This window comes from Panthera pardus, unplaced genomic scaffold, assembly GCF_024362965.1.
Source record: "Panthera pardus isolate Hobbes unplaced genomic scaffold, ASM2436296v1 HiC_scaffold_24, whole genome shotgun sequence".
In the NCBI taxonomy this organism is placed as follows: Eukaryota; Metazoa; Chordata; class Mammalia; order Carnivora; family Felidae; genus Panthera; species Panthera pardus.
The window spans coordinates 111,967,654-112,083,275 of NW_026526810.1; the positions used below are offsets into that span (position 1 = coordinate 111,967,654).

Sequence of the window (115,622 nt, forward strand, 5' to 3'; positions counted from 1 at the left end):
GATCATGACCTGAGCCAAAATCAAGAGTTGAATGCTTAAGCGACTGAGCCACCCAGGCACCCCAGGGAAGGAGTTTTAAAATAAAATATGAAAAGCATTAACTACCTAAGACAAGGTTGATGCATTTGACCATATTTAAAATTGAGAACTCTGTTGAAAGACATCTCAAAGTGAGTGAAATAACAAGCCATGAACTGAGAGAAGATATTTATAAAACAAATAACTGAAGAAGATTAGTATTCAAAATATATAAGAAACTCCCACAAGTCCATTTTTAAAAGATTTTTAAGAAAGTAGGCAAGAGACACAAACAGGTATTTCACAAAGGAGAAAGAAAAATACATGGCCAAGAAACATATGAAAAAATGAACAACCTCATTAGTAATCAGGAAAACAAATTAAGATCATAATGATGCATCCTTTTATATCCACCTGATTCTCCCCAAATAAAATCACTGGTAGTACCAAGTGTTGCTAATAAGGTAGATCAGTTGGAACTCTTTAAGTCCTACTGGAGAGAGCATTCATTGATTTTTTATTAAAAAAAATTTTTTTTAATGTTTATTTATTTCTGAGACAGAGAGAGACAGAGCATGAGCGGGGGAGGGGCAGACAGAGAGGGAGACACAGAATCCGAAGCAGGCTCCAGGCTCTGAGCTGTCAGCACTGAGCCCGAGGCGGGGCTCGAACTCACAAACCATGAGATCATGACCTGAGCCGAAGTGGGTCGCTCAACCGACTGAGCCACCCAGGCGCCCTGAAGATTTTGTCTTTTAAGCTTTTATTTTTTAGTAATCTCTACACCCAACGTGGGGCTCGAATGTACAACCCCAAGATCAAGAGTTGCATGCTCTACCAACTGAGCCACCCAGGCGCCCCGAGCATTCATTGATTTAACCACTTTGGAAGACTAGCGCTATTTGTAAAGTTGAATATTCACACAGTCTATGCTCCAGCTGTTCTACTTGCAGGCCAAAACATACACAAGAATATTTATAGTTTATATTCTCTCACTCCCCTAAAAAAGACTGGAAACACCCCAAATATCTGTTGAAAGAAAATGAATACATAGATTATGGTATGGTCACATGATGGGATACTAGGCAGCATTGCTAATGAAAGAGCTACAGATACACGTAACTACATCCGTTTTAGGAATGTCGTATCAAGTGAAAAGAGCAAGTTGTAGAAAATTACATTATAATGTCATCTGCAAAAAAGTTAAAATCAGGTTGAACTAAACAATATGTTGTTTAGGGATTATAAATATACATTTTTTAAATAAAACAAAGCAATACCAGTCAAAATTCAGTGGTTATCCTTGGGTATGGGAGAAGACAGAGAAACGGGGTAAGAGTACACACATCGTCGACATGGTATAGGCAGTGTTTTAGGATTTTTTAAAAATATATATCACATACTTTTTAAAATTGTGGTTAAAATACAGGTAACATAAAATTTACCTAAGTCCTTTAAGTGTGCATCTCAGTGGCATTAATGTACATCCATCCTCCACCGTCCATCTCTAGAACTGTTTTCCTGTTGTAAAACCAAAATTCTGTACCCATTAAATAATAACTTATGCCCCCATCCCACCCCTGAAAACCACCATTCTACTTACATTTAAGAATTTTAGTTTTGGGGGCGCCTGGGCAGCTCAGTCGGTTAAGCGTCTGACTTCAGCTCAGGTCATGATCTCACACTCCGTGAGTTTGAGCCCCACGTCCGGCTCTGTGCTGACAGCTCAGAGCCTGGAGCCCGCTTAAGATTCTGTGTCTCCCCCTCTCTTTGCCCCTCCCCTGCTCATGCTCTGTCTCTCTCTGTCTCAAAAATAAGTAAAAACATTAAAAAAATTTAAAAAAAAAGAATTTTAGTTTTTAATTTGGGAGATGAGTTCATGCATGTTCATTTTGTCATGCTTCATCATGTCTGTGTTGTAGCATGGTAGTTTCATATATACATACATATACACACACACATATATAACACGCAACATATATTCTTTTGTATGTATACAATAGCACATGCCTTATTTTTTAATGGCTTGATGCCTGGAAAAATAAAGAACGACAATATCCAAAATTGGCCAGAGCATGATAAGTGATATCATGATAAGTGATAACAAGCATATAAATTGGTACAATTTTTAGGACAGTTTAAACTTAACACAAATAGGGGCGCCTGGGTGGCTCAGTCAGTTAAGCGTCCGACTTCGGTTCAGGTCATGATCTCACGGTCGGTGAGTTTGAGCCCCGCTTGGGGCTCTGTGCTGACAGCTCAGAGCCTGGAGCCCTTTTCAGATTCTGTGTCTCCCTCTCTCTCTCTGCCCCTCCCCTGTTCATACTCTGTCTCTGTCTCAAAAATAAATAAACGTTAAGAAAAAATTTTTTAACTTAACACAAATAAAATTGACAAATATATTATGGCTTTTGGGAGTTATGGTGTTTCAATTTTGGTTTCTAATTATTCATTGCTAGTATATAGAAACAAGATTCATTTTTGCGTGTTGACCTTACATCCTTGCTAAATTCACTTATTCACTCTTGGGGTTTTTTTTGGTCATTGTTGATTATTTGGATTTGCTGTGTGGACAATGATGTCTTCTGTGAATAGGGGCAGTTTTCTCTCTAGTCTGTATGTTTTTAAACTTTCTTTCTCTTACCTTACTGCACTGCCTAGAACTTTGACTATAATATTAAATAGGAGTTGTGAGAGTGGACATCCTTGCCTTATTTCTGATCTTAGAAATCATTCTTTCACCTTAAAGTATGATGTTAAGTGCAGGCTCTTGTGGATATTCTTTAGCAAGTTGAAGAAGTTCCCTTCTATTCCTAGTTCTCTGAGAGTTTTTTTTTTTTTTTATTCAATGGCTGTTGAATTTTGTCAAATGCTTCTTGCATCAATAGATCTGATCATGTGGTTTCACTTTTTATATTGTTAATATGGTTGTTAAATAATGATTAATTTTCAAACATTAAAAGAGCTTTGCATCCCGGGTTTAAATTCTATTTGGTAATTATTAATCTTTTTATTCATTGCTGGATTTGATTTGTTAATATTTTGTTACAGATTTTGCATCTGTGTTTGTGAGGGATACTGGTCTGTAGTTTTCTTGTACTCTCTTTGTCTGATTTTGGTATCGATGTATCTTTTTGGATGGCAATATGTCAATTGTAACAAATGTCTTGGAAAATGAGTTTGCCCAAAGATCCTAAGAACTTATCTTAAGGAAACAGAGCTGCTCATGACACGCAGACTTTAGATTCAGATAGTTGGTAGATTTGAACACGAATGCGTGCGTCCCCTTACCAACTGCTTGAATTTTGTGGCCATTTTCTATCCTGTAAAATGCGGATAAGAGGACCTACCTCACAGATTGCAGTAGATAATTCACACACAGTGCCCAACACATAGTAAACTTGAAGTCAATAATAGCTCTTGGTATTATGTTATACTCTCTAGCCTATCTGGAAGGACATCATCTTTGCTCCCATATAAAGCTCCCACTTTGAACCTCCTTATTGGTGAGTATTCGGTCTCTTCATCCCTGACCCCTGCCTCACAATAAGTGTGTGAGGCGATGGGAATGCAAAGGTAAAAAAGGTACGGTCCCTGCTCTCAGGGAGCTGAATCTGTTAGACACAAGTGCAAACGAACCAGTTTTATGCAGTGTAACAGCATTATAATAGAGCGTCTGCCCTAGGTGTAGCGGGTCCCGGACGCGCACTCTCAGCGCGAGTCAGAACAGCTGGTGGTCACTGGAGCTTAGGGATCAGGAGGGAGGGCGGGTGGCAACTTTCACAGCACAGCCTCGGGTCGTTGGGGGGAGTGGGAGCGCCGAGACCAGCTGTTTCCATAGCAACAGAACTAGCCACCCTCGCGGGGCCTCCCAGCTCACCTCTGTCCAACTTCGTAGGAGCTGCGAACGGCCACTTCCGTTCCTCCAGCCTCGGAGGCTCGCGGACGCTCCGCCGTAAATGAGCAACTCGAGTTCCTAGTCTCTGATTGGCTCAGGCAGATGGAAGGGGTGGGCTGTGGCACGAGGGGCGTGGCCTGCGGTCCGTGAAGCCGGAGTTTTCCTCGCGGAGCGGAAGCCGACTTCACCCGCCCCGGAAGTGCAACGATCGAGGTTGTACAGGTGCGGATTTCGCCGGCGAGGCGGCTCTTTTCGAGATGCCGGGAGCCGCAGCCAATGGCTCGGAGTTGTACGAGAGCATCGAGAGTTTCGTGGAGGCCCTGAAGCGGGGCGGCGGGCGGCGCAGCTCCGAGGACATGGCTCGGGAGACCCTGGGGCTGCTGCGCCGGATCATTACGGACCACCGCTGGAGCAATGCAGGTGAGGCAGGTCTATTCTGTCGCGTCCCTCGTCACTATCCGTTCCCGATCCCCAGGCGGAAAGTCGCCCAGGCCTCATCGTGCTCGTGCCCTCTCACGCTCTGTTCCTCGGACTGCAGGGGAGCTGATGGAACTGATTCGCCGAGAGGGCCAGAGGATGACAGCCGCGCAGCCCTCAGAGACCACGGTGGGCAACATGGTGCGGAGAGTGCTCAGGATCATCCGGGAGGAGTATGGCAGGTCAGCACGTGGGCCTTTTTGCACGAGCTCCGCCCTTTGCTTGGAGCCTTTAGTGGTGAGCAGGCCCTGTTGCTTCAAAGAGTACACCTCAGCCCACCTCCCTCTTTGCCTCTTGTTGCCTCCGTAGACTCCATGGACGCAGCGATGAGAGCGATCAGCAGGAGTCCTTGCACAAACTCTTGACATCCGAAGGCCTGAGCGAGGATTTCAGCTTCCATTACGCCCAACTCCAGTCCAACATCATCGAGGCAATTAATGAGCTGCTTGTGGAACTGGGTAAGAGTCCTGATCCCGGGTGTCAGGACAGGTTACAGGCAGATGAAGGAAGAGAAGACCCTGAAAGTTGTTCATCAGCAGAGATGGGAGATCGCCAGTTATGCTGTTCTCAGCTTTGTCCTCCATCCTGACTAAGAGGAAGGTTTGGAGCAGGACTAAGATAACCCTCCCTACATTTCTTTACAGACCAGCCCTTTATAGATTGCTGCAGAAGCTGTTAGGACAGAGCTTTATTTTCGTTTTAAAGATGAACTCCCTAAAACCACAGGTGGTAGACTTCACTAAACTTCTTCTTCTTGAATTTTTATGCACACACGCACCACCTCCATTCCCCTTGTCTTTGTGACCTGGGAGATCTGCAGATATTCATTACAATCAGAATTCCCCAAGAAGGAAGAAGCTGGGTCTCTGTATCTGGAGCTGCTGCTTCCAAATTGCTCCCCTTTTTTCTTCTGTGGCCTCCTCAAGTGGAGGTGTTGTGGCCACCTTTTGGAGGAGGAGTCCCTTTAGGGGGAAAACTGTTTACCCCACGCTCAGCATTTTATGATTTCCCCAATTGGACCTTTTTTTTTTTTTTGCCTGAATTCAGTGTCTTCAAAATCAATTGTAAGGAGCTGGTGTTGTGGCCGGGCAGGGTTGGGGGTTTAAGTGGATGAGTTGGGGGTTCTACTGGGAAAGAGGGTAGACTGCGAACTTAGGAGGTAGAAGATCCCAGAGGAATGGGGCTTTTAAGAAGTGACCTTCATATTAAGTCCATTTACCCTGTGTTACCAGGGTCCACTAGGTGGGCACCTGTCTCTTTCATGTTGTAGCACGGTGGTTTCATATTTTCCTTGCAAAACTGACTGTTCTTGCAGAAGGGACAACAGAGAACATTGCAGCCCAGGCTCTGGAGCACATCCACTCCAATGAGGTGATCATGACCATTGGCTTCTCCCGAACAGTAGAAGCCTTCCTCAGAGAGGCGGCCCGAAAGAGGAAATTCCATGTCATTGTGGCAGAATGTGCTCCTTTCTGTCAGGTAGGGGGGAGGCGGGGGCTTCTGGAGTTGCTAAGAAAAATGAAAACTGAGGAGGGAATCAAGAAGTGATAGATGGGCTCCGTGCTATCTTTGAATTGATAAGCAAGATGTTGAGAAGATAAAGTAAAATAAAACATTAAGGGAATTTTCAAGTTGTTCATCCTGTCAACACTCTTCAACATTGGTTTGGGAGGCTTAGGTGAAATTCTGGGTTCAAGAAAAGAAATCTATTGGTTCTTTTGGGAATCAAAATAGGGTAAATTACCTTGGGGATGACTGATGCTTGGCCTGACCGCACTCCATCCCTACGTAAATAATAGGTCTTTCAGAAGGAACTATGTAAGGATGCAGGATGTTGTAAAGGAACGAGCCAGGACCTATCCTGTCAGCTCTGCCCAATTATACACGCGAGCAGTATTTCCAGTTTTGTGGCTGCTCTAATGCTCCTGTGGAGAATTCAACATTTATTAGCTTCTCCTGGGCTTCCCTGCAATGTACCACAGAATACCGACCACGGGCAGAAAAAGGAGTTATCTGGAGGCAGTTGTGTGTCGGCTGTGCTCAGTATCACAGAATTCTCCAGATCCAGTTCCATTGGAGATGCCTTCCACTCTCTCTCACTCTCTCTCATAATGTCAGCCTTTCTGTCCTATTGCAGGGTCACGAAATGGCAGTCAATTTGTCCAAAGCAGGTATTGAGACAACTGTCATGACTGATGCCGCCATTTTTGCTGTTATGTCAAGAGTCAACAAGGTGGGTATATTTGGACTTATATTAAGTTCATGAAGACTGTACTTCTAAAATACTGATTTTTCCCCCCTCCCTCCTATAATATCTATGAGGAAAGAAAGTTTCTAACACCTTTTGAAAGTACATATTTGGGCCTTTTTAATATATTAACTGAATTTCTTCTGTCTGTATCATTGTTCCTCACTTAGAGTAGCTTCTTTTTGTTGTCTTTGTTTTAAAGATTTTATTTATTTTAATTTTTTTTTAATGTTTTTATTTATTTTTGAGACAGAGACAGAGCATGAGCAGGGGTGGGGCAGAGAGAGAGAGAGGGAGACACAGAATCTTAGGCAGGCTCCAGGCTCTGAGCTGTCAGCACAGAGCCCGACGCAGGGCTTGAACTCTTGGGCTGTGAGATTATGACCTGAGCTGAAGTCGGACGCTCAACCGACTGAGCCACCCAGGAGTCCCAAAAGATTTTATTTTTTAAAGCAATCTCTACACCCAGTGTGGGGCTTGAACTCACAACCCCAAGATCAGAGTCATGATCTACATGCTCTACAACTGAGCCAGCCGGGCACCTCAGAGTAGTTTCTTTTTGGTGAAAGCATTGAAGAGAATGAAATAGGGCTAAGCTAAGCATGGCACTGCTAGGGATTGGGTAGAGGGTCCCTGCTTTCTGAGCAGAGAGCTTGGCAGTGGTGGATGATGAATAGAAAGGCTTCTGGCTTCTCAGGAGCTGTGACATAGAGATCCTAGAAGACAGGGCTAAGAGCAGGAGGTGGTACAGCTTCCGGTCACAGACTATATTCATTCTTTGGGAAGCCACTTTTGAGCTAGAACTCATGGTCCTTAGTCTAGAATCCCTTTTCCTTTACGGCTGTGTGACCCTCACGATGTCAAGAGGGAGGCCTGGGCATTCAGCCTATTGTGCCCAATGGCCTATTTAAGGTTGTATCTCTAGGATGACTCACATTTTGCTTCCTGTTCCAAAGGTGATCATTGGCACAAAGACCATCCTGGCCAATGGTGCCCTGAGAGCTGTGACAGGAACTCACACTCTAGCACTGGCAGCAAAACACCATTCCACCCCGCTCATCGTTTGTGCTCCCATGTTCAAGCTCTCCCCACAGGTACGTCTGTCTGTCTGTAGCCAACAGAAAGAAGGAAGCCAAAGTGTAGGCTTGATCTCCAGGCCTTCAACCTGCTCACTCTGGGGCTTCTCTTTATCTGTGTTTACTAAATGGATTAGACCCAGTAGAGGCTGGAAAAAGCCACAAAAGTCTTGAACCAGGAAAAAAATTGATAGTTTTTTTTTTTTAATTCCTTTTTTTTTAATGTTCATTTATTTTGAGAGAGAGAGAGCACGTGTGCGAGCAGGGGAGGGGCAGAGAGAGAGGGAGAGAGAATCCCAGGCTGAAAGTGCAGAGCCAGATGTGGGGCTCAAACTCATGAACTGTGAGATCGTGACCTGAGCTGAAATCAAGAATCGGACACTCAACCGACTGAGTCCCCCAGGCGCCCCCCAAAAATTGATAGTATAATTATCTTATCAGCTTTGAAAAGTCAAAATTGTAAGGTCAGGGTAGTACATAGTTGGGGAAGGCCCTTTGTTTTCACTGCCACCATTCCCCATCACCCTGACCATTTCTGAAAATGCCAAACAAGTTGAAACTAGGAACATAGAATCGGTTTTATTTGTCATAGTTGGAGGGACGTTCCTCTGTAGCTTGAATACAAACAGTATTACAAAATGAAGAGTTATTTCATTAGCAATAGAAGCTATTTGTAGGTCTCTTTTTTTTAAATTGAGGTGAATTTCACATAACATACAATTAGCCAGTTTTAAATGTACAGTTCAGGGGCACTTACTACATTCACAACATTGTGCAACTACCACTCTCTGGTTCCAGACCTTCATCATCCCGGCAAAACACTCTGTACCCGTTACATAATCACTCCCTATTGCCTCCTCTCCCCATCTCCTAGGAATCACTAATCTGTTTTCTGTCTCTGTGGCTTTGCCTGTTTTGGATATTTCATATAAAAGAAATCATACAATGTGTGCCTTTTGTTTTTGACATCTTTCACTTCGCATGATGTTTTCAAGGTTCCTAGCTATAGCACAGCTCTTTGTTTCTTTCTGTGGCTGAATGATACTCTCTTGCATGGATATACCACAGTTTATTTATCCATTCACCCCCTTGGGTAGTTGGGTTGTTCAGCCTTTGGTTTTAGTGAATAATGGTCCTGGAAGCATTTGTGTGCAAGCTTCTTTGTGGACATAAGATTTTTATTTCCCTTGGGTATGTACCTAGAAGTGGAATTTGCTAGGTCTGTCTCACTCTTTTTTTTTTTTTTTCCTTATCTAGTTCCCCAATGAAGAAGATTCATTTCACAAGTTTGTGGCCCCTGAAGAAGTTCTGCCTTTCACAGAAGGTACAGAAGGGTGTGTGTGTGTGTGTGTGTGTGTGTGTGTGTGCGTGCGTGCGCGCGCGCACATGTGTGTTTGGGTCCTTTTGCTTTTGTTTTGGTAGTCAGTCAGGGGTGAATGCTGCCAGGTTGTGTTTTTTTTATCATACTTCTTGTGGAGACTTCTCTTTAGTGTCTTAGAGTGCATGGGGACCTGATCATTTTGTTCTGGGACTAATATATTCAACGGAGTATTGGGGTCATGGTGGGTTGGATCACCCAGCATTGACTGAGTTTGGCTTTGCACATTGCTTGACAGAGGCAACAACCGAATGGGAAAATAGCCTTGTTTTTCAGTTGCTGTAGGGAGTCATTTTGGTGACGTGAATGGCAAAGGAAGTAGGCCCCAAAATGTTCCTACTATAAAACTTGCCTGTAATCTTTGTGCGTTGGGGTCCTTTTCTGTGACTTCTGAATGTAGCAGCTGTGGTCAGTGAGCCTGCCACCTCATCAACATCACATGGCCTTAAACACCATCTGAGAGCAAAGCAAGTGCTTGGGCTACAGTTCTTCTTAGAAGTTGAATAACTTCATTTATTCACACATTCGTTCTTTCAAGAATTATTTTATGTATGTATCCACTATGTATCCAGCACTACGCTAGCAACTAGGGATGTAAAAATGAACAACAAATAGGTCCTGCTCCCACAGAGCTTACGTTCTGTTGCAGAAGATAGACAAGAAAATGTCAGGTCATGAGATGTTTTGGGAAGAGAACAAAGAAGGATGATGTGATTGGAAGGTGGTTGGAGACTATGTTAGTTTGGGGAGGGTCTTAATGAGGGGACATTTCAGCTGAGTCCAGAATGAATAGACCCCACCGTGTGAAGATCAAGGAAAGAGTCTTCCAGGCATTGGTGCAAAGGGCCTGAGTTAGGTCCCTGCTTAGCCAGTTGGAACCAGATGGCCATTATGGCTGGAGAGGAACGCACGAGGGAGAGTGGGATGAATTATAATTAGTGTAGTGCAGCGGGGGAGGGGCTAGATCTTGAGGGCTGCTATCCCAAGCTGGAATTCTGTTCTAAGGGCTATGCAAAGGCATTGGAGAGTTTTAAGCAGGGAGTGGTATGGTCTGAAGTCCTCTCTTCTGGTTTGCACTCTGCTGCAGCTTCCCGAGGGGTAGCGAGTATGCCTGCATTATTGAGCCTAGAATCTATATGCTACCTGGTTATTAGAGCAGGATCCTCAGTTTTATCTTTGGCATGTGTGATTGATTGCCTTTCAGGGGACATTCTGGAGAAGGTCAGCGTTCACTGCCCCGTGTTTGACTACGTCCCCCCAGAGCTCATTACCCTCTTTATCTCCAACATTGGTGGGAATGCGCCTTCCTACATCTACCGCTTGATGAGTGAACTCTACCATCCTGATGATCATGTCCTATGACCACCATTCATTCTAAGCAGAAGCTGCTTAGCCAGATACGGAATGGAGAGGGACTTCAGTGCGACTGCTGAAAATCAAGTCCTTGTAATGGGGAGTGAACTGGAGCCAACCTAAAAAACTTAATACCGTTTCCTGCCTTTTTAGGCATCCCATAACAAGGACACACATTCAGGTCTGTCTTCTTGCCTTTCTGATCTTAACAGCAGCAGCGGGCCTTGACCTATTAATTTTGTAGCCTCTTGGGGCGCCTGGCTGGCCGTTGGTAGAGCGTGCGACTCTTGATGCTGGGGTTATGAGCTCTGTTCCCACGCTGGGCACAGTTTACTGTAAAAATTTGTTCTTTGGAACCTCTTAGAGACCTGGGGAGTCTGTTTTAGGAACTTAAACTTTCTGGTTCAGTGGGGCGTTAAACATAACACTGAAGACCTTGATGGGATATAGGTTTTTGCCCAGAAATGGCTACCACACCTTTTCCTGGGCTGTGCCAATAAAAGCTGCTTGAAGATTCCTGAGTTGGTTTATTTATTGTTCTGCTCTGAACTGCCTGAAACAGCAGCAGCAGCAGAGCCCTTTTTGTGCTTTGATAGAGGGCTGTAATTAGAGGGAACCGGCTAAGACAGAAATGCAAATGAAAGTATTTACAGTTTCCTTACTAATTCACTGGCAGTGGTCCCAAACAACTTGTTAGTAATCGAAGAGAGTGGCTCCAAAACCTCTCCGAATCATCGGGGAGCTTAAGAAAATGTACCATCTTGGGCTCTATCCCAGACCTACTACATCTGATCTCCGGGATGGCACCTGGGAATCCGCTTAAAGCTTCCCAGAAAAGGACCCTCTCGTGTACTGTTAATAGGATTGTACGCTGGTACCTTTCGAGAGCAATTCTGAACGTGCATTTCTCAAATTATTTGTACAAGCACATGGAGATATAGAGAAGAATACTTGTCACTGTAGCAGCTGTAATGTCACAGCCTAAGTGTCCAGCAATAGCATTTTGTATTCTGTTAATTAAAAACAAGGAAGGTTTTTAAACATGACATACTGTGGAACATTATGTATACACTGCAGTGGAAGTTTCAAAAGAGTGGCCTTAAGGGCCGTGTTTGGGTTAAGGACATTTTGGCTGGCTCACCCTGTATTTAATTTGAATTAGTTACCAATAATTAAAAATGTGAAAATAGGGGCTCCTGGGTGGCTCAGTCGGTTAAGCGGCCAACTTAGGCTCAGGGCACGATCTCGCCATTGGTGACTTTGAGCCCCACATCAGGCTCTGTGCTGACAGCTCAGAGCCTGGAACCTGCTTCAGATTTTGTGTTTCCCTCTCTCTCTCTGCCCCTCCCCTGCTCATACTCTGTCTCTCAACAATAAATAAATGTTAAAAATTTTTTTTAAAATAAATAAAAATGTGAAAATAAAGTAGAATAATAAAAATGTGAAGATCACATACTAAAATTCAGATTTCTTGCTTCTCTTGGAAACTCTGCAGCTTTGGCAATTTTGCGCCCATGTTCCCGAATGGCAGCAGTTGGCTACACTTGAGCAGCTTCTGACTCCATTAAATGGAAAACCTCCTTTTCTGCAGTTCCTCCCCGGTCCGGTCCGTGTAACTCATGTTATCTGCCTGACCCCTAGAGGCATTTGATCCGTGAGCCTTGTGTTAAAAGAATGGGACAGATTCGGAAGGAAGTCCATTTAATGTTGTTAATTAAAGACAAGCTGGGGAAAAGTCAAGCTGCCGAGCAGTATGCATAATATGACCTTTTACTTCATTAAAACAAAACAATATGTACATGCAATAGGATAAAAGTCTGGAAGAATACTACCAAACAGTGGCAAGCTGGAGGATATCTTCTAATTTTTAGTAGGTTCATATATTATTTCCATTTTTTATGTGTTCTACTTTAGTACTTACCTTTTCAGAAAGTCTCCCCAGGTAATCCAGATGATCCGCCATGTTTGGGAACCACTGGCCCAGAGCGGAGGTCCCGGGCAGACTTGAGCATACCGCGGAACCCCCCGAGATGCTGGTCCCAGGCCAGCTTCCTGTCTCCTGCGGCACTGTCTGTGGGGTGGAGGGAGGGAGCACCAGGAGTCTGCATGTTTAACAAGCACCCTAAGGATCTGAACAGGTGATTTGATAACCACACTTCGGTAAACACTGGCCAGAGGTAGGTTATGAGGGGAAGGCCTCTGCATCAACTTGAGATAGATCTTTGCCTTAGGGCTCTTGTCTTCCCTGAAAGAGGGAGAAAACAAGATTGAAGAGGTTTAGTCTGAAAGACCGGCCTAAAAGCTCTGACTCAGAAGAGGCTGACTCACTCAGGCCTCAGTCTGTCAGTTCTTTTCCTTAAAGCATCTAAGACCCCGCGCTTTCTCAGTGAAGTGGCTTATAGCTACCAATTACGAGCAATTGTCTCCTCTGAAGGCACCAATTCTAACAGCAATCCGCTTGGGTACATACAACTGTGTGGTCTGGAGTAAAAGGAGTGAGTCAAGGAACTTAAATCTGTTTCTGGTCTAAAAATGCTTTATGATACTTGTCCTTTGTGCGTCCTAGTCTCTGGGTCTAAAATTAGCACCCACATTCTTCCCAGGCATAAGTGACATGGATGAAGGTTCCAAGGGTAGTTTTGGTCAACTTTTAAAGTGCCTGGGACAGAAGAACTGCACCAATGCATGCTCTTCGGGCTCTTTAGGACCTCAATTAAGCAAGTCCCACAAAGCTATTTATATGCCTCATTTTTCTATTTCTCTCTCTCCTCTCTTCGACTGGAGGAGGAGTAAATATTGGAAAGGGGAGAACCTTATCTGAACAGGGAGAGACAAGCCCCATGTCAACTTCCTACCTCTCGGCCTTTGTGTCTGTCTGCCTTTGCCAGCAGGACCCGAAAGCTAAGGACAAAAACTTGTAGCTGTAGCTTGAAAAGAATTAATAGAAAGAGGATTCCATGGATGTGAAAGTCCTCCTGAATACGCCAAATAAACCAAGTTAGATAACTTACTCAATACAGTTTGTAAAGACACTTTTCCCACGGTTTATATCTTCCAATTTAGGCGGAGGGCAGGAGAGGCACAATTCTTGGAACTCAAATCAGGAACAGAAATTCCTAATTTAGCCTCAGAAGTCTCTGAAAAACACTCCACCAAGGAAAACTTAAGTGTAAAGTGATACCTCAAAGAAATAAATGCGGGTATGGGTAGGATCGTACGTTTCACAGATGTGCTTCACAACCATTTCTCAAGGCAATCTGTTGGCTCAGTCTCTGGGTTAACGAAGGCCGCCAGTCCTGTGGCTCCATCATCGGGCTACGTGATTCTATAACATATGTGGAACTCAGGACATCAGAACTGTTTTTGCTATATGGTACCAGATGGTGACGTAATTATTGTAAAGGCCCCATACTATCCACCTGTCCTCGCAAAAACTCCCTCTGCAGACATGCACCTAGTTGACACAAAGGAGCTATTCTGAAATGTGGTTTGGAAGTGTTTTCTATCTGGCCTACTTTGCTTTGAATTATTCTTTCATTCACCAAACAGCTGTTCCAGGTTATTGTGCAATGGCTAAGCAATTATTATTAATAAAGAGCTTATAGTCTAAGCTTTCAGTCTTCTGCACAACACTCACACAATGGAGGGCAGCCTTTGAGCCTAACCACACTGGCAACAGTGATTGCTTGATGTTTATATTAAATACCAAGCTGAAGAGGAGACTTTCAGTAGTGTTTTTTCAGGCATGTTACATTTAGAATTAAGACCTGCCTAGAGAAGAAGGAAGCTGCTTAAAAACTTGACAAGGTTCCTAAAATTCGTAACTTCTATGCAAAACTCTGCAGTTTACTATAAAAGAGAGGTGATAAAATACCTTGAATAATAATGATACACTAATATAGCAGTAGCTAACTCCAACTCCAAACCATCTTTTTTTTTTTTTTTTTTTTTTTGGCCAGGGTAGGGGTGGGTGGCAACCACCACTGCATATGCCTTACTTTTGTGGTAAATAAGAACAAGTTGTTAGGCAAGTTGTGAGGGTAAGGTCAGGCCAAATTAGCTTCTTCAGATTGCTACCTGGGGCACGCTAGCTTACGGGCTCCAGTAAGCTCCATAGATTCAGGTACGTAAGACGCTTGGATCCTCCAGACTTTGATCAGGTTGCCTGAACTTTATGTTTCAAAGCACAGGGTGCTGACAAATGGGCACGGGATGACAATGACCCAAGGGTCTGAAAGATCCTAAGCCATAGGATAGCCTCTTTTTTTCTTTATATGCCTGCAACTTCTGATACATTTAGAAGGGACACATACATGGAGTTACTGAGTGATGAATAAATGGAGAAAGAGAAGCAAGGGTTTGTTTGGTGAGATTATCTAGATTTTTGGTTTCCCAGACGTCCTTCTTTTCTGAGTCCACCTTGTTGCTATCTCAGTGCTGATAAGCAACTTCAGTTGAGAAAGTGTGAAAAGGCAGGACAGGTAACAGCAAACGCAGCAGTCAGTTCTCCTTGGTAGCCTGCTTTCGTAAAGGTTCTGATGGAACCTGGTGGCACTTCAGATGGAAAACAGGTAGAACGAGTCCGACTCTTTGTGCCAGAAACTGCTCTTCCCTTCATTTGGACTTGCTACCACTGGCTCCCACTTAAAGCTTCATCCAAGCACAGTTGTCCTCGCTCTCTAGGAGCTGACCACTGCATCTGTTCTTGCTTGGCATGGCTCCTCAGGCCCCTACACATCTCTAGAACTTGGTCTTGGGCCCCCTCCTGCTCTGCCCCTGTGTTGGCCGCCTTGTTTTTTTCCACTGTTAGGTTCAGATCCCATCTGTTCATTTGTGTCTGACCTTTTCTTTGCCTCACTCTTGATGTGTGATTGCTTGAACCTCTCCATTCTCAGCTGCTCATGGGGTTCCAGATCACCAGCTAGGTTCTGGACCTTTCCCTAGCCCTCTCCCCTGTCTCTTCCCTCCCTTCTAGCCTACACTCTAAGCTTTGCTTTTAAGCTTTTCTGAGTCTAGCCCCTATTATCATCTATAGATTTTATTTCTGACAGAACTGTCATCTCCTCGTATCCCAGTAAAAACGACATAGCTATAACTCAGTGACCTCTAAACTAGAGGAAGTTACCACATTCCATCATCAGTTTCCTTGTCCTGACTAAAGCTAAGCTTCTTAAAGACATGCACCCTTATTTCAAATATAATTGTGATGAACGTTCCCCAAAAAGGCACTCTCTAGAATGGCTTCATCGCACGTCGTATCTTTTTTTTTTACTCTGAAGTTAATGAAGTTGGTGAAGTCTCCACTAACCAGAATCTAATAAAGTTGAACCACTAAGTTTACAAACTGGTAAGTCCCTAATAAATTAAAAATATATGGCAAGCACAGGGTAACAATGGGAAGGAGTGTGCAACGTGAAGCCACCCAGATCTGGGTCTGAATTCTGGCTCTTTTAGCAAATGGGGTAACATCTCTGAGGCTTAGCAGTCTCACTGTTAAAGAGACATCGGCGGGGCGCCTGGGTGGCTCAGTCAGTTAAGCGTCTGACTCTTGGTTTGGGTTCAGGTCATGATCTCACAGTTCGGTTCGTGAGTTCATGCCCCACTCTGCTGACTGGACACAGCCTGCTTGGGGTTCTCTTTCTCCCTCTCTCTCTGTCCCTCCCCTACTGACGCTCTCGCTGGCTCGCTCTCTCAAATAAATAAATAAAACTTAAAAAAAAAAAAGAGACATTAGCTTGCTAACAGAACTGCTGTAAGGCTAGTAATAATGTACACAAAACATTGGGTATATATAGTAGGCCCTTAGTAACTGGTAACATTCATTCTCGTGACTGGAGCCAGAAAACTTGTTTACCATTAGTCTGCCACTTAGTACCTGTGTGATCTTAGACAAATCACTTAATATATTTCAGCCTTTGTAAACTGGGGAGCCTAACACCATCTTATCTGGTGGGTTGCCAAGAAAATTCAAATAAGACATGCAAAAATCATGTTGTAAACCTTAAAGCACCACAAAGGTGTTAATGACTACTATCATGTGTTAGAAAATTAAGTCTGTTTTTACTCTATGGCAAGTAAAGTTAAAAACAAACAGAACAAAACAAAATCCAAACAGGCAACAAAAGTAATGTTAGATATTTTTGGCTAATAGGTTGGTTTTATGTTGATGCATGCAACTGGGTTTATAAATTATGAAAAAGGATAATTATCTCTTCCATTGCTTGAGTCAGGCTAGCCAGGAAGATTATTACATTATTTATGGAGAACTTTTTCTAATCTCTGCTATTCTCAAAAAAACGGTGGTCTAAGATTGTAGCAAAACATTTTGAAACTGCACCTCATCCTAATATAAGAAGTATCATAACACTTTTTTTAATCCCACAAATTCGTCTAACCTGAAAAATATTTTAAACTCCCAGGACAGCTGGCCTCCATATAGCTCTGGAGAGTGGAGGCAGAGGTCCAGAGGCCACAACACCCCACTGGGCCTGGAGGCAGAGACCCTGACAGCCTTGCAAATCCCCTGAAAACACCCTCCTTTTGAAGGTCATGTCTCCCAGTCTATGAAACCGCTTATATGTATTAAGAAGAATAAAGGCCATTTTTAGACAGTGGTGCCTATTCTTCAGAGTTCCAATTACGTAATTCTACAAGGATCCCCTTGAAAACCAGTGAAGGCTTTTCCTGAACCTTCTCTGAGACACACACTAATGAATGCAATACTTCATTGCTCCTGTAAGATTCACTGCAGGGCTGCTGGCAAACAAAGTTTTCTTCCATGAGTACAAATGTGTTTCCTGTATTAAAAAATGAGAAAAATCATTCCATTGATGATACAAAGGCCAGTTTCAGCAGGCTGCAAAATACAAAAGTGGAAATTCTCACTGCAACGTCTTTCTCATTGTATGGGATCCCAGTTGCAATAAACATTACCAGCTGGGGTTTTTTGCTTTTCTTTTTGTCTTTCTATAAACCTTTAGTCTATTGAGTCTTATTAACCAGAAATCAAACATTCTAAAAAGGTAGAGGAAATACAGATTAAGGATGGCATAACAAGCATTTGCCACAAAGATCAGTCCTGGTCCCAAATGAAATTATGAGGCCATTAGACAGGCATACTGTAATAAAACTAAGATATAATTTGAAAGGGATCAAAAGAACTGTTGTCTCCTGGAAAACTGTAGAGAACAGGTCTGGTTAGGTTGAAAGAATAAATTCTGCATTTTGATATGAAACTTGCTCTCACATAAAGAGACACTTTTAAAGTACCAAAAAAATCATAGTTTTACAAGTCCTAGTACTTTCACCATTTTCCCAGTTGGAGTATGAACAATATCAGATGCTGAATGAGATCTTGCAGGGGAAAGAAGACAACCAACCAGGACAGGAGTTTAATTGTCTCTATTCTATCTTTGTCCTTGTTTCTCTCCCTCTCTCTTTTTTTTTTAATGTTTTATTTATTTTTGCAAGACAGAGACAGAGTGTGAACAGGGGAGGGGCAGAGAGAGAGGGAGACACAGAATCCGAAGCAGGCTCCAGGCTCTGAGCTGTCAGCACAGAGCCCGACTCGGGGCTCGAATTCACGAACTGAGAGATCATGACCTGAGCCGAAGTTGGACGCTTAACTGGCTGAGCCACCCAGGTGCCCCTGTCCTTGTTTCTCTTTTATCAATAGTTTTTTAATCCCTAAAATAATCTATAGGCCTGATGGAAGACTACAGGGGACATTTTTTATTGAGTGTAGAGAACTCTTTAAGTCTGAGATTTAGAATGTAAATTACAGCAGCAGCAGTGAGAGATCAAGAAGACGGGGGAAGGAGGAGACCAATGGAGCGGGGCTATGGGCTGTTTAGGAAGGCAGAATGGATCCCAGGGAGTTCAGCATAGGTAAATTACATCAATGCAAACTATGAGGCTGGAAAAAATTGCAAAGCCAAAACCAAGCAACCCCTCCTCCCACCTCCCCCCACCAAAACAAAACAAAATCAAACCCACAAATGAATCAATTAGTCATTAAATTTTATCTCTAAATAAGTTTAAAAAAGTAGATATCATAGGGCAACCTCCTGAGTCCACAGCTGCAGATGAATGAACTGTCTTTAGCTTGGAGGGATCATCTGCTCAAGACTGATTGATCACGTTGCTTGGAGACACTGGTGGCCTCAGACTCTGCTGGTACCTGCAGCCCATGCTATCTGCTCAGAGGCAGTTAGCATCCCTTTGGCTCCTTACAGATCAATAATTCTGTTCTCACGGTGGCTCACAAGGAGGCATGGATGCCCTCTGGCTTTGCCCTGTTTCACATCTTTCCGCTTTTCCAAAGAGATGCCAGGCCTGGGCCATTTTGCGAAGTTTAGCAAGATTGGGTTTAATCTGTGGGAAGAAAGAGAATAACTCGCATATGCAGCTTGAAAAGCCAAGTACCAAATAAAAATTTCCTAATTACGGCTATTCCAATCTGTTCGGATTTCTAATTTCTGGATTCAGAAAAGATTAGAGATTTCCTTAGGATAAGCGGGACTGCCAACTTTAAGTCTAGACTCCCATCTCTTCAGGAATGAGGACAAAAGTTTGTTTTCATTGTCCTATGAAACAGTAAGATTTTAACGGAGTAAAGCCTATTGGATGCATCAGAAAACTCCATGCAAGTAAAGACTTTATAGCCCTTACAAGGAAAGGCAAGCAAAAGAAAAGATTTTGGAAAGCAGCAACATGGACATTCCTATTATGTTTTTGTGTTCTGTTTCATTTAAGATTATAACAAGAACAGAAAATGTCTTTAATTTAAACCACTCTGTGTCTTTATTGCATTATCCACATCATTGTTCCTGGACTGCTGAGTAATCAAGGCCAAACCATAATGTGAAAATCTCCTAAGCTTGGTTTCCTGCCGGATGATCCCCAAATCATAACTCTAGAGATCCTTAGAAATGGCTACCATTTCCAGCAAAGGCACCATCAAGAAACTGGCTGTTCAGGTTGTATTTGTTAGCAGTAAATTTGCTGTGTTTCTACCAACTTTCTGTAGCCCCAGAGAGACCTTCTACATCCTATCAAACCTAGAGCTAGTAGGCAACAGATGTCCAGGATACATCAGTCCGTACATGTGTTAAGCTTAAAAAATACAAAGGCATCACGTGTGTAATCTGACAGTGCAGCCTGAGCTCCATGGTGAATTTGAGCTAGAAGATGAAGTGGTGGGATTTTATATAAATAAACTTTCAATGCATACTTTTCAAAACTCGGGTATTTTGGAAAGGATTAAGACAGGCTACATTTGGCTGATAGGAGCGGGAGAAGAAAGAGAAGATAAACCTTGCTCCTCTTCTCCTGTTAGTCATTACTGTACCTGCTTTTCCTGCTCCAAGTGGTCTATGTCAGCCAGCGGCAGCATAGAAGGTCTCCCGTGAGCACACTGGAATGGCAGCTGGCACCACGACAGGGCTTCAATAAGGCGATAGCTCTCCTCCGGGCTCAGGCCATCATTAAACTTGATGGCCCCTACACAAAAGACAGAAACAAGGTTATGGTGTGTATAGCAGGAAAACAGTGCTGACCCTGGGCCAGCGCCAGATATCTGGGAAAAGTAAAATGTGTCTTAGGCTTCTTTCATGTGACCAATACTGCTTGAAATTGGCACTTATCGACACGTGGATGAAACTAAGGGTTCATGATGCACCTGTGTCTCAGCTCTTCCTTACGGAATCATGGTCTTTCTAATCCCTAGGGGAGGCATTCCTTCACTTGTTGGGATTCTGCTTTCAGAGTTTTTCTCAAAGAGACAAGGGCAACATTTTGCTTACTTCTTACAGATTGTAAAATCAAGATCATCTTTTAGCCAGTCTATCACAAAGATCTCTACTTGTTGTTTTTCCCACAATGTCCATTTTATTTGCTTTTTTCTATTTCCATAATAATCTTCCTGCCTTTATGCAGACATTGATACATTAATTCACTCGGTCAACAAATATTTGTAAGTATGTACTTTGTGCAGCAGGAGCTATGTCAGGCAGTGAATGAGACAGATGGTCTCTGCCTTTAGGGGGCTTATGATCCAATGGGTCCAACAGGTGAGACAAACATGAAACAAATAATTATACAATAATTATAAATTTTTGTTATAGGCTTCTATTCTTTCTTACCAGCCTAATTTCTTGGTATCCTTTGCTGCTCCTCATATAACTAATTTCTTTCTGCCTTTCGATCTGTGCATAGGCTATTTCTACCCCTTGTGGCAAACCTTCTCTTCCATCCTATGAATCCATGTCCCTCAGTTTGTTCAAGGCTTGACTTACAATGCATCTCCTCTATGAGTTACCGCTCCACTCATCCGTGTCAGTCTGAATTATGGTCAAATGTATGTGTTGGTGTTTTGCTTTGTAAAAGCAATTTTTTAGTGTTCACTCTTCGTGTATTCAGTTTCTTGATCTAAACCGTACCCTCCATGGGGCACCTGGGTGGCTCAGTCAGTCAAGCGTCTGACTCTTGATTTTGGATCAGGTCCTGATCTCACAGTTTGTGAGACTGAGCCCCATGTTGGGCTCCACACTGACAGCTCATGCTCTCTCTCTCTCTCTCTCTCTCTCTCAAAATAAATAAACTTTAAAAAATAAATAATAAACTGTACCCTCCAAGAAGTGAGTAGTAAATGTGCCTTCTATCTCTTTCATAACTTCTGTACTCCTGCCGGGGCTTAGCATACAGAAGCACTCATTATCTGGTGTGCTGAGTCTTACCGTGGCAAGCTTGGGATGCCAACACCTTCTGGACAGTCAGTGGCAAAGTCCCTTGGATGCCTCCTGTGGTCTGGAGTAGCTAATGCATAAACACATTCTTCATTAAGAAAATGAAGGGAAAAGGAAATGCGACAATAGAGCCTTTTGTGTGTGGTGCCTCTGTGTGAAACCCCAAAATAAGAGGCTTACCTCTACTTGTTCTCGAATAAATTCCTACAAAGCAGAAAGGAAAACAGGCATTAATCCATTGTTGTAATTCTTCTTTTATAGTTTAAAAATACACTTCCTGGGGCGCCTGGGTGGCTCAGTCAGTTGAGTGTCTGACTCTTGATTTCGGCTCGGGTCATGATCTTGTGGTGGTGGGATTGAGCCCTGTGTCGGGCTCAGCGCTGACAGCATGGAGCCTGCTTGGGATTCTCTCTCTCCCCCTCTCTCTCAGCCCCTCCTCCTCCTCCTCCTTCTTCTTCTCTCTCTCTCTCTCTCTCTCTTTCTCTCAAAATAAATAAAGGAATATTAAAAAAAAATACACCTCATAAAGGAGAGAGTTCCAGCAATATAGCACTTAGGTGCAAATAATTTATTTGTTGTGAGGCACTCTGAATATGAAATACCAAGACAATTTAATAGAACTCCTACTGAAGAGAGAATATATTTAGCTACTGAAGCTTCCTCCAGAGACAGCTCATAACTCATGAAGTTATGTAACTGCTGAGAGCAGCTTTGATGATTCCAGAGTCTAACTCTCAGGGAGGCTTCTCAGTAAGAGGCTGCGTGTATTTACGATCTTAGCCAGAGCAAGTGTAATGCTACACACAAACGGAATAAATACACAACGATCATCAACACAATGGAGCACTGAGTGGGACATTCGCTTAGATATATAGTAAACATAAGTAGTCACTTTAGTTCCCACAGCATTTTTTTTTTTTGACAATTCCATTCGGGGTCGAAAAGCTTATTTTGGGGGGCATTTTGTTGAGTTTCTCCTCACTAGTATATTTCTGTCCCTCAAGTAGCCTTTTCAATAGTTATCCCTGCAGATGTTAATATTTACAAAAGGACTTCAGAGAAATTTAAAGCAGACGCTATTTTTCATGCTACCAATTTGTTTAACCTCTGGAGCTAAAAAAAACTGTTTTGAGATACAGCACATTTAATAATTTCTTTATAAGAAAACCCAAGATTTTTTTACTCCTAGAATTGGCTATGTATAAATCACCTTCCTAAGATTACAAAATGGTAGATCTTCTTGTTAAACCAGACTCAGAAAATTCTCCCCTTTCCTCAAAGACACCCTAGTCCACCATGCTTACAAATGAGTACAGTTACCAAGCACTGGGTGGTAGATACCATATATTTTTTAAAAGCTGGATACGTTCCCAAACAAACCTACACAGAAAGATGTTTCAGAATACCTGACCCATTAAAAAGCTTAGCGTGGACAGAGATCAAACCTAACCTCTTTGCCATTCTCTCTTGTGCTTGGTCATCTGGGACTTGTGACACATCATTTTTTAAGCCTGGTGAAGGGGAGAAAGATCGTATCTCTGTTCATGTCACATTTCAATGGTTTAATTAATACCAGATAACTTAATATTAAAAAGGCGCACTCATCAGGCTAAAGGACAGAACTTTATAGAAAATATTTGTGATCTTTCAACTGTCAGGATCCAAGTAGCTACTCCTTTTCAAGATACCAAAACTGTTCCAGCTTCTTCCAGAATTAACAAATCTCTCCTGAGCAGTGTGACTTAACATAGTCAAGATTTTCTGAAGCCATAAGCTGTATTTCAATTTGAAGTAAACTCCTTACCAGCAGTCTTTGAAGTCTCTTTGGGAAAAGTTGTTATTATAATTTTCTGGTTAAATACTTAGGGATTGAATTACAATAAAAGATTCTAACAGATTTTATCTTTTGGATTTAAGACAGTTTGGAGGAGGAGCCCTGGAGAAAAAAGGCTGTGTTGGGAAAAAGAGCACTGCTGAAAGCAAAGCAAAGGCTGTCTGATCAGAGAGCAATTCTGGAAGGGCCAAACTCATGATGGTCCAAGCACTGGCACTATTAACTGCCTTTCCCTCTCAAATGTCTTCTCACCCTTAGCCTACAGACATGCTTAAGTCTCTCCCATCTGAAAACACACCAAAATCTTTCTTCTACCCCATGTCCTGCCCCACACTGCAGACCACCTTTAGCTCTCACCCTCTCTCTCTTCTTCTGAAAACTCTTGAAAGAGCAGGCTACTTAGCTCTACCTCTTCTCCCTCCACTCCCTCCCTGACCCATAGCAACCTGGTTGGGCGCCCCCGCCCCCACCCCTAGGAGCAGACGCCACCATGGAACACCGTCCTCATGATAGCCAAATCCAACTTTTTAGGCTTGATGGCTATTGTTGACCATTCCCTTCTTGCTTAAAACTTTCATTGGTTTTAGTAATATTACTTTTTCCTGATTTTCTTCCTCTCTCTGACTAAATATTTTCAATCATCCTTTACAGTTTCTTCTTTTCAGCAGCAGCTTTCCAGACCGCTGCCAAAATATATGCACCCTGAATGCTGGTGTGCCACCAACTCCACCCTTTGCTCTCCTCTCTTTTTATTCTTCATATTCTTCCTAGGCAGTCACACTTCCTCTAGGCTCTTCTCCAGCTTCTGATGTTATAAAAATATATATACTATTAACTACCTCAAACATACATACAGCCCAGGTTTCTCTCCCAAGCACAGATGTGTAAGCCTGCCTATCCACTAGACATCCCCATGTGATGGCACATTCAATGCAACTAAACCCAGGCTCATAATCTAACTCCCCAGGCAGGTATACCCCTCCTCCTCTACTTCCTTTTTCTGTTGATGGCATTACCATCCTTCCAGTCATCCATGCTAGAACCTTCAGAATCCTATCTTATCTTTTCTCCTTTAATCCCTTTTATACTTTCTATTATTGTTCACCAAGTCCTCTTAATTCTACTTTCCAACTTATGTCTCAAATATGTCTCTCCTTTCAATTCCCAATGCTGTTGACTTAGGTCCTCATCCTTTCCTATTTGAACCAGTGCAATCAATAGCTTCTCAACTGTGCTCCCTGCCTCAAACATTTCCCATATCAATGTAGCATACAATTTATCTACTAAATCTATCTTCTAATTTTTATTTTTAGATATGACTAAAGTAACTCAGACTTCTGGGAAAATTGTAGACTTACTTCATGTGGATTTACCTGTGCTCCAAACAGAAAAAGTTAGAGATGAATAAGGAGTAGAAACCACAATGAATTAAATAGGACACCATGAAAAAAGAACAGACAGATATGAGAAAAAAACCTAACCAACATTCTGAATGTAAAACATGTAGTCATGGAAATAAAAAAGCTCAGTGGGTCAGGTAAACATCTGGTTAAATAGTAGGTGAAGAGAGAATTCAACTCACTAGAAGATAATGTATCACGAAGGGGTAAAACAATGGGAAATACGACAGAGAAGTTAAAAAGGTAGGTCCAGTAGACATCTGACAGGATTTCTAGGAAATGAGAGAGAATGGCAGAAGAGCAGTGCTTGAAGCGACAATAACTGTACATTTTCCAAGTGGAAGAAGCATGGTGAATCTGAAGAAGGAAATGAAAACAAAGATAGATCATAGGGAAACTGCAGAACACCAAAGACAGAGAAAGTCTTAAAAGCCACCAGAGAGAAAATCAGATTACCTACAAAGTAATGATAACTAGATTGACAATGGACTTCAATGGCATAGAGAACGTCAAAGTTCTCAAAACACTGAGGGATGACTGACAATGTGGAAATTCCCTGCTTAGCTCAACAATCATGCAATTGTGAAGGCAAAATAAAGACATTTTCAAAGATGGTTTATCATTTACGGACTCTTAATAAAAGAACATTTAAAAGCTTTCAGCAAAAAGAAAGCTGAACACAGAATGAATAATCGGATGCAAGGAGCAACACTGAACAAAGACACTGGTAAATACTTTCGTTAATCTAAATAAACATTGACTCTATAAAATTAATGACTACCAGGGAGATTAAAACAGGTCGAGTTGGAGTGCCTGGGTGGCTCAGTCCAACTTAGGTTCAGGTCATGATCTCGTGGTCTGTGAGTTCGAGCCCCACGTTAGGCTCTGTGCTGAAGCTCAGAGCCTGGAGCCTGCTTTGGATTCTGTGTCTCCCTCTCTCTCTGCCCCTCCCCTGCCCACACTCTGTCTCTCTCTCTCTCTTAAAAATAAACATTAAAACAAAAAAATTTAAAAAAAAAAAAAGGTCAAGTTAAAATACTGAGCCACAACATGGAAGATGGGAGGGGAATGCTGGAAGATAAAGGGTTGTAAGGCTTTTGTACAGTTTAGGAAGAGAATAGAGAAGCAAATTACCTTAAACTTTGTTAAGGCTAAAATTCAAGGCTAATCTGAAGTAATACAAATGGAATATGTAACAACTTAAAGAAAATTTTTAACATTTATTCATTTTTGAGAGCCAGAGACAGAGCACGAGTGGGGAAGGGGCAGTGAGAGAGGGAGACACAGAATCCAAAGCAGGCTCCAGGCTCTGAGCTGTCAGCACAGAGCGCGATGCGGGGCTCGAACTCACAAAGCCATGAGATCATGACCTAAGCCGAAGTTGGATGCTTAACCGACTGAGCCATCCAGGTGACCATGGAATATGTAACTTCTACACTAGCAGAGGAAAACAAGGAGAAATAAAGAAAACTCTAATAGAAAAACAGAAAGGAGCAAAGAAAAGGCAACAAAGACAAAATAAACTGTTTGTTGTTAAAAAAAAAAAGCGAAACACATAAGTAAAGAAGTTCTAGTTCTCTTCAACACCTCCAATGTCGTATCCCAAAAGCAGTTTTCCAGACGTTTACCAAAACACAAATGTAGAGGGTGAAATGAAAACTACTCAGCAGAATATGCTAAATTCCTTTATGATTTCGTATTGATGACCTATCTAGCCTCATCTAGCTCACCACTACGTATATATCTTAATTCGAGCCATATATACTGGTAGTTCCCTAAACACAGGATCTGCTCCAAGTCTCTGATACCTGTTGTTCTGTCTAGAACGCCCTTCTCTCTTCTGCACTCGGCAGGCTCCTACTGTTCTACCAGATTTTTCCTAAGGAAAAAATTAGCTTTTCTGTGACAGTTTCCTTGAACTCCACCCCCCTGGGCATAGTAATCATTTTGTATTTTCATAGCACTTTGAACATCCCTCTAACTGGCCAAATTTCATTGTATTTGTAATTATTTAGATGTCCTTCTTCACCTTGAGCTAATTCATCTTTTAATTTCTAGCACCTGGTACACAGCAGGTATTGATACTTGTTGGATGAAAGATGAACACAGAATTTCTAAAGAAAACAGGAGGTTACCCTCAGTTAGCAATTTCCTCAACATCTGAAGCAGTCTTACCTCCACAATACTCTTGGTCACAGGAGATCTTCCTCTTCGAAGTTCATTGGCTTCTCTTTGTACAAAACAGAGTGGTACTTTTCCTACAAGGACCAGGGAATCACTATTGTCTGGAAATATAATTTCAAGGCCCAGATCTTCCAGATTTTTGTGGTAGCACCTAAAGAGAGAGCCTCAATTACAAAACTATTACTTCATTCGCATTTCAGCACCAGTCCCAAGCACTGGAGGGTTTCTCACAAGATGCCACAAATTTTAAAAATTGTACTGCTTTTCTCATACATTTGTTTAGGATTTTATTATCAAATTTCCTGTTTGAATTACAGTAACTTTCATTTTTTTTCTCTTTTCCATTAAGAGAATCAATTTGTTTCTAAGTCTTGTTCCTAAGTTTTTATTCTTCACCGAGGAACTGCTAACTTCTCGCTGCTAGCACTTCAAGGAGTTTGGCACAAATAGAAGGGCTGAGAATGTTTTGAATCAGCATTAAAGCAGGGAGGTAATTTACAGCCCTAGGAACTGAGAAGTGCTGATTAACTGGATGTAAATAAATGGATCTGCCTCTACTACACATCATGCCCCAGGGAAAAAGATTTATTGGCAGTAGCATATTCCCAAACCTGACATGAATTCAGAGACAATTCTTTATTTCCAATAATTTGTGCCACCCAAAAGTGGGAAAACGTCCTATCTTATGACTCACCATATGATTTGCCCCTTCCTTGCGGCCCAGTGTTTTACTTTCTTCCCAGTATGATTATGGTAATGAAAACTAAGAATCTAGAATGCACCGAGGCAAAGCAGAATGGAAGCAATTACTGCAGTAACTTTGCTTTCAGAAACAGCACAGCATAAACACGGACTTTTCCAAGAAATGGTAAGAGGATTCTAAGCCAACTGCTGGAAAAAATTATCAAGGAAACTCTATCCTATACTCAACAGCTGTGATATAGTGGAAAGAACAGCATTTGAAGTCAGAAGACCCGCATCTGAAAGCCTGCTACACCATTCAAGAGTTGTTATGACCTTGAACAAGTCATGTAACCTCTCTTGGCCTCAGGGTCTCATCTGAAAAAAGGAACAACAGGTATGCTTGTACTGCGCAGAATTACTGTGAGAGTTTATACTATAGATATCATGTCCTCATGGTAGTACTAACTGTAAGAGTCTGCTTTGTTCTTCTGTCACTGTTATCTCTAGTGGAGGGCTTACAATGGAAGACAGTAATTTCTTCCGACCAGAGCCTTGTGGCTGTTGCTTCTCATAGGAATCTATTGGAAAAGAAACGAATGGGTTCAGAGTAGGAAATGAAGTCTTCTAGACTTCAAGAAGAGCATGAGAAGGCACAGCCATGTTAACTATTATTGTGCTCAGCAGTGTGTTCAAACCGGTTGAGGCTTTGAGTTTCCATTATTATAGTCAAACGAGTAAGTATCCAGACCATTTATTCATTTCAGCAGTATTTCCAAAGTAAGATGTCTAAGACTTCAGTCTTACATTCAAATGAACAATGCAATGTTCCTGTAGATAGTCAATAAATGTGATTTTAATAATGGGGTGAATAATGTTGATTACTTAAGAAATAAAATTGGTTTACTATACAATCCTGTGGTTCAAGACAGTTTCCCATTCCTTCAGAAAGGTTTCCCAGTCTCTGAAGAGAATTTGTCAGTACTATTCTCAAATGAATGGTCTCAAGCCTATAGCCAGTTTTTCTAACACTGCTTTTACCATATCTTTCTCAACAATTAGGTCTTCATTTCATACGGAAAAGTGAACATGGAAGTAATATCATTGCCATTCTAGCCCATGAACTATCTCTTTAGGTCCTCACCTACCTCTTTGACATAGTTTTCCATTATTTGACTACAGGGGTAAAGATTTTCCTGGGATTTTACCACTTGGAGAACACTGCCTCATGATAAGAAAAGAGCGGAGCAAAGATTAAAAGGCACGTATTGGCTTTGGAAGGCAGCTATGCTCACCACTATACCACCAACGCTGCACAGCAAAAAACACATATTGGCTTTGGAGAAACATATAACAAATTAGTGATATTGGTTGTCTCTGGGGAGAGAAACTAAGTGGGATGGGGAACAAGGGTAAAAAGGAGACTTGATCATATTCCATTTTGTACCTTTCAGACTTGAACTCATACCACCTATTCCAAAACAAATTTTAAAGTACAAACAATATATTGGGCCTTCTGAGCTGGTGGTGGTCTCTGCCTGACGAACTGTGAAGAAGGTATACCAAGATCATATGGGCACACAGAGGGGCGTATCTTTGTGATGGATGTCACGATAAAGTAGCCTAATCCTTAGGTACCCAACCCTTAGGGTTGATGACAAATGTATGGCAAATATGTCTTTGACCATGTAAGACCACCAAATTCGAATCCGTAAAGTGAATCACTATATTCTTTCAGTTAAACAAGAAGCCAAACCAGAAGGCTTCAGATTACTTTTTTTAAACATACAATTCATCTTTCCTCATGACAGCCACAGTTAGAAAAACTCTTTCAGTATACTAACTGTGCAGGGCAGTTTCACATATTTTCTAGTTCCAAACAGATCCTTACCAACAATCAGCTGCTCTAAACGGACACGCTCATGGGCGGCATGCTGATCCACTAAGACTAGCAGGTTTCCACCTAGAACATGAGCAAGGATTACTGGAGTATCAAATTCTCAGATCAAGATTAAAATAATCATGTTGTGTGGAGGGAAAAAAAGGTTAATTCAAACTAGCTAATGACATAAGCATAAGAAAGACATACATACTTAGTATGTATCTTTCATTTCTTAAAAAATTGAAATTATGGGGAAAACTATAAATTTATCCCTAATGAGAAACTTTTTAATACATTGGTATTTCATTTACAAAACAAGGTTAAAGCCCTATATTCCTAATGTTTAAATACTGATTTTGCGGGGCGCCTGGGTGGCTCAGTCGGTTGAGCGTCCGACTTCGGATCAGGTCATGATCTCGCACTCCGTGAGTTCCAGCCCCGCGTCGGGCTCTGTGCTGACAGCTCAGAGCCTGGAGCCTGCTCCGGACTCTGTGTCTCCCTCTCTCTCTGACCCTCCCCCATTCATGCTCTGTCTCTCTCTGTATCAAAAAATAAATAAACGTTAAAAAAAAATCTTTAAAAATAAAAAAATAAAATAAAAAACAACTGATTTTGCTTTATTAATTCAGGTTGATACAATGAAGGGCCTTAAACACATTATCAAAATCAGCTGACTTTGATTTGCAAGCTACTCTGGAGCCCACAGAGAATGTAATTCTAGTGCACTTTTTACTTCCAGAGAGTACACTTTTAATAAATGACAGATGTGATTCACTTTAAGAAACATTATAACCAAACATATAAATTCAATTTGTTGATTTACATTATATAATAATTATGTATTTTAAATGTAAGTGTAATTAGAATTTTTTTTAAAGACAGGCTGCTTCTGGCCAATTTAAACTTTTCTCACAAACCATTTACATATTAAAAAGGTGCAGGCCAGATGCAGTCCATTTAAAAAAATTTTTTCTTTTTTTAATATGTATTTATTTTTGGGAGAGAGAGACAAAGTGCAAGTGGGGTAGGGGCAGAGAGAGAGAGGGAGACACAGAATCTGAAACAGAGTCCAGGCTCCCAACTGTCAACACAGAGCCCAACGCAGGGCTCAACTCGGGAATGGAGAGATCATGGCCTCAGCCGAGGTTGGGTGCTTAACCAACTGAGCCACCCAGGTACCCCAGATCTAGTCTACTTTAGATCAGAGGTCAGAAAATTTTTCTGTGAAGGGCCAGACAGTAAATATTTTAGGCTTTTTAGGACATATAGTTTGTCACAACTACTCACTATTCCTTTTGAACCAAAGCAGCCATAGACAGTATGTGAACATTGTAGCTGTGTTCCAATAAAACTTTATTTATGGATACTGAAATATTAATTTCATATAATTTTAATGTGTCAAGAAATAATATTCTTCTTTTGCTTTTTCAATCATTTAGAACTGTAAAAACCATTCTCATCTCCCTGGGTGCACAAAAGCAGGTGATGGTTGGATTTGACCCACAGCCACAGCTTGCCTTGTTTTAGACCCAGGTTTCTCAAACTTTGATGGGCATACAGATCGCCTGTGGATCTTATTAAAGTGCAGATTCTGATTCAGTAGGTTACAGACGACACACGAGATTCTGCAATTTTAACAAACTCCCAACTGATGCTATTTACAGACCACGCATTTGAGTAGAAAGGCTTTGGACTCTCAAGTACAAGAAAGAAGGCAGAATGTCCTGACCCAAAAAACCAAACCTACAGGGAAATCCCTTTCTCGCTGACAGGAGGACTGATTCTCAATTACATTAGTACATCTTTTTATCTTGTCATTTTATTAATCTGGTCCAAAGGTTGAGGTCTATTGCTATCAGTTGTTTTGAAATAAAAGCTCTCCTCCTGAATTTGATCAAAATAGATAATACCTGTTTTTTCCATTTCTACTAAAGGATATAATGTTTTTATGACACCATCAAATTCATGGCATGAGAGCTTAAGACTTCAGGAAAAAAAAGGAACTAATTTTTCTGACAGTATGTTCAACCACAGGAATAGGCCCCAAAATATTGAATTTTAAATTCCTTTGAGGATAGGAGGAGTTGCAGCTGGTTGTGATGAATACTGAACATCCTGTATTGGGCAAAACAATGGAATAAATAATAAATTGTGAGGGAGTAACCTCAAACTTGAAATTGGAGTCAGTGTGAATTACCAAGAGTCAGGAACCCTAAGAAATCAATCCTGTACGTGATGGTGGCAGAATGATTCATAGTCTACATAGGGCTCACAACATTTTCTATTCCTTGAATGAAGCAGAATATATGAAAGTAATTTAATCACATCAGAAGCTGTATTTTTGATATTCTAACACAATAGAAGTTTCATAAGGGCAAGGGATTCTTTTTTCCCTTTATTTATTTTCATTTATTTATTTTAGAGAGAGAGTATGAGCAGGGGAGAGGGGCAGAAGACAGACAAAGAAAGAGAGAGAGAGAGAGAGAGAGAGAGAGAGAGAGAGAATCTTAAGCAGGTGCCATGCTCAGTGTGGAGCCCAATGCAGGGCTCAAGCCCACAACCCTGGAATCATGACCTAAGCTGAAATCAAGAGTTGGACGTTCAACCGACTGAGCCACCCAGGTGTCAAGGGCAAGGAATTTTATCTGTTGTACTCCCAGCATGTATAATGGTACCAGGCACATAATAGGTACTCAAATATTTACAGAATAAATGAACGAATCCTTTTCTTTGGGGTATCATAACTGAACAACTGTATTTTATCATAGGTGGAAACATGCAATACAAAATGCCAATATATGGCATTAATTTCACCTTAATTTAAAAACAGTAATAGAGGCTCCTGGGGGGCTCAGTTCTCTAAGTGTCCGGCTGATCTCAGCTCAGGCTTTGATTTCAGGGTCATGAGTTCAAGCCCTGTGTTGGGTGCTGTGCTCAGTGTGAAGCCTACTTAAAAAAAAAAAAAAAAAAGTTTTAAAACAATAATATATTTGTCAATTACAAAATTATGTGCACATATTAAAATAAGTCGATTATAGGAACAGGTTGCTTTTAGTACTAATGAGTGACAGTAAAAGCACTTACATTTTTATTTAAAAAATGTACTTATCTAAGAGTACTCTTTGGTGGTATCTGACTAAAGTTGACTATTGAACGACATGGGTGTGAATGGCACAGGTCCACTTATGTGTACATTTTTTTCGATAAATACAGTACAGTACTGGGATGCTTGGGTGACTCTGTTGGTTAAGAGTCCAACTTCACCTCAGGTCATGATCTCACAGTTCGTGAGTTCGAGCCCCGCGTCGGGCTCTGTGCTGACAGCTCGGAGCTTGGCGCTTGCTTCAGATTCTGTGTCTCCCTCTCTCTCTGCCCCTCCCCACTCATGCTCTGTCTCTGTCTCAAAAATAAATAAAACATTAAAAAAGACCAGTACAGTACTGTAATGTATTTTCTCTTCTTTAGATTTTCTTAGTAACCCCATCCTAGGTGCCATTAGTAGAGATTTTGGTATTAAACAACAAAGAATTCTAGGTCATCAAAACCTTAGAAAAAAAATCTATTCATTTTTCCAAAACAAACTACTAGAATTTGACTTTCACTGAATCCATATTTATGACAATTCTGACCTATTATGACACTTACTAAATAAATCTACAATGTAAGCAAGGTAAAAGGGAATATTTTGAAATACAAAGAGAATAAGCTGCTTTCAAACTTTAGAAGCATTCGCCTGCCGGTCTACTGGTCTGGGCCCAAACCCTCCACTGGTGCTCAGGGCTCTCAGCCACCTGCACTATCACGCATGCCTCATAAATGTGCTCAAGAGTCTTCCGATTGGAAAAAAACAAAAACAAAAACAAGTCTTCTTTCACCCTCACCCTCCTTCAGTCCTTCTCTTCCATGTCACAGATTTCTAAGGCTCTCCTTGTGATCTCTGTCACCTGGTCCAGGAACATCATCCACTCAGTTACAGAGGTCAGAAAATCAGGAGTCATCTTTGATCTCCCTTCCCATTGCCAATGCATCACTAAACCCTGCTGACTTTCTCTCCTACATATCTTCCCAATGCACTCGCTAGGCTTCACCAACTATCATTTTTAGATACTGAAATATCCTTCCTACCAATCCTTTTGCAGGTACTGGGACTCCACCCCACCCCCAATCCATTCTCCACACTGCAACCAGAGCAATATTTTCAAAGTACAAATGGAATGTGACATGTACCACTGTAAAAACAATAAAAAAAGAAAACAGAAAGCTTCCCGTTGTTTCCAATTGGTGTCGGGACAAATACAAAGCTTGTAACTGGCACTTAAGATCTGGCTTTGACCTACTTCTCTGGCCTCATCTCTGCACTCTCACTCCAGCTGTACTTGTCCTGCTTCCTCTCACTCAAGGAGAGTCAACACAAATTGTGTATGTCATTCCCTCAGCCCAGAATACTCCTCCCTCCCTTCTTTACTTAGTTAAATGCTCATACTCATCCTCACTTTACCAAAAAAAACCTTTCCAGACCTCCCTAATTCAAATCTCTCTGTACAGTTTCTTACAGCATCTTGTTTCTCCCGTAATGTTAGCTAGAATTAAAACTTTAACGTTTATGTCCTTATCTGTTTCTCTTACATGTGAATTTTTTGCCACCATTATGGGCTAGGGCCTAGTACAGTCTCTGGCATGCAACAGGCAGTCAATCAATGCTTGTTGGATGAGTTAATGTTATTATTTACAAACTATTATTGCTTTATTAAAGTAGGTCACCGAGATATTGTATGTAATTCTTGATAAACTTAGCAGGGTTCATTATATGAACTTTCTATTATTACAAAGGGAATACGTGAAGCCTCAAAAAGTCAAACAATATAACATATTTTAAAGAATAAAAGATGAAATTTCCCCTTTGCCCACTCTCATTGTCACTCCAAAGGCAACTACTATTAATAGTTTGAAATGTATCTTACATACATATGTCTCTGTATATGTATACAGAACTAATGCACATTAAAACTGTTGTTTCAATGCCTGGGTAGCTCAGTCCTTAAGCATCTGACTTCGGCTCAGGTCATAACTTCACAGTTCCTGAGTTCTAGTCTCACATCAGGTGAGTTCATGCCCTACTTCGGGTGAGCTCTGCTTTGGGTGAGCACAAGCCCCACTTTGGGTGAGCACGAGCCCCACTTCAGGTGAGCATGAGCCCCACTCTGGGTGAGCCCAGCTTTTCTCTTTCTCTCTCTTCCCCTTATGGGATAGTCTCTCTCTCTCCGCCCCCTCTCCGTCTGCCCATCACTCACTTGTGCCCCCCCTCAAAAACAAAAAACAAAACAAAAAAACAATGTTCTTTCATATAAATTTAGATTGGTTTTCCCAATTGGCTTTAATCTGTCCAAATCATTGCAACTATATTATATATAAAAAATATCTTAAGAAGTGCTTGCGTGTTTCAGTCGGTTAAGCATCCCACTCTTGATTTCGGCTCAGGTCATGATCTCATGGTTGTGAGTTCCAGCCCCACACTGGGCTCTGTGCTGTTAGCTTGGGATTCTCTCCCTCTCTCTGCCCCTCCCCTGCTTACGCTTGCACACACACATGCTCTCTCTCAAAATAAATAAATAAACACTAAAAAAAAAACTTAAAAGGAGGCTATTAGGAGACCAGCTGGTTATTAATCAAGGCTAAACTCCATTCTTACCTGCCTCACCATTCTCTTCAGTCTTGGTGCTCATTAAACAGGCAATAAACTTGTTATCCACTTGCTGTAGAACCTGCCATATATTCAAATAAGTGGTATAACACTAAATAAAAGTTAACAAAGCCTCATCTGTATACAAAGAGATAAAACTGCACTTAATTAAGAGTTATTTGCATTACAATCTTCATATCTAAGACTATGGTAAGGGAGTCATTAGGAAGGATTAAAAAAATAAGCAGAGCTATCAGAAGGCATAAAAGGAAGGAGACTACAGGCTAAGGATTCTAAAAAGGACACACAAGCAACAAAACTCTACAGAGCACACCTGAGATTCTCCCAACAGGACTCTTACTCATAGGTAACTATGACCAGGGGCGCCCAAGTGGCTTGGTCGGTTAAGTATCCGACTTCGGCTCAGGTCATGATCTCATGACTTGTGAGTTCGAGCCCTGCGTGGGACTCTGTGCTGTCACCTCAGAGCCTGGGGCCTGCTTCAGATTCTGTGTTTCCCTCTCTCTCTGCTCCTCCCCTACTCATGGCCAGAGACTGCTAACAAATGGGGCTGAAATAAATTTTGCATTTTGCAAAGGTAAGGAAAACCGTTTCAGAGGAGCTAATCCCTTAAAGTAGTAAGTTAATAGCCACCAGGGGCTTTAACCCTTGGGGACTCCTCTCTGTCCAGGTACAGACAAGGTTCTCATTGCCCTTCCCTGCCTCGGTCCCTATCGTTTAACTAAAACTGTTGTTTCAGCGCCTGAGCAGCTCAGTCATTAAGCATCTGACTTCAACTCAGGTCATGATCTCACGGTTCATGACTTCAAGTCCCACATCAGGTGAGCTCATGCCCCACTTTGGGTGATCAAGAGCTTGCTTTGCTCTGGTACCAGGTCAGTGCCATGTGAGGGATTTACCTAGATCTATCTAACCTCCTAATTTGTTTCCATACTGAAAATAAGGAGATGAAGACAGCCTGAGTGGTGTAAGGAGAGGGCAAACTAGCAAAGCAGATGAGACAAGGGGTCCCTTTTGTTAAGACTGCTCCTCAATCTGGAGTCTCCTAAGCCATGTCATTTGTCGCCTCACACAATAGAGGGTCATTTACAAAGGGGCACTGTTGTACATTTAAGGACAATGTCTGTACAGGATTTAGTTGATTTATAAATTATTGTCAAAATATAAAGTCAATATATAATCCTTGAAACTGTGAGCCTCAATCCTTAATTCATCCCTCCAACCTGCTCACACTACTAAAGACATTTTTTCCTTTGTAATTAAAATTGGTCCCTGCTTTTTCTTATAATAAAAGTTCTAGTAAGATTTAAAAAAACACACGTGCCTTGACCAAGGTGGTCTAGATCATTAAATAAATCCAATTTCACAAGAGTTAGTCCAGCTTAGGTCTTATATATATTTTTATGAGATTTCAAAGTCAATCTCTTACCTGCATTGAATGAATCATTTCTTTGGTGAAACGATAAGGATATAAGACATTGTGAATTTTAACCGCGAGGCTTTTGGCCTGGCCACTGCTTACATCAACAGCAACCTAGAAAGCAGCACAAACATCATTTAAATTTTTAATTCTTTATATCTGCAGAACTGTTTTACCAAAGACCCCAAACTGCTTTATCATTTTCACAGAACCTATTAGAAGTGGGTTGAATTCAGGGAACTTAGAGAAATTCAAAAAGCTCTGTGAATTATTAGTCTTAAATAATAATTTGGGGGTATAAACAAAATTACTAACAAAAACCAATGTTGTTTCAGAATAACAATTCGTTTATGCTCCATGATCAAGTCCTCAAACACATCCTAACTGAAAAATCAGTAATCAAGTGCTCATTTATTCTACACCTTTATCACAACACACAAAGTACCTTCTGTGATAACCCACTGAGAACACATACACTCACGTCCAATGATGAATTGTTCCTCCAGTAGAAGACTCGCTATTTTATCTGATGATGTAACAGTGCTTTTTGTTTTGTTTTGTTTTGTTTTAATTATCACCACCCTAAATACCCTGCCAAAGCTGCAAGATAGGGTTTGTAAGAGTGGTAAACACATTCAACTCATCACACACTGACTACACATGTTTAATCCAGAATGTCTGAGCTCCCAAATTCTATGGATTCTGATTTCTCCTCTCTATATTAAATGGTATTTCCAAATAAATTATTTGGAAACATGCCCACTTTCCGCTTGTAATTAAAAATTAATATAGCCATTCATGTTCATATCCAGCTTAAATGAAGTACAAATTTTAAAATAACAAGCAAAGAAAATTTGCTACAGACCCACCTCTGGATAACGGGCAAATACTGGATTTTCCCACTCTGAGAACAAAGACTGAAGTGATTCTCTACCAACAGTATCATCCACAGCATCTAAGGCAAAAGGAAACAGATCAAGTTGGCATCGACAGCCACAGAAAAAAAGGTGAGTGGCACTCCTGTTTGCTGTGGTGCAGCAGCAAGACCAAAGATCAGACATATTGTCCCAATATTCTACAAAAGTTTAGTGTTTGCTGGATCTCTAAATTGTTCTGATCTGTTACTTTTTAAGTTAGAGTTGATGACTGTATCTTTTGGCATTATAGCTTTTTCTCCAAACTATTTTCAAGAGATATTTCAGAATACAAATCCAGAAGAAACTGGTTCAAATTAGTAGTCTCACTTCCTTTAGATAAAAATATACCTTACCTATTTTTAGAAACAAAGAATCTGTAGCCTTTTTTTTTAAAATAAGGATTTTGCTTACATAAACCTACTACAATACGGAGTGCAACTCCAATCTTTAAAAATAAGAGATATTCTCTCAATCACAAGACACCACAGACTGTGCATAATCACCCAGTATTGACTTCAAGTCTGGAAAAGTAATTTCTGATCTAAATGCATGCACTGAATTACTTAGTTCTGCTGTTAAATAGGACCGTGGGGAATTACTGGTTCCAGGAAGGCACAGCTGGCCCTGATCAAGCTTAATAACACAACACTGCTTTTTAAAAAAAATTTTTTTAGTTAGGTGGTACAGTATGTACTAGATGTCCCGGCAACCTCTGTTTTTGCCCCTACCTCTGTTATTCTGTCTCATCACAGTCCTCTCTTCCCGAGCTCTAGGAAGGAAGGGAAGAACAAGGTCGCTTCTAAAAGGATGACACTTGTACTGAGATCCTAAATGTAAAAAAGAAAACCTAGACATTTGAACTCAAAATATAAATTATTAAAAAATCAAGTTACATTAAAATCTTTCTGCACAAATGGAGTTGAGACCCGAAGCAGACTACCAAGCACGAGATTGAGAGTCAGAGTTCTTTAATGAGTTATGCTGCTAATTTAGGAACCTACATTAATGCTTAGTCCCGTTATCCACATATACCAGACAGAATGAGCACTAAAACAGATCACTGATTCTCAATGGGCACAATTTTGTATGAGAGACATTTGGCAACATGTGGTTGTCACAACCTGGGTAAGGGGTGCTACTGGTATCTAGCAGAGATAGAGGCTAGGGACTGCCAAATATTCTACATGTATAGGACGAACCCTACGACAAAGAGTTAGGAGTCCAAAATGTCAAGTGTCACGGTTGATATAGCTGGTATTTGACATATACTGGTACTTAATTGTTAGCCTTCACTACTTGGTGCAACCTTCACAAGTCCCCAGGTTTATGTCTCTTATACTCAAAATGTGTTGCTATTATAACATTTATCTGATATTACGTTTACATAGCTGTCTTCCCTAATTGATTGTGAACTCCTGAAAGCCAAGCCAGTGAATCTGCAACCTAGCAGTGTGAACAATAAATGAATGAATACATGGACAGATAAATGAATGAAAAGTTCTCAATTTAAACTCCAAAGTCCAGGGGTGCCTGGGTGGCTCAGTCAGTAAGGCATCAGACTTTTGATTTCAGCTCAGGTTGTGATCTCACGGTTTGTTGAGTTCAATCCCCACATCGGGCTCGGTGCTGATAGCATGGAGCCTGCCTGGGATTCTCTCCTCTTCTCTCTCTCTATCCCTCTCTGCTCTCTCTCTCTCTCTCTCAAAAATAAAAAAACATACATTAAAAAAATAAACTCCAAAGTCCAGTAATATCTGGCCTAAATTCTGCCGTCCTCTCTAAAGGATGATTGAGTTTTAGAAACAATGCCTGCATTTGACAGTTTTTGAATAGGGGCCAAAACATGATGGAACTATTATTTCAAAACAATAAATCCATTGGACAAGAACTGGAGAGATGAATTCAGAATGATAAAATGAAAGGGTAAGGTGAAATTAGGTTGTGTTATTGGTAATAGAAAGGACAGAATTAGAGGCATTTTAATTTTTTTAAATTAATGTTTCTTCCTTCAAAAAAATTTTTTTAATGTTTTTATATATTATTTTTGAGAGGCAGAGAGAGACAGAGCACGAGCCAGGGAGGGGCAGAGATAGAAACACTGAATCGGAAGCAGGCTCTAGGCTCTGAGCTGTCAGCACGGAGCCCCAGCGGGGGCTCGAACTCAAGAACAGTGAGGTCATGACCTGAGCCCAGGTGAGATGCTTAACCGACTGAGCCACCCAGGCACCCCAGAATTAAAGGCATTTTAAAGAAAAAAACTGCCAAGGCTTGGAGACTTACACCACTCCTTAAAATTACCTGTATAGATATTCTCTTGTGTACGATTTAATTTGCCTCTTAACAATTCATCCTAAGTAACGTTTTTCTGTATGGTTCAGCAGTGTCCCAACGTCCTACCACACGTTAGCCCTTTACAGAAGGTATGACATGCACTGTGAATGGGGGAGCCATCTTTCCATGAAACTCATTTCTATACCCAACATACTTTTCTATTTTCATTTTTCTTATGGAATTGAGTTAACAGGACACTTCAGAGACTTGCTACAAGACTTGCTAATGCAGAAAGTTAAATAGGTTGAAGTGTTTTAAACATCTAGATCGGCTCAACGGAAGCAGATGTTCATGTTGTGTGCGGCAGCTGACGTTCCCGCTTTGGTTCAGCAGCAACCATCTCAGGTTAATGTAATCGCGGCCTTTTTTGTCTCCATTTAAAAGCAGTTGCATTTCAGGAAGATGAGGTGCCAGTGCTTTAGGTTTACTTCCGATAAGCAGTCGTATAAAACAGGACATAAAACTACATCAACTGAAAATCACGTATGTCTTTAAGAGCCACCTGAGAGTCTCAGGAGCAGTGCTGAAAGACAGTTCTCCTACTTAAAACTTTGAAAGTTACTACAGTGATTATTTTTTCATGAGGAAAAAACTGGAAACCACTGAAAAATAAAGGCCTTATTTAACCTTAGATAAATCAGAGCCTCCTACTAGAGATATTCATGCTAAGGAGAATTACAAGTCAATTTACAATTACATTCATACAGTTTACATTCTTTTGCAACATTCAAGACTTTTAATATGTATGCACATTTAATGTTTATCCTCCTGATGCGAAACCAAGATTATAGCCAGATGGAAATCAGTTTTACCATCTCCCAACATCTGGCTCTCAACACACTGCCAAAACAATGTCACTTTTAATGTTGACTGAGACATGAGAACTCAAGAGTCCCAATCTAGGCTCTGTTGTAGCCTTGTGGTATGATTTCAAAGCCACATTACTGTCTTCCTGAATAACGGCTACTTATAGCATAAACAGATCAAATGGATTAGCATATGTATTATAATAAACCATGTCTGAAAAGTATAGTTGGGAAAATACACACTTAACCTACATTCCAAAAAATTCATGGTCAAGTCCTTTTTTCTAAAAACACAAAAACAGTTCAAAAATATAGTACTGTACTGAGCCACAGACTTCTGGGGAAACCCAGGATGATTACAGGATCATTCTGGCTTTTCACCTGAGAGCTGCAGAGAGCAACTTCCAGAAAAATATCACACTGGCATTGCAGGTATCTTTAAAGACAAATTTCTAGGACAGTTTTATGTTTGGGAGAGAGAAGAAAGGAGGCTAGGGAAGCACTGTGGATCTTCTCAACTATTAATAGTGCCATTTTCATGAAAAATGGTCTCACCCTCCTACACATCCACACATCCATATACAAACACTTCCATTCTGTCTTTCATTGTATTTCTAGATGTAAATAGTATTGGACCTAGAGAATCTTTATATACCATAAAACACATGTTTTATAATTAAACTTGAAAATGATCTATCAGCTGAGATAATCTCTTTGGACAATGATTATCTTACTCTTTGGCCATTATTACCACCTTCAAAAGCATTCCATGCCAGTGAGCACTATATATATAGTATAGTATACTATACTATAGTATAGTATATAGCACTATATATATATATATATATATATATATATATATATATATATATATACTTACCATTCTCAAGTATGACATCCACAGCTACAGTTGTCAGGTCTTTAGTACAAGCAGTCTGAACATCCTCAGTAGGAGCAATGAATGTACTCAGTCCAGTTATTTTGTTGATGTAAACCATTCTTCCCAGGGCTACATCAAAATGCTGCTGCCAATCCAAAGAACATGTGTTTGACTCTTCATTTTCAAAACAAGTTCTTGCTATAGATTCTTCACTCTGAAAACGAGTTCGTTTTCTGTCAGCTGTGCCATCTTCTATGTGACTCATTAACATTTTACTGGGAGAGTCAGGACTTCCTGTCTGTGGGTCTGAAGCTATAAGAACATCCGTATCTTCACTGATGACTTTAGAATGACTACGGGGTAATACCAAAGGAGTTTCTGGTATCACGGAGTTCCCTGTTGTGTTGTTGTTAGAGTATGTTTTACTATCTTTATTGAAGGGATTATCCTGTGTGACAGAGTCCAACACTGGAATGATGCCACTGTCTATTTTTTTATACTCATTTTTAAATAACTTGCAAGAATCCAGGATTAACCCACTGCACAAGTCATGGTCTTTCCTACTAGAATCTGATTGTGGAAGTTCATTAAAATGACTCATCATTTCCAATGCTTGAGTCTCTCTTTCGGAACCTTTCATTCTGGATAATTTAGAGGCTAAAGATTTAGGAGACTGCTTGGCATCCAAAGGTTTTCTGTTAAAATCAGATAATTCCTTTAGAGTTACAGGACTTTCTCTTAAGCAAGGAGTCTGTTGTTCCAAACAATCTTCTTCACTAGAGAATGGAAACTTCTTTGAGTAAAAGATGTGACTTACTGGCAGACAACTGTTATTTGAATCATTATGTTTCATAGTAGTGATTTTACAAATGCCTGAGTTGTCTAAGTGATTCTTCTCTTTCCATGGAATGTCAGATTCAACTTGAGGACCGAGATTGGTAGAGATTTCAGAATTATTATTTTCTTCCACCTCTGTATTCAGAGGACTTTTAACCTTCCCATATTGCCTCTTAAACTTCTCTAAAGATCCCAGTTGTGACCTTAAGCTTAGCTTCTTACGGGCTATAGGTTTGGAGAAACCAATAAATTTATCTATTTTCTTACTACCATTTGAAACATATCTACACCAAGGGGAAGAAGAGGATGTGTCAAGTAATAAGCAATCCATGTGTGATTCTTTAGTACCTTCCTGAGAAACAGCAATGTTTTCACAAGTTTCTACAGGTTTGTTCTCTAGCCCATAACTTGTATTTGTTCTGCACAATTTCTTGTCAGACAGTTGAGCAAAGTCTTTACTTAAAGTGCTGGTTGGATCTTCGATGTTTGGAGTCTCAACTGAATGGCATGCTCTGTTTACAAATGTTTCTCGGGCACTCACGGGACCAGGTTGAATACAGTTTTTAAGTAAATGTTCTCTTTCAGTTGATTTAGTTTGCTCATTTTGTACCACATGAGTTATAAAGCCAGTGGAGCATAATTTAACTTGTCCATAACTAAAAATGTTTACTCTTCCACAATTACTAGGTTGTTTTTCTTTCTCTTCCTCTCTCTGAGCACCACGTACTCTCAATAACGTTGTCTCAAAAGGCAGAGGTTGGGATCCCATTTTGGTAGCGTCTTTAAATCTCTCTAATTGATTCTGAACTCCATTATTTTTCAGGATACTGGCAGCCATGCCATTAACAATAGCACTTGCTTTCTGTATTTCTAGATCTTCTCTATTCTTCTCAAAGCAGTATGATGTCTGAAAAGGGTTTACAAACATTTCTGAACTGGTTCCACATGGACTTTCTGAAGAGTTACGTTCTAAGCAAAGTTTTTTATGTTTCCCATTTTCTCCCCATTCTGATGCTTCAGCTGTCTGTTGTTGTAAGATCCCTGATTCTGAGCAAGAGCTATCTTTGTTTTGTAAAGATGACTCTGTCACTTTACCATGGCCTGGGCCATCTGATTCACAAATGTACAAGAATGAATCATTTGTGTTTTTTCTGGTAGCTTCTGAATCTCTAGAATTCTGTGTGTTTCTTCTGTTTTCTACAGTAGCTTTTCTTTTCACAGCTTTTGATTGAAAATTAAACATTTCATAGGAATCCAAAATGCTATTACATGCTTCTTGGAAACTGACCTGGTCACCCTTCTCATCAGAAGACACATGCTTCTGAAGAGTAGCACTAAATAAACTAAAATCGTTATCTTCACTAAATTCTTTAATGTCCTCACCTGATAATTCCACAAATAGTTTTTCTTTCTTTAAAAACATTTTCACTCCTTCCTGAATGCAAACCAAAATAGTATCCCAGTTCTGAAATTCAATCAGCGTTTTTGCTGGCTCCAGGCACACATCATATTCACAGAACTGACACTGCACATTGATTACATATATCCCATGGAGTTCTGGGTTAGACCGATGCCGAGGACTTGAATTCATTTGTCTAGTGGCAGAACCATTCTTTGGCTTGCATATAATACTTTCTTTCCTCAATAAAAAGTCAATGAATTTATGCAACTTTGTCCTTAAAACCAGTCTTTTGTTCACAAACAAAAATTGCATATTCTTATTGTAATGTGCTTCAGAGCTGATATAGCCGCTGAGCTCAAACTCCTTGTATTTAAATTTTATTTCTCTTAATTTTTGGGACTTACCCAGTCCATAAATTTGACAAAATCGGGAACATATGTCTTTGGTTTTAGGAAGCTGAAGAACCATGGAACCAGAAACATCATTCCTCAAAGAGAAAGAAATGGAAGGGTGCATGAGCGAAAGAGCTTCTATCCTCTGCCTGACCTTCTCAAACTCCAGTCTAGGATCCATGCATTTCCTCCTTACAGGTAACTGGTAAAATAGGTTATATACTGTTACTGTTGTCCCGGCACTTGGTCTAGTCAGGTCAGCTTCACAAGCTTTCAGGGCTTTTCCATTCTGAAACAGTTTCACAAAAGTTTTCATTGTCTTGTTTTTCTTGGATGAAATTTCCACAGCACTGGCCATGTCAGCTATACTTGCCAAGGCCTCCCCTCGGAAACCATAAAACCTGGGATTCTCCAAGTCCTGTAGCGAGTTGCATTTACTAGTGAAATAACGATTTCCCACCTTGTCTATATCATCCCTCCCCATCCCAAATCCATTGTCTATCACTTGAACTTGGAAAGTCTCCATATTCACCCTGACAGCCACACATTTTGCTTCAGCATCAATGCTATTGAGGGCAAGTTCCTCAACACACTGGCCTAAGGAGCATATAGCCAAACCAGAACGCAATCTGGCTTGTACTTCAACTGACAAGCACTTGATCATGGCAGGTAGAAAGCTGGTTAAGAAGGCCAGGCACTGGCTTCCTTCTCTGACCGGAAATAATTGCCTATGGGAGGAAAACACACACACACAATCAAACCCTCAGAGCTACGGAGCATTATCCATTGCTCTCAAGCATAAGGGAGAAATGCCATTTGAGGTAAATTAAATCTCTTATTAAACCACACTGTAAAAAACAAAACAAATTATAGCTTTGATCTCTACACAGATCACACAGCTCATGTTTAGTGCAATGGATTTAATATCCAAAGCAGCATTCGCAATTTCATAATTTTCACTGCTCCTTTCTAAATCCCACATGCCCTAAAGTGAAATCATAATCACGCTTGAAGTTGACCCATAAGACAGTGTTCACAATTCTAATCACTTCACCAAAAACAGATGTCTAAATTAAATTCAGCTAGAAATTCATGAAAAAAAATGTCCAAGCTAGTTTCATAATATTTATACATTACACAATAACCATGACTTTTAGTAAAAACTTGTAATGAACGGTTAAGACAGAAGAAATTTAAAAAATCAAATCTTTGTATCAAGAAGAGATGGGGGTCAAGAGATTATTATTCTTGGTTAAATGTTGTCTCCGGGGAAAAAGACCGGGAATGCAAAACGATAAGGCAGGAATTTTCATTATGAACTTTTCTGTATCATTTGATTTTTAGATCTTGTCCACATATTACTTTCACAGAAAGTTTTCAGAAGGTCCCTGTATTACCATTCTTTGGGTATTTACACATGGCGGCTACAAACTACCTTCACAAGAATAGTGATGGTCAGGGGCTATCTGAACTTGATTTTAAGTTTTCCCTTCAGGTAAAAAATATGAAGATTATAGTGCCATTAAAGGTCTCCCTTCATAGGGGAGAGAGCAGCATGGGCTGGACCTCTCGAAGGTGGTAGGGCTAGTTCTTCAAGCCCGGACATCACAGTTATAATCGCAGAGCTGATGTTTTTTTATATAAGGAACTTTGCAGCCGGCAGCAAATGAGAGGTATTCTGAGACTGTTACCCAACTTCACGATTTCCTTATTACAACCCAGTCTTTTCAGGGCCACAGTCAAAGGGGATGATTCGGCCCGGGTCTCGAGCTGCGAGAGCTCCGGGTCGGGGGCGGGGGGACAGGACAGCCGCCGCGGGCCCCCCAGGCTCAGGCTCCACCCCGTCCCCTCCCCCAACTCGCAGGCCGAACCCCTGCCGCCCGACGCAAGAGGCCTCCCGGAGCCCCTGCACAGCCGGGTCCGAGAAACGCTCGCGGCGGTCGCTACGGCCTTTCCGCTATTAGAAGGGCTCCCGGAATCATCCTTTCGACGCGTGCTTTTCCCCCAAGTCACCTCGAACCGCGCTTCACCAACTCCCAGTTACCCACCGCCTCGGACGCCGGGCACGCGCACGTTCGCTCGCGAGGCTCGCGCACGCGCCACGAGCATGCGCTTCTGGGAACGCGCTTGCGCTTCTGGGAACGCGCTTTCGTCGGTGACACCCAAATGCGCGTGCGTACCAGCTGTTGTCTGACTGGGAGACTAGGCGGGGTCTCTTCACACTGGTACCCCTAGTTCTCAATCCTTATCCCCCTTTCGCATGGTGTGAAAAGCCGTTTCAAGCAGTTTTCTCTGTTTCTGTCGTTTTCCTTTCCCCTTTCCTCCTTTGCACCTACTACCATTTAATTCAATTATATTTTTTTTTCAACGTTTTTTTTATTAATTCAATTATATTTTATTTGTGTTTATGTCTTCTCTCACTATAATGTAAACTATTTGAAGGCAGGGATTTTATCTATTCTGTTTACTGCTGTATCCCGCTGGCCAAAAACAGTGCCTGGACGGTGAGGCACTCAATGGGTGAATAAATCCACACCCTTCCATCTTACAGAATTACAGCATTTCAGAGCTGGAAAACACTGAGAAACTAGCTCCACCCTCTTAATGTACGGATGAGGACCCCGAGACTCCTTTCATTGATTTTTTCGTTGTGTTCCTAATGCCACTGCAGCTTATTTTCAAACTGAATAAGAACATTAAGAACCCTGTGAGAATAGATGTTTGGGGAATTATTTTTTTTAATGGTGATTTAGTTTTGAGAGAGAGCGAGCCAGCACAAGCGGGGCAGGAGCAGAGAGAGGGGGACAGAAGATCCAAAGCAGGCTATGGGCCAACAGCAGCAAGCCCAATGGCAGGCTCGAACCTGTGAACTGCAAGATCATGACCTGAGCCTAAGTCTGACACTCAACCTACTGAGCCACCCAGGGATCCCGATATTTGGGGAATGACTAACCAATCCTCAGTTTTTGCTGTCTCATTTTCAGAGCAATCTAGTATTTCCAAAAAATGTAATTTATGACAAACATGTTAAACTCAGTAGGCATTTGTGATCCACCTGTTTAATGACTGACCGAGACTAATCGACACATGTGAAAAGCTGGATGATGAGGCAAAATCCTGAGTATTGCTTGTAGGGCTGCCATAACACAATGCCACAGATCGAGGGGCTTAAACAATAGAAGTTTATTTTGTCTCAGTTCTGGAGGCCAGAAGGCTGAGATCAAGGTGTTGACAGGTTGATTTCTTCTGAGACCTCTCTTCTTGGCTTGTAGATGGCAGTCTTCTCCCTCTGTCGTCACATGTTCTTTCCTCAGTGCACGTACATGTCTGTGTCCAATTTCCTTTTTTTTTTAAGGACACTGGGGCATATTGGATTGGGGCTTACTCTAATGTCCTCATTTAACCTTGAGTACCTCTTGAAAGACTCTATCTCCAGATAGTCACATTTTGAGGTTAGGACTTAAACATATGAATTTGGGATAGGGTGACATAATTTATCCCATAACATTGCTTTATATGAAATCCTTGCCCAGAGGAAAGGAATGACAGCGGGAACTCCAGAAAAGTAAAAGTAATTAGTCCAAAATGCCATTTAAACAGCTAACCTTAATAGGTGTACAATTTCCTGAAGAAAACTTCATGAAAACAATTTTTTAAAATGATTCAAAGTAATTTCTTTTTCTTTCAGCTCTCTTTAAATTACCTCAAAACTCTCTTCCCATAGATGTTTGCTGAGTAAATACCTCTTATTTTGCCCAAAATGAAGTTCACCAAAGAAAGTACCCTACACAGAAGGTTCTAATGTGTTTTTATTTATTAGAATTGTGAATAGTTAGTTGTCATCCTTCTATCATACATATATAGTGATATTCAAATATCTGATACTAACATAACTTACTGACAAATTTTAATACTGAACACAGAATAGTTCTATATTAACAATAAAAACAAAACCAGTGAGTTTATCTTAGAAAATTTAAATTCGGGCCATTATTTCACAATCTGGAAATCTGAGTAATCCAACTTTACGATGACTTTCTCATTCCTGAAGTTTGCTCTATCAATATGTGATTTGGGACTTCCTCTTGTCTCAAGCCATTCCTGCATATGACGCACTTTAGAGATGGGACCTTGCAATTGTCCTTGCACTGTGCCCTGGTCAGTGTTCTGGACCCAGCCAACCAATCCCAGCTTTTTACCCTCAGCCTAAGGGAAAGAAAAATATGAGAGAGAGAAAAATCCAGTGAGATTGAAAACAGTGCGACTACAATCTGTTGCCAGAATCTTGGCCTAGAATCAAGCCACTGAAACTAATTTGATATTGTCCAGAACAGTCAAAACAGAACTACAGCAAGGAGAATCTCATTGACCTTAACATGAAGAGTTGGCCACTTGACGCCATTTCCTTCTTCTACCCTATAAAACCCAGGCACTAGAAATTTTCATTATGTAATCAGTTTGGTTAAGTACTAAAGACTTAAGTACTAAAGCAAATCAGATGCTTTCAAAATGATTCCCTAAGGCTGATTGTTGTTAGGATACTGGGCTGTATCTTGCTCATTTTCCTTTCTCCTAATCAAGAATCTGGTGGGTATATTAAACAGAAAAAGCATGAAGTTATCTGATCCTTCTCTTTGTCTTTAGCCAGGACCACACCTAAACAAATCCAGATGAACGAGTGTCCATTATATCTTTAAAAATCGGGGTGCCTGGGTGGCTCGGTCAGTTAAGCGTCCGACTTCGGCTCACGTCATGATCTCACGGTCCGTGAGTTCGAGCCCCGCGTCAGGCTCTGTGCTGACAGCTCAGAGCCCGGAGCCTGTTTCAGATTCTGTGTCTCCCTCTCTCTCTGCCCCTCCCCTGTTCATGCTCTGTCTCTCTCTGTCTCAAAAATAAATAAACGTTAAAAAAATTTTTTTGTTTAAATCATTATTTCCTGGGCAACTCATTCCTGTGTTCTCACTATAGAAAAACTGTCTAACCCAAAGTCTTTATGTTACATCCAAAGCCTACTTTCTATCCTCCTCCTAGGGCAGGAAAAATCATATAGTGATTAGCCTCTGAACATCAAAGTTTCATGAGACTATATAACTATTAGGTTTTTATTTGATTTTCTTTTCTTCTGTCTAAATAATCACAGCACCTTTAAACTGAATAAGTTTATGAAGACCATCTAATCATTGTAGTTGCTTTTCTCTTAGCCTTTCCAATGTTCTTTCCTTTAAGTCATTAAACTGTGGAATGACTGAAAAACTGGGAAAGGTAGCAATGTTTACAGGTAATTTTTTTTTTTTTTGGTAAAATTTGCAAGCAGAGATATTATAAAATTTATCGTTAAAGTAACCTATGTAAATGGAAGGAATTGGGTTACAAAAGAAAATGGGAGTTAACATGATTGCGTGCCCAAATGCCAGAGTAGTGACCTAATAAATATGGGAAATTGCTGCAGTAGGCCAAAGAAAATGTTATGCACAGCAAAACCATGTTTGATGAGAAACTAAAGTATCTATCATATCAGTTATGTTCAAAGCAAAGACATGTTTGTATAATGAACAAAGAGGCTGCCCTCAAATAAGTAACCAATTTAAGGGATACAGAGAAAATTAAGGAATGAAGAAAAATAGAAGATACCTACAGCATGCATTAAGTGCCAAAATGGTGGCATAAAAAAAAAAAAAAAAAAAAAGAACAAAAACACAGAGAATGGATTTCAAGGAAGGACTACATCCAATTGACTTTGTATAACAACTGCACTCTTCTGCTTCAAATTAACCTAGGAGGGTTCGATATCCTTAGATCTTAGAAGTTACCTTATATGGTAACTAGATATAATAATTATATTAAGTTTTGAGCAGGAGTTTATAAAGTCACAATAATCTTTAAATTGCAGTGTGATTTATCTGAACTCCTGAGAGCGGAAAAAAACACTCCCAAGTTTGATTGGTGTTGAGAATGGGAATTTCCTATAGGAGTTTCTTGTAGGTTTTATTTGTGCATTTGATTCTGTTCTTATTTTTTTTTATTTTTATTTTTTCAATTTTTTTTTTGACGTTTATTTATTTTTGAGACAGAGAGAGACAGAGCATGAACAGGGGAGGGGCAGAGAGAGAGGGAGACACAGAATCTGAAACAGGCCCCGGGCTCTGAGCTGTCAGCACAGAGCCCGATGCGGGGCTCGAACTCACGGACCGTGAGATCATGACCTGAGCCGAAGTCGGACGCTTAACCGACCAAGCCACCCAGGCGCCCCATTTTTATTTTTTCAAAAATTTATGTATTTGTTTTGAGAGAGGCAGAGACAGCACAAGTGGGGGAGGGGCAGAGAGGGAGGAAGAGAGAGAGAATCCCAAGTAGGCTGTCAGTGCAGAGCCCAACACAGGGCTTGAACCCACAAAAGCCTGAGATCATGACCTGAGCCAAAACCAAGAGTTGGATGCTTAACCAACTGAGCCACCCATGTGCCCCTGTTCTTATTTTTATTTTTAAAGTCTATTAATTTATTTTGAGAGAGAAAACAGGGGAGAGTCAGAGAGTGAGAGGGAGGGGCACCTGGGTGGCTCAGTTGGTTGAGCATCTGACTCTTGATTTCCACTCAAGTTATGATCTCACCGTTTGTGGGATCAAGCCCTGTGTTGGGCTCTGTACTGACAGCTCAGAGCCTGCCTGGGATTTTCTCTTTCTCTCTCCCTGGCTTTTCTGTGTGCGCTTTCTCTCTCTCTCTCTCAAAATAAATACACTATAAATACATACATACATAAAAACCTTTTTTAAAAAAGAAAGAGAGATGGGGCGCCTGGGTGGCTCAGTCGGTTAAGCGGCCGACTTCAGCTCAGGTCGTGATCTCACGGTCCGTGAGTTCGAGCCCCACATTGGGCTCTGTGCTGACAGCTCAGAGCCTGGAGCCTGTTTCAGATTCTGTGTCTCCCTCTCTCTGACCCTCCCCCGTTCGTGCTCTGTCTCTCTCTGTCTCAAAAAAATAAAATAAACGTTTTAAAAAAAAAAATAAATAAATAAAAATAAAAAAGAAAGAGAGAGAGAGGGAGAGAATCCCAAGCAGACTCTGCTTACCACAGAGCCCAACATAGGGCTTGATCTCACAGAAGTAAGATCACAACCTGACCTGCTATCAAGAGTTGGACGCTTAACCGACTGAGCCACCTAGGTTCCCCTATTCTGTTCTTATTTTTAAATGATAGTATATTTTTAAGTGATAGCATAGTGTTGCTGAATCATGTTCAGTTTTGAATATCTATCTAAATAGATGAACAGTATTTGTTCCTAAGAAAATTACAGGAAGCTAATTCTTCCTCATAACCATATTCTGAAAACATTATTTTAAGGAATATAATCACCAACTCCAGTCTCAATCTAAAAAGAAAGTCCTTGCAGGGGCACCTGGGTGGCTCGGTCAGTTGAGCGTCCGACTTCGGCTTAGGTCATGATCTGGCGGTTTGTGGGTTTGAGCCCCGCGCCGGGCTCTGTGCTGACAGCTCAGAGCCTGGAGCCTGCTTCCGATTCTGTGTCTCCCTCTCTCTCTGCCCCTCCCCTGCTCATGCTCTGTCTCTCAAAAATAAATAAATGTAAATAAATAAATAAATAAATAGAAAGTCCTTTCAGATCAATAACCTAGACTTCCATCTTAGGAAACTAGAAAACGAAGATCAAGCCAAAATTCAAAACAAGCAGAAAGATAATAATAAAGATTAGAGCAGGGGCTAATAAAATAGAGAATGGAAAAAAAGAGAAAAATCAATGAAACAAAAAGTTGGTTCTTTAGAAAGATCAACAAAAATTGCCAAACCTTTAGCTGGACTGATAAAGAAAAAGAGAGAGAAGGCTCAAATTACTAAAATCAGTAATTAAAGAGGGAATATCGGGGCGCCTGGGTGGCGCAGTCGGTTAAGCGTCCGACTTCAGCCAGGTCACGATCTCGCGGTCTGTGAGTTCGAGCCCCGCGTCGGGCTCTGGGCTGATGGCTCGGAGCCTGGAGCCTGTTTCCGATTCTGTGTCTCCCTCTCTCTCTGCCCCTCCCCCGTTCATGCTCTGTCTCTCTCTGTCCCAAAAATAAATAAAAAACGTTGAAAAAAAAATTAAAAAAAATAAAAAATAAATAAATAAAGAGGGAATATCACCATCAAGCTTACAAAAATAAAAAGGATTATAAGGGAATATCATAAACAATTGGGTAGCAACAAATTACATAACTTAGATGAAAAGGGAAGATTCTTAGAAAGACTCAAACTACTGAAGCTGGCTCAAGGAGAAATAGACAATCTGAATAGACCTGTACTAAACAAAGAGACTGACTTAGTAATTTAAAACTTCCCACAAAGAAAAGCCCAGGACTAAATGGCTTCAGAGGTGAATTATATCAAATGTTTAAAAAAGACTCTTTCACCAACCCTTCACAAATTCTTCCACAAAACAAAAGAAAACTCTTCCCAAATCATTCTATTAAGCCAGTATTACCCTCACATCAAAACTGGGCAAAGACATCACAAGAAAAAAAAAAAACAAAAACCCAAAAACTATAAGCTAATATTACTTGTGAATATGGATGCAAAACTCAACAAAACACGAACAAACCAAATACAGCAACATATAAAAAGGATGGCACACCAAAGAAAAATTGGGGTTTATCCTAGCAATGCAAGGTTGGTTCAACATAGAAAAATCAATACACTATAGCTTAAAAAATCATATTAATAAGCATGATATTAATAAAACAATGCAACATACCATATTAGCAAATAAAACAGAAACCGGATGAAACCAGATGATCATGTCATAGATGAAGGAAAAGCATTTGACAAAATTGAACACTCAAACTCGGAATAGAAGGGAACATCCTCAGCCTAATAAAAAGGCATCTGTGAAAAACCCACAGCTAACATAACTAATAGTGGAAGGTTGAACACTTTCTCCTGTGATCAGGAACAAGACAAGTGGCCCTTGCCACATCTACTTAATATTATACTGGAGGTTCCAGCCAGGGCAGGGAAAAAGAAATAAAAGGCATTCAAAGTGGAAAGGAAGATGTAAAACTACCTTTACTCACAGATGACATATCTCATAAACAGAAAAATCTTAGGGGATAAACTCACACACACGAATTAGAACTAGTAAACAAGTTCACAAGATTGCAGGATATAAGATCAATATGCAAAAATCAATTGTATTTCTATACACTGTCAACGAACAATCAAAAATGAAACTAAGGGAACAGTTCCATTTATAATAGCATTGAATATAATACATTTCTTTTTTTTTTATTAAAAAAAATTTTTTTTAAACATTTATTTATTTTTGAGACAGAGAGAGACAGAGCATGAACGGGGAAGGGTCAGAGAGAGGGAGACACAGAATCCGAAACAGGCTCCAGGCTCTGAGCTGTCAGCACAGAGCCCGATGCGGGGCTCGAACTCACGGACCGTGAGATCATGACCTGAGCCGAAGTCGGCCGCTCAACCGACTGAGCCTCCCAGGCGCCCCGAATATAATACATTTCTTAGGACTAAATTTAACAAAAGAAGTACCAGATTTACTTATGGACAACTATAAAATATTGTTGAAAGAAATTAAAGAAGATGTAAATAAATGGAAAGACATCCCATGCTCAAAAATGGAAGACAATATTGTTAAGATGACAATACTTCCTAAATTGATCTACAGATTTTTAGAAATTTTTTAAAATGCTTATTTATTTTTGAGAGAACGAGAGATAGAGTGCAAGCAGGGTAGGGGCAGAGAGAGAGGGAAACACAGAATCTGAAGCAGGTTCTGAGTTGTCCGCACAGAGCCCAATGCAGGGCTTGAACCCACGAACTGAGAGATCATGACCTGAGCCGAAGTCAGACACTTAATCAACTGAGCCACCCAGGCGCCCCATGATCTACAGATTTTAAGCAGTCTCTATTAAAATCCCAGCTGCCTTCTTGTAGAAATTGACAAATTAATTGTAAGATTCACATGGAAACATAAAGGACCCAGAATAGACAAAAATAATCGTGAAAAGGAAGAACAAATCTGAAGGACTCACACATCCCAATTTCAAAATTTACTTCAAAGCTACAATAATCAAGACAGCATGGCACTGACATAAGGGGTGAGGGGACAGTAGAGAAAGATGGGCTATAATACTGCCGGGTCCTTTCCCTCAACAACTTTAATCTTTGACGCTATCACCTCAATTTACTAAGACACAGGAATTTACACTGCATACTTGGTACCAAAGCTAATTGGAACATAGCTCTTGCTTTAACTTTTCAGCAGTTCTCTTTTTCAACAAGCACTTCATGTATGAGTATGAAACAGGGGGAACTGATTTGCAAGTGATTGGAAAAAGAGGTATGACACATACCATTCATATTTCGAAGATGCAGCATTGAATTTTCTGTCCCACAGTACCAGGACTGTGACACTTCTTGTTCTTCAGGCTTAACTCATTATCTTTGGGGTTGGCAATACAGTGGGAAGGCCTGATATCCTCTTACAGAGACAGAAAGCAAACTGAGATTGCAGCTGTGTGTGCAAGTTGAGGGTAGGTGAGTGACATTAAGGCAGAGGTAGAGTCTGGCTGTCAATGGTTTGTTCATGTCCGCAATTACTCTCTATTACTCTAGTAGGAATACTAGACTCCATGTTCAATGTTACCATTACTTACCCTGGGATACATAAGGTATTTTTATTAGAAAAGCTTTAGCTTGAAAAGGTAACTCTTCTTTCAAAGCCATAATGAGTAGGCAGGAATCAAGTGGGGGAATGGGGTAGATGGAAGAAATAAAAGAGGTCTGAAGAACATGCAGCAGCTGCAGAGGAAACAATTACATAAATTGCATAATTTACCAATAGTTCATCTAAATGCCATCTGACCAATGTTAGCTTTCCTACAAGAATTGTGATCTCGTTTGATGAGGCCACAATAGGGAGAACTGGGAAAGCCCTCAATTCCCCTGGGGAAGAGAGACGCTCATTAGTAAGTGTTTAGGTACTCTGGCACCATTGTCAGGAAAGACCAATAGTAACAGCAGATGATTCTGCCATTTACATTGTATTTCACTCACTACAAAGCATTTTCATACCCATTGCTCTACAAAATACCATGCGGCTACCAGACAGCCAGCGTCTCCCAAAACACATTTGTTAGGAACACTGTCTCTTGTTCCCATACACATAGCCTAGCTATGTCCCCAAAGCTTGTAGGCCACATACCTGAGTGTATTTGCGGAAAAACACCCCTTGGACCTTCCCAAAAATCTCGTAATCCACTGATATCAGGGTGTCCCCTTCTGCCATGTTCATGCTCATACCTGTCAGGGACCAGAAAAGCAGAAAAGTAAAGGGCTCGGTATCTTATTCCAGGACCCCAAATCCTGAAGAAGAAAGGGCCATACCCACACGTCTCCATCTGTAACCCCTGCGACCTCTCCCTGACATCATGATCCTCGAACTTCAGAGCACAGAAGCGAATACGTGCAAGCGCGGATATTGTAAGTGACAGGAAATCACCCAGGCCAAAGAGCTTTGGGTCACAAATGCCCACAGAGGCCCCTGTTTGGGCAATTACCTGCTTATCCAACTACCTTCCTAAACCCATCTCTCACCTGGCTCCCTCTCCATCCCTTCCTCTTCCCACGGACCTGGTCCCCTCGGCCACCAGAATCACCTCCTACCAACATTTTAGGGGTAATCAAACTATGAGCACGCCACGGGGCCCTGTCCCAGCTCACCCTCCACGTCCTCTTGTCAGGCGCAAGGGACTACACCGGCGACCCGCACCCCAACGGTTCCCACAGTCCGGTCACCTCGGTGCCCGGAAGCCTAGAGAACGGCTCCTCCTTCGCTGTCTCCCATGCCCATCACCTCGTATGACCAATCAGAAACGGCGCCCTCGGTCCAGGGCCCGCCCAGAAGGCGGGATTTCCATCGGGCTAGTCTGGGAGCGCCGGTAAACCTTGGGTCCGGGATCTGTCCAGAGTCTTAGCTCTGATTCTACAGACACAGGCCTCCCCCCACCTCGGTGTCTAAGCGCACCCCTTTTCTCATTTTTCTCATGGGGAGAAAGACACACGTGAAGAAGCACTTGAGATAAATTTACTCACTCAGTGAATATTTACTGAAAGCGTTCTGTGTCCCAGGCACATTTCTAGGTGGTTGACCTACATTAGAGGACAAAAAGGATCACTGACTGGTCGGGAGGAACTTAAATTTTGGAAGTGGGAGATAGATGATAGACATTAAATACCATAAACAAATAAATTGAATAGGACACATTGGCAATCCTGCATTGATTAAGTCTAACAGCATCATTTTTTTTTTTTTTTCCAGCAGCATTTGCTCACTTTGTGTCTCTGAGTTACCCTTTGGTAATTCTCACAATACATCAAACTTTTTAATCATTATCATATTTGTTATGGTGATCTATGATCAGTGATTATGACTCACTGAAAGCTCAGATAATGGTTAGCATTTTTTAGCAAAGTATTTTTCAAATTAAGGTATGGGCAGTTTTTAAAGACATAATGCAGTTGCATACTTAATAGACTACAATATAATACACTGGGAAAGCAATGCATATAAAAGTTATATTTCTATTTGATTCACTTTATCGCAACCTTCACTTTATTGCAGTGATCTGGAACAGAGCCCATGATGTCTCTGAGGTATGCCTGGTACCTTTCTGCCCTTTTTCTTTCAGTTCTCTTCAAATTTTGGGCCATGCCCAAGTCTGGAATTGGTAGCAAGGGAGATAAGTGAATAGAGAGGTCCCAACGGCAGTTATTTTTCCTTCTGTGCTTCTGGAAGCTGCCCATGAAATGCTATCTTACTATGAAAACTCCAAATAATGCTTATCTAAATCAACCAATCACAAACACAAGCAAAATAACCCATGGCCCTGGAATCACAATCGAATCAATCAATCTAAGCCAAATGACCACAATGCATGAATTTCTTTCCAGAAAAGGGAATTGTCAAGGGGGTCGTGGCTGATGATTGTTAAAAGTACAGTCATCTTGCAGGCATTTGAATACAGCTATCCTTATGATTAAGAATGCGTGTGAAGGAAAACTGTGGTGTTTATTGTTCCTCTTTGGATTGCTTGTATACATTACATCCTTTCATAATATAAGACTCCATATGTGATTATTCCAGGAAGGCAGACTTGGCGAGGTGAGGTGGATTTGCAACAGAAGTCATAAAGATTAACCATTTTGCTTGTTCCCCCACTGAAAAGTGAGGATCCAGATCCTGAGGAATCATATAACCTTAGTGGGGGTGAAGGTGGGGTGGGAAGCAGGATTGAATGTTATACTTGGAATATTTGAAAATAATGCTAAACAGAGTGCCTGACTGATGTTATTTCTTTCTCTAAAATTCATTTTTAATGTTTATTTTTGAGAGAGAGAGAGAGAGAGAGAGAACAAGCAGGAGAGGGGCAGAGAGAGAGAGAGAGACACAAAATCTGAAGCAGGCTCCAGGCTCTGAGCTGTCAGCACAGAGCCCAATGTGAGGCTCGAACTCATAAACTGCGAGATCATGACCTGAGCTGAAGTTGGACGCTTAACTGACAGAGCCACCCAGGCGCCCCTCTAAAATTCATTAAAAAAAAAAAAAAGACAAAAAAATCCCAAAGCAAAACAAAACAAAAAACTAGTTTCTCTATAGAATTAAAAAAAACAAAACAAAACTATGGTCTACTACATATGGGACATACATAGAATATACAAAGAAATATACAAAGATGAATGATATATAATTTTGTCCTCAAAGAATTTATTTAGGGGGTGCCTGAGTGGCTCAGTTGGGTGAATGTCTGACATCAGTTCAGGTCATGATCTCACAGTTTGTGAGTTTGTGCCCCGCATTGGGCTTGCTGCTGTCAGCACAGAGCCCACTTCAGATCTTCTATTCCCCTCTCTCTCTGTCCCTCCCCCTCTCACACTCTCACTCTCAAAAATAATAAATAAAACACTTAAAAAAATTTTTTAAAGGGTTTATTTAGTATAAGGGATGAATATGCATGCAAATAAAGCGTACAGCATGCTCATCAATTCCACGACCGTCCACTGAGAGCTCATCATGAGTCAGCCCTGTCCTGCCACAAGGACAGAAAATATCTGAGAGCACAAAGGAGCAAAAAGATTCATTTTGACTGGGAAGATTGGGAAAGTGTTCTTGGAGGAAGCAGTACATCATCCAAGGTTACACAACCACGACCAGTAAGTGATAGAGCTGGGATTTACTTCCAGCAGTCTGAGTACAGAGCCCACTCCCAGAAATGTTACGCTCTCCCACCTTCCAGTGCATGGAACTTGAGGCAAGTTAGTACTGCTGAGATAAGAAAGTGGGGGGGGGGGGGGGGGGTGGAGCATGTAGTCAGGTGTGGCTGGACCAGGGGTTCTCAACCCTGGCTGAACAATAGGACATTGGGGGAAGCTTTTCAAAATACCAATACCCAGGTCTCACCCCAGAAATCGCTTTCCAGGGGGAGTCCTAAAGCTCAGCCAGGGGTGCTATCCACTGGGCTAGACTCTGGAGAGGCAGGGCTGGAAAGGTAGACTGGACCTCATCTGGCAGATCCAAAAACCACGTTAAATTATGTGTTCCAACTTGAAGGGGAAAGATAAAGAAGGTATAAGTAAAGATATAGGTAAAGAAGAAGCCACTAGGTAGGAGAATGATGGGGGTCAGAGGTAGTAGGATAACTGCTCTGGCAGCAGCAAAAAAAATGAGCTTTGGGAACAGATGTTGCAAGCAAGAATAGCAGTTAGGAGAGTGATGCTGTCTGTATGAAAACTGAGGAAGAACTCACCAAGGACAGTAGAAATATGAAGGAACAGTCACAGGGGCGCCAGGACAGCTCATTTGGTTTAGCAACCGATTCTAGGTTTCGGCTCAGGTCACGATCTCATGGTTCGTGAGTTTGAGCCCTGCATTGGGTTCTTCGATGCTTGAGCCTGTTTGGCATTCTTTCACTCCCCCTCTTTCTCTGCTGCGCACACACACACTCTCTCAAAATAAATAAATACATGTAAAAAAAAAAAAAAACAAACAGACAAGAAAGAAACAGTCATGTATGAGACATTGCAGAATAAATTCAACAGAACCTGCTGACTAGTTAAACAGAAGGGGGGACCAAAAGGGAAGGAGTGGAAGACGACACGCTATCAGCGTGAAGGAGAACCCTGGACAAGAAGTAGATGGGGAAATGGGGAGATGATCATGAGTTTGTTTTCTGTCATACCGAGTTTGAGGTTCCTGAGGAACGCTCATGTGGAGGTGATACACGGGCTGTTGGAAATTTGAGTCTGTAACTAAGGAGAGAGTGTTAAGGTGGATATCATTTAAACATAGGTGAGACCAGAAATGTCAGCATTTGGTTGAAATCACTAAGGAAGAGAATTTCTGGAACTGCATATATATGAGAAACCAGAGGGCTTTGGAGAACACCAAATTTGGGAGGTAGGTGAGGAAAAGACATAAATGTCAGAGACCTGGAAGAAGATGGAGGAAACACATGAAAGAAGAAACCAAGAAGGCACCAGAGCAAGTGAGAAGAGAGTTCCAAGGGAGGGAAAAATCAATGATGGCTGATGAATAGGCTGAAGAAATAAATAGCTTTTGTCTTTGGCTATCGGGAAGTCACTGGCAGCCTGGCAGTTAAAGAAAATGGAAATGGTGGAAGCCAGACCACAATGGACTGGACAATGAGGGCAGATGAGAGAGTGGGGACCGCAAATGTACAGCTATCTATTAAGAAGTCTTGTGGAGAAGAGGAGAAATGAAGGGGAACCTAAGATGAGAAGCAGCAGGTCAGGGGAAGTGAGGTTTGTTTTGCAGGGGAAAGTTAAACATAGGTTAAAACCAAAGAGAAGGAGTGTGGGGGTAGATACAACTTGAAGTAAACAAGATGGAGGGATAAAGTGATGGAGGCAATTCCTGGAGGGTACTGGAAGGGACTAATTCAACAGAACTCATGCGAAGAGAAAGATTCTTTTCCCTCAGAAACAAGAGGGAAGGAATGCAAGATGGAGGGGGGCACCCTGGGAAATTCTGGCAGACTGGAGGGGAGCTGTAGGAGTTGATGACAGGCAGGCCAGATGCTGAGATAATTGGGACCGTCGGAGTAGCGGGAAATGCCTGAAACTGCATATATAGAGAAGGCAGTAGAATCAGCTAGGAAAGAAAAGAAGGAATCAGAAAGGACTGCCCTGGAGGGCCCACCAAGGAATTTCTCTGAAACATATAAAGCTGTAATATGACATGTTGAAGCATTAACACCGACTACTGCTGTCCATTTTATTTCCCATGTGCATTAATCTTTTGAGTAGTTACAGGAAAAAAGTAAACTGCCTGTTTCAAACAGCTTACACAAATGAACTGAAGCATGAAGACAAATAAACGCTCTTCTAATGTTAACAAGTTATAGAATATCATTTAGTGTTGAAACCAAGTTATACAGATTATTTTCGATCTGGTAGTTCACTTTATTATCATTACACTTGGCTGAGTCACTGTTGGGCCCCACAGAGAGACGGCCAGAGTTACCACGTGAGAGTAAAACATTATATCAAAATAATTAGCTTGGCTACAAAAACTACCTCGGAGAGATACTGACTAGCAAAACCTAGCCAAGTTGCTAAAATTTGACCGCAAGTTCCACACTAGTGGGGAAGAAAAGCACAGATGGACAGCCATACCTGGGGCCCGTACAAAGCAGCCGAGCGTGCTAAGAAAGGCTATCAGCAGGCCCACTCCCGCTAAGTGGGCGGACACCGGAATCCTGCGGCAGAACGACTCCAAGGCACATCTAGGGGCTCTGTCTTTTGCCAGAGAAGGGCACACCCCAGGGTCTGGGAGCATCGTTCTCAGAAAAATACAAGTTCTTTGATGGAGCCCCAGAAGAGCCTCTCCCACCCCCTCTCCCGTTCCCCAAGGGCAGGGCGGGACAGAGCTGCAGAGTTGGCGGGACACCGGGTCAAGTGACACTCAAACTGACCACACCCCCCTCCCCCCGCGGGCGGCTCCCGACCGCATGCGGACTGCGCCTGCGCGCGCTGGCCGGGCTGCGTTCGCGGCTAGAGAAGGGGCGGGGCGCGCACGCGCTCCCGTCTCCAGGCAACGGGAATAACAGAGGCCACCTGAGAGCGCCTGCGCGGCGGTCGGTTGAGGTGGGGGTCTGGTCTGGAAAACTAAGTCCTGGTGCTTCCCCTGAGCAGGAACGGTCGCCAGTGACTCAGGTACGCGGAAGGGGGGGACAGACATGGGGTCAGCGCCTCGACCCCCCCAAGGGCTCCATGGACAGAAGAGCGAGGGCTTGTTCCCACAGCGGAATCCCCAGCGGGGGCGCCCCGGCTGACCTCGTAGCACAGAGCGTGACTTCGGCATTCCGGATCTAAAAGCTGCAGCGGCCAGGTCAGGTGGCCCCCAGCTCTCAGGTTACAGACCTTCCGCCGTCCGCACCGCCGGGACTTCTTGGGTGAGAGTTTGGCAGCCAGGCACCTGCTGCAGGCCCTGAGCGGCCTCTGTGTTTGGAGTCAAGCACGGTGCCAGCAAGAGCCAAGCCCTGAGAGCTCTCTTGTGCCAGTCACTTACCTCTGGGCCTTAGTTTACCCACCTGTGAAATGATAGGGCTGGATTCAGAGTCCTAAGGTCCCTAAATGCCAGTCACGTAACTGAGCGAAACGTTCGGTTTATGGGTGAAGAACCGAGCCAGCAAGGGGAAGCTGCTTGTGCTGTGTCACAGGCCTAAACCTTGACTTTCAATTCGATAGCTCTTGCCATTAAATCTTTCCACCCATCCATACTGCGTATGGCAGGAGCATCACTGTGTATGGCAGAGGCTGGTACTGGAATAAAGCTAGGTGGCAGGAACACCCGTGTCACGTTCGTTTTTCTATTCTCAGGACCTAGTAAGTACCCACAGGAAATAATAAGCATTCACCAAATGCTTATTGGAGGAAAGCTCTGGCATACCCAACACCACTGTTCCTAAGAAGTTCGAGAGAATATGTAGGTAGGACAAATGTGGAAACAGTTTACTTTAGCAGCTGGGGTGAACCTCAGACAAACTCCTTACAGATATCTGGTTTAAATCTCCCCTAGGCTTCAGTCCAGTCCCTGAATGGCTGGTCTCCAGTTGGCGCCACATCTGCCTGTGGGCGTTATGCTCCCATATAATAAAGCAGAAGCTCCAGGGCTCCTCTCAGCTAAGCAAGAGCCCTGTGAAAAAGGTGACTCTTCTCAGCGGTCCTCAATGGGGCACCCGAGGAACAATTTCCAGCAGAAGCTTTTGAGCAACAAAGAGCTGATGCCGGAGAATCTCTACACTCCCTCCAAATGGAACACGTACAGCAAAGCTTGGAGCTACTCCTATCCCCAGTGTGTTGGAATCAGCCAGCAGGATTCCAGAAGCAGTCCCCAGGGCCAAGCAAAGGGTTTGTTTTACTCATCAGATCCTCAGTCCTGGTATCCCAAAGCAGATAACCAGGAATTCATCCCCTTTACAAAGAAGCGAGTTGGGGTGGACCGGGCATACCCACTGAAACCTGTGTTCCACAGGAAGTCTCATAGTATGAGTGAGGCTGCCATTGATGGGGACCAGAATGTCTCTCCAAGACCACCTGAACCAAGAGGGTTTCCATACAGCAGCGTTGGTTCAAGGAACTGGGAGAATTCATCTGGGGTTTGTGCTGTTGCTGCCACACAGGAGGAGAGGGCCGTGGCACATCCCAACAGGACTGAACGGGTGCAGATCCAAAGACTAGAAGCTGCAGGGGAGAGCTTACGGGAGGAAATCCGAAGAAAAGAGACCCTCCTAAGGGAAAAGCTGAAGAAGACAGAGGAGGAACTCAGAAGGATCCAGAAAGAAAAGGAACAGGCTAAGGAAAATGAAAAAAGAGAGCTACAGAGAATGACACTCCCCAGGAGGAGAGTTAAAGGTAACAGCAACATCACATACAAATCTACCTTCTCCCCAGAACTGGGGGCTGAGGAGGTCTTCAGCAGACAGAGGGGAGAGGATGAAACTAGAGGATGGCCTCAAGAAAATTCTAGTCCACTCCAGTTCTCTGATTATGGAATACAGAAGCTCAAAAGGGAAAGACTGGTGGCGAGCAATAACAAAATCCGAGACTTAGTCTCAGGGCCACCAAAAGAGTTCTCTCAGTCTTCAGGAGTGCCAGGCCGTGCTTCACGGGGATCCACCAGCAATTCTAGTCTGTCTAGGGCACCAGACTCCTCAGTTTCCAGCTGTTCTACCGAGGAGCCAGAACTTGGCGAATGTAGCCATTGTGGACGCATGTTCCTGTTGCTCAGACTGGAGAGACACTCCAACGCCTGCAGCAGGATGCAGAGTTCCAAGAGGAAAGTGTTTGACTCCTCCAAGGCCCGGGCCAAGGGCACAGAACTAGAGCAGTACTTGAACTGGAAGGGATCGGCCTCAGTCCAGGTAACAAGGGCAGGGCCTTATGGATTTGACTTTGAGTGGGGATCATTGTAAAGGGACTGTTATATCAGTTTTCTTTAGAAAAAGTTCATGTGTCATATAGGGAGAGAGTGAGAATGAACATTTATTGATTACAACCGCGTGCCAGGCACTGTAATGGGAGCTTTTCATAAGACCCCCACCACACCCCTTTGGGGGTTTCACGGTCTCTTATTTTATCAATTCAAAAATCAAGTCTCAGAGAATTTTACTTACTTGAGATCACAAAAGGCTTTAAATGGCTGAGTCAGCCTATAAATCTGGGTTGGAATGACTTCAAAATCTAGACTTAAAAAATATTATGTCCTATTGATTATAAAAGTAATAAATGTTTACTACAGAAAATGTAAAAGATGGGAAAAATATAAGGAAAAACCATGCAGCTGTTCAACCCCCCCGCCCCGAGAGAATTCCTTGCTCTTTGCAATATATGTTCTGCCAGCTCCCAAGATTAGGATTTGTTACTAACTCCATAACCATATCTACTTTTCCAAGATTAGCTCAATTTTGATATACCTTCTTAGTAAGTATATAAAACACAATTAAGTTTGCACTTTTGATTAACATTCCAACTGCAGAAAAACTAGGTTGTAAAAAAACCATGAGACACTTCCGTGGTGAGGTTAGGGGTACCTCACAGGCACATCTGGACAGTCAGATCTGGAGAAGATTGTCTGTCTCATGGATCAGTCCACCACACCGCCAAGGTTATGCCCCTTGGTTTTTCAATGAGTGTTTGCCAAAGTGTGGCGTGCTGGCAAACGCTTTTTATTTTAGTAGTTTTAGTGTGCGTTAGAAAAATATAACATCGTATGAAGCCTGTGGTGTCTAGGAATCATGAACTTAAAAGAAAAATATGAAGTGATCTATAGTAAGGGGAATAAAATGAAAGTGGTAGGCAAATGATCAAAGTTTGGGAAAGCCTAGACCACATGACCTCAAAGCTCCATCCAACTCTACTTTTCTAAAAAAATATGAAAGCATATTCTGTTTTCATTTCTTTTCAACACTCCCTTTGCTGCACTAGCACGTCTTGTCCGTAAGCACTTTACAGTTTCCATGCATATTGCTGGGGCCTTTGAAAACTCAAACTTATGTGGTGGCTGTTAGGAGAAGTCATTGGTAGTTATTTCTTTCAGTACTATTTGGAAGATCACCACAAGAAAGTCCCTTCTGGGTTCAGAGATAATCTGCCTGAGGTCCAGTTTCCAACATTTTGCTCTTGCAGATAATGATATGATCACCAGTTTTCCTGCTCTTTCCTGTTTTCTTTCTGGTCAACCCAATAACCCACTGGGGTCTTCTCTGTCCCACTATAGCGGTTATTTCTGGCCAGCACCTAAAAGAATCTTGTGTTTCTTAAATTCCTAAATACATTAGGAGTGAAGCAAAAGAATTGAGTTTCTGAGATCAGACCCCCTAGCTTTGTGGAAACTCATTTGGGGCAGTATGTTGCACTGAGGACACCAAAGCAGAAAGGGTCTAGATTGAGATGCGCTCCGCTCCTTGGAATGTCCCAAGTCTTATTCGAAAGCTTTATGGCTTTGGAAGCTGAGTGGTTTGTATCTCCCTCTTACCTCCCTCTTATCTCCCTCATCAATGATGAGTGTAATTCATCAATAGGATGAATTCAGTGTAGCTATCATATAGTTGAGGAACTTCTCCCTAATTCAATTCTCTTTAAAGTTCCTGGATTCCATCTCTAACACTGAGATTCTCTTGTCTTCTTGTCTGTTTCATTCAGTAAGACTCTCTCCTGAAGGATCCTTTTCCTTTGATAATATCTCTTCCTGTTATTCATCATTAATGATGTCACATCACCAAGCGGCTACTTGCCTTCTTTCTTCTGAAGAATTAATTTTACATTAATCTAAATCATACTTGAATACACTTTAAAAATCATGTACTGAGTGACGTATAAGGTAGATAAGCAGGATCCTGCTTCACCCCTCCATCCTAACCTGGCCCCCAGCAGCAGCCTTCAGTTCTGAAAGATGACTTTTTCGATATGTATTTCCATATTTCTCAATATGCTTATTTTCTTGATTAACCCATTTTACACATCATCTGTTGACTTCCTCTTATGAGTGCTGTGGGTAAAGCTTTCTCTCACATCTCCTCTCTTCTTACTTTTCTCTTTCCCTTCTCCTTCCATTGTAGTGGAATCACAATTTTGCGTTAAACCAGTAATCAGCTTTTCCATTATAATAACCACATAAATGTTGTTCACTCATCAGTGAACAAATTCTGCCTCTGCCCACATGCACCTGGAATTAGTAGTTGACTCATGTTTTCATTTGCTTGGTTTCTTGCATACCGGTCTCTAGTTTTTTCCCCTAAATGATCCATCTGATGTCAGACACCTGTTAATGTTTTTGTAAATGTTCAAACACCTCTTATAATCCATCAATTTGATTTTTTTTTTTTTTTTAATTTTGGAAACCTCCCTCCCACCACCCTTTTTCCTCCTGTACCAGTCTGGACTGGTTATTCTCTAGACCTGGTGCAGACCTATTGTTTTAGGATTTCTATTTGTTCCTCTTATGTGTTGGGTCCCATTTCCAGCTTCTTATGTCTTCCTTCTCTTGCCTTACTCTTTGCGTTGCTGAAGCTTTCAAGAAATGTGCTTGGGAGGCATGTTTTTTTGTCTCGGAATGAATGAAAATATCTATATAATAGCATTATATTTGATGGATGACTTGGCCAGGTATAGAATTCTAGGTAGAAAATGAATTTCTATTTGAACTTCTAAGGAATTTTTTTCCACTAGCTTTTAGCCTCCAATGTTACTTTTGAGAAATCTGATCCTGTTTTGCTTCCGCTGCCCAATATGAAACCTCTTTTGGTGTTTCTCTTTTTCCGAAAGCTTACAGGATTCTCTATTCTGAAATTCTGAAATTTTACAATGATTGCGTTGGATACTTGGTAGGCCATTTCAATTTCATGAGCAGTCACCTTAATTCTAGGAATGTTTATTGTAATTATTTCTTTAATAATTTCCTCCTTGTGCTTTTTCTGTTCTTTTTGAAACTCCTATTGGTCAGGTGTTGGATTTCTTGGATTGGCTTTTTAATTTTGTAATCTTATCTACTTTCTATCTTGATCTTTTTTCTCATTTGGAGTAGTTTTCATGACAGTATTTTACAACATTTGTTTTTATTTTTAGCTATCACAGTTTTTTTTTAATTTTTAAAAATTTACATCCAAATTAGTTAGCATATAGTGAAACAATGATTTCTGGAGTAGATTCCTTAACACCCCTCACCCATTTAGCCCATTCCCCGCCCCCCACAACCCCTCCAGTAACCCTCAGTTTATTCTCCATATTTATGAGTCTCTTCTGTTTTGTCTCCCTCCCTGTTTTTATATTATTTTTGTTTCCCTTCCCTTATGTTCATCTGTTTTGTCTCTTAAAGTCCTCATATGAGTGAAGTCATATGATTTTTGTCTTTCTCTAATTTCACTTAGCATAATACCCTCCACTTCCATCCACGTAGTTGCAAATGGCAAGATTTCATTCTTTTTGATTGCCAAGTGATACTCCATTGTATATATATATACCACATCTTCTTTATCCATTCATCCATCGATGGACATTTGGGCTCTTTCCATACTTTGGCTATTGTTCATAGTGCTGCTATAAACATGGGGGTGCATGTGTCCACTGGTATCCCCTGGATAAATGCCTAGCAGTGCAATTGCTGGGTCGTAGTTCTGTTTTTAGTTTTTTGAGGAACCTCCATACTGTTTTCCAGAGTGGCTGCACCAGCTTGCATTCCCATATCATAGTTTTAATTTATAATAGTTCCTTCTGGTTCTCTGGTTGTAAGTTTTCTTTTACCTGCTTTGTTGCTGTTTCCTGAGGGAGGAGGAATGAGTTCGTGTACTTGTTGTTTTTTCTCTCTTGTTAGAGCTTTACTCAAATATCTGGTGATCCTAGGCTGTCCATTCATATTTAAGTGAGGCTTGTTCATATTAGGGTTATCAAACAGTGAACCTTTGCATTGGGGTCACTCAGGGTCAGCATCTAATGGCTTTTCTCTCAACTGCTTGGTGCATCCGGAGAACTCTTGTCTCCTACAAGGGTGCCAATGTGTTTGATATCCTGGGAGCAGAGTGGGGGAAACAAACCGACAGTTCCGTAATTTGCCACGTACACTTGCACTTAATCCCAATTCTCAGTCCCAATATTAACCCTGTTCGCCACTGTGCCCGGACTTCCTGAGTCCACAACCTGTCTGGTTCAGTTTCTCCAGAGAATAAAGCCCTGTTCTCCTGTGAGGGTGCTGGAAGTGATGGAAACTTGGTTGTGCAAGATGGCAGAGGGGCCCCGGGATCCAGCTTATTCTTGCCATGCACATTCTCGTGAGCACCGAGCCTCCCAGTACTATCCTCCTTGGCAGGCCCTTAGCTTAAGTGCCTCCACTCTGGCAAGTCAGCTCTGCTGCCCTTTCCTGTTCTCTTTGACCTTATGGGTGAACACCCTTTACATTTCCTTGCTGTCTTTCTGATGACGACTCAGGAGATGAGGTAAACTCCAAGGTGAATGACCAGGCTTCCTCCTTACAGGCTGAACCTCCTCGGAAGAGCAACTGGAGACAGAAGCATGAGTCTTTCATCTGTACCCTCCGTCAGGCTCGAGAAGTCCAGCAGGTAATTGCCAAAGGTGGAAACCCCTCAGACTTGCCTCCTATCCTGCCTGCAGAAAATCCAGATTATATTCAGTGTCCTCACTGTAGTCGCCGCTTTGCCCCCAACGTGGCCGAGCGGCACATTCCCAAGTGTAAGACCATCAAGAACCGGCCTCCACCTCCAAGGAAGCATCCCAGTTGAGCGGACAACAGTGGAAGCCTCCTTGATAATTCAGAAGGCTCTGCTTCTCGTCAGCAGTAAATGGGAGTAGAATAATTTGATGGAAAACAGAACTAAAAGTTTTATACCTCCCCCATCTGCCTGCAGAGCTTCAATCAGTGAGGAGAGACCCTTTGCTAAGCAGCAGGAGGCAAAAGGAAGCCTCAGCTTCCCACTAAATTACCAGCTCAGGCTGGAGTGCCTTGTTATTGCCCTAAGAACGGATGGCTGAAGGAAGACACTCGAGAGGCGAGCGAGCTACATTAAAGCTCTCTTCTCGCAAGCCCGACTTGTGATGTGTGCTGGTTAAGTGCCTGCATTCGCTCTGCCTTCTTGCCACTGCCTCTGCATGTATGTCTGTGGTTCCAGTTAACTCTTCTCTTGCAGGAAGTTGGTTCATTACATTGAGTTGGGTCAGAGGATCATGATCACCCAGGTGGTATCTTATGAAAGATAATACGATTTTGCCATAAGGCAAATGGAAATTTATCCTTGACCTCCCTGATGCATGGTCCTGCCAAAAGCTAATACAAGTCGGTAAGGTTAGGGTGCCAGTATATCCTAAATCCTCCTGTGGTTACTGTGTACTAAAGGGAAACTCATCTTTATGTGCTTTACAGGGTAAGGGGGGGGGGAGGACCCAGTATGTCTCAGTAGTTGTTCTTTTCTAATGGATTTCATGTCAAAAAAAAAAAAAAAAAAAATGAAGAAACTTCAGTTTCAGCCACTGCTAGCATTCTGCTTTGAAATCAGTTTGCTTGTATGGCTTTTTCAAATGAGAACAAAATCTACCATCAAAGCAAGCTGAGACATTCCCGTGGCACACGTCCCTCTCCCATTACACCACAGCAAACATCTATCTTAGCAAGTAAACAGATGAAAAAGATACCAGATCTTTTTAATTTTCCCTATGCAGAATTGTGCATACTGCAAGTAACCTTCATAAATAGACCTTCAATAAATGGGGTTTGGAGATTAAAATTAAATAATAAAAAGAGGAAGTCCTAGATTGGTCAAATGGGAGAAGTGATAAGGTAATGCCTGTCAGGGGTAGTATCAGTTCAGATAGGATGAAGATTGCACGACAGATCTGAAATAACTGATCTGATTATGGTCCTGAGACCATCACTCAAATTGTTAGTTTCAAATATTAGAGGGGTGCCTCAGTGGCACAGTCAGTTGAGCATCCCACTTCGGCTCAGGTCACGATCTCACGGTTTGCGGGTTCAAGACCCACATCGGGCTCTGTGCTGACAGCTCAGAGCCTGGAGCCTGCTTCGGATCCTCTGTCCACCTCTCCCTCTGCCCCTTCTCCGTTCATACTTTTTCAAAAATAAATAAACTTAAAAGAAAAGAAAAAGAATGGGGTGCCTGGGTGGCTCAGTCGGTTAAGCGTCCGACTTCAGCTCGGGTCATGATCTCACGGTCCGTGAGTTCGAGCCCTGCGTCGGGCTCTGTGCTGACAGCTCAGAGCCTGGAGCCTGCTTTGGATTCTCTGTCTCCCTCTCTCTCTGCCCCTCCCCCCTCCCCCCACTCTCTCTCTCTCAAAAATAAATAAACATTAAAAAAAATACTGGAAAAAAAAACACCCAACCTGACCTGGGCCAATGTGACTAGGCAGACAATAAAGCCATATTTTACTAAACAATAAATGGCCACTCACTCTTGTTCCATTTCCTCTGCAGCTTCTGCTGATTGGGCTAACAGATCAGACCAATATGAAATATGAATTTAAAATTTTAGCTGTGAAGCTGAAAAAAATTTACATACTTAAAAAACAGTACATATTAAATTGCTTTATGTTCTTCCTAATTGTTGCAAAGAGGGATCACAAAATGGAGCTTTAGGTTGGCCACTTGAAGAACCCTCACACACAGTGGATATTTAAACCAATATATACATTCATTCCCCAGGCAAGCCTAGTGAGGTACAAATTATAAGTTTCACACTTGATGGTAAAAGCAATAGATGGCAAGAATGAGCTGTGGCCAAGGCCGCAAAGTGGTAGCTTATGGACTGCTCTGTCCTACAGATGTGTTTTATTTGGCTGGTACGGAACTGAAACTGGATTGACATTTAAAAATTGGGATATGGAGGGGCAGCTGGGTGACTCAGTCAGTTCTGTGTCCAACTACAACTTAGGTCATGATCTCATGGTTTGTGGGTTCAAGCCCCATGTCGGGCTCTGTGCTGACAACTCAGAGCCTACAGCCAGCTTCAGATTCTGTGCCTCCCTCTCTCTGCTCCTCCCCGTGCTCTCTCTCTCTCAAAAATAAGTGTTAAAAAAAAAATTAAAAATAAATAAAAATAAAAATTGGGATATGGAGAATCTCTTGAAAAGGCAGAAGTTCTGGAAACACCAGGCCAGCAACCCTGCATAGCACCACTGAGTGTCCTTCAGACAGGCTCGCCACTCAGATAACCACAGCCCCTCCTGGCCTGCTTCACTTATTTGCCTTATCTGCCTTATCTGCCTGGCTCAACAGGCACTTGGGTTTGGGATCCCTGAATGATGTTATTAAGTTCACAGATCAGGGTCCTCCGGGGGAACAAATGTATGTGTGGGGAGTGCTGTCTTTAGACACAGGAAGCAGTTATTCATTCTTACATTGCTAGAGAAATAAAATAGTCAATGCCTTAGTGTTCCCTCCACTCTCAACATGTTTAGGCCTTGCTTATATTAGGAATATCTATTAGTCTTTTAAATTTAGCTTGATCTGATCTTTGGGAAGAGGTCAGAACCCTTTTTCTATCTAAGTCCATTCCTGGATAGCAGAGAATAATAGTGGATAAATAAATGCTGCTTGTTAATGTCCATGTGTTATACTACTTTATCCAAGAAACTTCAGTACATGCAAATGTTATGAATTTTAAAGTTCAAAAGGTTAATAAACAATGGGGAAAATAATCTCATGGTGAAACTCACTTCATATAAAAGTATACGCAGACGTGCTGAGAGAGTATTTCCTAACAGCAGTGTATTTAATGCAGCCTAGTACCTTGTGGCCAACATTTGCTTTTGGTCATTAACTTATCGTTCTTCCCAACTACAAAGGAGGTAGCGCAGATGTGATAAAGTGTTTTTCTCTCTAATGTTCCTGATTCTGTGAGGTTTAGTGATCAGCATGTTTATTTCCATAGTTAATCATTGAAGTAATAAATGATTTTTGGCTTTGTGGCAGGAAGGAACATGTTTTGTAGTCCTGACTACAGCCCAGCCTGCCTTGACACTAATGAATAATACTACTTTGGAGGCCCAGGGATACTCATCTGAAAGAATTTATTTATAATACATCCTCGCTCCAGAGCTGTTCTTTCTCTTATGAATGGTTCCAAATATATGGCAAATCAAATGAAATTTGAGTTTAAGGCTGCTTTTGCTTTAAACTTTAATGACATGCTCAGCCAAGAGAAGTGATAACTTGGCTATGCCAGGGAGACCAAATACAGTTCACCCTCTTTGACGGAAAACAGATTTATAAACATAGACACACATTATCACTTGAAAAAGTCCACTGTGACTGAGGGGTAAGTATAAGAAATGATCCTTCCTCTTTCAGTGGCTCATTTTTTCCCTTCCTTCTGCATTTTAAGCACTTGAGAAGTTTGGGGAAAAAAGTTGTAGCAGCAGAAACGATTCTATTAGCAAGAAAAAGAAACTGGAAAAAAGCAAAAGATTATTTGTGCAAATGTCCCTTGTGTTGTTTCTATTACAAGGTCATTTATTTATTTATATAAAGACTCATGGAATCAAAGATTCATGAAGGCCTAGAATCTGGGTGTTTCATCCCCAGTGACTAAGGTCTGTGAGCAGGCATAGCACTGATTGAGAGTTTAAATGTTTATTTAAAACAGAAATGCCAAACCACTCCACCCTCAACCTTTCAAACATCTGGCTAACAATAAGCTAGTTCTTCAGCAACAATGTCAGAGCAGCGGAGTAACTCAGGTTATATTGTAACTCAAAAGCAATACTACTCGAAAACTGAAAACACCTAGCGCTGCAGAAAGAACGGCAGGACAAACTTGAAGAGAATTAGCTATAAAAAAAACCATTCAAAGGCATTTCTGCTGCCTAACCTTTCGCTTTTTATCTAATGCATGGCTGCCACCTTTGAACTGGTTTCTACTTGCATAGCTATTTGGTGGGAAAAATCATATGGCTGTCCCAGGCACAATTTGGGAAAGTGCAAATTGTCTCTAAGGCACAGAACTCAGATTCTCAGCCAGATTACCAGCAAACTAGACTTCCCAAGGGAACATGCTAGAGAAAATGACCAGTGTTCCCCTGCTAGAGAATGGCTCCCCTCTGGAACAAGAGCAGGGCTCTCCCCCTCCCTCTGATGCTTACTTTCATCCCTGTCTCAGCAATGTGCCCCTGTTCCTCCGTTCCACAGCAGAACCAATACTCAGGATTAACACCCAAACTGAGCCTGCCTCTCAGGCCTGCTGAGATGGTGAGTCTGAGGGATACAGGAACGTGAAAGGCCAGTCAGCCCTTAAAAAAATCAAAGGTGCATTTACATGATGAACCAAAACCCATTGTTAGGGTTTACAGCAAACCCCCAAGTCCCCAGAACTTGTAACTTTAATCTGGGGTTGGCCCCTTCTCTTATTTTAAGAAAAGGCTTTAGTGATTACGTTAGTACCATTGTACTAGGCTTCCCAGAATTGAGAAAACAATGGGAACATCAAACCAAAGAAGATCCCATTGAACAGAGTTGCCCATCCCCAGCCATGGGGTCTTCCCCAAGCATGAGCCTTTACGCCACCAGTTTTAGGGAAATAGCAAAATTTCCATTGCACAGGTCCTTCCAAAATATTATAGATATCAAACATTCATTTTTGGGGTTTGGGGAAAATGAAACACAAATTAATTTAGCTGTTTCTAGGGAGGCACGATGTGAGACTCATCAAGGCAGCCCCTATGACCCCAAACGCTAACAGAATATTGCATAAGGCTAGGTGGAAACCTAAAGCTCATATCCTTAAGTAAAACCATCAAAAGCTTTGAGGACACTTTCTCTCTTTGGGAAAGCTGGTTCGTTCCTGTCCATAAGGACATAATGACTACGGGATTAGAACGGAGCTCTCAGCCAAATTCCTTTCACTTGGCGGCTTCTGCCTGTTTTGTTAGGCTTCAGGGACTACCAGGTTTTGGTGCTGGCTTTGGGCCACTCAAGTAGGAAAGATGATACAGATTCATTGATATGGCTTCATAAAACACCAAAAGGGGAAAATACTGACTAGACATACAGAAAGGGAGTGGTTGGGGCTGCTGAAGTCAAGGTTAGAACCCTAAGAGCCACGAAGGCAGAGCACTCTAGACCTTCTTAAAGATACCAAGTAGAGGCAGCTACAGGAGGCCCTCTCTCCCTCATGGTTTTCTCTTAAGGCTGTTCTATTGCCCCACTGACTCAATTCTCGATGAAGCACCTCACTTTTTAGAGGCATCTTCTAAAGTTAGGAAATCCTACCTGCATCGGCCACAGACTGAAACTCCAGCTGTGTGATGAGGAGGGACCTAGCCTTCTTTCTTGACTCCTCACTGAAGAAATTCAATCGACCCTCAGAGGAAAAGCAATCTAAGCCCGCTTTTCCTCCTAAAGCATGTAGCTGCGCAAAGTAACTGAACTTTCTGAAAACAAGCCCTAGATTGACTCCACCAGACGTATTTTCCCAGACTCAGGGCTCCTGAGAGGGTTTTACCACTTCACCGCTCTCCAGACGACCCTGGATGGGCCCCACCTGGTTCCAGCCCACTCAAGTTTTACACTTTTCCCTCCTCCACCCAGAGGTGCAATGCCTGGTGTTGAATTCCCAAGGCAGCTTCCAAGTAATGGTGAAATGATAAATGGGATATAAGCTGCTACCAGCAAAATTAAGGTGAGCATTGTGTCTCCTCTTCAAAGGTGGGATCACCAGATGAGGTACAGAGCTGCTGTTGCTATGGCAGTCACTGAGGACAAAGCCAGGGCCGTGGGGCCCTTCCATTCTCCAAACAAAACCACTCCTAGATCCTATCTAAGAGGCAATGCCACTTTCCAAGTGTACACGGAAAGTGCTTTGGAGCCTCCGCCTTGCACTCCTTGTCTGCAAGTGAACAAAGCCAGGAAAGCGCTCTCTGCATTCAGTAAGTGTGCTGTGAAGTTCTTTGGATCCCAGTTTCCTGGAGGCCATACGGGCTCAGGAGACTAGAGGCTGGGTCGACAGGAGTCTGTTCCCAGGAGGCACCAGGAATCTGAATCTAAGTCAGGCTTTGGATCCATTTCCATCTCTTCCTTTGCTGTCTGAGTTCCTTTGGAATGCATCCCCTCCTGTCCAAACAAAACACAATTCCACATTAACAATACTGCCACCAGTCACCGCAGTCCAGGACTAGGTTTTCAATGTTGACTTGTAAGGATCTGTGGCCACAGTTTTGTGAGAAGCTCGTAATACTACCCTTAGATAATACCATAATAATGCTACCTTAAATAAAGCCAACACCTTTACACTTGCTGCAGGCAGGGTGACCAACTGTTTGCCCAGGACTGTAAGATTTTCTGGAATGCAGAACTCTAAGTTTTAAAACTGAGACAACCATGAGGTGCCTGGGTAGCTCAGTCGGTTAAATGTCCGACTTCAGCTCAGGTCATGATCTTGTGGTTTGTGGGTTCGAGCCCCATACCCGGCTTGCTGCTGTCAGCACGGACTGCTTTGGATCCTCTGTCTCCCTGTCTCTGCCCCTCCACCACGCATGCATGCACGTGTATGCTCTCTCTCTTTCAAAAATAAATAAACATTAACAATGAATAAAAGTGAGACAGCCCTAAGCCAAACAATCCTCCTGCCTGCCACGGCTGCCAATCACCCCATGCTTGCCTCGAGTATATTACTTCCCAAAGTCCTTTCATAGACATGATTTCATTTAATCTTCAAAACAACCATAACAAAGTACATGGTATTATTTGCCCCTTTTAGGTGAGAAACCAAGTTTCACAGAAACAAATTTGTCCAGACACACAAAACTGACAAATGGCAAAGCCAAGGGTTGAACCCTATTTCCCAGTCCTGGTTCACTCTAAATAGAACTAATGGCTAAAAGAGCTATGGCTCTTGAAAAACAATGCAAACAGCATTGAAATTATTTTTATCAAAAATGTTTAATATGAACCTAATTAAGTCTTAAGTCTAACTCCTAGTTTATAGAAATGACAGGGTGACAAAAGAACAAGTTAAATAACGTTCTAAGAAGAAAAGACAAATCCAGAATGTAGCTCATTTTGTTAAAGAGCCGACCCTGTTTCTTCAACAAATTGATGCCATGAAAATTTTAAAAAAAAGTTCATATATTGAAAAAAAAAAATCATATATTGAAAAAAAAAGGAAACCAATTTGACAATAAACTTCATATATTGAAAAAAAAAGAAAAGTGATGGTAGTAGAAAGAAGTATTCTAGATAAAAAAAAAATAAGAGATATAACAATGTGATAATGTAATGTAGGGCCCTTGACTGGATTCTGGACTCATAAAAAAAAAAAAGTTATAGAGGACATTTTTGTGGGAAAACTGGGAAAATTCGACTATCAATTGGGTACTGGATGAAAATTGAGAATATCAGTGTTGAGTGTGATAGTAGTTTGGTGGTTAGCTGGGAGAATGAATGTGTTTATTTTTGGATTTGTGTAAGAAAGTATTTAGAGGGGCTATGTTATGACTTCTATAATCTATTTGAAAATGATTTAGCAAAATAAAAAATATGTATACACACATATACCCACATATATTTTAAATACACACAGATATATACCCCCACATATTTTAAATGTACACACACACTTTTGAAACATGTTAACAATTGTTCAATCTAGATGGTGGATTATGAGTATTCGCTGAACTATATGTTTATAAAGTTTTTCATAGTAACAAGTAAAAGAGGGGTGCCTGGGTGGCTCTGTCAATTAAACACCTAACTCTTGATTTCAGCTCATGATCTCATGGTTCGTGGGACTGAGCCCCAAGTCGGGCTTTGTGCTGTCAGCACGGAGCCTTCTTGGGATTCTGTCCTCTCTCTCTCTGCCCCTCTCCCACTCACATGTGCACTCTCTCAAAATAAATAAATAAGCATTAAAAAAAAATAATAAAAGAAAAAATATACAATAACAAAAAACAAAGTGATGAAAATGATCTAACCGAGGTGCCTGAACAAGGCCCAGGGCTGCTGAAATTAATTACATAAGTTACATCATCAAAAGATAAGTCTCTGCAAAGGAAAAGGTCTATTTCAATTCTTGGGTGTTTTGTTTCTGTTACTCTTCAAAACAGTTAGAAATTGAATTATTCCTTTAATGCTCTCACCTGCTGCCCTCCTTCTAATTTCCTGTTCAGCTTCTGTAGTTGGGTAAAAATCTGGAGGTTTTCTTGCTGTAGCTTCTGTTGTTCAGCCAGACACTTTAACACCAGCCCGTGCAATCTCTCAACCTCTCCCTGCAGAGTGCTGCAGGCACAGGTAGGAGTTAATGGCGTTCCCTTCCCAGCACAGGTCTCTGCAGGACTCAGCCGAGGTGGCTAAGGAGAGAAGAAAGAGGTCACAGGTGCTTCTGCATGCTTATCCCAACTCCCCAATCCAACCTTCCTCGAAATACTATCGGACCTTACTTTAAAAGTAAAAAGATAAACCACACACACACACAAAGTAAATGCAAGAGAAACAGAAAGCTGCTGGGGTTACAGTAGCACCTGGCTCTAACATAACAGCAAGAGAACTCTCAGTGCCTCAGTCTCCATTATGCTAACGTAAAAAGAACAATCACCTGTTTTGGAGAACTTGGCAATTAAATTTAAAGTGCATGGCTATCATCCCATTTAAAATGCTGAAGTGGGGGATATGGTTTGGAACAAGTCTTTCTGATCACAGTGAGAACACTGTGACCCAACAGGTCAATATTCATGAAATGCAGTGGATCACACTTTAGAAGAGATTTAAAAGGTGTTCAGTAAATAGGACTGCCAAAATAATTCAAGAAAGTTAATTGATAGAGGAATTTAAATGTTCACCTTAAAGTTTCAAAGGTTTTATTACACCTTTTCTAGTCTGGATTTCTCTCCTTTCTTCCACTGTACTTCGTTTATAGGAAGGGTCAGCAAATGATAGCCAAATCCGGCCTATTGCCTGTTTTTGTAAATGAAGTCTTATTGAAACACAGTCATGCTCATTCATTATGTATTATCTACAGCTGCTTTTATGCTACAGAGTTGAGTAGTTGCAAAAGGGACTGCATGGTCCATAAGCCGAAAATAGTTACTACGTGGCCCTTTATAGAAAAAGCTTGGTGACCCCTGGTTTACATTTGAGGTACTTACCACAATTTGATTTCTACCAAGGTTAGGCACACGTGTGTGGCTCCCTCACGAGACTACAAGCATTATTTCTGACTCATATTTAGAGCCCCCAACCTACACTAGCAGTGTCAAGAAAAAGTGGATTTGAATTTTGGAACTTTAATTTTGGTACTTCTGAGGCAAAGAGAAAAGAAAGTCCTCTGATGTGGAGAGCTGTTAGTGCGTCAGGAATGTGAAAGGGTCAATGTTTTTCCAAGGCAACTCAGGTAAGCCTAGGACAGAAGCTTTAAGCACTGCCGAGCAGACAGTATAATGAGTTGATTCAGGGCAGTGGGAGACTGAGGAAGCTAGAGGAGACAGGCCAGGAGAAGTGGAGAGAGCTCTCTGGTTACCTAGTTGTGACTCAAAGGCAAAACGTTCAGTTACCCAGGCTCCTACTGGGGGCTTGTGTTCCGAAGGAGCTTCAGAGGCCACTTTGAGTCCTTGCAGCTCTTCATAGGGCAGGGTGTCTTTCTCAGACTCTGAAAAGGCTGTACTTAGGGGAGATGGGCTGTCAGGCATGGGGATGAATTCTGCATTTTCCAGCTCCTATGTATAAGACAAAGAATCTCATCAGTTCTGTTTGAGCCATCTATTTTCCTTCTCCCAAATTCCCATCTTGCTATAGCTTTCACTCTGCTGCGACATCAGCACCCCCTAGTGGGGCATGACAGTTGTGAGTACAACTCAGCTCACCGGGCCTGTCAATAGGACATCCCTTCCTCAGAGGAGTAACAGTGATTTGAATTCAAACTCAAATTCAAGAACATGGTTTGGAGTGTGTGGCACATCTCCTTGACACACTTATTTTACACAGTCTGTTCGAGCTGGGAAGCTTGAAGGTGATGGCAGTGAGGCCAATGCCCAGGCTGAAACGTTAGGTACAACAGTGCCTCTTGCCTCTTGCATTCATACTCCTAACTGGCTATCAAGTTTCGTCATCTTACACAGGAAACTAAATCTCTAGATTTTTTTTTTTATGTAAAAATATAAATTTCACAAACTACAATGTAGTTTGACAAAATACAGAAAATGACAAAATCCAGATGGGCAAAAAGACCAGCAATTCCATCACTCCTAAATAAGCACTGTTAAAATGAGCAATACTGTGTTCAGTCTTCATAGCAGATACTCTTCTATGCCTTACATATTTTCTAAGAGAACGGGATCCTGCTGCACAGGTATTCCATCTTTTTCTGCCCAGCCACATGTTGTAGCCCACTTTCCATCTAAATATACTCCAACATTTTTACTATCCGCACTTCAACATTCATAACCTCTCTATTGTACAACATTCCAACTGCCCCAATAGTCCACTTCTACAAACCACAGTACAAAATCTCTAAGCTTAATCTGCACACATGCATTACAAAGACTGCTTCAAGGAAGGTTTTATTAATTTAAATTCATTTAATACCGGTATGAGAACATTTTGTGTCTCTTCTTGTCAGGAAGAAAAAAGAATTAGAGGTTTGGTAGTTTCGTTCCAGGTGGAAGTCAGAAACCTCGATGCCTACTGCAAAACGCTTGAACAGGGCATGGGACACGGAGAGATTCTGACGGCTCCTTTCTAGTTCCTGTAAAGGGTCTGCTATTTTATCGAAGATACCTCTGCCAAAGGAATTACCTTTCGAAGCCAGCCAGGGCAGGAGCTGCTGGCCCCACTAATGATCCCCATGGCCTCCGTGGGACTGACTAAACCTTCCATTCCTCGGTCTGCTTCCATTGTTCCTCGGAAGCCTCCGCTTGGATCAGGAGTTTCAGATTCCCGCTGACTGTCCTCCTCTTCTCCCCCACCGCCGCCGCCTCCTGGGCTAGCACTCTGAACCACTGACAGATACACAGCACAGAAAGAGAGAGCCTTGCTAGGCAGCAAGAAAGATTTACGATCTCACAGCCCCCCTGACCCCTGGAGAGCTTCCTAGAGTCGCATGAAGTAGTAGCAACAGTGTCAAGATATTTGGGACTAAATTTGTAGTTTTTATACAAGATTGAATATCAGCATCTTTATAATGATAATTGACTTCTACATCCCAAACTTACTCATTTCTATGTCCATAGCAGATTATCAATGTTCTAAAGCACTACTGAACAGCCGCCCCGACCACAGCTCATTGAATCTACCGCCCGTGCTTTAATAGATACATCCAGACTCTAGCATTCTCCACCGAGGCTTGTCAAGGTTTCGTATAAATACAAAGCACTTTCACATTTGAGCCAAACAACTCTTAAAATGGCCAGATAAACTCACCACTAACTTCCTTTCTGGAGAAGTCTTCAACCATTAAATTCATTAAATTCTTTTGATAACGATTTGTAAGAATTTTTAAAATATGATGGCTGGTTCTTTCATATCATGTAGCACATTCCAAGTTATCTTAATGAAGACTAGCTGACGTGTAGTCAAAAAATGGAATGAAATTTTAATATGGGCCAAAAAGATGTATTTGCTAAAGCTAAAAAAGTAAGTGCATGGTATATTCCAAAGTTAAACATAAAGGACTGTTCACGATCACCAGCTATAGTGGCTTGCAGACTGTGTCACACTGTGATCCTACCGAAGCAGCAGACCTGGAGATGCCAACAAAAGCTCCGAAGCTTGTTTTAAATGGCTTTTAAAAATAATGTTACATTTGAAATATACAAAAGACTATTTTAACACACGTGTAAGTTTTGACGCCTAACAAAACAAAAACGTGAATCTACCACTTGAAGAACTAGAACTGTACTTTCCAATACGGTAGTCACTAGCCATATATGGCTATTTAAATTTAAATAAAAAGTTCAGTTCCTCAGTCACGGTAGCCACTTTTCAAGTGCTGGACAGCATACATATAGAACATTTCCACTGTTGCAGAACGATTTATGGGACAGTGCTGAACTAAAACATTACCTGTATCATATCTGTCTTGTGAATTCCTTCTCTTTCTCTGGCCTCCTACCTACATGTAACTACTGATTAATTCTGTATTTGTCATTTCTTTATATAGTTTTTAAAGTTTATTTTGAGAGAGAGCGAGCGCCCGTACGTGTGAACAAGGGAGGGGCAGAGACAGAGAGAGAGAATCCTAAATAGGCTCTGCATGGTCAGCACAGAGCCCAACGTGGCGCTCGATCCTACAACCTTGAAGTCATGACCTGAGCCAAAATCAAGAGTCGGACACTCCATTGGAAACACCTCATAGAGTGTATGTGTGGTTTCCTTTATTCACGGAGCTATGTGTTAGATCTGTGGGAAAGAACTACAAGACACTTATCTGCTAAAACACTGAAAGACCCTAACGGTCAAATTTTTAAAATCTTATGTATTGGAATATCCCAAGAATCTGTACAGTTCTAGGCTGTGCTAGTTTAGGGGTGAATGGGATTTGAACTCATTCACGTTTAGAGGGTGTTTGAAATTGAGAACCAGTAGACCCATCTATTCTGACCCTAAACATGACCCAAAGTAAAAAAACTGGATCCCAAAGATTACAGGTGGGGAATTCTTGAAGCATATCCATATTCAAGTGGAGATTAAAGAAGCCCAACAGAAAGAACTCTGTACTAACGGTGACAACTGTGGACTGAACAAAAGCTCTTTTTAAAAGGGCTATTTTGAAGATTGTGATACTGACCCAGAGGGAACCACAGTGACTGGGAGAGGAAGGAATCACATGTTAAAATTCTTAAATAAAAATTTATTGACTTAAAAAAAGAGTCTAGATACTGAACCGACTGAGCCATCCAGGCACTTCTATCATTTCTTCTTAAAAAAAAAAAAAACAAAAAAACAAAAAAAACAATCACATACTTATATATCCTTAAGCAATATATAAATCTGGCTTGTTTTTCAACTTGATAAAAAGGCACATAGTCTGCTGCAGCTTCCTTTTTACATTTCACATTATAGACCTATTTGTAGATGTTCATTTCTACTTTCGTACAGTATTCCACTGGATGGTTAGAACCCATCCAACCAACAAGTATTTATTGAGCATTCACCATTTGCCGGGCACTCTTCTAGGTAATGTGGATAAAACTAATGAATAAAAAAACCCCCAAATCCCTGCCCTTATGGAGTTTACATTTTCCAGCTAATCGATATGTGCTTTTAATCTTATTTTTTCCATTAAATACTGTTCCAGCAAAACAATGCTGTAAGAGAACAGCTGTGATTAGCAAAAAGATATTTTATCATTTGGGACAGATATTAATATGCACAAATAAATGCTGAGCAATAGATTACTAAAAGAAACTAATAAAAGGTATGGTGTGTGTGTGTGTGTGTGTGTGTGTGTGTGTGTGTGTGTGTGTGTAAACTAGAGTTCAACAAGTCTAGATTGGACTTTCAACTTTCTTTTTCTTGGATTAATTTGCTTTTATTCTGGGTCTTTATCTGTGTTGATTCTACAAACTATCAGAATCCAAGTTTCGAGACATCAAAGAGTATAGGTACTTTAGAGCAAGTGGAAAACCAAAAAGGAACACAGATTTAATTTCCTGGCATAGTCCTAAATAACACAGAACCATGCAAAAAGCAGCCAGAGGAAAGCTATCAGAGAGCTTTGGGCTGATTCTCCTAACTGCTTTGAAAGTTTAGCCAACTTTTAATTCTGAGGGCCTGTTTGGAAGAACTATTTCTATAGACGGGAATAACCCTGGGAATACGGTGGAAGCAAAGAGTAGATAGAACCATAGCCCCTAGCATGGTAAGGAAAGAAACAATACATAAGCCACATTACAATGTTGGGCAAGCCACTTCATTACTTCCATATGCTTGGTTGGCAAAGATGTACTCTCCCTCTGACCACAATGTAATAAAAGTCATAACTTATTGTGAAATACACCCAAAATATGATCCTCCCTCTTGATCACCGTATTCCTCATTTCCCAAAGATATTTCCTATTTCCTTTTTTTGGAGACTGCATGGAATCTAACCCAAAGACCCACAGCTCAGAAAAACCACTGGTACCTGAGACACTGCTACTTACCAGTTCCAATGGATAAGCCACTGCTATTGGAACGGATGGTTTTAGAATTCAATACTTTCTCTGAGGAAAAATATTAAGTAGGTAAGCATCAGAAACAGCTATAGGCAGGAAAAGTGAGAAGACTAGACTAGGGAATTAATATACGAGATAACAGCTATCTCTCACTCCAGATAACTTTATAAATACTTACTGTTCTAGATATTAAAGCACCACTAGCTACCCTAACTACATCCACTATGTAAAGTAGCAATTCTTCTTAACTGCTCTTTGGAATTACCTGAGAAGCTTTAAATAGTAGCAACCTAGGTCCCACCCCAGAGATTCTGATTCAATTGGTCAGGACAATGGGATTTCCAAAAGCTCCTTGGGGGATTCTAATGTGCAGCCAAGGTTGTGAACCACTGATCTAATAGAATGGACTTGGAAACCCTCATACAGGCTTTTATAATCTAGTTCCTAATAGAGTAATCCTTATGCAGAAAACAACTGATTTAGTTTCTTTTTAAAGGTGTACTGAATGTTTCTCTCAAAAGCATGAACACAGGCAACAAATTAGTGGACAACTAGAGATAACGATTCTATGGCAGAGGAAGAGCCCAAAGTTATCATGTTAAAAAAGTCAGAAGGTTGCCAATGACAAATGTCAGGAAATAACAGTGTTCTGTCCCCGTCACAAGGCATGGCGTCACTGTTATAAGACTTAAAGGAACAGCCTCTTTTCTTAGAAACACTTCTGTTTCTAAGAATGTGACCATCAGTACCTTCAGTGTGGGTCTACCCTCTGTCAAATCCATCCCAACCCACACATATGAGACACTTACCAACAATGAGAATGGTGTGCCAGCCACGGCAAGATAGGTCTGGGACGTGATGCAGAGATCCAAAAATAGGCCGAGGCCATGAGGTGCAGATATCAGAGCCATGTGGTCTCTCTGTGGGGGTCATTGCCAGGCGACCATTACCACCATTGCCCCAGGCAAAAATGTGATTATCTAGGGAAAAAAATTAAACAGCAGATAGTTTAACAGAAAAGTGACTTCCCTACTCTTTGGGTTCCCCATCTTTATGTCCGAGAGTTAGAAAGATTTCCCACTATGAACAAAACAAGGGAAAGCTGTTTATTCCCCTAAACAATTCCTGATGCCAACCTGGAAAAAATGACGCGTCTATGTATTGCCTGCCATCCATCTATCCACCCATCCATCCATCCACCCATCCATCCACTCATTCAACAACCTTTTTTGGTCATTCAACTGTTTATTGGGCATTGATTTCACGACATGCACTGCTGGAGGTGTGGGAATACAGCAGTGAATAAAACAAACTCAACTACTCTTGTGGAACTGACATTCTAGTCAGAGGAGACTGATCAGTCAATAAGTATCAAATACTTCTGGTAGTCATAAGTGTTATGAAAGAAGATACATGGTAAAGAAAAGTGGAAATAAAGACTAATAATGGGGTAGCATTATTTCAGATAGGGTAGTCAGAGAAGTACTTGTCCATACTTCAGCAGAGACCTGATTGAAGTGAGAGAGGGCTATGTGGATATGTAGGGGAAGAGCTTCCCTGGCAGAGAAAACAGCAAGTGCAAAGGTCCTATGTGAATAACAGGAGCATCATGAACAAAGAGTAAGAAGGCCCCTGCAGCTAGAGCAAAATAAGCGGGGGGGACAGTGGTCAGTAAAGAGGTCAGGAGGTAGCTGGAGTCCTAGTCATATAGGGCCATGCAGGCCACTATAATGGCTTTGGTTTTTACTGATTGAGATAGGAATCCATTAGAAGTTCTGAGTGTACTAGGGTGAGCAGGGAGACCAGTTGTAGTAGTGAAGATGGTGGGAAGTGGTTGGATATATTGTGAAGATAATCGATAGGATTTGCTGATGAATGGGATGTGGGGAATAGGATGAAGCTGCCATTTCGTGAGACAGGAAAGCTATAGGAGGAACAGATCTGGGCAGGAAATCAAAAGTTTGATTTTGACTATAATACGTTTGTCTGAGATGCATGTAACTTCTTATCCAAATCAGAGCATTTTTTAATGAAAAGGGGGTACTATTAATGATGAAACCTGGACAATAGGGATGAATGAGGACTGACCTGGGAAAACTGGGCTCTAAAGCCACCATATCTTTAGACATCTAAGTCCAGGGGCTGATGAATAACCGAGCCTGGAGTTCAAGGGTGGTGACGATATAAAACTGTCAGTGGATACAGGGAACTTAAGGTAATAAGCTCGCTTAGGGAGTGAAGGGAGACAGAGGAGAGATAGAAGGATTGAGCAGTTCCGGGCATTCTAGGACTTAGAGGGGTCAGATACTGCCATCAATGGCACCTGATCTATCAGCCTGTACGAGTCTGTTTATATGTGTCTCCCCTACCCTACTTAGACTGTGAGCTCCTTAAGGATAGGGGCTTTCTGAGACTCACTTTTATACTGCCAAAGCCTAAAGAGGACCTGGAACATAGTAGGCACTCAATTTATGTTGGCTGTGTGAATGAGGCAATAGAGAACAGTCCGGAAAAGTAGAGGTAATACGCCCAACCATGGAATCCAATTCTACACTCCTCATTCTGAAGTTTACCTTGTGAAGTACACAGATCTACTGAAGAGACATTACCTCCCTGAGGCCCTGTCAGGAAGTGCTGGTAGACTTGCAACACTAAATTTAATCCTCAGCGACATCCTCACTCTTTCTAGGTAACATTTCCATTTATCTAGCCTGACCTGACCTAAACAGTTTGCTCCCTAATATCCCTCATTTGGGGACAAGCAGGGAACGTTAACGTGCCACTCTGAAAGCTGCTTCACTTAAATATGGCAACACATCACTTATCTGACACCGTCCTTGGATCCCTCATGTGTACACAACAGGCACAGACCAAAAGAAAACAAAGGCATCTTAGATCACGAGCAACAAAAAAAGCTGAAATGAGTCAAAAGACAAGATGATAAAACGTGATTTGTTGTTCCCCCAGTCACAAGAAAGAGTGGCTACAATTAGTCCAGAAGGCGATACAGGAAAAAGAGAGAAGAAAGAAAGAATGCGGAAGAGGGAGGGGATAAGGACTAGCAGAACTGGCAGTAAAGAAGAGAAGTGGGTGAGTTGCCCGGGTGGCTCAGTTGGTTAAGCGTCCAACTCTTGATTTCAGTTCAGGTCACAGTTCGTGAGTTTGAGCCCTGCATTGGGCTCTGCAATGAGCGTGGATCCTGCTTAAGATTCTCCCTCTCTCGGGGCACCTGGATGGCTCAGTTGGTTGAGCGTCCAACTTCGGCTCAGGTCATGATCTCACAGTTTGTGGGTTCGAGCCCCGCATCAGGCTCTGTGCTGACAGCTCAGAGCCTGGAGCCTGCTTCGGATTCTGTGTCTCCCTCTCTCTCTGCCCCTCCCTCACTCATGCTCTATCTCCCTCTGTCTCAAAAATAAACAAACATTAAAAAAAAATTAAAAAAGATTCTCTCTCTCTCTCTCCCCCTCCCTCCCTTCCTCCCCCACCTCTCCCCAGCTCACACATGCACTTGCTCTCTCTCTCAAATTAAAAAAAAAAAAAAAAAAAAAAAAAGATTGGGGTGCTTGGGTGGCTCAGCTGGTTAAGCATCCAACTCTTGACTTCGGCTCAGGTCATAATCTCACAGTTTGTGAGTCTGAGCCCCGCATCAGGCTCTGTGCTGACAGTGTGGAGACTGCTTGGGATTCTCTCTCTCTCCATCTCTCTCTCCCCTCTCTCTCAAAATCAAAAAGTAAACTTAAAAAAAAAGAGAGAGAAAAGTAGTAAAAGAGGCAAGAAAATGCCACAGAGCGAGCAATGTGAAGAAAGAAGAAAGTTCAATTAGACCAATTCCAATTCCAATGGAAGCTGAGAGACACATAGTATTCAGCCCTTCAATCCTTAGCAGTCCCTGAGGACATCACTGCAGTGTGGCTGACAGCAGCCAAGGAGCAAGATTAGATTATGTCATTTTCCTCTCCAGCCACTTCACCCAACATTTATTGAAACCAACGTGGTCCTGGGCCAGGTATACATAGAAGTATTTAGATGTGCCTGGGTGACGCAGTTAAGAGTCTGACTTCGGCTCAGATCACGATCTCACGGTTTGTGGGTTTGAGCCCCACATCAGGCTCCGTGCTGACAGCTCAGAGCCTGGAGCCTGCTTCGGATTCTATGTCTCCCTCTTTCTCTCCCCCACCCCTGCTCATGCTCTCTCTCTGGCTCTCAAAAACAAATAAAAAATGTTAAATTTAAAAAAATTTACACAGAAGTATTTAATAATTTTTGGGGTGCCTGGGTGGCTGGCTTAGTTAAATGTCCAACTCTTGATTTGGTTCAGGTCATGATCTCAATTTGTGGGTTCGAGCCTTGCATTGGGCCCCACAATGTAGTGCAGAGCCTCCTTGGGATTCTCTCCTCTCTGCCTCTCCCCTGTTCGCATGCCCTCACTCTCAAAATAAATAAATAAACTTAAAAAAAAAAAAGATTTAGTAATTCTTAAAACAGTTAACCAAAAAAGTAAAAAAAGCAGGGACTTAGAATATTAACTTGGTCATTATTTACATAACTATTTTTTTTAAACAACCACTATGTTGAACAGACAAAAAATTAATGAAGCTCTATGAGCGTAACAATTAGATACCAACTGAATGTAAATAAAAAGTGAACGTATGATCCAGCTATATAACCAGTCTACCTCTTTCCCAGCCAAACATTAAAATATAGCCATCCATCCGGAAAGCTTGAAATGACGTGTCCAGACTCACTCACCATCGGTGGCAGCAATGGTAAACTCATCACCGCAGGAGACCCTGACCACTTGCTTCCCACCTAGGGGTCCTCCCAGCAGGTTGATTCCTAGACGCTTCTTGTAATTCCCAACGCCCAGCTGTCCACACTTATTGCAGCCAAAGGTCAGCAGCCGGCCTCGTTCTAAAAGAGAAAAACAACCAGGCACACGTGGGGCATGGAGTACAAGGGAAAACACAGCCAGAGCAGAGTTCCACGGACTAGCTTCTGGTTGTTGAGAGTATACGAATATAAAGCTTGCCACACAACCTTGCATCTATGGCAGCTAGGGTATCTAAAACTAATTAGACTCTGAAAGTTACTCAATATTGTATTTTCTAATATTGTATTTTAAATGTGGAAAAGGGGTACTACCTTAGTAAACGGACAGATGGTACTAATTTAAAGGCAGTCATTTTCTGGAATTATTGGCATGGCATTGTCATTAAGAGATGTACTGACTGCGCATTTATAATGATTATTAAAAAAAGTTTACTTGAATTCCTAATTTGTTAATGAGATAATACTGGATGCCAGGGGGAAAACGGGAGAATGGATATGTTGTTAAGAAGGGCTACTACTAGGGCTGCCTGGCTGGCTCAGTCAGTAGGGCGTTCGACTCTTGATCTCAGGGTTGTGGGTTTGAGCCCTGTGTTGGGTGTGGAGATGACTTAAAAATGAAATCTTTTTTTTTTTTTTTTTTTTTGGTGCCGAAACCTGGGACCATTAAAAATGAAATTAAAAAAAAAAAAAAAAAAAGGAAGAAGCTCTAACACATGACAGAATAAAAGAGCATGAGCTACTGAGGCCTGTGTAAAAAGCTGTAAACCAACTCACCATCAATAGCAGCCGTGTGAGTCTTGCCTGGGGCAATTGTACGGATCTTATAAAAGGACAGCTGTTTGGCCAAGGTAAAGGAGGTTGTGTAGGGAACTTCGTGGTAAGCCTGAAATAAGATAAAACACAAAGCAAATACTCGTTAGGTAAAAAACGAAGGGGTAGCCGGCTGAGAATGTTGTCATGGTGACCAAAAGGCCTTTCAAGCAAATTTGTTACTAAGTAGAAGATGCCAGGTAGCTTTTCATCTCCAACAGAATACAAAACGGAATAAGCTCAATATGTCATCAGAGAATTATAATCAGTATATGAGGCAGGGCTTCCTGACAACAAAAATTTTAGATTCCTAATCTAAGAGTATGTAAAACATTAACTCTCCGTCCCAGAAAGTATCTACATGAGGATACAACCAGGGACACTTATGTTGGGTATAAACACTGTATATCTAACAAAGGCAGGGCAAAGAATTAAAATCTTGGAAGACTCTCCAGCCCAGAATGCAACCAGTTTACTGTGATCTAATTTCATCTACAAGGCAGTGTTCTCAATGTGTTAAAACCCACGTTCCCTTTAGACTAGTATTAAAAAATTCCTCTCATGTAAGTTTAAAATTTCACAACAAACCCAATGTTATAATAAAACTGAAATCAAGTAATGGTAATTTTGAATATGCCTTTTCAAACTATGCAGACACCCTTCCCAGATTTGCCCCAAATTTGTACTCTCCCATTTGAGAATCAATACTGCAGAGATTACTTAAAAATTCTTATCTCTTTCACTGAGTCAGGAAACTTTTTTCTCTTGATTCTTTAGAACATGACAAAACCTCATCATATTAACACAAAGAGGCGACTTAATGTGAATTTCACAACATCCTTGAAGGAAGTGAACGGTAATTATACTTACTAAGCCTGTACAGGATCAGTGATTTGGGAACAATAAATCTAAAAAACTCTCCAGGGAGATCATGCATGAAAATGTGTTTCTTTTCATGTCAATTATCTCGTACCTATTTCAGTGATAGGTAGAACCTGAGTTCCGTCACTTGATTCTTTGTAATCAATTTATTTGTTGAGGCATAATAAACTATAAAATATTGTACCGCTTGAAAAATTTTTCTGTATGTATATAAATGTAAAACCACCACCCAGATCAAAATAGAGACCATTTCCATGATCCTAGGATCCCTTCCATTTATACCCATACCCCCCACCCAGAAGTTACCACTATTTGTCTTCTGGTATCTATAAGTTAATTTTGCTTGTTCTTAAGCTCCATATAATTGGAATCATATAGTACGGACTCTTTCATGGCTGGCTTCTTTTGTTGAACATAATAATGTCTGTGAAATCTTTTTTCTTACGTACAATTTCATGGTCACTAACCAAAAGCATTCCCAAAGAAATTCCAGCCTAAGAGAAGTTCTGACAGTGTGGTGAGGACACCAAAGAGGGTACTTACTTCATGGTTTATGATTCCAGACATGCACTGATTCAGACCCAGCTTATTGAATTCATTGAGTCCACAGGCCAGCACTTTACCTGACTGGGTCAGCAGAAAAGTCCCATCACAGCCACACTGAACTGCGACAATAATCAAGGCCTTGGGAACATCCACCTGCAAGGAAAAAAAAATCAGAAAAAAAAAAAAAAAAAAAAAAAAAAAATCCCCCAAATGTAACTTGTATTAGGAAAAAACCCTCAAATTTTTGATGTCCTGCATCTGGCAGAACTGACCACAGTAAAGACTGCTCTATCATCTTCAGATTTTCCCAGCAGCTTATTGTTTTCAACAAGGAGCTCAAGTTTTATAATTAAGTAAAAGGCAGCAGTTCCAGGTTGGCTCAGCAGTCCTGCTGAAGTTTGTTTTAGCAATAGGTCTTATTTAGAAAGACTTCTCAGAAAATGTTGGGAAAGGAGAAGCTTCGATCCATTGCTGACTTTTGTTCTCTGAGATGGAAGGCCCCATGACAGTTATAGAAGAAACTCAGTAGCCTTGTAGGGTCCTAGTCTGGTCACATTATAAACGAGGTGACAGAGTACTGAGGAGGCAGCCAGGACTTCCAACTGCTCACATCCCTCTAGAGCTAAATAAACAGAGCTGGAGAATGGTAGGGGGATAGAATGGATGTCTGTGAAACCTGAAAACTCAAACTTCAGTGCTTCTACTATGGCTTTTTGAAGAGAAACAACCATGAAATCCATTGAGAATGGTCCCACAAGTGATAGAAGTTAATTTTTAAGATGTTAATGAGCATTGTTAACAGTGAATGGTACAGTCGATTCCTGTCAACCTTCCAGTGGGCAGGCAAGCCTGTGACCCAGGGTGGGTGTGAGAGAGAGGACCATGTTCTTCCTGCAGCTGCTTTTAGCTCCTGGGCCAGCTCCTGCAGGGCTAGCTCCTACAGTGCAGACAGTAATTAGATATTATGTTTCGTACAACGTGACCCCTCAATACAAACACGTATTTCATCTGGTGTCCAAATGTGGAAATGGGGAGGGGGGGAATGGCTGTGTTGGGTTAAGAAACAATATACTGCTTTCCAGTATCTTCCCAAGGAATTTTCTGGGTTCACTGTACTTGCTGATTTTAGCTGCCATTCCTGAGTAAGATGTGACTCCACAGTGTCCAAAGTGGCTATATCCTCTTTCTCAGCTTTTTATGATTTAGTCAGATGACAAGATCACATAGTGCTAACTCAGGAATTCTGGGTTGTCAGTCCCCCAGATAGAAAATATTTCAGAAATAAACACCTTGACATGAGGATTCGGAGAAAGAGGAGTCTGTATTATTACTGGAGTCTGTGTGTCCTCTACACAGGCTCTAGGAAGAAGCTGCTTCTGAGTTTACCTTTTGTGGTGTATAATAATCCTCTTCTGAATCCAAACCCAGTCGTCCTGAGACATACATAAGAAAGAAAACAATGAAAATGAGGGTCTTCTTCCCAATGAAAATATTCTACAGTATTCTCTTCCACTGAATCAACACTTCTCAAGTATAGGCTACATGTGTTTAGATGCATACAAGCTTGAAGTCAAGTTGGCTCCTGGGAATAAGTGGACAGAGACAAATCTATACCTACCATATTCACCACAGCCCCAAGAATAGACTTCTTTGTTTCGTGTCAAAACCACCACATGATTATCTCCACAGGAGACCTGCTCCACTGGATTGTTCAGGAAGAAGTTCAGCTGCATGGGTTCTAGTACTTCGGGCCCAGCAACCTTGTCCACCCCCATGCAGCCATAATAATCAGATCCAAAGGCATAGAGCTGACCCTCATCTGCAAAAGGAAGAAAGGCATAACACATCAAAGGAATGACTCTGTCCAGCCGGAAAGCTGGGCAGGGCTGGCATGAGAACTATCCCAGCCACTGATCTTATATGAAATGACTGCATCAGAGAAATCCGAAGGATAGACTGTGCAAGTCTAGAGTTATTTTTATTTAGGGGGTCACGTGTACTGTTATAATAATTTTTAAAAATTGGTAGTATTATGTTGAAATTTTATTAGGGCCATCTCTATTTTCTAGAGAAAAGGAAAAGTAAGCAATGGCAAGACAAAAACTAAACTTTAGCTCTTGATTCCTGATTTAGTGTTATTTACACCTGACCAGGTGGTAACGTCATTTTTCCCAACTGGGACGTACAACATATTTCTCCTGATCCCATGAGATTTGTTATCTGTGTGCCTCTATGTGCTATTTGCCATAGAAAATTGGGCATGTTATTATTAACGTGTGTATCCGCTCACTGCCTTTGGTTCATGAATATGGTCTTTTGCTGTAAAATCCCAGCTGAAACTGCACAGCATTAAGTACAATACTTCACTTTAAATGCACTTTGGATGCTTTCTGTTGATGGCTTACCTGTCACACAGACAGTGAAATCATCACCACAGGACACCTGACGGATAGCTCTGCCTTGCAACTTTTCCACATGCTTTGGCTGTCGGTAGGAGGCTTTGTCTCCGTGGCCCAGCTGACCATGGAGTTTAGTACCCCCTTGCATGTTCTGTGAAATAAAGAGGTCTTGTAAAGTTTTAGCTTTTCATGCGAAAAGCTAATCTTCAATAAAACTTCCTATCGAGAAGACCAGGAGCGGGGCACCTGGGTGGCTCAGTTGGTTAAGGGTCCGACTCTTGATTTCAGCTCAGGTCATGATTTCATGGTTTGTGGGATTGAGCCCCACATCAGGTTCTATGCTGACAGCATGGAGCCTGCTTGGGATTCTCTCTCCCTCTCTCTCTGCCCCTCCTCTGCACGTGTGCTCTCTCTCTCTCTCTCAAAATAAACAAACATTAAAAAAAATAATAAAGAAAAGAAAACCATAGGAAAAAATCAGCTGGAAATTTAGAAACGAAAAAAAAAATGGGTAAGGGGATTAAACCTTTTAATGATAGGTAGTATAAAACCCCTGCCAACAGGTAAAGATTTAAAAGTATCCAGATTGCTATCCATCAAGACTTAAAAGAACACATTCCCAATTCTTTCTCCTTCAAGTCTAAGGTGAACTTTATATTTAATTATGAGTGCTGGTAAAAAAAAAAAAAAAAAAAAAATCCGTACATAGTTTAATTAATTTGATTGTTTTTTACAGGAGTATACTCTCTTGGAAATCCTTACTAGGAGTTTTACAAATTTTGGTCACAGTTTCCCTGAAGTATGGAACAATTATAAAGAATCTGGCTATATCAAAGAGGCTGCTATATAGCACTAAGAATAGTCCCAAATGACTTTTCAACAGTTTTATAGGGGCTGTGGCAGCCCCCTAGGGGCTAGTTCCTTAAGGGACAGGGCTTTAGGAAGTAACAGCTAACATGCATGCATGCATTCATTCATTCATTGATTCTTTTAATCAATCAATCAATCAATAATTGTCTACTCTGTCATGCACTGGGGACAAAGCCTGGCCTTGTGGAGAAGTTATCTGAGACTGCTGGAAAAAATGAGCTCTCAAGAAGAAAAGGAAGAGTGAGAAGAATTGACGACCAGAGACAAAGTTAGGTAAAGGAAAAGCACTCTGAAACACATGAGAAGGCACACTATGGCCAAAAAGACAGGAGAAAAGCCAAGAGAAGATGTTCTCATGGAAGTCAAGGGAAGACACAGCTTCAAGGAGGGAGAGATCAACTATGTCAAATGCTGCTGGGAGGTCAAGCAAAGTAAGGACTACAAAGTATATGTTTTATTTTCACAATTTATAGGTCATTTTGTTAAGAGTAGTTTCAATCAAGTGGCAGGGACGGAAGCTGCATTGCAGGCGAATGAGGACTGAGTGGCAGATAAAGGAACAGATAGCAAATACACGCAATTTGTCCCAGAAGGTGAGAGAGAAAGTGAAATCTAGAGGGGAGCAAAGAAAAATTCTGAAGATATACCTAGCCATCTTCGATCACTGACACAGGTCTTAGAATTTTCCTGATGTGGGAACACTGCTTCATTTGTTTATAAAACTGTTTCACAGATACTAGTTGCTCTGAAATTCATGGTAACAGAACAGAGTAATTAAGGGACTTCCTGAAATCACCCAGCTGTAAATAAGAGTCCAGTCTCCTGAGTCTAAACCTAGGGCTCTTTTAATTCTTTCTTTCCTTCTTTCTTCCTCTCATTCATTCATTCATTCAAAAAACACTTACAAGTGACCTAATATGTCCCAGGCATTGGGGACACATCAGTGAACTAGACAGACAAAATCCCTGCTCTCGTTAGAGCCTACATTCCACCACTCCACACTGTCATTCCAGTGCACATGTTCAACTAACAAAATACTTAGACATCCTCAGCCCAGTAAATAATTAGGCTTACATCACTGTTCTAAAGTACTTAGCTTTCACTTACCACCCAGGTGTACAGTTCCTTCTCCACTGTGACCACAGCAAAGTGGGTATTCCCTGCACACACCTGCCGGGCACTACAGCCACTCTTGATGACATCCAGTTTCTGGGGAGTGGATTTTCCACCACCCCAAACATAGACTTCACTGGTTCGTGACGTTACCACAGCAATGGGTGCTTCAGTCACAGTGCTTGACCTGTCAACAACCCCCAGAACAAAGGCACATTTAACATAAAAACTGTATCAAAGGAAAATGCTTCCAGTCCGTTCCCAGAGAAGAACCGCCAATTATGGTATGAGAAAGTATGTTCTTTCTCGACAACTTATTTCAACCCTCTATCATAGCAGGCTCTGCAATTTCTGCCTCAGGCCTTCATCACAGCTCAGCCAGATCAGATTCCAGTCTGGTCCATAACACCTACACTTCTCAACTTTTCAACATTCATCATGGTAATGATGACCGCTACAGCACGAGGGTGAAATCACAGCTTTCTTTTTCTCAGAAATAACTATCTGACATTTACACAGACGTTGGCTTCTGAAAGGATGCCAAAGGCTACTTACTGGGATCAAGCAAAGCATAGACCAAAAGAAAGAAAGACCCCCTGATGGTAATTTAAGATATATCACTTTTCACGAGTCTCTTAGGCATTACCTTGGTCTTTTTGTAGGTGCATTAAGCAGTATGACTTTTTCCTCCATCTCTCTACCAAAAAAAAAAGCAAAGATACGTGAGTGAAAGAATTGGTTCCTACACTGCACCAATGTCTCTGAAATACACTTCACAGGTTTAGTCCTCTAATAAACCATATGTCTCCAGCAACACGACAATTCTTTGGGGAAAGTACCTTGATATGATTGGAACAGTTATACAGGCCTGGCTTTGGACCATTCATTAAATAGGAAGGGGCCAGCAGTTTGGGGACATTTGTTTTCTATCACCAAAAAACATTCCAAACTGGAACAGAGAACCTCGAGAACCTCTGATGCACATTTTAAATACCTGACATCTCCATCTAGTCTGCCCACTGACTTCCCAAACTCACCATCTCTAAACCTCAGTTCATTTTCCTTCTCCCACACAGCTTTTCTTTCTGACTCTCCTATTTCTGTAACTGGCACTCCCCATTCTCTCAGCAGACTACACTTACAACGTTGGTCATCCTGGACTCAGGTGTCTCCCTTTCTTCAGTATTTGAGTCCTACAGATTCTACCTATGCAATGCCCTTTATAGTCACTTCTGCTCTCCAGGCTTGCCACATTAGCTCTGGGCAGCTTTGCTTCCTGGAATGTAGTAGCACCTCCTAACAGGTAAGACTTAACACAGTACCAACTGACTTTATTCAGTCCTATACTGATTCAACACCGAGACTAGTTTGCTAAGTAAGTCTTCCTTAGGTATGCCCCTCATCACATGAACCACCCTCTCATAAACATCCATTACTTCTACACTACTGCTTGAATTAAGCACACATCCCTTTGTCTAGCATTCAAGATTCTTGACCTACCTTTTCAGCCTTTCTTCCTGCTACTTCCTCCCCATATTCTGGTCCAGGGTTCTCATTTTGCCTAAAACACTTATAGATGAATTCCTGGGGTGGTGTTTAGGCATCAGTATTTTTGGAAAGCTCTGGAGAGGCTGCTATTGAGAGTCCCAGGTCTAGAACCACTAACCTACTCAGGTAGAACTTAGTATTTCCTGAATATTTTCCACAGTTTGCTATGTCTCTGCTTTATCTGGAAAGCTCTTATATTTTTTCATCAAAGTACAAAGTTCTAATGAAGTACTATGTACACATCTACAATTATCTCTATAAAAATTGCAATTAAAAATTAGCAGTGGAAATATCTGAAAAGAAATTAAAATAGTGATTGTATTGCTGGGAAGCCAGATAAAAAATTTAAATATGCCTAACCGGCTGCAAAGGGTGATACTGCTGGACGATGTATGGGACATAAGTGGAAGGTCGGAGTGCTGTATCCGGAGTATTACACATAATTCTAGGCACTGAAACACTGGCTAGAGTTCAAGTGGAGAAGAACCAGAAAAAATTAATTAAACGATACCACAAAATAAAAGTACTGACCAAATAGCAAAGATTATGGAATTAAGTATATGCTTAGTGTATCTAAGAGCAAGGCTTGAAAAAGAGCACAGCAAAGGTCTGAAAATTGGGAAGATATAGAAACAGAACTGGTAGGGGAGGAGGAAGGACAGTAAGACAAAAATAGTATAACAGGATGAAATATAGACTAGAACATTTAAGAATAATAATGGGGTGGCTGGCTGGCTCAGAGGAGCATGTGACTCTTAATCTAGCGGTCGTGAGTTCAAGCCCCTTGTTGGGTGTAGAGATAAGAAGGAAGGAAGGAAGGAAGGAAGGAAGGAAGGAAGGAAGGAAGGAAGGAAGGAAGGAAGGAAGAAAGAAAGAAAGAAAGAAAGAATAATAAAGAACATGTCTTTTTTTAAGTTAGTGTTTGAAGCCTCTTGTAAGACGTGAGGGATAAAAGATCTCCTTCCTACCTCTAGAGACCAATGCCACAGAATAAATCTCAGGAAGTAACCTGTCAACCATCAATCAAGTCTGATTTCAGGACCTGAGCAAAGGTATCTGAAGAATACTCCTCTAACTGAAATCTACCATCTGAACACATGTACTGAAAAACAAAGGCCCACTCTAAATCCACACTACTGTCTGATCATTGCTGAGCATCTTGTGCCAAGCCCTGGGCTGAGCACTTTAGATACATTACTTCCTTTAATCCATACCCTACCTGGCTTTATAGAGGAGGAAATGAAAGACGAGAGGTGTTAAATAACTTGACAAAGATAACAGAACTCAGATACAAATCTAAGGATGTCTGAATCCAGAGCTCTCCTCTCTTAATTACTACACTCTAATGCCTCAACTCTAGATTAAAACTCACAGATGGGGGGAGTGCAAGGTTCTAGGGTCTCATCATATAAATTCAGAACAAAACAGCACAAGCTAAGGAGGTGAAAGTCAGGAGCTCCTCTCAAGCAACAAAAGAAGCGATGTTAGTGGAAAACAGCACCAGAGTGGCCAAGTCAGGAAACACTGCCCTCTCTTGTGGTCCTTTGATCAGGCCTTCAACAATCAACCATCTATAGAGAAAGACAACAGAGTGACTTCTCTGTACTTTACCTCCTGCGTTTCCTGAGAAGGGGACGATCCAGAAGTTCATCTGCTGTGGGTCTCCGCTCAGGATCCTAAAAAGTACAAACTGGGTTAGTTTTAATTTAAAGGAAAAGGGAAAAATGGGATCTAAAGAGGCATTTTACTTCCTCTTAGAAGGCTGTATGCTAAAATTACTCAAAGACCACAGTGTATTATCCTTTTGTATATTATCCTCATGTTTCAAAAAACATAATTCCTTTTTTTTTTTTTTTAATTTTTTTAATGTCTATTTATTTTTGAGAGACAGAGAGAGAGAGGGAGACACGGAATCGGAAGCAGGCTCCAGGCTCTGAGCCATCAGCACAGAGACTGATGCAGGGCTCAAACCCACGAACCACAAGATCATGACCTGAGCCGAAGTTGGACGCTCAACTGACTGAGCCACCCAGGCGCCCCCAAAAAACATAATTTCTTATGTCATATTCCATGTTTCACGCATATCATCTCATTATCATCAACACTTGTACATGAATGAGAATGCACCTTCCTTACTTGTTCAGTTAGGGCAGTGACTCTCAAATTACAATATATATAGCACTTAAGAATCTCCCAGAGTGGGGCCCCTGGGTAGCTCAGTCAGTTAAGCATCTGACGTTGGCTCAGGTCATGATCTCATGGTTCCTGAGTTCGAGCTCTGCATCAGGCTGTGCTGACAGCTCACCTGGACTCTGCTTCAGATTCTGTGTCTCCCTCTCTCTCTGCCCCTCCCCCACTTTTGCTCTGTCTCTCTCTCAAAAATACATAAACATTAAAAAAAAAAAAAAAACAATCTCCCAGAGTGCTTGTTATAAATAAAGATTTCTCGGATTTACCTACAGAGATTCGGATCCACTTGGTGTGCATTGGGTCTCAGGAATCTTCATTTTTTTTACTTGTAAAACATCCCCATCCCCCAGTGATTCCAACACCTATGGTCCATGAACCATATTTTGAGTAATAGCAACCTAGACGACACTGCAAGGCAACTGTGAAATGGCAGAACTATATTTATTCTGCACATTAGGAACTCTAAATTATCTCTGACTATAATTTTGTAAAATCGATTTACAAAAATTAATCTTGATCATAAAAAATGGAGCACAATGTAGATGGTAAAATCATTCCACAAATTAATTACAAAGTAAGAATTAAGAATCTGCTGCCTGACGGACATAACCATCATGAATTGCCAATGCCTATTCTCCTAGGTACAGCCACAAATACATCCTACCCTGGGGAAGTGGATGTGGCTTTATACAGGTTCATCTATGCCATACTCCAAACACTAAGGTGGGAAGGGAAAACACCAAACTGAAATCAGCATGTAAGTCACACTTACCTGGTCAAGGCATGCATGGACCATTTGAATCAGTTCCAAAGAGTACTGGCTAGAATCAACTTCCATGGCCCGGATTCCTTGTACAATCTTCACACACAAATTGAGTGGATTCTATGGGAAAATGATTATTCTTGGTTATATAAAGATTATAGTCCACCAATAGGGGCTCTGAGATATCTGTGACTATTATTTAAAGAAATGGAAATATGATTTCTTTTATAAACTATTAATAAGCATCAGCAAGAAACGGTTAGGGATACACTGTTGCAATCAAGAAGAATGAAGCCAAATGGCCAACATGGAGATATGACTATGTGGCCAGTGGCATAATACTCAAGAGTATATTATAATCTGACCCTTCAGCTGAATCGCAAGAAAAAGGAAAACAAGATTAGCCATGCTTCTTAGCTTTAAGCACCTCCTTTACCAAGTAATCTGCTTTCTAATTCATATATCCTAATAATGGTTATGCAAGGGATACTCTGCTGCGACAGACAATGAGGTAAATAGTAAGATGATAATGATAATATAATAATACCATCAACACCTTAACCAAGAGACCACTCTGTACTAGGTAGGCATGTTACATATATTATTCTTTTTAACCCTTGCAAACCCCCCTTAAGGAGGTTATTATGATTACCAATTCAGAGATGTAAAGCATCTTGCCCAAGACTCCACAGACAGTAAAAAATGGAGACATAACTCTAACCAAAGTCTATCTGACTCCAAAACTCATTTTCCTTCCACTATATTACTTAGGAGAATTAAATGACAGACCAGAATAAACTTCAGGATTTAGAAAAATAAATAGGTCTCGTGAAAGGCCAATGAATCTGCATTATCTTATATTTGCATTTTTCATATACATTATTGTAGCATCTCTATGAGAAGGATATATATTTTTCCTTGTTATAGATAATGAAACAGGATCAAAAAGATGAAACGATTTGCTGAAGTTCTCACACGTGGCTTGCAGAAGATCTGAATCCGTTTTTGCTACTCAGATTGGTCCACAGATAGCAGCATCAGCATTGTGCGGGAGTTTGTTAGAAATGCAGAATATTGGGGGATGGGGGGAGGCACCTGGGTGGCTCAGTCAGTTGAGCATCGGACTCCGCCTCAGGTCATGATCCCATGGTTTGTGGGTTCAAGCCCTATGTTGGACTCTGTGCTGACAACTCAAGAGCCTGGAGCCCACTTCGGATTCTGTATCTCCCTCTCTCTCTCTGCCCCTCCCCCACTCGCTCGCGCACTCTCTCTCTCTCTCTCTCTCTCTCTCAAAATTAAATAAAACACTAAAAAAAAAAATTAAAAAAGAAAAAAAGAAATGCATACTATTGGGACCTACCCAGACCTACTAAAAAAAAAAGAGTCTGCATTTTAACAAGGTGCCCAGGTGATTTCCTATGTGTATGAAAGTTGGAGAAGCACTATTTTACATTGGGCTTCAGTTAGGAAGAAAAGAAAAAAAGACTTAAAGGAATTTGTTGTCAGGAAAGAGGACAACAGCCTTGCTAGGGATGTAGTGTGTAACTTTTTATAAAAAATATCAAAACACTTTAATGAGTATTATATAATTTGCCTTAGCTTTAAAAAAAAAAAAAAAATAGCTGAAGCATAAGAAATGAAATGGTTTATCCAGACTACAGTGTCACATAGTGGATCCTAGAGCCAATTTCAAAATTATAAGTCAATAAATTCAAGTACAATGCTTAAAGCGCTTGAGTAGGATTATTTCAGTGGGGATTGAATATAAATCTGGTATACAGCATTTTAATAATACACTACTAAGCCCTCGCATACTTTTTTTTTTGTCTACAGCTGATTGCTGTTGAAGAAATCAGAAACTGAGGGATAAATGAATTTGATTCTCTCAACTGAGTTATACCATTTGGAAGGACAAGGTGGGGATAATACAACTTACTGTGGCATCAAATGTTCTCTTTAGTGTGAGCAGTTCAAAAATGACACAGCCTACTGCCCAGATATCAGACTTGAAATTGTATTTTACTCCTTGGCAGAGCTCTGGAGACATGTAATATGGCGTTCCCACAAGCTGGAAAACAAAGAGTAACTTCATTTTTGAGAGAACTATATTAATATTTCAACAACTAAAGTAAATTTCCCACAAACTAGTGATAACACCTATGAAACATTCACTAGTATATCCCAAAATGTTTTTTATGAGATGATGCCACTATGGAGAGAAATTTTCTTTCACATCAAATTTCTTGGACCAATGATAAAGGGCAAAGACACTGTGGTATTTGGGAGGTACAACGGTGATTCCTCGATCACAGAGGCTTTAGGCCCACTGAAGCCTTCATACAGATAAAGACACAGTAAAAGCTCACCAATGGAAAAAATCCAAAGAACTGGCAGTGGGGAGAAGATAACTGAATAAAGGGGTCAAAGTTCTAACTAAAATGCATAGTAGTGAAACTCTGTAAATAACTCAATTTGACATCTGCAATACCAACACAGCTAGTGAATTTCTTTCAAATTTAAAAAAGATCTTCTGCCTTGAAGAATGGGTTTGGAGTCTGGCTATAGCCAGACTCTGGCTATCACCTGAGTCTGGGTGACTCAGTCGGTTGAGCGTCTGACTCTTGATTTTGGCTTGGGTCATGATCCCAGGGTAGTGGGACTGAGCCCTGCCTCAGGCTCTGTGTTGAGCATAGAGCCTGCTTAAGATATTCTCTCTCTCTCCTCCTCTGTCCCTCTATCCTGTTCTCTCTCTAAAAAAGAATGGGTTTGGAAATAAAAATATCCTGAATGGCGACTGTGCCAATGTACCCCAGAAGTTCTAATAAAACTGATAGCCATGTTTATTTTTCTTAATATGAAATTTATTGTCAAATTGGTTTCCATACAACACCCAGTGCTCATCCCAACAGGTGCCCCCCTCAATGCCCATCAGCTCCTTTCCCCTCCCTCCCACCCCCCATCAACCCTCAGTTTATTCTCACATTTTAAGAGTCTCTTATGGTTTGCCTCCCTCCCTCCCTAACTTTTTTCCCCCCCTTTCCCTCCCCCATGGTCTTCTGTGAAGTTCCTCAGGATCCATATAAGAGTGAAAACATATGGAATCTGTCTTTCTGTATGACTTATTTCACTTAGCATAAAACACTTTCCTGTTCCATCCACGTTGCTACAAAAGGCCATATTTCATTCTTTCTCATTGCCAAGTAGTATTCCATTGTGTATATAAACCACAATTTCTTTATCCATTCATCAGTTGATGGACATTTAGGCTCTTTCCATAGTTTGGCTATTGTTGAAAGTGCTGCTATAAACATGGGGTACAAGTGCCCCTATGCATCAGCAATCCTGTATCCCTTGGGTAAATTCCTAGTAGTGCTATTGCTGGGTCATAGGGTAGATCTATTTTGAATTTTTTGAGGAAGCTCCACACTGTTTTCCAGAGTGTGATAGCCATGTTTAATCAGCAAAGCCAGTAATTTTTAGATGACTTATATGGCATTTATAAATTTTCCTATCATTCTTTCTTTAAACTTGTTAAAAAAAAAAGTCAAGTTTTGGTTTTACCAGAATACTATTGATGAGAAAAACTCATATAAGGACACGATTGTTTCCTCTGAAGCAGAGACTCCCAACCTTGGCTATCAGCATCCTTGGATGGCTCTAAATTGCTTATAGGCATTATCTTGACATTATCAAAAAAAACATCAACAGGACAAAATTCATTTAATTAACTCACATTTTCAAGTTCAAGGACAGGGCAGTATGAAACCAGAAGAGTAATAACTGGGTTTTATAATTCCTAAAAAAATGAAATCACTGTCCTTAAAAATCAACGCATGTCTACTCTTTACCAATGGTCTTTCTTTAAAAAAAATTTTTTTAATGTTTATTTTTGAGACAGAATGTGAGCGGGGGTAGGGCAGAGAGAGAGGGAGATAGAGAATCTGAAGCAGGCTCCAGGCTCTGAGCTGTCAGCACTGAGCTCAGCTCTGAGCCGTCTGAGCCGAAGTCGGATGCTTAACTGACTGAGCCACCCAGGCGCCCTACCAATGGTCTTTCTAAGTAAGGATCAGGGAAGAAGGGAGCCCTGCAGTTAAGACTATGTATGATATTGGGGCGCCTGGGTGGCGCAGTCGGTTAAGCGTCCGACTTCAGCCAGGTCACGATCTCGCGGTCCGTGAGTTCGAGCCCCGCGTCAGGCTCTGGGCTGATGGCTCAGAGCCTGGAGCCTGTTTCCGATTCTGTGTCTCCCTCTCTCTCTGCCCCTCCCCCGTTCATGCTCTGTCTCTCTCTGTCCCAAAAATAAATAAAATACGTTGAAAAAAAAAAATTAAAAAAAAAAAAAAAAAAAAAAAGACTATGTATGATATTAAGATCAGACTGTTCTCTGGGCATCAGCCTTTATTTGTAATATCAGGCTTCTGAACCAGAAACATTCAGAGGAAACACAAAAAGAGATGTCTAACATCCTAAGCTCAAATATTAAATAAGAGATAAACTGAAATCCACTAAAGATCCTAGGCTGGAAAAAATGATAGAGCATTTTTCTGTTTTTAGAAAAGTCTCCTGGTCAGTGTTAGAAAGGGCTATGAGGTCAGAGCTGTGATGTGGACAATGACTCTTGAAAGAACATCTCAGCATGTAAATGCCTGTTAGCAAGCCCAGGAAAAAACACTGCTGAAGACTTGCTTTATAAGTATCGAGAACTTGCAAGAATACTGAGAAAAGTGTGTGAGATTTAGAGTGTACACTATCTCATGATACTGGAAAGGAAAAGAAAAGAAAAAGTATGACAAGGGCAATACATACTTACCGTCTCAGCCATGGAATACTCAGAATTCAGTTTCTTTGCTAGGCCATAATCTCCAAGTTTTATCAGGTTTGCCTTGGTCAGAAAAATATTTAATGTCTTTATATCTCTGGAAAAAAAAGATACCGTGTATTTATTATTTACCATATATTACCATATATTTTGCTTCAGCCCCAACGCTGCCCAGAATTAGTACAGAATAAAATGTGTGGTTACCCCTGCTCAGACTGTTACAGGATCCAAAACAGTGGTCCCCACTTTCACACATACTTTAACATTGAAAAGGGAATTTGAGGGACTAGAGGCAGAGAATTAACTTCATTCTCCGGGGCTTCACAGCACAGGCATGTCTCCCACACCATGGAGGACGTTAGGAAAATTGAGGGCTGGATGGAAAATATAGTGCCCCAGGTAATCCTGGAATTCCTGTAAAGTGCACTGCCTCTTCAACTACCATTTATGCCTTGAACTGGTTGGTGTTAAAGTTTCAAATCTGTTAAGGCAAGGGAAGAGGCTGCGCATCTCAGCAGCAACATGATTCGGCTGTAGAGATCACCTAAATAAAATCACTGGCTATTTTTCTAAAGATGAATTGATCCTATGCAACACAAATAAACTGCCTGGTTCATACTCTGGCTTCCTTAAAAAGGGAAAAAAACAGAAAAATGTTCTTTTTTTTTTTAAATTTATTTATTTATTTTGAGACAGAGAAAGAGAGAACACACACATGTGCAAACAGGGGAGGGGCAGAGAGAGAGGGAAAGAATCCTAAGCGGGTTCTGTGCCTCCAGGGCAGAGCCCGACACGGGGCATGATCTCACAAATTGTGAGATTATGACCCAAGCCAAAATCAAGAGTCAGTGCATGGTGCCTAGATGGCCCAGTTGGTTAAGTGTCTGACTCTTGTCTCAGGTTCAAGCCCCACATTGGGGGGCTCTGTGCTGACAGTGTAGAGCCTACTTGGGATTCTCTCTCTCCTTCTATCCCTGCCCCTTCCCCACTTGTGCATGTACTCTCTCTTAAAATAAATAAACTTAAAAAAAAAAAAAACTTAAAAAAAAAAGTCAGCGCTTAATTGACTAAGCCACCCAGGCACCCCACAACAATACTCTTTGTAACTTTTGAAAAGAAAATGCAAGTGTAGCCATTCAATAACTATTGAGAAACACATATTAACTGAATGAACAAACCAACAAAAAGAGAAATACAGTACTGGTGGATCAACATTCATCTCTAGCAATGATCAATGACTTACTTCAGAAGGGTATAATGTGGAAATGTTTTTCTAACAGTTCTTTCCTATAGCTAGAAATGAATAGAAAGATGTTTTCCCTCCTCAAATCTGGTAAAACTGTGTAATTATACAAAACAAACAAAATATTTTTGGGGGCGGGGAGGGGCAGAGAGAGAGGGCGACAGAGGATCCAAAGTGGGCTCTGCACTGATAGCAGTGAGCCCAATGCGGGGCTCAAACTCACAAACTGTGAGATTATGATGAGCTACCCAGGCACCCCAACAGCTTTTTATTTAAATTAAGACTCCATTATAAAATTAAAAACACTTGCCAATTATTATTGCTCACAGGGAACATTTACTGGGAATTCCAACCAATCTAATACCACTCCTCTCAGTGGCTTCTAGACTTTACTGATGAATTAATGAATTGAACTCTAAAGTATCTGTTAAAGAAGTGACTGAGTAGTACTTAGCTATTGAAGAGATTCTTCCTAGATCATAAACATAGTTTAACTGCAGGAAGTGAAGGTAACACGCCTCATTACTCACTCTTTCCTTCCTAAATTATATTAACGGAAAAGCCTTGACAGCTTAATCAAGAAAATAATAGTGCTGACGGGAGGCACATCCAAGGTGGGGGTCAGATTGGTGGAGGACTGCATCCCGTATTCTTTTACTCATACCTATGAAGGATTCCAGCTTTATGGATACAGCTCACTGCTGAAACAATCTGAAATAGGTACCACACCACCATCTGCAGAAAAAAAATGAATTATATTTGGACTGGAAATAAGAAAAATTCCATAAAGACACACACTAAAACAAAACAAAGGAAGCTACAACCAGAGGTTATGATTCAACATGACCTTACATCTCTTGCTTGGAGGTTGAGTAGACAAAGAAAAGTGGTAGGGGTAAAAATAAAAAACAGGTCATCATAAAACAGTTCCAATGTCATCATAAAATATAATATGGTGAAGCAGAGTTGTGGAAAGAAATCCAAGAAGAATGCAAAGGTATAGAAAACTGGGCATACCAGTATGCAGTAATAGAACCAGGAAAGAAAGCCCATAGAGAATCATGATGTGGAGGTAAACCGTTTAGGAAGCAGCTATAGACAGCTTCCTTGTTAGAGGTTTCCTTTCTCATGAATATCAACCAGGGCCTGGAGGGAGTCTGAACAAAAGGAAAAAAACGCTCTTCATTGTTGGAAGAGGAAATACAGAACTAGAATACAAGAATCACAGCATTACAATTCTAGCTTCCTTCCACAGAAATATGAATTACCTCTTCCTCAAACAACTTGTCCTTCTGGCGAAGGATTTTGTCATACAGGTTCCCTCCTGCAATTAAAGGAGAGGCAGGTTTGAATTGCTTAATAAAGATCAAAGCTTGACTTCTATATCTACCAGGGTTTTAACAGGTGACCCAAAGAAATGAAGGATTCTACTTCCTTTCCAAAGGAAACCCCTTCTTCTCTCTTGGCTCTTTACAAAACTCTTCCATCCCTCAAGTACTGTATCTAAAGTAATCTTAAAAGGCTCCCCTAAAAAATGAGGCTCAATACAAAAATGGGAAGTATGACATTTTTAGAAAAGAATAAAGGCCATTTCTATATTATCCCAATTAGCAAAATACCTTGAATGTCTTCATATCAGAAGACTTTCTTTTTTAGAACTCCTTTTAAAGGAATCTGCAATATTTTTGTAACAACTCTCTGAAGTGTGACTACTAGAACACTGGGTACCTGTGATGCAATGTTTTGTACATACAGGTGTATCTCATCGACAACTTCCTTTCTATTGCATACTGAAAAGGTTTCCCATAATTTACGGTACACCTTAGATTGTTTCCAGTCCTTACTCCCTTTGCTAACTCCTTCCTGTGGAATAAGTCTGAATTTGCTTCTCCCTTTCCTTTATCAAGTAACAGACTGCAAATGATCAGGGTTCATTTTACTTCCTACCTGCAACTATAACTTAGGCCTTAGCCCGGGCTCTGTTTCACAACTTCTTTTCCCCTGCAATTTAGTAACTTGTCACTTCAACAAATCTACCACCGTTCTAGTCCCTCCTAACCACAAAGGAAGTTACTACTTGTGGCTTCTGCTACTTTAGAAATATCTAATACAATCTTCTACATTTAGGGTTGATCAGAACCAGGAACAACCGTGGTGCACAAGAGTCAAGACAAAAAGTTAGAATTCTAGGAGCTTTCTCTTTGAGATTTAAGTGAAGAATATGCTGGGACTTCTTTAGCATAGCTAAAGCTTCTTTAGGGTAGCTTAAGAAAGGGCTTTGAGGGTTCTTCTATGTAATAAGGATAAGAGCTAGGACAGCACGTATGAAAGATTTGCTGCACACCAAGTACTATGCTAGGGGCTTTACATATTCGTTTAATACAACACCCTAGGAGACAGGTACTGTTTATTAATAAACTCATATTAAGGTGAGGAAGCTGAGGCACAGAGAAGTTTCTTGTGCAAATTTACAAAGTTAAGAAGCAGTGGAGCTTGGGAAATGGGTTTAGAGTCTATTTTCTTAGCAAATGAGCTATACACACTGCTATCTTATAAGCAAAATGGTCCAAAGTAACCAAAGACCAGATATATTAAAGCCATCCTTTACTATCTGTCATTTTCATTCACCTATGATCTTTGAATCACTCTTCAAAAGGACAGTTTTGACTGAGTCAGTATTAATAAATGTCCCTTATAAGATTTCATTAAATATACCAAGGAGTGCCAAGCTACACTGTTTCTAGTGCCTAACTAGATGTCTAACATTAATGCCTAACTAATGTTAATTCATTAGAAAAAACCTTGAAGAGTGAATGTAAAATTCAACTGAATTAATAATTTGAAAATGGAACTATAAGCATAATAGAGAATTTGAGCATGCAGTATGCAGTATTCCTTCCCTTATTTTGTAAATCACTTCAAAATTCTCCAGGGTCTGAACTTATTTCTCTTAAACTCTAGAAATCCATTTAAAGTTGTTTTTTTGTTTTTGTTTTTCAAAGTAGGCTTCACGCCCAGTGCCAGAGCCCAATGTGAGGCTTAAACTCACAACCCCGAGATCAAGACCTGAGCTGAGATCAAGAGTCAGATGCTCAACTGACCGAATCACCCAGGCAGCCCTCCATTTCAAGTTTTTCACCAATGCATATACCTTATTTTCCTCTCCCCCTCAAGGTAAGTACAAGCACAATAATGTCTTGCCAGAGGAGGTCCCACTGAAGTCTACCTTACCATTACAATATTCCAGCTCAATCAGCAGAGTCGTATTGTCCATGAAATGATTGTAGTAGGCAATAATGTTGTCATGCTGCAGCAGCGCCAGAATAACAATCTCATTCAAGGCATCACGACGCTCCTTCTCTGACAGTCGGGTTAAATCAACTTCCTTCCACACAACCAACGAGTCATCCTACAACACAGTAATAGAGGTATCGTGCTTTCCTCTTGGCTGGCAGAGAATGAATCCACACCCGGATCTCTAAGCCTAGAAAGAAAACTTCCTAGATGGGCACAGACGGACTCCTTTTATTTTTTCCTTTAGACAAAACAGGAACAGAATTTTAAGATTCTTCATAAAATTAAGCTTTACAATTTACTGCAGGACTAGGGAAAGCAAAGCACTAAGATGCTATTACATTGTGGCCACATTTAAATTTGCATGATGTCAGTTCCAGATAAAAAATAGGAGATATAGGGGCGCCTAGGTGGCGCAGTCGGTTAAGCGTCCGACTTCAGCCAGGTCACGATCTCACGGTCCGTGAGTTCGAGCCCCGCGTCAGGCTCTGGGCTGATGGCTCAGAGCCTGGAGCCTGTTTCCGATTCTGTGTCTCCCTCTCTCTCTGTCCCTCCCCCGTTCATGCTCTGTCTCTCTCTGTCCCAAAAATAAATAAACGTTGAAAAAAAAAAATAAAAAAAAAAAATAAACGTTAGCTGTTATTATAAAAAAAAAAAAATAGGAGATATAGATCTCAAAGATCCTACTGAAGGGCATCATGACAAATTGCTAGTCATAAGCATTGTAGTAGGGCTAGAATACTGGAGAAATGGAGAACTGGAGAGACTGGTTATCTATAGCTGACCAGAGTTTCTTATAAAATGGAAACATTACACTTACCTCTAATTTTATAAATTTAGATTTCTCTAGTGATTTCTGTTTATGTTTTCTGGATAGGAATAAGTCATGCCTAAGGGTTCAGAGTTCACTTTCCTCACCTGCCCTATTTCGCAACTCTGTATCTCCTATAACTTTTATGTATCACATGTTTCCCTCTATCTGCGACAACTCACCTTCAGCTCCCAATACCCACTTCCTTTTATAACACCCAAATTCTTTCCGGATACTGCTTCTTAGCCCAGAAGCATCCACACCTACATCACTCTCCCTATCCTTTAGAATGATTCAGCTAAGGCTTTTAAACTTCTGGGGGGTAGATATCCTGATAAACTTTCTACTGTGCATGTATTCAGTGCGACCGTTCCCTTTAGAACTCAGACACTAAAATGATATTTGTCCGTCCTTTTTCATTTATATACACATACAACTTAAATGCTATTTGTTTACTAACAGGGCTAACTTGTCTTCCCATCGAAATAGAAGCTTCTTGGGGGAAACGGCTACTTCTAATCAAACCTTTGTACATTCAGACCTAATAAACATTTGGCCAGATGGCTAATGTTGTGCCATTTTTTGAGAAATGTAATCAAATTTAAATAAACCAACCTCAGTAATCAAGTTCAACATGATGGAAAGGCATGGATAAGGAGATGTGAAACTCTGTTCTAGCCCAAGATTTACTTCTAATTTAAGTGTCAAGTCCTTTAAATATACAGTCTTAGTTTCTTTAACTTAGTTTAACAGAAATAGTAATGTTCATCTCCTCTTTCTCATATTTTGAGTACAAATAAAAGCAGAATACTAACAGTAACCCTAACATCATACATTAATGCGGCATTAGGATAAAAAAGAACACTTGAAAATTTTCTCTTGCAACCACCCCTTTCCTCCATCTTTTAGCCTTAAAACTATGCTAGTTTGGAACACACCCCAGAACTGCAGATGGTGTACTGATGGATGAATCATCATCATCATCATCATCACCTATAGTCTTCAAGTTTAAGACTTTAGTGATCAAATACAATTGATGGTTAGTTTTTGGAAGCAGAGTCACCACTACAGGGTTTTTAATATCACTATACATTTTGAACTTGGTGGTCAGTGATCTAGGAATCTCTTCAAAAGATGTGTATATATGCAATAGGGGAGGGGGGGTGGGTTATGTTCACATTAGGTTCTCAAAGGTCTCTTTGCCTCTCGCCACCCGAGAGGCTTAGAATATACCAAAAAGGTATTTCCCATGCATAAACACTGCGGGATAAACATTGATGAAGACAGCAATGACCCTCTCAGTGACGTTCTAGAAAAATCTCCAATTAAATGTTCATACCTGAGCTTAAAGATAACGGCAAAGACAGCCGAGTTGCCACTGATTGTGGGAATTCTGAAGCTACGCCCCTCCTCTCCACCCCGACCCTGGAGAGCTATACTGCATGAGGAAGGAAGTTTTGACAACACTTCACATTCGTATGCCATTTTTAATTTACAGTTTGCAAAAAGTACCTTCGTTCGATTCTCAAAGTAAGCGTAAAAAAATAAAGATTATTTTTGAAGGTAGTTATCATTAACCCCAATTTACAGATGGGTAAGCTAAGGCTCAGAGAAAGTTCAATGACTTGCTCCCTTCCCCGGGTTCGACAGAAACGCCCAGTTAGCAAAAACAGCGATCTGACGGATTCCCGGTGCCGGTGAGCCGGAGACTGGAGAAGACCCTGAGACACACACCCCGCCTGCGGCTGCGCAAACCTAAGCGAGCACAAGGCGCAAGCCTCAGGCAAAGCGGGGAACCGGTCGGGGCTGGGAAGCGGGGCGGCGAAGGAGGGGCTGGGACGGCCGGAGCCAGGGGCCGCTACCTCGGTGCGGCGGTACAGCGTGGCCTCCCCGAAGGCGCCGCGGCCCAGGACGCGGATGGGGATGTAGTGCAGCTCCTCCTGCTCCGCCGCGCCGCCGCCGGCTCGCGGCCCCGGACCAGCACTGGGCCCCGGGCCCGAGTCCCCGCCACCCCCGGACTCGCTCCCAAAGTCCGAGTTGATGGAATCGCAGTGTCGCTCGTACTCGCCCAGCACCGACATGGCGGCGGCCGCGGAACCGGCCTGCGTGTCCCCGGCGGGGCTGACCGCGCTGAGCCTCTCTCGCTTCAGACGCCGGCGCGCGACTCCGTCAGCCCCGCAACCCCGCGAGGCTCCATGGTGGCTCTTTCCCCCCTGACCCGGAAACAGTTCCTGGTGCTTCCGGCCCGGCGGGCTTTTCTCCGCCTGCGCTGGCCCACTTGCTTAGCCCGGCGGCCTCGGTTTCCCTCCCTCCCTCCCGGGCGGGCCGGGCTTGGCGGGCGCTGGTGGGGACGCCGTGGGACCGAAGGGCTCCAGACACGGCAGGGGATCACCAACGGGTCTGTAGACCACTTCCCCGATCCCTGGCCGGGTCCCCAGACAGCTTCGAGGTCCGGAGGTCGCCCAGTCACCTCTTGGCGCCAGGCCTATCTCAAGGGCAAGTGATTCCACGTTGGACAGTGCTCTTTGTTTAGGGAGATATTAAAGATACTATAGTAAGCGGAAATATTTACTGCCTGTCATCTCAGTAGGTGGGCCCAGTTACTTCTCCCAGAACCCCCACTAGGTTCCCCCTGTTCTGTACTACTCCAAAAATATTTTAAATCAACTCTCCTGACACTCTTTTTCCAGATTTAACATTCTCCTTGCGTCTGTCTTTCCAAATCTCTGACCGTCTGATCTCATGCAGCATTCTTCGAGCACTGAGGTGTCAATGTATTTAAGGGTGGGAAATCTACAATAAGATGCTCCTTACCCTTAAGTCACTAGGAGAATTGTAATACAGTAAAAAAAAAAAAAAAAAAAAAATAGGTCCCAACAGTTATGGACCTTGGGCAACTTTACGTTACCAAAGTTTTTTAAAATCTGTAAAGCTTGTAGGAATATGACCTACCTCACAGAGATAAGTTAATTTTTTATTGTGTTATGTTCCTGACACTACGCTAAAGGTTTTCTTATGTCATCCCACTTAATCCTTATATTATTCTTATTCTAAATAAAGAACTGAGATACAGAGGTTAAGTAACCTGCTCATTGTTACACAGCTAGTAAGGGGAGCCCAGAGTCAAACCCAGCACTCTGGATCCACATCTTTGAGAGAGCACAATGTTTTGGGTGTTGTGGCTGGAGGCCAGGGTGTGTGTGGGGTAGAAGCAAGAGAATACCGGGCCTCAACTGTTGAGTTTGCCTTTCCTGTGGGCAATGAAAAATTATGTGAGATTTTTTAAGCAGGGGAGTATATGATTAGTGACCGTATGTCCTAATTTGCTGGGGAAGTCCCAATTTATGCCTCCTCCCCTCCCCCCTCCCCCCTCCAGCATAACAAATAGAGCTTTATTTTGCTCAAGTGCCCAGTTTGGACAATAAACTATACTACGATCACCTTACATAAGACCAAAGATGTATCTTACAAATAACTCCAATGACAATGTGGAGGACAAAGACTGGAGGCAGGGAGACTAGATAGGAGGCAATTTAATAGTCTAAGAAAAGAAAAGGCACTGAAGTATTTACCAGTGTGAGTGGAGAGGGTTCCAGATTTGAGAAGTCCATTTGAGGAACATTTAGAACTTTGTGATCAATCGAAATGTGGTTGATGAGGTAAATTTCAGTGGAAGAAATTCACTTCCTGATTTTTAATGAGGTGGGTAGTGATAGCAAGGAGAGGATAAAGAAAATTGGTAAAATGGGATAGAGGAGTTGTGAAGGATGAGTTCACATTCCTCTGACCTCTGTACGGTTCATCAATGTCCCTTTCATTTGTGTATGTATGTATGTGTTTAAGAGAGAGAGCGTGGTTGAGCATATGAGTGGCAGAGGGGCAGAGAGAGCGAGCGAGAGAGAGAGATAAAATCCCAAGCCAGCTCGGCACTGTCAGGGCAGAACCCAGTGCAGAGCTCGAATCTACAAAAGTGAGATCATGACCTGAACCAAAGTCAAGAGCTGGGACGCTTAACCAACTGAGCCATCCAGGCGCTTACACTGTGTGTGATGTCCTACACTCTGCATAACATTCCACATTGGGTCTGAGTAAGAGTACAAAGAGACTTCTGTCTCCCTTGATCTGGATCCAATACTTCTTTTTCGTATGCTAGTCTTCATAATGATGGTCTGCTTATGTCATACTTGTACTTTAAGCCTCTTTTTCACATCCAAAGCAATCCAGAGTAACACAGCTCTCCCAGTAGATCACATCACTTCTTTGTAAAATACTGATGCTTGTTATGTTTACTTTATTGTCTATCTCCATTCATTAGAACCTTAGCTCCACAAGAGTCTGGATTTTGTACTCTTGTTTACAGCTGTATATCAACACCTAGAAGTGCTCGATATTCTAGGGTTAAAATTTATTTGATAAATGAGTATCAGGTCGTTATTATCTCCTATGTATAGAACATTTCTTTTTAACCTAAACGCAGGCCTGATAACTCCTGTCATGTTTTATTTTGATGGCTTTCATTCCAGGATGCCAGATTATAGATATTTTTAAAATTTTCAGTTAATTCATGCAACAAACACTGAGTACCAATTTATGCCAGGTGCTGAGTTACAACAGAAAACAAAATAAACATGGTTCCTACTCTTAGGGAGCTTACAGTCCATATAACAAACAACCAAGCAATTACAACTGTGTAAATGCTGTGGTTAAGTACAAGCTTCCAGAAAGGAATCCAGGAGGGGCATCTTTCCAAGAAAACTTGCTGGGTTAGTGAAGGCTTCCTGGAGGAATATCCAAAATTCAGTGACAGGTGAACAAAGTAGGGAGATTATTCTGGATAGACGCCATTCCATTTACCTTCTATTCATCACAAGGCACTTGGAGGATACATACTGCTTCTTATTTGAGTTTATTCCAGAGCTTGGCTCAGCACATTAAACAAAATATATGTTCAATGTGGTTTTTTTTAGTGTTTTTATTTTTATTTTTTGGTTAAAGGAATGAAAAAAACAATGACTTAAAAAGCAAATAGGTTTCACCAAAGCTTAAAAATTTATTTTTCTGGGGGCCCCTGGGTGGCTTAGTTGGTTAACTGTCTTGACTCTTGGTTTTGGCTCAGGTCATGATCTCACAGTTTGTGGGTTTGAGAGAGAGAGAGAACCTGTGTTGGGCTTTGTACCCACAGTGCAGGGCCCGCTTGGGATTCTGTCTCCCTCTCTCTGCCCCTCCCTTGCTCGTGCCCTCTTTCTCAAAAATAAACAGACAAAAGAAATTTATTTTTCTGGCATCTTCGCCATGAGGAATGACAGTTTTCTGTAGCTTGGTTAACCTGATAGTGTAATTTGTTCTAGTTATAATGCATAGATTAAGCTTAACAAATGTCCTGTTAGAGAATACAGAACAGAAATACTCATGCTCAGTTCTTCATTACACTGGATATAAATGAAACTAAACATCTGGCCTTTGAATATTCTAAAGTCCAGAAACACTGAACATTGTAAACGTGTAACTAATTTTAAAGTGCCTTTGGTAAAAATGGACATTTCCAGGTTTTATTTTAACAATACAATTCTATATAGCAAATGTTCCTGGTTGTTAACGGCAGACTCCTGGGGCCACAGAATCACTGTAAAAATTAAAGAATCTACCAAAGTGCCAAGCAAACTCTATCCCTTCACTTTCCAGTTTGGTAGACTCTAGCTACATGCAGCTATTGAACACCTGAATTGTGGTTAGTCTGAATGGAGATGTGCTATAGCTGTAAAATGCACACTGGGTTTCAAAGACTATATGGGGGGATAGAAGCAAAATACTCATTAATCTTTTTTCTATTGACTACATGTTGAAATGCTATTTTGGATATATTAAATATACTAAAACTAATTTCGCCTGTTTCTTATTGTGGCACTGGAAAATTTAAAACTACACACAGGGTTTATGTTATGTGGGATACCACTACAACAGACTGAATAGTCTGCACAACACATACTACCATTTAACAAGTATGTGATACTGTTGAGACTATTAAGTTCATTTAAAAGTTTTGAATTCAGGGGCAACTGGGTAGCTCAGTTGGTTGAGTGCCTGGCTCTTGGTTTTGGCTCAGGTCATGATCTCATGGTTCGTGGGTTTGAGCCCCAAATTGGGCTTGTGCTGGCAGTGTGGAGCCTGCTAGGAATATTCATTCTCTCTCTCTCTCTCTCTCTCTCTCTCTCTCTCTCTCTCTCTCTCTCTCCCCTCTCTCCCCCACCCTTTGCTCCCGCCCCCCCACCCCCAGCTTGCACTCTCTCTCTCTCAAAATAAATTTTAAAAAGTTTCAAATTCATTTATGTTTATGTTCTCCAAAAGTAAATCATCAGTGAAGAATAAGACATTTTTGATATTAAAATAGTTACACTCAAAATTGGGAATCACTACTTTATAGACTATAGATTCACTGACAAATTTATTACCTGTTTTTGGGTGGAATAGAGGCAGAGGGAAAATAAGATGCCAGCTAGTGAATGTGCAAAGCACTTTAGGCTAACCTCTTGGAAAGAAGCTTTACATTTATGTTCAAATGTAAGTAAAAAGAAGGAGAAAATGGCCTTTACCTCATGGGTTGGGTTTTGCACAGATGTGATGGGCAAAAATGCAAGTCCTAAAAAGTTATAAATTGGAAGGGGTGTTTTCAGAATAGAGGGCAAAAGAGAAGACACTCTGTAGGAATAATTCCAGTAACAGTTTCCAAAAGAGAGAAGGTACAGAAAATGCTTGACTTAGAGAACCCTATTTTGCCTGTCTGAAGATGTGTATTATTGTTATGTTTATAATTTTTTTTTTAACGTTTATTTTTTTTTTGAGACAGAGACAGAGCATGAGCAGAGGAGGGGCAGAGAGAGAGAGGGAAACACAGACTCCAAAGCAGGCTCCAGGCTCTGCGCTGTCAGCACAGAGCCCGATGCAGGGCTCGAACTCATG

At 41.4% G+C, this 115,622-nt stretch overlaps 5 protein-coding genes, 1 long non-coding RNA gene and 1 other non-coding gene across 13 annotated transcripts; 3 read left to right on the forward strand and 4 right to left on the reverse strand.

Annotated features, from left to right (window-relative positions):
* Positions 1-543: 543 nt before the first annotated feature.
* LOC109253847 (uncharacterized) lies at positions 544-4,034 on the reverse strand. Its single transcript, XR_002074553.2, has 2 exons — positions 3,899-4,034; positions 544-1,539 (listed from the first exon to the last, which is right to left on the reverse strand). It is a non-coding gene; the product is annotated as an uncharacterized LOC109253847 (long non-coding RNA).
* Positions 4,035-4,082: 48 nt separating this feature from the next.
* Positions 4,083-10,962, forward strand: EIF2B2 (eukaryotic translation initiation factor 2B subunit beta). Its single transcript, XM_019427174.2, has 8 exons — positions 4,083-4,336; positions 4,455-4,575; positions 4,703-4,851; positions 5,709-5,872; positions 6,531-6,626; positions 7,598-7,735; positions 8,975-9,041; positions 10,300-10,962. The coding sequence occupies exons 1-8, from the start codon at positions 4,174-4,176 to the stop codon at positions 10,455-10,457; spliced, it is 1,056 nt and encodes a 351-aa protein (XP_019282719.1). The 5' UTR covers positions 4,083-4,173; the 3' UTR covers positions 10,458-10,962.
* Positions 10,963-18,450: 7,488 nt separating this feature from the next.
* MLH3 (mutL homolog 3) lies at positions 18,451-45,980 on the reverse strand. Of its 4 annotated transcripts, none has more exons than XM_019427181.2 (13): positions 45,909-45,980; positions 41,230-44,588; positions 37,941-38,039; positions 37,165-37,250; positions 36,305-36,409; positions 34,864-34,936; positions 29,184-29,255; positions 27,762-27,873; positions 26,603-26,762; positions 21,374-21,397; positions 21,185-21,263; positions 19,798-19,949; positions 18,451-18,821 (listed from the first exon to the last, which is right to left on the reverse strand). In XM_019427181.2, exons 2-13 carry the CDS (start codon positions 44,522-44,524, stop codon positions 18,699-18,701), a joined length of 4,380 nt encoding a protein of 1,459 aa, XP_019282726.2. In that variant the 5' UTR covers positions 44,525-44,588; positions 45,909-45,980; the 3' UTR covers positions 18,451-18,698. The 4 variants fall into 4 exon arrangements, with proteins under 4 accessions (XP_019282726.2, XP_019282725.2, XP_053745594.1 ...); XM_019427180.2 differs by having other exon boundaries at positions 45,874-45,956; XM_053889619.1 differs by lacking the exons at positions 37,941-38,039; positions 41,230-44,588; positions 45,909-45,980 and adding an exon at positions 45,874-45,906.
* Positions 45,981-47,651: 1,671 nt separating this feature from the next.
* ACYP1 (acylphosphatase 1) lies at positions 47,652-60,816 on the reverse strand. 2 transcript variants are annotated; one of them, XM_019427190.2, is made up of 3 exons: positions 60,561-60,816; positions 55,072-55,169; positions 47,652-48,066 (listed from the first exon to the last, which is right to left on the reverse strand). In XM_019427190.2, the coding sequence occupies exons 1-3, from the start codon at positions 60,721-60,723 to the stop codon at positions 47,851-47,853; spliced, it is 477 nt and encodes a 158-aa protein (XP_019282735.1). In that variant the 5' UTR covers positions 60,724-60,816; the 3' UTR covers positions 47,652-47,850. The 2 variants fall into 2 exon arrangements, with proteins under 2 accessions (XP_019282735.1, XP_019282736.1); XM_019427191.2 differs by lacking the exon at positions 60,561-60,816 and adding an exon at positions 55,590-55,719.
* A 172-nt stretch (positions 60,817-60,988) lies between these two features.
* ZC2HC1C (zinc finger C2HC-type containing 1C) lies at positions 60,989-68,486 on the forward strand. 3 transcript variants are annotated; one of them, XM_019427188.2, is made up of 3 exons: positions 60,989-61,876; positions 61,966-63,310; positions 67,916-68,486. In XM_019427188.2, the coding sequence occupies exons 2-3, from the start codon at positions 61,985-61,987 to the stop codon at positions 68,177-68,179; spliced, it is 1,590 nt and encodes a 529-aa protein (XP_019282733.2). In that variant the 5' UTR covers positions 60,989-61,876; positions 61,966-61,984; the 3' UTR covers positions 68,180-68,486. The 3 variants fall into 3 exon arrangements, with proteins under 3 accessions (XP_019282733.2, XP_053745595.1, XP_019282731.2); XM_019427186.2 differs by having other exon boundaries at positions 60,991-61,100; XM_053889620.1 differs by having other exon boundaries at positions 60,989-63,310.
* A 2,974-nt stretch (positions 68,487-71,460) lies between these two features.
* Positions 71,461-110,899, reverse strand: NEK9 (NIMA related kinase 9). Its single transcript, XM_019427192.2, has 22 exons — positions 110,528-110,899; positions 107,792-107,969; positions 105,829-105,884; positions 105,225-105,295; positions 103,309-103,414; positions 100,435-100,566; positions 98,508-98,618; positions 97,157-97,221; positions 94,644-94,694; positions 93,992-94,184; positions 92,021-92,165; positions 91,234-91,434; positions 91,002-91,048; positions 89,613-89,768; positions 88,152-88,260; positions 87,297-87,458; positions 83,357-83,527; positions 82,536-82,595; positions 79,189-79,391; positions 77,949-78,110; positions 76,539-76,748; positions 71,461-74,514 (listed from the first exon to the last, which is right to left on the reverse strand). Exons 1-22 carry the CDS (start codon positions 110,744-110,746, stop codon positions 74,392-74,394), a joined length of 2,931 nt encoding a protein of 976 aa, XP_019282737.1. The 5' UTR covers positions 110,747-110,899; the 3' UTR covers positions 71,461-74,391.
* LOC128773343 (small nucleolar RNA SNORA18) lies at positions 80,686-80,816 on the forward strand. Its single transcript, XR_008417609.1, has one exon. It is a non-coding gene; the product is annotated as a small nucleolar RNA SNORA18 (small nucleolar RNA).
* Positions 110,900-115,622: the final 4,723 nt, after the last annotated feature.

Bases quoted from the DNA above. Each gene is read 5' to 3' on its own strand.
- EIF2B2 (XM_019427174.2), top strand. From the start codon at position 4,174: ATGCCGGGAGCCGCAGCCAATGGCTCGGAGTTGTACGAGAGCATCGAG. The intron at 4,576-4,702 runs GTCAGCACGTGG...TTGCCTCCGTAG, and splicing joins ATCCGGGAGGAGTATGGCAG to ACTCCATGGACGCAGCGATG. The intron at 6,627-7,597 runs GTGGGTATATTT...CCTGTTCCAAAG, and splicing joins TTATGTCAAGAGTCAACAAG to GTGATCATTGGCACAAAGAC.
- MLH3 (XM_019427181.2), bottom strand. From the start codon at position 44,524: ATGATCAAGTGCTTGTCAGTTGAAGTACAAGCCAGATTGCGTTCTGGT. The intron at 27,874-29,183 runs GTAAGGATCTGT...CTTTTCCAATAG, and splicing joins TTTAGAGCAGCTGATTGTTG to ATTCCTATGAGAAGCAACAG. The intron at 19,950-21,184 runs GTAAGACTCAGC...TCTTTTGTGTAG, and splicing joins GGCATCCCAAGCTTGCCACG to GGGCCATCAAGTTTAATGAT.
- ACYP1 (XM_019427190.2), bottom strand. From the start codon at position 60,723: ATGCTCCCAGACCCTGGGGTGTGCCCTTCTCTGGCAAAAGACAGAGCC. The intron at 55,170-60,560 runs GTATGGCTGTCC...GGTCCCTGACAG, and splicing joins CTGCTTTGTACGGGCCCCAG to GTATGAGCATGAACATGGCA. The intron at 48,067-55,071 runs GTATGTGGCCTA...TCTTTCCCTTAG, and splicing joins TTTTCCGCAAATACACTCAG to GCTGAGGGTAAAAAGCTGGG.
- ZC2HC1C (XM_053889620.1), top strand. From the start codon at position 61,985: ATGGCTGGTCTCCAGTTGGCGCCACATCTGCCTGTGGGCGTTATGCTC. The intron at 63,311-67,915 runs GTAACAAGGGCA...TCCTCCTTACAG, and splicing joins AGGGATCGGCCTCAGTCCAG to GCTGAACCTCCTCGGAAGAG.
- NEK9 (XM_019427192.2), bottom strand. From the start codon at position 110,746: ATGTCGGTGCTGGGCGAGTACGAGCGACACTGCGATTCCATCAACTCG. The intron at 105,885-107,791 runs GTAAGGTAGACT...CTTTAATTGCAG, and splicing joins TGAGCTGGAATATTGTAATG to GAGGGAACCTGTATGACAAA. The intron at 82,596-83,356 runs GTAAGTGTCTCA...ATTTTTCCTCAG, and splicing joins GCACACCATTCTCATTGTTG to AGAAAGTATTGAATTCTAAA.